Source organism: Dendrobates tinctorius, unplaced genomic scaffold (assembly GCF_039654945.1).
Source record: "Dendrobates tinctorius isolate UK_male_01 unplaced genomic scaffold, ASM3965494v1 ptg000019l, whole genome shotgun sequence".
Lineage (NCBI taxonomy): Eukaryota > Metazoa > Chordata > Amphibia > Anura > Dendrobatidae > Dendrobates > Dendrobates tinctorius.
Genome location: NW_027361687.1, coordinates 69301231 through 69445409, shown reverse-complemented (window position 1 = coordinate 69445409; position 144179 = coordinate 69301231). Strand labels below are relative to the sequence as shown.

General features: G+C 48.4%; 3 protein-coding genes across 8 annotated transcripts in view; 2 read left to right on the top strand and 1 right to left on the bottom strand.

Moving 5' to 3' along the window:
• Positions 1-7540: 7540 nt before the first annotated feature.
• Positions 7541-9703, top strand: CTXND2 (cortexin domain containing 2). Its single transcript, XM_073567207.1, has one exon. It carries the CDS (start codon positions 7557-7559, stop codon positions 7719-7721), a length of 165 nt encoding a protein of 54 aa, XP_073423308.1. The 5' UTR covers positions 7541-7556; the 3' UTR covers positions 7722-9703.
• A 33329-nt stretch (positions 9704-43032) lies between these two features.
• Positions 43033-121586, top strand: SETDB1 (SET domain bifurcated histone lysine methyltransferase 1). Of its 5 annotated transcripts, none has more exons than XM_073567200.1 (23): positions 43033-43204; positions 47322-47552; positions 59425-59638; positions 74446-74600; positions 74813-74850; positions 75014-75092; positions 75164-75349; positions 75650-75851; positions 91189-91262; positions 91335-91525; positions 91650-91779; positions 91858-91984; positions 93869-94369; positions 94452-95030; positions 95793-95909; positions 96187-96356; positions 115287-115822; positions 118231-118259; positions 118349-118475; positions 118565-118712; positions 119205-119419; positions 119847-119935; positions 121247-121586. In XM_073567200.1, exons 1-23 carry the CDS (start codon positions 43192-43194, stop codon positions 121362-121364), a joined length of 4269 nt encoding a protein of 1422 aa, XP_073423301.1. In that variant the 5' UTR covers positions 43033-43191; the 3' UTR covers positions 121365-121586. The 5 variants fall into 5 exon arrangements, with proteins under 5 accessions (XP_073423301.1, XP_073423307.1, XP_073423302.1 ...); XM_073567201.1 differs by having other exon boundaries at positions 43034-43189; XM_073567206.1 differs by lacking the exon at positions 47322-47552 and having other exon boundaries at positions 43033-43189.
• An 11493-nt stretch (positions 121587-133079) lies between these two features.
• Positions 133080-144179, bottom strand: part of CERS2 (ceramide synthase 2) — a 21851-nt gene continuing 10751 nt past the window's right edge. For both annotated transcript variants that reach the window (XM_073567198.1, XM_073567199.1), the window contains 10 exons: positions 137226-137399; positions 136582-136699; positions 136211-136329; positions 135921-135978; positions 135697-135747; positions 135521-135613; positions 135267-135395; positions 134845-134951; positions 134563-134716; positions 133080-133935 (listed from right to left, as the gene is read on the bottom strand). In XM_073567198.1, the coding sequence (XP_073423299.1) occupies positions 133804-133935; positions 134563-134716; positions 134845-134951; positions 135267-135395; positions 135521-135613; positions 135697-135747; positions 135921-135978; positions 136211-136329; positions 136582-136699; positions 137226-137398 (1134 nt within the window). In that variant the 5' untranslated portion in view covers position 137399 and the 3' untranslated portion in view covers positions 133080-133803. The remainder of the gene's footprint in view (positions 133936-134562; positions 134717-134844; positions 134952-135266; positions 135396-135520; positions 135614-135696; positions 135748-135920; positions 135979-136210; positions 136330-136581; positions 136700-137225; positions 137400-144179) is intronic.

Genomic DNA, 144179 nt, shown 5'->3' with positions numbered 1-144179 from the left:
TGCAGAGAGCTGTGCAGAGCCGAGCCGGGTGTTGTAGCAGCCAAAGAGCGGAGTGCTCCAGCCCGGGAACACCAGTGGCACGCAGACCAACGTCTGCCATTGCCCGCCGTCAACAGCGGGGACCAGGGAGAGCGGAACGTGCAGTGTGTGTTCAGTTATGACCAGAGAACCAGGTGCCGTACACTACGTGACTGTATCGCACACGCGCTGCCGAAGAAGGACCGCATACGAGATGGACACTTGCACCCTGACGTTGCCAGCTGTTAGTTGCCCTGACCCTTGTGACCTGACTTCACCAGCTAAGATAGTTAAGGAGCCACGTTGGGCTCGTACAGGACTGTGACCCTCACCGTTGTTTAGCCACTACAGTATATGGATTAGGGGCAGTGGAAGGTACTGGAGACCAACCACTGTCGCTGGAAGATGGTGTATTGTCGTTTGCCGGACCCCACTAGAAAAGACACCGCACCCGCCGTTGCAGGTGCTATTGAGTGTGCAGCAGAAGCTGCAGTGTTAGGACCGAATTGAAGTTATTTCAACCGTTGTACCTCACTTAGCCTTTTATACTGTTTAACCCTTCACCTCCCTGCGAGAAGTATTCCCCTGTATTGTACTTGTCTATATTTGCCCCGTTCACATGTAAGGCTATGTGCACACGTAGTTTTAGGTGCTGCGGATTTTTCCGCGCGGATTTGGAAAAATCCGCAGGTAAATCCACAGGTCAAAAGACCTGCGGTTTACCTGCGAACTAACCTGCGGTTTCACACCTCTACAATGGAGGTGTGAAACCGCTGCGGATTCCGCACAAAGAATTGACATGCTGCGGATTTGATCCCGCAGAAAAATCTGCAGCATGTGCACTGAGTTTTTCAGTTTACCATTGAAAACAATGGTACTGTACAACGCAGCTAAATCTGCTGCGGACCCGCAGCTCTTGAAACGCTGCGGATCCACAGCAGAATCCGCACCGTGTGCACATGGCCTAAAGCTCCATGGAATAAATGGGGCTATAAAAATTTATAATAATAATAAACCTGTTAACCCTTGCTCTGCCTCCCGTGTGTCACTGCATTCCACGTTCCTGTGATTTCTACAATCATACTATAAAACCGGTTATTTAAGGCCTGTTTCACACATCCGATTGTCACCATCAGTCAAAATCCGCCAATTTGCAAAAAAAATGGATCCGCCATTTATCTTGGTGGATCCGTTTTTTTCCCCATTGACTTTCATTATCGGCGGATTTTGACTGAGGATCGTCCGTTGCATCCGTATTTCTGCGGATCCGCCAAAATTTTGGCGTCCGCTGAGATCACCGAACGGACAATGCAACGTTTTTTTTGTTGTCCAGATCCGTATTTTCCTCTTTTGCTACATGTTTAACCCTAAATCCAATCTGGCTGCTGGATAAAAAAACTCCTCCACTCACCGCCTCATCGCCCGAGATCTCGCCTTCACTCACCGCGACATCGCCCGAGATCTCGCCTCCTCTGACCGCTACATCGCCGGTAGTCATTTTTTCTTTTCAGCCGCGGTTCCTTTAAAATTCCGAAATCGGCGGATCCTGGCGCACCAACGGTCCGGTGGCTCCCGTTAAGTGTTTCATCGCCCACGGATCCGTTATCCGCCATTTTAGCGGCTGCCAACGAACAGGAAAAACGTAAGTGTGAAACAGGCCTATGCAATGCACTATTACAAATGAAGCTGATATGTGAAGCTGTATGACGTTGTCACACTGTAGCTGGAGCAGCTTTTGCTGTCTCTTTAACATACTCATAACAAACCCAGTGTTCTGAATTTCCCTAGGACTTTCTGCAGATATCCATTTCCCTGCACAAGCTGTGCCAACGCTGTCGGGGCAGGGCGGTGCAAAAAATGATTTAAAAATTCCCTTTTTAGTAAATCCCACAGGCATAAAAAAGCAGAATAGCTAAAGCTGCAGATTTTTAGCTGAATTCTGCATTACTGTCCTGTATGTTTTCAGCAAGGCCACCTGTTAATAGGATTGGGTAGCCGTGAAGCGTGAAGGTCAATAGAAGGTCACTTGTCATGGCCTGTGCCAGTGAAGGGTATTCATTTGATTACGGTCTCGTTTATCTATGGGGAGATGTCCTCAGGAGCTCAGCTGGGAACTGCCTAAATAAGTCTCATGGAGGGAGATCAGACCTTACAGGCCAACTTACTATATATATATAGAAACCATGGGTTTGACGCCTGATTTCAATCGCACCTGTTTTTTACCTGTTTAAGGCCGGTTTCACATTAGCGCATTTTCAGCGCGCGCACGGCCGGGGGTAGCTCCGCCCCCGAGCCGGCTCTCTGTCCGGCGTGCCCGCCCCTTCCTTGTAGCGCCGCCTCCTAGCGGACAGCGGCGCCTGCGATCGGCGCACCCTATCTTTAGCATAGGGTGCGCCGATCGTGCGCAGGCCGTGCGCTAGTTGCGCTTTGACCTGCGCTGCGCACTTTTGACGGTGCGCCGTGCGCGCCAAAATCAAACTTTTCGGATTTTGGCGCGCACGGCACACCGTCAAAAGTGCGCAGCGCAGGTCAAAGCGCAACTAGCGCACGGCCTGCGCACGATCGGCGCACCCTATGCTAAAGATAGGGTGCGCCGATCGCAGGCGCCGCTGTCCGCTAGGAGGCGGCGCTACAAGGAAGGGGCGGGCACGCCGGGCAGAGAGCCGGCTCGGGGGCGGAGCTACCCCCGGCCGTGCGCGCGCTGAAAATGCGCTAATGTGAAACCGGCCTAAAAGGGGTAATCTCATTTTCATAAATTGATATTTTCGTATATTACATGTAAAAACAAGCACTTTTGCAATTTACTGTTTGTTAACATTTTCAGTCGTTCTTGAGATATTAACACTTTTCTTTTGTTTCCAGCTTGTTGCCTAGACCGACCACCATTATAGTTTAGAAGTGGTGGACCAACATGCACATTGCTTACAAGCTCTTTTTTTTATTGAGCTTATATCACTGTTCTGAAGCTGGAGTCACTGTCCTAATCCTGGCTATGTTTTTTTTTATTAATCCAGATGTTTGCAACCTATTTGTTATTTGCAACTTTTGAAAATGTCGACATTTTTATTGGCGCAAATGTACTCCTGTCTGGTCCATCCCCGTAGTGATTTATTTAGATCTGAAATTTTGGCATAAAATGTCGGAGTTATGTACTGCATTTTAATTTGTAGCAAAAAATAGAATAAACGGGCACCATCCTAAATTTAAGTTTTCAATAGTTTGAAGTGGGATCACCTGATGCATACAAATGAACATGAAGCCACACAAGAGAAAAGTGTATGCACCAAAATACAGGGACCACCACCAAGCCAAATATTCAGGTTTATCAAGGTGCACTGACCTTGAGAAAGACACATTATTGTGTCGATACGCGTGGGTCATGGGCCCCATGTAACCGAGATGTGTGCTTGTGCTCAGGGGCTAACCTTCATGCTGGGGGAAGGAGTGATTTAATCTGTACCTCTTTAGCCATCTTTGCTGGTAACAAGCTGTGTTTGCATGGCATAATTGTATTTCTGCCATATTAGAACTGAATGCTCATGATTTGTAGGTATCCAGCATATTTTTGTATTTATTTGATTATGTTATCTTTGGCTGTGTATTCAATACTGATAGCACTTCATGGTTGAGGCTCATCTGCAAACAGCGTACGTATAGACTACTGCTATAGCAGGAGCTAGGCAATATTAGCCAGCATTCATTTGTAGTGGTTTACAGCACAATGATTGTGGAGTTACTGTGGGGCTCTAAGTATTTGGCTCTTTATTGTTTAACATCATGACCCATTTTTTTGTCTATTGATTCATGTCTGTTTCTTTCCAGACTTTTTAACTGCTTTTAAACAAGTGATTGTTTGTGTTGCTCATTGTAATACAGAAATTTGTTAAACCTGAATATTTGGCTTGGTGGTGATCCCTGTATTTTGGTGCATACACTTTTCTCTTGTGTGGCTTCATTTTAATCTGTATGTAGCGCTATTTCTGGCACCCCTGCATGGTTTTCCCTTCTGCCTCCATGCAGGGACGCCGGCTTACTCACTGCCTGAGCCCTCGGCACGGTCCCCAGCATGCTTCCTGGTTGTGTAAGCACCGCAGCTCATAGCGGAGCGCCTAGTACACAAGCGCACGCACTCCCCTTCTTCCAAATGGGCGGCACGCACATTTTGCTAAATGCCCTCAGCCTGTTGCGGAGATGCATTTAGCATCATGTTTACTCCTGCAAGTTGGCTCCCAGCCAATAGCTTCAATGTTCTGCCATTGTAGTTTTAGGCCTGTTTCACACTTCCGTTTTTGTGTCCGCCAAACGGATCCGTTTCCGTTTTTTTGACGGAAACTGATGCAAACGGATCCGTTTTTTTAAAAACGGATCCGTTTTTTTGACGGATCCGCGGTAACCGTAATGGAAGTCTATGGGACAAAAAAAACGGATCCTGCAAAAAATGGCGGATCCGTTTTTTTACGGAAAACAACGGATTTTGACGGATTTGAAAAAACGGAAGTGTGAAACAGGCCTTAGGCTAAGTGCCCATGTTGCAGAAATGCTGCGGAAATGTCCGCAGCATTTCCGCAACTCCCCGCCGTGGGTAAAACACATGCGGAATTCACATGCGTTTTCCCCCAAAACACAAGCGTTTTTAACTTGCAGAATGCTAGTGCTTTCCAAGCGATTTGAAGCATCGCTTGGAAAAGTGATTGACAGGTTGGTCACACTTGTGAAGCATAGCGCTTGACAAGTGTGACCAACTTTTTACTATTGATGCTGCCTATGCAGCATCAATAGTAAAAGACAAAAGGTAAAAAAAATAAAATATGGATATACTCACCCTCTGTCGGCCCCTGGAGTCCTCCCGCCTCTCATCGGCGCTCCCAGCATCTTCCGTTCCCAGGGATGTTTTGTGCGAAGGACCTGTGATGTCACTCTCGAGAGACCGCGACGTCATCTCAGGCGATTCGCGCAATGCATCCCTGGGAACGGAATTTGCTGACAGCGTGGCTGAGAGGCGGGAGGATTCCAGGGGCCGACAGAGGGTGAGTATATCCATATTTTTAATTTTAATTCTATTTTTTAAAGCATTATGGTACCCACGGCATGGAGCAGTCTCCCCTCCTCCAGACCCTGGGTACCATCCGCCCATGAAGCGCTCACTTTACGCATGGTGGGAACATGCGTAAAGTGAGCGTTTCAATGCAATCCTATGGCGGTGGAATCGCCGCGATTCCACAGAAGTAATGGACATGCTGCAGATTTTACCGGTATGCGATTCCGCAGCGATAAAATCCACAGCATGGGCACAGCAACTGCGGAATCCCATAGGATTCCAAGGGGATGCGTTTTATTAGCATTTTTTAAGCGTTTCTGCTGCGGCAAAAACGCTTAGAAGACGCAACGTGGGCACACAGCCTTATGGTCCTCTGATCCTGGTGTGGCCAGAGTCCTGTTCCTGAAGTCCCCTGGTCCCTGTACGGCCAGTCCCTGAATGTTGTCACCTGGTCCTGGAGTAACCAGTTCTGATCCTGAAATTCCCTGGTCCCAGTGCGGCCAGTCTTGTTCCTGATGTCCCCTCGTCCCAGTGTGGCCGGTGCCTGAACATTGTCCCTCGTTCTGTATGCGGCCAGTCCCTGTTCCAGTATCCTAGACCAGTGTGTCTGAATATAGCCCTAGCCCATGTCAAAAGGCCAAAAAAAAAAACCACAAATATAATAGGCATTTTTTATTTTGCACAAACTTCATGAACCTACATGCACCATTTTGAAGAATTTTATGCTAAAATAGTGAATCAAATAATATGGACAAATGTCTTTATTAAGGGGGCGTTGCTCTCACAGTAATTATGCAAAGCAGCCTAAAGACATGCCCCCTAGGATCCTATTAGCCTTTTTTAATAGTATATTGTGGAGCAGTCATGTAAAAATATTCCAGACATTGTTAAATAAAACCACGGAGTAAATTGAAGCTTTTGACCACAAATGCAAAATGTGTAACAGAGAATACCAACCATCATTTCTTTATTTTTGCATTTTTATTTATTTTCCTCCCCATCTTTGAAAATGCATAACATTTTGTTACTATACCATTCAATTTACCTTATAGCGTAATGAAAATCAGTAAATAAAATGTCCAAATGAGGTGAAATGGTGAAAAAAAATGTCAATTCTGCCTTTTTTATTGCCTTTAGTGTGTGGTAAAAATGACCTGTCAACGCACGATACAGGAAAGATGTATATCTTTGTACCGTGTTAGCCAGTAGATAGAAAAATATATTCATAATTGAGAGTCCTCAGTGGTTGATACGTTTTAATGGCTAACTGAAAAGATGGTAACACATTGCAAGCTTTCCAGACTACTCAGGTCTCTTCATCAGGCATTAACTAATACAACATCTGAAGAATTACATATTTATGCACAACACAGCACAGAAAAAATGTAATAGATAAGACAAGTGACGTGAAGCAGAATTTTCATTATGGGAGAGGGATAAGCATAAATATTGGACCATATTGCATATGCATATTGCATTTTTTCTGTGCTGTGTTGTGCATAAATATGTGATTCTTCAGATGTTGTATTAGTCTAGCCTGATGAAGAGACCTGAGTAGTCTCGAAAGCTTGCAATGTATTACCATCTTTTCAGTTAGCCATTAAAAGGTATCAACCACTGAGGACTCTCAATTGTGAATATATTTTTCTGTCAACATGCGGTAATTCTTTAGGTCTGTATGGTGATGTATAGTTTTATTTTAATATTTTAGTTGTTATAAAAAAAACTTTGGAACTTGTTGGATGAATTAAATTATGTCTTTTATATTGATTTCAACTTATTTTTAGCAACTTTCACTATAATTTTTAATTCCCTTGGAAGCTTGAACCTGGGATTCTAACCACAGGATGAGGGATAATTTACTGATCGCTGGGAGGCCCTAGTGGTCGGATCCCCAAAAATCCCAAGATTGGGTCTCCAGAACCCCTAGATCAGAGCTCTTATGATTTCCAGCCTCTTCTCCATTCATTGTCTATAAGACAACCAGAGAACGTGGTGGAGAAAGCCAAGTACAGCACTCCGTTCTTTCTGCCAGTCCCAATGACCATGAATGGGGTTGAGGCTGAGTATCCATGCTTCCGCTCCATTAAACAAGGGTCTCTACAGAGTCCTGTTTTAGGGGTTCCAGCTCCAAGACTGCAAAATTAGCAAATCAGTTTTTACCCTGCTGGGACTCCCCGTAATCAGCTGTGATCGGTAGTAAAATTGGAAAGTGAGTGTTTAATTCCCTCAACAGCGCCACCACAGGAGAAATACAGTATTAAAAAGGTGCTCCTTCAAATGAATGGAACTTTAGCGCAATGGACAAACGTATTGGGTCCGCCATAGACAGCGAGACACTTTTTTTTTTTTTAATGATGGGGTCCTGAATGTCATAAAAAAGCTTTTGAATATGTTTTAAAGAAACATCAAACAAAATAAAATCATTTATCATGTTTTTTTCCTCCCATCTAGGTCTTTTCCCCTTTAAGCAGATGAGAAAAATACAAAGGCCCATAAGATGGATGATCCCACCTTACTACCCCTCGTGGATGTGGATAAAGGATTTGCCATTGCCTTGTTTTTGCTCCTCTGTGTCTTCTTGGCCATGATGATAGTTCGTTGTGCCAGGCTTATAATGGATCCCTACAAGGACATCCCAAACTCTATGTGGGAGGATCAATAGGACGTGATGGTGGAGTGCAAGAGTCATCTTGGTGGGACATGCTTCTTGTTGAACCTCGTCCTGCTGCTTCGTGGGCCTGGAAAGCTGAAGGCAACTAAAGTAATAACTGTCAGGAGGAACAATAATCTTCACGTAAATCACTGCCTTTACACAGGAGAACGGGAAAATTAATGTCCAGTTCAGCATTGACTTGACATGTCGTTACTCCTTTTAATTTCATTAGCTAAAATGGATGGTTTCCAGTGCTCATTTGTTTCCATTCATCTTCAATGGATTTGTAACCTCTGTCAGGCACAATGCCAGAGTAGCTGCTGACTTCATCCCAAAAGCCAATATAATTCACTTCTCAATAATAGACAATCTAAAGTATCATCAAGACTAAAGGTCTTTCAAAATCCTTTTTCTTGGCAGAGATGATGTTTGTGCACCTTGCTCCCTAAAATATTTTCAAAACGTATTGTGCCAAAAAAGTTAGGCTCAGTCTTCAGTCCTCCAAAATACAACTTACGTGAGTCCTGGAGTGATGAGGTTTTGGGTTTTTCTGGTCTCCTGCCATCATCATGACTTTTGAGGGACACTTTGATGTTCCTCTGGACCGCCCCATATACAAAGTTGTTGTATTACTTTCAGAGGAGAAATAGGAATAAGCCACTGCCAAATCTTCCATTGTTTCTTCGACAACTGCCTTTTTGGAAGAAATGAGACACCCCCATGCACACTAGGAACTTACATTTAATCTACTGTATGTAGGTACTTTAAACCATCACAATATGTCTTCTATTAAGGAAATTTGAGAGTTAGATCTGACATGTTTGATAGGTGCTTATAACAATCATCCAAAAAAATAAACTGGAGGCAAATTAAAGGGATAGATGGAGAACACTAGCTTAAAGGGAAGCCACATGGGTTCGGCAGCTACCAGCAATACATGAATAGCCAAAATGTAATATGTGGTTTATAACACTTTTTGGAGTGTCTCCACTTAGTAGTGAGGAGTTTGCACCTTAGATACCTCATTGGGGTGTGTAGAAGGTGGGTTGTTTAGATATGAATTTACATCATATACTTGCATGGGAATTTTAGAAAAATATTTTGAAGAAACAAAAATATCTATTTGTTACTTAATGACTCTAAATTCATCTTATTTTTTCTATAATAATGAATTGAAGAGTGTTCTAAATTGTCTTACTTGGCCAAGGAGTTTCCAGGTACAGTAGATTCATATTTATTTACTTATACAAAATTTACCTCATCTAAGTCTCTGGACTTGAATTCCACCTCCTAACCATCTCAATCCTGCCCACAAGGAGCAAGCCAGAAAGAAATTTATTTTCCAAGTGAGATTCTGACCATGAGGATGGAGGCACAAAGAAATTCAGCACCAAAGTTAGATTTCCTATCTTAAATTAACAATTAATGCCAATTTCTCTCCAAAAGTTGAGATGGAGTTTCACGTACCCGCTTCTCAGCACATGAGTTGGGTTTGCATATGCAAGGGTTAATCTCTTCTCACTCAGTCCAACAATCAACCTCTGTTCTATGCTGCAATGGGAGCATAAATCACACCCCGACACAGACCTCGCCACTCATACACACTGCCACTACTCACCGAACACACAGGCGATGAGGCCCAGAAGTACGACTACTACTGTCTGCCAGTCACCAGGATCACACACTTTAAGGCTATGTATTCTTTAGAGCATACAAGGTTCAAACTTATTAAACTAAACGAAAAATTCATTTCCCAAGTTATATTTCCCTTCTTATATTATTTACAGTCAATTACGCTATACAGGTGGAGAGAGACATAATGGCTGGAATTAAAACATCTCCAGACTTCACAACAATGACATATACTTCTTGTTTTTTTGGATCACATGTCTGGAGTATTTACTGTATATACTCGCGTATAAGCCGACCCGTGTATAAGCCGACCCCCCTAAAAAACTGAAAACGGTTCCATGACAATTGTGTACAAGATAATTGTGTACAAGATAATTGTGTACGGACAATTGTGTACAGGCCAATTGTGTACAAGGACAATTGTGTACAGGGCAATCGCCTTGTACACAATTGTCATTGTACACAATTGGCCTGTACACAATTGGCCTGTACACAATTGGCCTGTACACAATTGGCCTGTACACAATTGGCCTGTACACAATTGGCCTGTACACAATTGGCCTGTACACAATTGGCCTGTACACAATTGGCCTGTACACAATTGGCCTGTACACAATTGGCCTGTACACAATTGGCCTGTACACAATTGGCCTGTACACAATTGGCCTGTACACAATTGGCCTGTACACAATTGGCCTGTACACAATTGGCCTGTACACAATTGGCCTGTACACAATTGGCCTGTACACAATTGGCCTGTACACAATTGGCCTGTACACAATTGGCCTGTACACAATTGGCCTGTACACAATTGGCCTGTACACAATTGGCCTGTACACAATTGGCCTGTACACAATAGGCCTGTACACAATAGGCCTGTACACAATAGTCCGTACACAATAGTCCGTACACAATAGTCCGTACACAATAGTCCGTACACAATTATCTTGTACACAATTGTCCTGTCACCACTGAAAACGTATTGACTCGCGTATAAGCCTAGGGCGGAAAATGCAGCAGCTACTGGTAAATTTCAAAAATAAAAATACATACCAATAAAAGTAAAATGAATAGAGACATAAGTAGTTTAAATGTTTTTGAATATCCATATTGAATCAGGAGCCCCATATAATGCTCCATACAGTTCATGATGGCCCCATAAGATGCTCCATAGAAAATACTCCCCATATAATGCTGTACAAAGGTTAATAATGGCCCCATAAGATTCCCCATAGAATAATATGCCCCATATGCTGCCCCAGAAAGGTTAAGGCCCCATAAGATACTCCATAGATTATGCCCCTTTTGCTGCCCCATAGATTATGCCCCATATGCTGCCCCATAAGATGCGCCATATATTATGCCCCATAAGATGCTCCATATGCTGCTCCATAGATTATGCCCCCATATAATGTTCCATAGATTTTGCCTCATATGTGCTGCTGCCGCTGTAAATGAAAAAAAAAAAATGACATACTCACCTCTCGTCGCTGAGGGCTCGGTGCCGATGTCCTGAGCAGGCGGGGCCAGGTACTAGTGTCACTGCTGGCTCAGGACCCCGGCACTGGTGATATTTACCGATCCCCGCTCCATGGCTGCGCGTCGCTCTGTCTGCCGGGTCCCTCTGTCAGTGACGTTCAGGCAGAGGGCGCGGCGCGCACTAACCACGTCACCGCGCCCTCTGACCTGAACATTACAGACAGAGGAAGCGGAGGAGAGGACAGAGCAGTGCGCAGCGATGGAGCGGGGACAGGTGAATATAGCATATACTTACCCCCCTGGCGCGATCTCTGCATCCCCGCTTCTCCCGGTCTCAGGCTCCTTCCTTCAGCGGTCACGTGGTACTGCTCATTAAAGTCATAAATATGCACATATTCATAACTTTAATGAGCGGTACCACGTGACCGCTGAAGGAAGGAGCCCGAGACTGGGAGAAGCGGGGGGGTGGCTGTAGAGACCGCGCCGGGGGGGTAAGTATGACCTGACACCCCCTCTCCCGCCGACCCTCTGGTATATGAATCGCACTCGCGTATAAGCCGAGAGGGGAACTTTCAGCCCAAAAAAAATGGGCTAAAAATCTCGCCTTATACGCGAGTATATACGGTATTTATTTATATAGCGCCATTAATTCCACAGCGCTTTACAAACATTATTGGCACTGTCCCCGATGGGGCTCACAATCTAGAATCCCTATCAGTATGTCTTTGGAATGTGGGAGGTAACCGGAGTACCCGGAGGAAACCCGCGCAAACATGGGGAGAACATACATTAAGAAGATATATTAGATTTTGGTAGCTTCATCTAATTCTCTGGACTTAAACCCCAACTCCTAACCATCCCTGTATCACCTATGAGGAATCCATTACCCAAGATACATTTCCCTTTTAAATTATTATTTAATGTCAGTTTCTCGCTAGAGGTGGAGAGAGAAATTGTCTGGATTAAGTCCAATTTTTCCAGACCCTCAGACTCGATTTAGATTACCTCACATAGCTTTCTGGACTCAAAACCCCACTTCCTAACTGTCCAAGTCTCCCGCTCACGAGGAACAAGGCAGAAATGAATTACCCAAGTTAGATTTCCCTACTTAAATTATTAACTAAAGACTATTTCTCTTTAGATGGGTATAAAGAAATTGTCAGGATTGAATAGAATGTTCCCAGACGTCCCCGAAATTAGATTTTGATTACTTTACCCAACTCTTTAGAATCAAACCCCACCTCCTAACTCTACTGGTCCTTCCCACGATAAACAAGGCATTAAAAATTAATTACCCAAATTATATTTTCATACTTAATAACTAAAGCCATAAAATGCTTAACATTTCCCCTTGTATTGGATGGCTCAATAGACATATGGACTTAATCAACAGGGTTCGGTATGTCCAGCTTAAGATGACCATTTAGCAATAAGTATCAAAGACTGGAGGTCCTTTTCCATCATATGAACAGGTTATTTTGGAGCGTAATCTAATATAGCACAAGTTTTTCAATAGTGATATCAACAAATCGACATCCAGCGCAATATGAACCCATAAAGGCACATAGTGGACTTTCGATAGCATCCGAATTATTGTGGTCAGTTCTTACAAATAACAATTTCTTACAAATATACAGAAAACTAGCCACAACAGTGTCAAGACTCGAGCACAAAAGTCAAAGCAGCACCGAAAACAACTGTACATTCAACTACCATTCTGTAAGAGACATTTGGAGTGAACCCCAATTTTATTATATAGATAGCACAATGTTAGATTTTTTTTATACATCTGTACATAAAGAAGACAACAATTTTAAGGGCTTCATTAACACACATGATGGCAAAGGACTTTCTTCCTACTGTTAACCCCCTTAGATGCTGTGGTTGATGTTCATAGTAACAGCATCTAAGGGGTTTAACGTTTGCCCAAAAGCCGAAGTTACTGGTGTTTGTCTACGGTGTACAAATAAAAAAATCAATCCTTTGAACCTGATATGCTAAGTCTTACAAACTGTCCCTGATTTCTACTGTAATGGTTAGTTGTGTCGAGTAAGCCCATGGACTATCCAAGTGAGGTACCATAGACACACCTCCACATAAAGCTCTGCTCAAACCTGGGTATTCTTTATGCTTGGACCATGGATGCAGGATATATTGTTAGCACCTTACCATCATTAGCAACAATAACATAACTGGTGGACCAGAGCAATACATGGTGCAGTCCAGAGCTGCACTCACTATTCTGCTAGTGCAGTCACTGTGTACATACATTACATTACTGATCCTGTACTGAACCTGAGTTACATCCTGTATTATATTCCAGAGCTGCACTCACTATTCTGCTGGTGCGGTCACTGTGCAGCTACATTACATTACTGATCCTGAGTTACATCCTGTAATATACCCCAGAGCTGCACTCACTATTCGGCTGGTGCAGTCACTGTGCAGCTACATTACATTACTGATCCTGTACTGATCCTGAGTTACATCCTGTATTATACTCCAGAGCTGTACTCACTATTCTGCTGGTGCAGTCACTGTGTGCATACAGTTGTGGCCAAAAGTATTGACACCCCTGCAATTTTGTCAGATAATACTCAGTTACTTCCTGAAAATGATTGCAAACACAAATTCTTTGGTATTATTATCTTCATTTAATTTGTCTTAAATGAAAAAACACAAAAGAGAATGAAGCAAAAAGCAAAACAATGATTATTTCTCACAAAACTCCAAAAATAAGCCAGACAAAAGTATTGGCACCCTCAGCCTAATACTTGGTTGCACAACCTTTAGCCAAAATAACTGCGACCAACCACTTCTGGTAACCATCAATGAGTTTCTTACAATGCTCTGCTGAAATTTTAGACCATTCTTCTTTGGCAAACTTCTCCAGGTCCCTGATATTTGAAGGGTGCCTTCTCCAAACTGCCATTTTTAGATCTCTCCACAGGTGTTCTATGGGATTCAAGTCTGGACTCATTGCTGGCCACCTTAGAAGTCTCCAGTGCTTTCTCTCAAACCATTTTCTAGTGCTTTGGGTCATTGTCCTGCTGGAAGACCCATGACCTCTGAGGGAGACCCAACTTTCTCACACTGGGCCCTACATTATGCTGCAAAATTTGTTGGTAGTCTTCAGACTTCATAATGCCATGCACACGGTCAAGCAGTCCAGTGCCAGAGGCAGCAAAGCAACCCCAAAACATCAGGGAACCTCCGCCATCTTTGACTGTAGGGACCGTGTTCTTTTCTTTGAATGCCTCTTTTTTTCTCCTGTAAACTCTATGTTGATGCCTTTGCCCAAAAAGCTCTACTTTTGTCTCATCTGACCAGAGAACATTCTTCCAAAACGTTTTAGGCTTTTTCAGGTAAGTTTTGGCAAACTCCAGCCTGGCTTTTTTATGTCTCGGGGTAAGAAGTGGGGTCTTCCTGGGTCTCCTACCATACAGTCCCTTTTCATTCAGACGCCGACGGATAGTACAGGTTGACACTGTTGTACCCTCTGACTGCAGGGCAGCTTGAACTTGTTTGGATGTTAGTTGAGGTTCTTTATCCAACATCCGCACAATCTTTCGTTGAAATGTCTTGTCAATTTTTCTTTTCCGTCCACATCTAGGGAGGTTAGCCACAGTGCCATGGGCTTTAAACTTCTTGATGACATTGCGCACGGTAGACACAGGAACATTCAGGTCTTTGGAGATGGACTTGTAGCCTTGAGATTGCTCATGCTTCCTCACAATTTGGTTTCTCAAGTCCTCAGACAGTTCTTTGGTCTTCTTTCTTTTCTCCATGCTCAATGTGGTACACACAAGGACACAGGACAGAGGTTGAGTCAACTTTAATCCATGTCAACTGGCTGCAAGTGTGATTTAGTTATTGACAACACCTGTTAGGTGCCAAAGGTAAGTTACAGGTGCTGTTAATTACACAAATTAGAGAAGAATCACATGATTTTTCGAACAGTGCCAATACTTTTGTCCACCCTCATTTTTATATTTGGTGTGGAATTATATCCAATTTGGCTTTAGGACAATTCTTTTTGTGTTTTTTTCATTTAAGACAAATTAAATGAAGATAATACCAAAGAATTTGTGTTTGCAATCATTTTCAGGAAGAAACTGAGTATTATCTGACAGAATTGCAGGGGTGTCAATACTTTTGGCCACAACTGTACATTACTGATCCTGTACTGCTCCTGAATTACATCCTGTATTATGCTCTAGAGCTGCACTCACTATTCTGCTGGTGCAGTCACTGTGTACATACATTACATTACGGATCCTGAGTTACATCCTGTATTATACTCCAGAGCTGCACTCACTATTCTGCTGGTGCAGTCACTGTATACATACATTACATTACTGACCCTATACTGATCCTGAGTTATATCCTGTATTATACTCCAGAGCTGCACTCACTATTCTGCTGGTGCAGTCACTGTATAAATACATTACATTACTGATCCTGCACTGATCCTGAGTTACATCCTGTATTATACCCCAGAGCTGCACTCACTATTCTGCTGGTGCACTCACTGTGTACATACATTACATTACTGATCCTGAGTTACATCCTGTATTATACTCCAGAGCCGTATTCACTATTCTACTGATGTAGTCACTGTGTACATACATAGGATAAGTAATTAATATATGTAAATGCCGCTGTTCTCCTGAATCTGGCGCTTTTTATCTTTCATTCCTATGCCTCTCCATTCCTGAGTTATGGCCCTGTCTATCCTGTATAGAAATCTAGTCTTTTTCTTCCAACTGTGATCCTCAAGCGGGCGCTCACAGAAAATAATTGAGGACCACACCCACTTTTTTAAGAAGACTATATTTATACACAAGTTTAAGGAGACCATAACTCGGGAACGGAGAGGCGCGAGGACAAAAGAAAAACAACCCCGGATTCAGGAGAACAGCGGCATTTACACCATGTACATGTATATGGCAAATGACATCTCATTTTAGTAGACCGTTATATATTTATAATGCATAGATCATGACCCTATAACGTAAATGGAATAAAAAGCACAACTAGATTTCTATGGCATTAATATGTTACTTTCCTAATTTTTCTGTGAACTGGGTGTAAGCTAAACCAAATATGTAATATTTCTACTGAGTGATTCTGAATAAAGATATTCTCAGATTGTTCTGTGATATGAATTGATTATTTTTACTGTCTGTTACCCAAATCTAAGGGAAAAAAACAGCGATAACTTGATTTCTTGTGTAATTTTCTGTAATACAGCCTGATAGGCAACCCTATGTAGATGCCAGCCTCTGATGACACCCCGATTCTCATTATCAGTGGTCGGACCCCAGGGATCAGAAATATTTCCCCTATGCAAAGGTTATGAGTCCAGCAGCTTTTCCTTAGGCTGTGTGCACACGCTGCGGATTAGGTGCGTATTCATCCGCGCGGATTTTGTAAAATCTGCAGGTGAAACCGCAGGTGAAAATACCTGCGGTTTTACCTGCGGATTGCTCTGTGGTTTTGCATCTCCTCAATGGAGATGGCAAACCGCAGCAGAATCCGCAGAAAGAATTGACATGTCAATTCTTTCTGCGGATTGAAAGTCGCAGATAATCCGCGCGGAAAATTCCGCACCGTCTGCACTGCGGTTTTTGATTCCCATAGGGAATCATGGTACTGTACACCGCAGCAAAAACTGCTGCGGGTCCGCAGCGGCCAAAACCGCTGCGGAACCGCAGCAAAATCCGCAGCGTGTGCACACAGCCTTAAAGTAGTCATTATAGTTGTGGAGTCTCCCTCACAAGGCCTTCCGTATACCATGAACACCCCACAGTACCTGCTGTATACCAGGAACACCCCGCAAAACCTGCGGTATAGCATGAACACCCCACACTACCTACTGTATACTATGAACTCCCCACAAGACCTGCCATATACCAGGAACAAACCCACAAGACCTGTCGTTTACCAGGAACACCCCACAAAACTTGTGGTATACCAGGAATATGCCACATGACTGTCTGTATTCCAGGAATACCCGACAAGACCTGCCATATCCCAGGAACAACCCACAAGACCTGCCATATCCCAGGAACAACCCACAAGACCTGTCGTATCCCTGGAACAACCCACAAGACCTGTCGTATACCAGGAACACCCAACAAGACCTGCCATATACCTGGAACAATCTACAAGACGTGTTGTAGACCAGGAACACGCCACAAGACCTGTCATATACCAGGAACCCCTCACCAGTTCGACCGTATTCCAGAAATACCCAACAAGACGTGGTGTATACCAGGAACCCCTCACAAGACCAGCTGTATACCTGGAAGACCAGCCATATGCTGGGAACATCACACAAGACCTGCCGTATACTAGTGTAACGATACTGGTGGAACCACTCTGCCATCGTCGAGGAGAGCTTGGAGGGGTGTCACTAGGTGAGCACCTACCTCTTCACTAGAGACCTTGATGGCGGGGTTAGGCATGACTCCCAATGGATACCAGGTGCTACTCCAGGAGAGACCTCAGACTCACAGCAGCTGCCCACATGGGACAGGTCGCTGGAACGGCCTGGTAGGAGAGTACAGCTGATACAGGCAGGCATGGCAGGAACACAGGAACCACAGATGCACATGGGTACGGCTGGTATATAGATAAGGCTAGTTTCACATTTGCAGACGGAGGACTGCGACCGTCCTCCGTGAAGCCCCGCCCCCTGCCACACCTCCTCCGGTCAGCTCCGCCTATTTCTGCATGTGGCCTGCGCACCCAATCTTTAACATTGGGTACGCAGGCCGTGCTGCAGTATGAGGATGCCGCCGCATGTGTCGTTTTGACGATGCGGCGCCCGCATAAAATTCCAACATGATGCATTCTACGCGGGTCACCGCACCGCCAAAACGACGCATGCGGCGGCATCGGCATACTGCGGCACAGCCTGCATACCCAATGTTAAAGATTGGGTATGCAGGCCGTGCCATAGCATGCGGATACTGCCGCATGCGTCATTTTTTGCGGCGATCCGGTAAAACACATCATGTTGGAATTTTATGCGGGCGCCGCATCGTCAAAAGGACGCATGTGGCGGCATCCTTGTGAGGAGGTTGAACTGACGGACAGGTCTGCCTGTGGAGAGAGGCAGAGGGATAGCGCAGTGTAGGCTGAGATACAGAGAAAGGGCTGTCATGTTTGACCATTAGAGGGCAGTGGCGAGTGTAGGAGAGAGTGACTGTGTAACTACCATGGGTCAAGGTAACGGCCATTGGTCAAAGGTAACTGTCAGGTGATAGCGGGCAGAGCTGCCAGGACTGGGAGTATAAAGGCTGAGGGAAGGTTCTGGGAAGTCCAGTCAGCCAGGGAAGCTCACTAGAGAGGAGGATCTGCCGTAGAGAGAAAGACGGTAAAAGCTTTCAGAGAGTAACTGACAGTGGAGACGGTCACGGGGGGGGGGGGGTGACCCAAAAGGACAGTAGCCGCAGACGGAGACGGTCTGGGGGTACCAAGTGGACGGTGTACTTTGAAGGGTGAAACGCTGTGGTGAAGTGCCTAGGGCAGTCACGGTGGGAAGAGCCACAAAGGATGCCACGACGGTGAAACTAAGAAGTGAAGGTACCCGGGTCTGTGAGCAAGAGAACAGTGAAATTCCTGTGATGAAGTGATGAAGTGCGGTGGTCGTCAAAGAGGTGGCCAATAAAAACGGACCTGTTGAATATAACTCCTGTCTCTGTCTCGTGTCTGTCGGCGGCAAGAAGTGGGTCACCCCCCATTCCTGTGGGATCAGCACCTTCCCCCCCCGCCTATCCTACATTTGGCGTAGTCGGCGGGATCAATAGCCACCAATACAACACCTTCAGTGGCAAGCCTGCTCCCAAGTACCACAGGCCCCCCCAAGTTGTACGGGGTGAAGAATTTTATTTATTTTTTTCTCCTTTCTCTGTGGATTACAATTTGGGACTGTCCTCCGGATTGCTGGCTGCCAATAAGTAAAACCGGAGCAGAAAAGTGTAAAGTGTACTGTTAAAAATGGCTGTGGCATTTCAGCGTCAGGAAGAGACACAGGAGTTTGCAGTCGTAATGGACAATCTAGGACTGTGTCGCATCCGCCCCTGGGGGGAGCGGCTTACATCAGGAGACAGCCGCACTCCCATGCTGGACCTTGGAAAATGGGTGGAGGGGCCGACCAACACCCCACCCCCGAGCGGGAGTGGCCCTGTTGAAGAGACTGAGTGTAGCTGCTTGGCGCCATTGAGTCTCGGGAACTCGGGCGATATTCGATGCTGCAGTTGCCATGGCCTCGGACGCCTGGAGTGGAAATGGCGTCAGGAAGTTGAAACCCGCCGGGAGACCTGCCCCTGGGAGCCACTCTCGGTGCCCCGTACCCCGATGCAGCCGCCGGTAGAAGAAGCTGGAAAAGTATCTCCCGCTGAGCCATCGGGCCTGGAGGCCAACCCTGCCGGACGGCAGAGTAAAGATCCATGGCGACTGGAGGAGCTGCGGGAAAGCCTGCTGGGAGCTGCGATGCCGGAGGTGAGCTTTCCCCCGGCCCAGCTGGCGGCACTACAGACAGATCCCGCCCCCACGCCCAGTGCACCAGACAGGTCCCCGGGCCCTGACGCCAGCCATTGGCCCCCTCGGCCGACCTCCGACTCTCCAGCAACTACGGCACTAGATGACTTTACTCCCCCTGACCAACATCCCGAGCCGCCCCGCCTGGCGACGCCAGTGGGGAGCCAACCTGTGGCTGCCCCTGCCGTGATCTGTCTTCCGGCCGCGGCCTGTTCACCGGAGCCTGCTGTCCCTTCGGGCCCGCCACAGGTCACCGCGGCCTACTTACTGACACCCGCGGCCGCCGCTGTCCCAACTGTGGCCATGGCTACAGCCTACTCATCGGAGCTCATGGCCACCTTGATTCCGGTTGCGGCCGACAACACAGCCTACCCGATAACACCTGTGGCCGTTTCTGCCCCGTCCACTACTCCGGTTGCGGCCTGCTCCCCAATGTCTGCGGCCGCCTCTGCTTCACTCTCGGCTGCGGCCCGCCCACCGGACTCTGCGGCCTATACCGGACCCTCTGCTTGGGTTGCGGAAATTATTGAAAAGAAAAAAAGGCCAAGGAACGGGAGGTGTGGGCGTTACATGAAAAGGGGGAGGCCGCCATGTCTGTTACACGGTCATATGGGTGGCTGGTACATATAGACACTGGCAAGGGCTACGGTTTCATTAGAGATCTTACCACCGGTTATAAAATTTATTTAAATGTGGCCTCCATCAAGCACGGCCGGGTTCCGCAACCGGGAGATCTAGTCTCCTATTACAAGGAGCATTGACCCCGCTGCTACTACGCGGTGGCAGTCATCGCCTACCCTGAGGGGTACAAGCCTCCATAAAAAAAAACCGAAGACTCCTGGGTCTTGAGCATCAGGGACACTCGAGGCCCAGAGATATTGCTGGCATTCCAGAGACTCTACGGCTGTGGAGTCCCCTGTTTTGGCAAAACATCGGCCACCAGGAGGTGGCCCGGAGCACCTATATAATGGACTGCAGTGCACCGTTGCACAATGAGGGGACTGTTCCGCGTCCCCATGGGAAGCATATCATCCTCCTGGTGCATCAGGGATGCCAAATAAGAGAGTGTTTTTCTTAAAGGAAGGGGGAGCACCCCTGTCCTCAGTTGGTTATTTATTTTTTTTTTTTAAACAAAAACGTGTGTTCAACAGGTCCCGGGTACTTGGAGTATGCCGACCATGAGGCATTTAAGTTGGCAGGACGACGAGGCAGGAAGAGTGTAGACAGACAGTGGTCCTTGAGTCAGGCCCCAGTACCACATACCCCCAGAAGGTTAGGAGGACGTTGACGATGACCTGGTAGGTTAGGGACTCGGTCATGACGTTAAGAGGGTGACAGAAGGGGAGAGCAGTGGGAGGTACACATCCGTAGAGTAGTCCGGATGGACCTAACCCAACATGAAGGAATTGTCATGGTGACGTATGCGCTGGCGAGTAAGCCGTGAGCTACTCGGAGCATGATTGCTCCCGGTTTGGTTCAGCCCTGTGTATCTCAGGCCTGGCTCAACAACCGGTCCGACAAAAGAAGGTGGGAAAGTTTCATAACGGAAAAGAGGGAGACAAGATTGTTGAGGACAACAGTGGACAAAGGAAGGGGGAATGTGGGGAGGTTAAACTGATGGACAGGTCTGCCTGTGGAGAGAGGCAGAGGGATAGCGCAGTGTAGGCTGAGATACAGAGAAAGGGGTGTCATATGGTAGTTTGACCATTAGAGGGCAGTGGGGAGTGTAGGAGAGAGTGACTAACTGCCATGAGTCAAGGTAACTTCCATTGGTCAAAGGTAATTGTCAGGTGATAGTGGGCGGAGCTGCCAGGACTGGGAGTATAAAGGCTGAGGGAAGGTTCTGGAAAGTCCAGTCAGCCAGGGGAGCTCACTAGAGAGGAGGATCTGCCGTAGAGAGAAAGACGGTAAAAGCTTTCAGAGAGTAACTGACAGTGGAGACTGTCACGGGGTGTGACACAAAAGGACAGTAGCCGCAGACGGAGACGGTCTGGGGGTACCAAGTGGACGGTGTACTTTGAAGGGTGAAACGCTGTGGTGGAAGTGCCTAGGGCAGCCACGGTGGGAAGAGCCACAAAGGACGCCTCGACGGTGAAACTAAGAAGTGAAGGTACCCGGGTCTGTGAGCAAGAGAACAGTGAAATTCCTGTGACGAAGTGCGGTCCGCAGCCCTCCGTCCGCAAATGTAAAACCAGCCTAAGCACTGGCAGGTACAGACAGGTCCGGCTGATATACAGACTGGCATGGCAGGTGCAGGTGGTTCTGGCGGAAATACAGAAAGGCAGGTACAAGGAAGGACTGACAGGAACAATACAAAAACCAGCAGGTAGGGCTAGAGATGGCCAGACACTAGCAGAACTAGTGGGTACTAAGGGACGGACCTGAGAACTATCAAGCGTGGTTAGAACAGACTAACATTGCACAGGCACCTCCATGCAGGTGGAGGGACCTTAAATAATAAGTGACTCTCAGCCATTGGCTGGGGACACTTTAGGACAGCGCAAGTGGCCCCTTTAAGAAGGAGGGAGTGCGTGCACAGTTCCCAGGGATCTGCCTGCAGTGCACAGACTGAGCAGCAGCCGGAGAGGATGGAGGAGGAAGTCTGGGACTGGGCCGCGGCGATGAGTCAGCATCCCTACAGGATGGAGAGAAGCGTGCAGGGACACCGGCAGTACAGTATCCCCCTATTTCAAGACCGCAAGAAATCTCTCCAGTAGGAGAGGGGCATGGATGTTCTCCTTGGGCTCCCATAACCTCTCATCATGACTGAACCCCTTCCAATCCACATGAAAAAAAAAGTTTTTCCTCTTACCCTGTTGGTGGCCAGAATGTTCTCTACCTTGAAAACGTCTTCAGTGCTGACTGGAGCAGGATTGGTAACAGGACCTTTGAAGAAAGGACTGAGGACAACAGACTTAAGGAGAGACACATGGAATGAACTGTGAATCCGTAAAGAAGCTGGGAGTTTAAGCTTGTAAGCTACAGGATTAATCTGTTTTAGAACCTCTGACAGACCGATGAAGCAAGGACCCAATTTATTCGAGGGCAACATGAGATGGACATACTTTAACGAAAGGCAAACTTTGTCCCAAGGACAAAACAGGTCCGGATCCAGATCCAGTATCTCTTGTCTGTATGTCTCTTCATTCATTCAGAGGATTTCAATAAGGTGGTTTTGGTGTCCTCCTAGATCTTAGAAATCCCTTGACAAGGGATTCAGCACCAAGAATGTCAGAGGTAGTAGAAACAGGAAACGGATTAGGATGTTGACCGTAGACCACAAAAACAGATTTAGCAACACATGTTGTACAAGAATTCTGCCCAAGGTAGAAGTTCAGCCCAATCACTATGGTGGGTATTGACTAAGTGCCGCAGTAAGTTTGTCAGGATCTGATTCACCCACTCTACCTGGCCATTGGATTGAGGATGGTAGACCAAAGCGAAATCCAAAGTGACATTCAGTAGTTTGCACTTAGCCCTCCTGAAGCAGGATGTAAACTGGACCAGGGGAGGAGTCCTGAGGACAGAATTTTCATATTCTCAATGCATTCTGGGATAAGTGAAGTCTTCGCAAGTTCAAGAACATTGGATTTTGGCTGTTGCAGCTGAAAGGAGGACATCGGTAAACCAGGGGAGGAGTCCTGAGGAGCGAATTTGCATTTTCCCAGTGCATTCTGGGATAAGTGAAGAGTCTCCGTGAGCTCAAAGAACACTAGATTTTGGCCGTTGCAGGTGAAAGGAGGACATTGGCAAATTTTGGCAGTTTTTTCACTGCTTTGATATCTCTTTAACATTAAGAACATGGAAGAGGCCAGGAGCCATTTAGTGAGCTGCATTTCTTGCTACATGTTCACAGACATACCAGTGGAAAAAGTCAATCTTTAAATGCAAGCTTGTGTCCCTGTTGGAGGAAAAGTTGCAAAATCTAGAAGAGAGGTTAGCTACATTGAAGATCACTAAAGAAGATGAAGAATTCTTAGACAGAGCAGAATTATCTCTTCGTGTTACAGAAAGAAAATAAATTTGAAGTGCACATAAAGAAACAGAAATTGAAGCATGTGACACAGAAGCAGGAGGATCGGGAAGCATTCAGCACCCAAACAGCTCAGGAACCAGTACCAGGCTCTCACAAAGGAGAACGATGAAGAAATACATCAAGATAAGACTTTACCCACAAAGAACAACCTTGTACGCCCTCAGAGTCCTTCTGGATAGAGAAAGAAAAATGTGAAGAAGAAAGAGTTGTGGTCATGGGGGATTACCTGTTGAGAAAAACAGTGCAACGCCGGTGGGTTTTTACCTGGTTTCTCCGGCGTTATTCTGCATGTCTATGCTTTAACCCTTTGCTCCTCTCCCCCTAACTAGCAGGGATACTGTTGTCTGTTACCTGTATGGATGCTGCTCTGTTCCCTGCTCCGCTGTGTAGCTGTACATGTTTTGTGATGTCTTTGTTCTGCTGCAAGACCATCCGCTTCTGCGGTCTCTGGCTGCCGCTGTGGAAGCTGTCCACGGGTTGCAAGGTCCTCTGCAGCTGGTGCATGACTTTCCACGTGTGTCCAGGCTTGCAGCCGCTGCCAGGTGCCCTAAACCTCAGTTCCTGTACTGACTGTGCTGTAATGGTTTCTGTTTGTGCTTAGGGTGCACACGGCCACACCTTCCCTGCTTTTATTAGGGTTAATGTGTGCACATGAGTTGCTGCCCCGGCCTATTGCTGAGGGGCAGCTCCTATATAAAGTTACACTTTCCTGTTGGGCGTTGCTAGAACTTTGCATTAAGTTTCTGAGTCTTGCCTTGTGTGTTTAGCTCCTGTTCTGCCTGCGTTCAGTTCTAGGAAAGCTGATGCCTGTTTTTCTGCCTGTTCTGGGGGCTGAGTACCCAGATCCGTTTGTTTGTGTCCTGTTTTTCCACCTGCTGTGGGGGCAGAGTACCCAGGTCTGTTTCTATTTGTGTTTTGTTTTTCCGCCTTCCCTGGAGACTGCATCCTTGATCCTGTATCCGTTCCGGTACCCTGACCCTGTCTGAACTATGTCCTCTATGTTATGTTCCTGAAGTCCCTCTGTGTCTGGAACCCTGTACCCAGTTACTGTGAACTAACCTGGGTTTGTCTTATGAAGATGGAGTCTGGTGTTTTTGCTGAGCGTCTACAATGCTATGCTCCGCCTTCTATGCCGTGCCAACTCCATCTGATCCCGGTCCAACCTGGCGATGCTTGCACCATCCCACTTGAGTTCCTTCCTAGGTCTGATGCCCGGAGTCTGATGCCCATAGTTTGGAACCCGACGACCGCTGCCTGGTGCCTGGAGATGATGTCCAATGTCCAGAGTCTGGCAACCGCTGACTGGTATCCGAAGCCCAACCACCTCTGCCTGGTCCTGTGCCGTGCGTGTCTCAGTCGATGACCTGAGCTGCCACACCAGTGTTTCTGGTCCTGTGCCATACGTGTCTCAGCCAATGTCCTGAGTTACCACGCCGGTGTTCCTGGACCTGCACTTTCCGTGTCTCTGTCAATGATCTGAGCTGCCACGCTGTTATTCCTGGTCCTGTGCCATCCGTGTACCAGCCTGTGTCCAGATGTCCTGATGTCCAGCCAGTGTCCTGATGTCCAGTTGTCTTGCCCGTGTCCGATGTTCCGATGTCCTGATGACCTGATATCCAGCCTGTGTCCAGATGTTCTGATGTCCCGATGTCCTACCTGAGACCTGATGTTCTGCCTGTGTCCCGATGTTCCGCCGGTTTCCCGGGATCCACCCTGTGATGACATCTGTCCTGGGTCAGTGTCTGATGTTCTCCTGCTGAACCTGTGCTTCGCCTGAGGTCAGAGAGAGGTCGTCCTAGTATTCTTCATACCTGAAGTTGTGCGGTGTTATCTAGTTCTGCTTGTCGCCATCTTGTCCACATGCTCAGCTCCCGCAGACCCTGCTCGCTGCGCCTCCCTAGTCTGGGTAGGTCCAGGTTCCCTTCTGTGGTCCAGTGGGTCCACATTCCATCCCCACCTGGGACACTCGCCTCACGTCGTCGTGGTCGGGCGACGTGGAAGTGTTGGCTGGGCCGCGTCCTCGGCCACAGGCGTTACAAACAGAGGCCGCTATCTGCAGACTGGATATAACCTCAAGAGAAATGTGCAAAAATTAAAGATGTTTCTGACAGGATATCAGGACGCTTCAGACCTACAGACCACCCATTCCTGCTAATACATGTGGGGACAAATGACACCACAAGGACCTGGAAACCATCTGCAGTGACTTTGAAAACTTAGGTAAGAAAGTTAAATAACTGGGAGCGCAGGTGGTCTTCTCTTCCATCCTTCCAGTGGATGGCCATGGAACAAGGAGGTGGAATAAGATTCTGCAGGTGAACAACTGGCTACATCGATGGTGCCGTCAGCAAAGATTTGGATTTCTGGATCACGGAATTAATTACCTATACGATGGACTGCTTGCTAGAGAAGGGGTGCACCTTATGAAGACTGGAAAACATATTTGGAAGTCGCCTTGCTACACTCATCAGAAGAGCTTCAAACTAGAATAATGTGGGAAGGGCAGCAAAAGGTCAGAAAATGGTCATACACCTGAGAAATACTATTGAGAACTCTGCTATTAGAAGTGGAATGGAAGAACAAAGACAAAAAATATAAATAAAAAGATAGGAGAAAGAGAAACCAATCATAAAATAAATGTTTCTATGCAAATGCACAAAGCATAGGCAACAAACAAGGAGAACTGGAACTACTAACACAGGATGTTAGTAGTTCCAATTGGAATCACTGAAACTTGGTGGGACGATACACATGATTGGAATACAAGACTAGAAGGATACAACTTATTTGTAAGAAACAGGCTTGATAAACGAGGAGGAGGTGTCACATTTTATGTTAGAAAAGCATATAACTGCACAGAGATTAAAGCTTCAGAGACTGGGAGTTCTGTGGAAACTGTTTGGGTAAGAATACAAGGAGAGAACAACGTAAAGGACACCATTGTGGGCATTTACTACAGGCCACCTGTGCAAGCTGAAGATATGGATGAACTCTTTATGCATCAAATGACCAAGTTCTCAAAAAAATATGACAGTGGTCATGAGAGATTTCAACTATCCAGATATTTGTTGGGAATCTCTCCCAGGAAAAACTAATAGGTCAAGCAAATTCTTATCTTTTGCTGACAATCTTCCAAAAGAAAGGGGAGAAAACAAGGGGATCTTCCACCTTGGATGTAATCCTTATAAACAGGGAGGAAATGGTTGAGGAGGTAAGAGTGACTGGGACCCTAGTAGGTAGCAACCATGCTATTTTATAATTTTGGATAACTAGAGGAGGATGACCTGTGAAGACTCAAACTTCAGGGTTAGATTTCAGAAAGGTAGATTTTAAGGGACTCAGAAAGAGAATCGGAGGGATCCAATGGCTGGATATCCTTAAGGACAAAAATGTCCAGGAAGGATGGGAGATCTTGAAAAATGAGATTCTCAAAGCACAATTATTAACAATTCCAAAAAAGAGGGAAGAATATGAAGCACTTAAGGAAACCAGGATGGATGAACACAGAACTTAAACACATGCTTAAAAGGAAGAAAGAAATATCAAATGGAAAGAGGGAGGCATATCTAAAGAATATAATGCAGACCCTGCAGGGCACGAATCAGATTATCTAAAGCTGACAATGAATTAAGGCTTGCATGAGACATCAAAAGCAATAAAAAAGGATTCTATGGATATGTCAAAAGTAAAAGAAAAGTCAAAGATGCTATAGGATTTTTACAGGATGAAAATGATGAAGTGGTAAGAAAGGTTGTTGAGAAGGTCGAACTTTTAAATTCCAATTTTGCATCTGTTTTCTCTCAGAAAGGAAATGTAACATCAACTGATCTTCACTGTCCTATTAAAGGAATAGAAGAATCCAGGATAGATATATATATATATATACACATACACACACACACACACACACACACACACACACAGAAAGAATAGTGAGGAAACACTTAGCTAACATAAGTGAATTCAAGTCTCCAGGTCCACATGAATTACACCCCAGAGTACTGAAGGAGATAGCAGAAGAAATTTTGTAAACCACTCTCCATAATCTTTGAAAATTCTTGGAGAACAGTAGAAGTCCCAGAAGACTGGAGAAGAACAAATGTTGTTCCTATCTTCAAAAAGGGGAAGAAGGTGGACCCAGGAAACTATAGGCCGGTGAGTCTGACCTCTATACCAGGAAAGTGTAATGCTGATGAAGTGCAGTATAGTGCAACCTCTACCAACCTCAGTGGTGGGACATCAGTAAGGGGCGCGACCACGAAAAGCGCCTAGGGCAGCATGAAGGCCAAATACAGACCTGCGTACACCGGGTGGGTGTGAATCGGTGTGCTGGATGACTTCCACTTTTCCAAAGTCCATGGAACTCTTACTGAAGGCTTGATGGTGTTCTTTCATAACTTTCAAAACTCCACTCGTCTGGGATGTTCTGATCTCCCACATGAATCTCTTCCCACCATGGGTTTTCAGGAGTTTTCACAGGAGTAACCTTTGTTTGGGCACCTTATTGGCAGTTCAGTGCCTCTTGACTCAGGATATGTTGGAAGGACACTCTTCACAGCTTGGCAACAGCACGCGGTCCCTTCTCAACTTCACCTGTTGATCACAGAGATTCAGCAAACAAATAGGGACTCTCCCTCTAGTTACTGTAGCTAAACCACGTGCAACCAGAACTTCACCATTCAACAACTATGAGGCCCTGTCATGGGAGTTCTGCTTGGCTGAATTTTATTGTAGGTTCCCAGCTTGAGAAAATCTTGGCCATTGCTAGAAATAACATTTATTGAGGGTTCTGTGCAGTGTAGAAACTGGTCAGGATTCCAGGAGCACTCATAGTAGGAGGCTTGAATTTTGGTGACTTGTGAGCCTGTTTAAAGCTAAAAAAAAAAGCAACCCGCAGTGACAAATTAAAAAAAAAAAAAAAAAAAAAAGTCTGCAACATCAGGATGCACTAAATTAACCTCTGCTTCCTTGAAGTGTGATCTGTGATGTAATGTGGTGCACTCCAAATATTTCAGAAAACAGGGAGGCAAGAGGGGCTGTTGATAACTTTTACGAACACACAGGTACATCGAGATAAACGATGAATGAACAGAGATTCAATTCCTATGCAGCAATTGAGTATAGTATGAGTAATCCAGTATAGTAATGCAGAGATATAAATGGTGCAGTGATTCCTGAGCTTCCACTTCTACCCAGAGTCCTGATCACACAGTTATCTGAAGCGGAGGCTGCAGTTCTCATATACAGGAGCTGAGGCTGCTTGCTCACCTGCTCCTTCAGCTTCTATTATATTTTTTAATATACACGCAAAAACCTACCCTAAGCGCAACACTGCAACAAAAGAAAGGTCCATGGAATGTCCACAGAAACACTGTCCATCATGGATCATGACCTCTTGTCCATGGGAGCTTTTAAGCTCAAGAAGCATCCCCAAGGATGGAAAAAAAAAAAAAAAAAAAAAAAAAAAAAAAAGACCCTTCACCCCCCCTCCCCATCCAAACTTTACCCTCCTAACCAAACACTATACAAGAAACAACACAGCAAGATAACATACTTTCATTACAAAAACTTATGTTAGCAAAACACCGGATCCAAGTTTGGCACATGCCAGCCCTATATCCATTATACTTTTCCACAATACAAAAAGCTACTTGTGCAACACAATAGCCCAGCACCAGGTAGCTGGAGATTAAGAGGCCTCAACCCTGACTAGCTCTCATTCCCTTTAAAAGCTGACCCTATCTATCCCTACCTGCCCCTTACTATCCCTCCTCTACCTACCTTACCAAAATTACCTATCTAACCCTAGATTGCCCCTCCCTATCCCCATTTGCCCCTACCGTACACATATCTGGCCCTACCCACACTGCTTATCGTACTCTACCATTCACTCCTACCAAACTAGCTCTCCCTAGGGTATGTTAAAGGAGAAACCCCTCCAAAGTCGGGAGGTACTTCTCACATCCAGCCTTTCCAACTCCAAAGAACGTATTTTACCCAGGTCACCCAAGATGTTACTAACCACCTCCTCCCGGGGGACGGTTTTCTGATGCGTCGACACTAGACACCGTGCGTTCTGTGCATAGAACCTGACCACTAAACTAACTAGGAATAAAGTGCCCTGATCTCAGTCACCCAGGGACTCGAATGCCCCATAGGCCCACTCCGCATAAAAAGGTAGCCTAGGCCCGTGTCAGGAACACCGCACTGAACTTTCTCACTGAGCCAGCGCACGTGTCCTGAGTAAAGCGAACTGTGCTCAAAGATAGCTGTGGAGCGGGCAGCAGCCGAGTAGGTGCGTACTTCAGAACAGCAGGACCTGAAGCATGTGACTGCTGGGGGCGTGGCCTAAACTGCAGAGAGCTGGGAGCTGCAAGAGAACTCCTAGCAGGGTAACTGCGAGACAGTTACCAAGGGGCGTAGACAGGGAGGATAGTCAGGACGTAGCCAATGAGTCATACACAGAGATTGCTGCAAAGGTACAAGAGGGGCGAACAGAGAGTAGTCAGATAACAGGCAATGAGTCATACACAGAGAGGGTAGCGCAGTACAGAATCAACAGGTAAACTCACAACGGGGAACAGAAACGGGTAAGAACCATATAAACAAGCTATAACAACGAACAGGCACACGGAGATCACCACACTCGGCCAAAGGCAAAAGTATAACTGCCAGGGATTGGAGCTTCCCAGGGGTTTAAGAAGCTCTCCCAGAACCAAAGCGAGGCCACAATCATTAACCCCAGGTGTGCAGGTCAAAACCTGCACTGAGCTCCAGACATTAACCCCTGACGTGCAGCTCAAAAACCTGCACTGGGATCATGACAGCCAGTCTACAGAAGCACCCACCCTGTTGTAGACCCATGTACTGAAGGGACACTGAAGGAGAAAGTGCTCCTTGCTCTCCAGCATGTTGCCACACTCTTCGGGGGGGGGGGGGGGGGGGCAATATCCTGGTCATAAGGGTTCCTGTACTTCAGGTTGTCCCTCACATACAGTCTCCCATGGAAGCAACGCCAAGTCCCAAAACTTCGAGAAGATCCGAGAAGAATTTACCAACACAATCCCCACCTCCAAATGCCGAACTGGGCAATCTTTGAGCACCAGAGGCCTTTGGAAATGGGTCAACAGAACCCAACTGTCAAGGAATTTCCTCGACATGGTCCTGATTAGAGATGAGAAAATTTGTTCGGATTTGGTTCTGAATACAATTGGAATTGAATGTTTTTGCAATATTCGTCGAAGACAGCCGAATGTCAGAATCAATGGGAGTAGAAATTACCGAATATGTTCGGAACCGATAATAAGACAAACATTTGGAACGAATGCTGTTCCAATATGGCACAAATATGTCAAAATCAGATTCAGGGACAAAATCCAAACAAATTCGCTCATCTCTAATCCTGATCTCCCACATCCCCAGACCCCACCAGCGGATCACCTTCAGAACTGAGGTAGCATAAGCCAGAAGATGCCCATGTGGTGCGCGAATGTTCTTCATCTGCCCTCCTGTCTCCCATTCCTGGAAGAAAGGCTGAAACCATCCACTGCAGGAGAATACCCACGGAGGAGCCCTCCCTAAAAAGAGGTTGGCAATGTTTGCTTTAAGAAAGGTATTTACTAGAAACACTCCTGGTTGACCATACCCACACTCTTGATTAGGTTAAGCCTGTTCCCCCATAACAGTAGGAAGAACTGGCTGTAGACCTGTATCAAAAGAAGTTCTGGCAACATGCAGACACTGCCTAGGTACATTACCAATGGAAGCAGAAAACCCTTGGCCATGTTGACCCTTTCCCTCAGGGTCAAGGTCCAATCCTTCCATTGTTCCACCTTCTGGCCGGTGATCTGGTCGGTCCTCCTAGTTTTGCTGGAGTAGTCCCCCAGGTCGAAATTGATGCCTAGAATTTTAGCTGATATAAAGAAGGACCTGGCACTCAAAAAATCATTTTCTATTTGAAATTCAAGTAATTTCATCCCAGATAATACGTTAAACATTTCGATCCTAAAGATGGATCTTCATCAGTAACTAGAAAAATATACAATGACACAGTACGTGTGAAATCATAACAAAAATCAGGTTATGAAAAAAATAAATATTATACAAAAAAAAAAAAATGATTGCTGAAAGATAATATGTGAAATATCAGAGAAGAAAGGAATATCAGGCACAATCTATATGTGGTAATAGAAGAATGAGAGGATTAACATAACGTACTTCCAACTATCACCATATATTCTAGGAGTATTTTCTCTTATTCATCACAGGTCTTAACCCTTTAGATATCTTTTGTTGATTTTGTTCTGGTTCTATTTCTCTCTGGAGTACGTTATGTTAATCCTCTCATACTTCTATTACCACATATAGATTGTGCCTGATATTCCTTTCTTCTCTGATATATTTCACATATATTATCTTTCAGCAATGATTTTTTTGTATATACATCTGTTTGTACAATATTATTTTTTCATTTCCTGATTTTTGTTATGATTTCACACGTACTGTGTCATCGTATATTTTTCTAGTTACTGATGAAGATCCATGTTTAGGATCGAAACGTTTAATGTATTATCTGGAATGAAATAAAAAATAATTTTCTATTTGAAATTCAAGTTGAGTGCCAGGTTCTTCTTTATATTGTTATGGTTTGGGAACCTACCTGGGCACCAATAATATAGCTGTGCACATGTTTATTTTATATAGAATTTTAGCTGAAGCCTGGGGCCCTGGAAGGGTGTCCAGGAGATCAAAACTTCTCCCCTTCCCAGCCAGATACTCACACTTTTCCCAGTTGATCATGGACCTGGAAGCCTCTGAGTAGTAATAATAATAATCTTTATTTATATAGCGCCAACATATTCCGCAGCGCTTTACAGTTTAACAGTTTCAAAACACAAGTCATAAGTAACAACTTTAACAATACAATAATTAAAGCAAAATAGGACGACCCTGCTCGTGAGAGCTTACAATCTACAATGAGGTGGGGGAGATACAAAGTACAGGTGTGTATTTACAATAATGGTCCAGTCATCTTGAGGGAGTGGGGGATGGATGGAGATAGTGAGTGGGCTACTCATGCACACTTACACATAGAATGATTTTGATTAGTGAAGGTGATAGGCCACTCTGAACAAATGTGTTTTGAGGGAGCGCCTAAAACTATGCAAATTGTGGCTAGTCCTAATTTCTTGGGGTAGAGCATTGGAGTCAGGAGTGGGAGGTACGGATTAGTGTAGAGGTTAGTCGAAAGTCGTTTGCAGAGCGCAGCGGTCGGTTAGGCCGATAGACAAATGAGGGAGGAGATGTAGGGGGTGCCGCACTGTGGAGAGCTTTGTGGGTGAGAACAAGTACTTTGAATTGGATCCTATAATGAATGGGCAGCCAGTGTAACGACTGGCGAAGAGCGGACACGTCCGAGTACCGATTAGCCAGATAGATGACCCTGGCTGCTGCATTAAGTATGGACTGTAGAGGGGAAAGTAGAGTTACGGGGAGGCCAAATAATAGAGCATTGCAGTAATCCAGGCGGGAGTGGATCAATGCTACAGTGAGGGTTTTTGTTGTTTCCATGGTGAGAAAAGGGCGGATTCTAGAGATGTTCTTTAGGTGTAAGCGGCAAAAGCGGGCAAGAGATTGTATATGGGATGTGAAGGAGAGATTGGTGTAAAATATAACACCCAGACAGCGCGCCTGCTGCCGGGGTGTTATTATAGTGCCACCCACGGAGAGGGAAATGTCAAATTTAGGGAGGTTAGTAGACAGCGGGAGCAGAAGAAGTTCAGTTTTGGAGAGGTTGAGTTTCAGATAGAGAGCGGACATGATGTTGGAGACTGCGGACAGTCACTGGTGTTCTGTAGTACAGCGGGGGTAAGGTCGGGGAATGACGTGTATAGTTGTGTCATCAGCATAAAAATGGTACTGAAAGCCAAATCTGCTGATGGTCTATCCAATTGGGGCTGTGTAGTGAGAGAAGAGAAGGGGGCCAAGGCCTGAGCCCTGAGGTACCCCGACAGCGAGAGGAAGAAGAGATGACGTGGAGCCAGATAACAAAACACTGAAGGAGCGGTCAGAAAGATAGGAAGAGAGTAGTGCTCGACCTCAGGCATGACCCAATCTGCCTCGTCTTTAGAGGATACAAAAAGGGAGATGTCGGCAGCGTACGCTACCACCCTCATAGTGGCCCCTTGGCTCCACCCGGTCCATCCCGACTCCCATCAACGGTCCATAGTCCACTCTCCTTAAAAGGGGATTGATCGCAAATACATAACAGTGGGTTTAAAGGACAGCCCTGGCGGACCCCAGAACCAACCACAAAAGGTTGACCAACTGTCACGAACATGGTTTGTGCAAACACTGTGCCACGGACCCAGGAGAGCCTGGGGGGGGGGGGGGGGGGCGTAACTAAGCGAACACCACACTGTTCACTAGAGCCTCTGATGGGGAGGTTAGACTTGGTTTCTGATGAACGCCAGGTGTCACTCCAGGACAGACCAACGGTCGCGCAGCAGATGGACCCAGAAGGACTGACCGCATGGAGCAGCATGCCGAGCTTGTATCAGAGTGCAGCAGACTGGATTTGCATCTGAGTGCAGCAAGCAGGATTTGCACTGGTATGCGACCTTACACAACATAGACTGTAAACAGGAAGGTGGCTCAGGCACCTCTCCAGTGGGGAGGAAGCAAAATATACATAATGTCCCACAGACGTTGGCTGGGGGGGGGGGGGAATAGCAAGTGCACGCGCTGGCCCTTTAAGATGGCGGGTGCGCGTGTGCCCTAAGGACATGGCTATAGGACCGGCTGGAAACATACAGAGCATGGGGAAGGGAAGAACTGTCTGCAGCATGGGTGAGTGAAGAGACACGCCGGAGACCCTGCCTGTCAGAGCAGGACTCCAGTGTGGTGCTAACACCAACCCAACCTTTCACGAATGGAAAAGATCTTTAACCAATCAATAAACCTCCCAGGCAGTATGTACCTCAGAAGGACAGACAAAAGGTACTTATGATCCACCCAGTCAAAAAGCCTTTGCTTGATCTAGACAAATTCTCCTTCCAGTGACCTGCCCTGCTCCACTGCCTCCCTGATGCTGAGCACAGCACTAAATGTGCTGCCACCTGGAACAGAGCAGTACTGAGCTCCCGAAAGAAGCCAATGTTAGGACTGACGGAACGCACCAAATTATAAAGTAATAGTAGGTGCGTTCGCAGCCTGGGGTCCACCGTGCAGAGGTGGTACACTGCTGCTAGAAAATGGCGGAAGAATAGAGCGGCGTGAAAACAGTCACACGTGGGTTACGTCACCCAGTGTGAACAGGAGCAGACTGTTAATTCACATAGCCGCACAACCGCTGAACATGGATGCCGGAGCCTGTTTAGCTCACAGAGCCCGGCCAAAGAGCGCACAGCAAACGGCCACAGAACTCTACCCCAAGGACACGGTGTTAGAGTCCCTCTGGGCCCACTGTGCGCACGGCATCGCTGCCACGAACGCCGCTATAGACGCTGGCTATGGAGTGTGGAGAACTTGCACTGAGGCGTGCCGAGTCACTGATGACGACTAATGCCTGACTCAGACTCTGACCTACCTACGCCTAAGCCTGGGCGCTAGCAGGCTAGGCTGCACAACACATGCGTACCAAGGGTAGGGGTTTCATAATGAGTCAGTCACCAGAGACATTCATACGTGCATATATCACTCACTCCTTATAGTCTGAAAATACAGTCTATCCTAGCACATGGCCGAGCGGCCATGCGACCCTTTTATTAGCCGCGAGCGTCTGGTACCTTCCTGGCTTCTCGGATGGACCAATCCGAACAGGAGCAGGACCTGAGCATGTGACCTTCGATCTCCAATGGGAGATCGCTCCACGGGCATGCTCAGTGGCCCGACATGGGGACTTAGTCCCTGGAGAATCTCGCTGCTGAGCAGCATGTATTGCCATAGCTGAGCCAGAGGTGGCAGCAGCAAGCAAACCCACGGAGCTGGTCTGGGCAGAGCGCCGGGACTGACGAGTTTGCTGAGCAACCTCCTCTGCGGCTGGAGAAGAATGGGAGACAGCCGGAAGTAAGGCTCGGGATTCCCGCTGTGCAGCGACAGGAACCCGACGCCTAAAAGCCAAGGTGCCAACTTCACCAACCGATTAAACAGCACCTTTGCCAGAACTTTTCGGTCCGTGTCGAGAATCACTATGGGATGCCAATTCTCAATATGTGACAAGTCTTTACCCTTCGACGGGATAATCAGGGCAGACCTCCTCATTGATCTGGGAAGAGTTCCTGAGGAGAGACACTCATTAAACACCTCAGTCAAGAGGGGGACCAAAAAGTCCCTAAAGGTCTTGTAAAACTTGGATATTAAGCCATCCAGGCCCGTTGATTTTTTAGGCTGGAGCCCATCAATCATCGGTCTCACTTCCTCCTCCCTGATTGCCTCTGCCAAAACATGAAGAGAGAGGTCATCCTCTGACTCAGGAATCGTTTCAGCAAGGAAAGCCAATATCCCATCTCGATCCAGATCCCTCTTTCCCAAGAGGTGTGAGTAAAAGGACCTGACCACCTCCAGGATCCCTGATTTGGATCTGTTTAGGGAGCCCGTACTGTTGATCAGTCCTGTTACCACCTTACAATTCACTAACATTTTACAGTTTCTGTAGGGGTTGGGCGAGGGGTACCTCCCGAAATCCCTCTAAAACACCACAGATGTGTTTATTATGCTGACACCTCTTGAGTAAAAACTTCACCATGGAGATTTCCTCACAGTCTCCCCCAGTTGAGACGAGCTGCTTGAGTTTCCTCCTCAGAGCCCAATACAAGTGACGCCTGTTCAGACTTCGGAGGCTCGAAAGCTGACGGAAGAAACTCGCCACCCTCTCTTTGAAGATCTTCCACCACTCAGACTTCCTACTACAGAGATCCAAGAACAGTACCTGGATCTGAAGAAACTCCTCAAAAGATTGTCTCACCTCTGCTTCTTCCAGAAGGGATGAACTTAGCTTCCATAGGCTTTCCCCATATGGGGAGTCTCTGCAACATTCAAGGAAAATAAAATTAGACAGCGATCGGAGAATATCACCTCAACGGCGGACACGGCTGAAAAGATCTCATCCTCCTTTAAAAAAAACCCCTATCTATTCTAGACCTACTGCTACCCTATGAAAGGTGAAACCCCCATGACCTGTGGTGTGCCAGATGTGGCCATCTGTCAGGCAAGCTTCACTAGCTATGCCATTTAAGGCTACGCTATCATACACCAGCCAGTCTACGGGACCCCCCCCTATCACGGGATCTCGTCATGGTGTTAAAATCTGCACCCTAAGACCACCTTCTGGCTCATAAAAAAAAGTCTTGATCTTCAGGAAGAGACATTTAGGGTCCTATTTGGACTATGAGCCATAGATATTAATGAGCTGAAGCTCTTGTCCCTTCATGAAGACGTCCAAGACCAGGCACCTCCCCATTTCTATCTCAATCACTCATCGGCATTCCATCGATGTGGCCTTAAAAAGGACCGCCACCCCACTATATGGCTCGGCCACAAGAGACCCACTTTTCCACTCACTTTTTGCTTTATAAATGGCCCCTATGTCTATTAGTCTGGTCTCCTGCAAAAACAAAGTGTCAGCTTCAATTCGGGTGAGAAAATCAAAGGCGGTAAATCTAGCCGCATCTGACTTTATGCTGGCGACATTAATTGATGCCAGAGTCAATGGGGTGGGTTCCACCATCATGTGTGATTAAGTTAGATGGCCTATTTCTTTCCCTCCCCTTACCCATCCGTTCAACTTTCCTTTTGAGGGACACAGAGGTATCCATTATACAGTTTTTCTCCTTGCGTTTGGGCTCCAGGGCAGTCCCCCTCAAGAGGAAACAACGTCCTCCGGAGAATGGACTCTCTGGCCTTGTCTTTCCTCACCGGCCCTTCAGCCCCTCTCCCACCGCCACCAGAGCAGAGGTTGCGCCGCCAGGAGTTTCCCCGTCATGGTTCCCCCCCGCCTGGCCTGCAGTGGCATTAGAAAAGGAGCGAGGGCAGCGGTTTTACGGGTGACTCAGATAACCACAAAGTTGACACCTAATGTCACCACAGGATGCGGCAAGATGACCTACTCCACCACACAAGGCACATTTCTGCACCTTGCAGCCTGCGCTGAAGTGGCAGCGATCACCACACCTGTGGCAGACCTTTGGCTGCCCCTGGTGACCAGGATCCTGTCTCTTCCCAGGAACACTGAGGAAGGGATGTCGATGACAGTATCTTGTGAAACATTCAATATTAACATTAAGGTCCAGCCCCTCGACCAGATGCCAAATCCGTCCTAGTTCTTTTTTGAGACCTCCATGACTTCCCCATAACGGGAAAGCCACATATGGATATCCACCCAACAAAGTGACTCATTACTGGTCAAAATGGTTACTTTCTTGATCCCATTCTAGCGAGACATCATCCGTACAGCAAAATCTTGACAGCCAGGCTCTCCCTTCACCAGCTTGTAATTCGACCAGAAGAGCTCCAGACCCTCCAGTCGAACAAAGCTGATGTCGAAAACAGGGGTACCAAAAGGATGGATCAGGGCAAAGATGTTCGTCACCCTGAAGCCCATCTTCAGGAGGAGCCCTACCACCCACATTGCTCCTTGCTGCCCCTGGCCCGGCTGTCGGGAGGGACCATATGGTTTCCCCCTCTCTTCTCTCTTGGAAGGCGGCCAAGCCATGTTTCTCCAGCCAGAAAGACTGATCCACCTCTCTTCCCTCTACAGTGACCAACCGCTCTCCCTTTTCAAGGGCCTCCAGGAAACGGCGGTGCAAAACGCTGTCCCCAGAGCCTGGAGGCGATGAGAACCCCCCCCCCCCCCCCGAGAGCCCCTCTGAGCCCATGCCGAGGCCCCTGCAAAACTACAGGGACCTGTAGATGGGGGAACAGATGGTCAGCCCTTCCCTCCCCCACAGCAACACTCACATGACTCACCCCACCACTCGTACCCTCACCCGCATCGATAGCCCCATCACTTCCACCACCATTCACACCAGACACCTCATTATACACAACCCCAACACACGTACCACTAATATTTTTATTAACACGCACCCAACCATTTACCTCAACTTGGGGCTCCTTTTTCATATTCTTGTATACATTTTTTGAGTTCCCAGCATTCTTGTCCATGACCGCTGCTGTCCCTTTAAGAGCCACACCACAGGTCTTAATCAATCTGCGCACAGGGGCCACTAATACCGCAGCACAGGCACCTAGAGATGTGGCCCCCATACCAGCAACCACTACCACCGACTTTTATTTTAGTTCTGGCCACTCCCCCTCAGCATCCAATGGCGGCGGGGCTCCCAACACAGACCCATCACTGGATGTGCGCACAGGGGGCCCCGACCTGGCTGTGGACACTATCAGGGGAGCAGACACCGCAGTTCCACCCCTTTGCCTTTAACTGGTGCCTGGGTCTCCAAAAGTGATCCAGCTTTTGCGGATCCGTGGGTGAGGTACCCAGACACCCCAGCACACACTGCCAGAGATGCGGCCCCAGCTGTCAGCATCCAGCAGTGCAGGAGGCAACGGCCGCCTCGCACGTGGTCCTCTGCACGCTAGTGTGCACCAGGTGCCGGGCCAGCTCCCCCTGCCGAAGTGGACTTCGTCCGAGCACCTCCACCGTTATCATTGCCCGCAGCAATGACACCACCAGCAGACACTGCGCTCTGCTCCCGACAGACAATACTATCCCCGTCCCCTTGCTGCCGAACCACAAAAGAGCCTGAGCCGGGGTTGTCAGCAGGTACCACACAACGGGACCTAGGGGCCCCAGGAAGGGGATGTAGACAAATTGCTAATTCTCTTGGATCTCTCCGCAGCATTCGACACTGTGGATCATCAACTCCTCGTCACTATGCTCCGTTCCATTGGCCTCAAGGACACCGTTCTCTCCTGGTTCTCCTCCTATATCTCTTTCCGCTCCTTTACTGTATCTTTTGCCGGTTCCTCCTCCTCTCACCTTCCCCTTACTGTTGGGGTTCCTCAAGGATCGGTTCTAGGTCCCCTCCTCTTCTCCTTGTACACTGCCCCTATTGGTCAAACAATCAGTAGATTTGGTTTCCAGTACCATCTCTATGCTGATGACACCCAATTATACGCTTCTTCTCCTGACATCACGCTAGCCTTTCTAGAAAACACCGGCGATTGTCTAAGCGCTGTGTCTAACATCATGTCCTCACTATATCTGAAACTGAACCTGTCAAAGACTGAACTCCTTGTGTTTCCTCCCTCTACTAATGTACCTATACCCAACATTGCCATTTCTGTGTGTGGTTCCACTATTACTCCCCAGCAACATGCCCGCTGTCTTGGGGTCATACTTGACTGAGCTTTCCTTTGCCCCCCACATTCGATCACTGGCTTGCTCTTGTCATCTGCACCTCAAAAACATTTCTAGAATTCGACCTTTTCTTACTTTTGACTCTGCAAAAACTCTTACTGTTTCTCTTATTCATTCTCGTCTCGACTATTGTAACTCTCTTCTAATCGGTCTCCCTCTTACCAAACTCTCCCCTCTCAAATCTGTCTTGAATGCTGCAGCTAGGATCATATTCCTCACCAATCGTTACACCGATGCCTCTACCTTGTGCCAGTCATTACACTGGCTACCCATCCACTCCAGAATTCAGTATAAACTTATTACCCTCACCCACAAAGCCCTCCATGGCTCAGCACCACCCTACATCTCTTCCCTTGTTTCAGTATACCACCCTACCCGCGCCCTCCGTTTTGCTGATGACCTGAGGTTAGCTTCCTCAATAATCAGAACCTCCCACTCCCGTCTCCAAGACTATACACGTGCTGCGCCAATTCTTTGGAATGCACTTACCAGGTCAATACGATTAGTCCCCAATCCCCACAATTTTAAGCGTGCCCTGAAAACGCATTTATTCAGACTGGCCTATCATCTCAACACATTAACCTAATCTATCCCTGTGTGGCACAGCCAAAAGTTTTACCATAACCAGGTTCCCTGCATCATGTTCCCACATGCTTTATGCATCCATTAGCCTCCTGTGTCTGTACTGTTACACACTGAACATTATGGCTGGTCCATACAATCAGGGCAACTGTTACCACCCACCTTTCGTGTCTACCTCTTTCCTCATAGATTGTAAGCTTGCGAGCAGGGCCCTCATTCCTCTTGGTATTTGTTATAATCTATGTGATTATTGTTATGCTGTAATGTCTATTGTCTGTACAAATCCCCTCTGAAATGTAAAGTGCTGCGGAATATGTCGGCGCTATAGAAACAAAAATGTATTATTAAATTTCTCTATCACTGCTGCTTTTGCTTTCTTCACCCTCCTGCGCCGTTTATTCCCCTTCCTGGTTACCTCATCTGCGCAGACCTTGTCCCCGAAAGTTGACCAAAAACTATCAGGGACTCGATCTGCTGCAAGATGAGGCAGCCCCCCTCACTACTACTCCCGCTACCACCATCCACCCCTTCGCTCCTACTATCCTCTAACAGGCTTGAGTCAGGTGGGAGAGCCACTTGCTCAGGGGCTACCCCAATGTGCAGCGCCTGAGGACCGCTTACCAGGTCTCCAGGTGGGTATGGCACGATGATCTCACCTTCTTCCTCCTCATCCTCCACCTGGATGGGACTCCGTGACCCCTCAGGAGCCGCACCGGTCAGGGCTCTAAACTGGTTATCATTCATTAGCTTTTCTCTGAAGGGGCCACTGCCAGCAACGATGGCCGACCTTCTTTCCTCCGGCTCCTTGATGGATCCCTTTAGCCTCATCACCTTGGCGGAGAGCAACGACCTTAGAACTGGAGGTCCAGTTTGCCTTCGCTCTCGTTACTTCAACTACTCCAGGAACAGCTGCAGATTTTTCTCAGCCTCATCATATTTGTAGAGGTGCGTGTGTATGTGGGAGCCATAGATAGTAATAGGCTCCCATGATCCCTTACTGCCCCAGCCATGGGGCAACACTGCTGCAGTTCTGCTGGGCCCTAGCATTAGCTTTACAGGTTCCGTTACACCCCCCCCCCAACGCCTTCGTCTGCGACTGGGTAGCTTGTGGCATCCTACTCCCTGCTGGCCTGGACTGGGAGGTGGGAGCCGGGGCCCAGCCCCAGAATCCAGTAGCAAGCAGATCTCTCCTTAGCTAAGAAGAGGCAGGCAAAAAGTCCCAGAGGGAAAAACTTTCCCTTCTCAGCACCAAGCACACAGCCAAGTTCCAAAGCTCCTCCTCTTCCTCCACCAACAGGAACTGCCGTATACCGGGAACACCCCACAAGACCCGCCATATACAGGGAACATCCCACAGGAGCTACCGTATACCGGGAACACCACCCAAGACCTGCCGTATACAGGGAACACCCCACAAGACCCGCCGTATACAGGGAACACCCCACAAGACCTGCCGCATACAGGGAACATCCCACAAGACCCGCCGCATAGAGGGAACACCCCTCAAGACCTGCCGTATACAGGGAACATCCCACAGGGGCTGTATACTGGGAACATCCCACAGGGGCTGCCATATACAGGGAACACCCCTCAAGACCTGCCGTATACAGGGAACACCCCACAAGACCTGCCGTATACAGAGAACACCCCACAAGAACCGCCGTATACAGAGAACACCACACAAGACCTGCCGTATACAGAGAACACCACACAAGACCTGCCGTATACAGAGAACACCACACAAGACCCGCCGTATACAGGGAACACCCCACAAGACCTGCCGTATACAGGGAACACCCCACAAGACCTGCCGTATACAGAGAACACCACACAAGACCCGCCGTATACAGGGAACACCCCACAAGACCTGCCGCATACAGGGAACACCCCACAAGACCCGCCGTATACAGGGAACACCCCACAAGACCTGCCGTATACAGGGAACACCCCACAAGACCTGCCGTATACAGGGAACACCGCACAAGACCTGCCGTATACAGAGAACACCCCACAAGACCCGCTGTATACAGGGAACACCCCACAAGACCCGCCGTATACAGAGAACACCACACAAGACCTGCCGTATACAGGGAACACCCCACAAGACCTGCCGTATACAGGGAACACCCCACAAGACCCGCCGTATACAGGGAACACCCCACAAGACCCGCCGTATACAGAGAACACCACACAAGACCCGCCGTATACAGAGAACACCACACAAGACCCGCCGTATACAGGGAACACCCCACAAGACCTGCGGTATACAGAGAACACCCCACAAGTACATGGACTGCGAATCTTGTATATATGAAACCTGTGGTAATTAGTAGCTAATCCAGAACCAGCTAAGAAACGACTGAGCACGTACCCGATTTTTCCAATAAACTTTATTTATACCCGGTTAATAAGTATGGAGGCTGTTCAAGGGCCTCCCTCTCACTTGTCAATCACATAGTAGCCCCTCCCCTTCTATCCCTCTCATCACTGATAGCCACCCCTCCTCGGCAGTTCTTAACGTTCATTGGTCACTTTTCTTGCTAATCATATAACCTCCTTATTTACATAAACACGCCCGTTGAAGTATAATCACGCCCTCATATGAAAAGCGCGCATTTTTCTCCTTTCTGGCTCCGCCCATTTTCTCAGACTCCGCCTTTTCGCCTTGTCCTCGCTGCTGCGGTGACGTCACTTCCAGCCAGTGCACTGGTTCGGTTCCGGAGGGAAGACTTCCGGCCCGTCACCCCGGCAACCGAAGATAGGAGGAGGAGTACCGGGAAACGGGGAGGAAGAAAGGATCCCGGAACGGTGCAGCTGCCGGTATGGTGACCCCAGGTCTGGCCCAATGCGCTCACAATGCGGAGACACGTGTATGCAGAGCGCTCTAATCCGTGTAGTGAGAGTGGTTCCAGTTTATCAGTTAGCCTGGATTATTGGACAGGTCCAAAATTAATTGCATTGCAGTAAATTAGCATGAACTGTGGGGAATTGTGAAGGATGATGGGAGTAGTGGTCCTGGGGCATAAAGGCTCTGATGTTTGGTGCCGGCCGGTGTCCCCCAGTTACGGTCATGTTATCTCTTCGGTGCCGGGGTGCAGCTATTGGCTGAGGCGGTCACGTGACACGTTCGGGGGTCTTTTGGGACAATTTTTATTACTTTTTGGTGACTTTGGTTTTTATCCCCTCATTTTACAGTAAACGTTCTTCCCTCCTCCGCACGCATCATGTGCGCGGCTCCGGTGCAGAATTATAATGCAACTTTGCAATTTTACCTTTTTAATTAAAAAAAAGTGTTCTTGAATGAAAGGAATACGTTTTTTTTTTTGCTTTTATAGTTTAGTATATACAGGGCTGTTCTGAAAAACTAAAATGCCTAAAAATACAAGAGGCAATGGTTTTATCAGTTAGCAAAATGGACAAATAAATGAGGAATGCAAAACCCATCATCAGTATCTGATGACTGTCCGTCGTCAGTGCCTGGTGATCGCTCGTTGCCTCCATCGTCAGTGCCTGGTGACCGCCCATTGCCTCCGTTGTCTACCTGGTGACCCTCTGTCATCCGCACCTGGTGACCGCCCGTCGCCTCCGTCGTCAGTGCCTGGTGACCGCCCATCGCCTCCGTCGTCTACCTGGTGACCCTCTGTCATCCGCACCTGGTGACCGCCCGTCGCCTCCGTCGTCAGTGCCTGGTGACCGCCCGTCGCCTCCGTCGTCAGTGCCTGGTGACCCTCCGTCATCCGCACCTGGTGACCGCCCGTCGCCTCCGTCATCAGCACCTGGTGACCGCCCGTCGCCTCCGTCATCAGCACCTGGTGACCGCCCGTCGCCTCCGTCATCAGCACCTGGTGACCGCCCGTCGCCTCCGTCATCAGCACCTGGTGACCGCCCGTCGCCTCCGTCATCAGCACCTGGTGACCGCCCGTCGCCTCCGTCATCAACACCTGGTGACCGCCCGTCGCCTCCGTCGTCAGCACCTGGTGACCGCCCGTCGCCTCTGTCGTCAGCACCTGGTGACCGCCCGTCGCCTCCGTCATCAACACCTAGTGACCGCCCGTCGCCTCTGTCGTCAGTGTCTGGTGACCGCCCGTCGCCTCTGTCGTCAGTGTCTGGTGACCGCCCGTCACCTCTGTCGTCAGTGTCTGGTGACCGCCCGTCATCAGCACCTGGTGACCGCCCGTCGCCTCCGTCGTCAGCACCTGGTGACCGCCCGTCGCCTCCGTCGTCAGTACCTGGTGACCGCCTGTCGCCTCCATCATTTTGGGGTCATTCCATGTCAAGTGAACCAATGATATTTACCTCTATATTTTTAATTCTTTTGATATTTTGTTATTTGGTAATAGGGTGTCAGAGAATGCAAAATGAAGAAAAAAAAAAAGAAATTTTTTTTCAATTGATTTTCAAAGTTCGGAAAAAGTGTGAATTTCGGTGTTGCTTGCCTTTACGTTTCTCCTCATAACTCAGGCTAGAAAAAAGATAAACAAAATAACCACCACTCTACTCAGAACTGTACAGGCTTTCACCAGATATGTAACAAGAGTATCTTTGTTAATGTTTTCCCATGCGAATGCAAAATTTTAAAATGCGTTTCCGAAAAAACCCAAAAAACGTTTAATTTAAAAATTTCCAAAAATGCACATGTGCCTGCTATCCTCCTAGCCACATCTGTACCAAAATTCAAGTTGGGATAGCAATGAGATCATATTTACAAATATAACTATTACAGTGTCAATTCGAAAATCTTGAATTCCTATCTATTCAGCCTGTGTTCTAAAAGCGTGGGGTCTCTGTTTACCAAATAATCCATGATTTTTAGATGGTACTGTATTATTATGTTACATCTTAGAAGCAGGAGAGGACACAGGAGAAAACTATGTTAGGGCTGAACCTGAGAATGATCAGGGGTAGACAATGCAGAGCAGATGATAGGCCAGCAGCTCTGTCAGTCATGTTCAGTATCAGGAAGTAAGGCCGGGATCACACTACCGTGTGTGATGCGAGAAACTCGCCCGAGTCTCACGTAGAAATACATGCAGCCGCAGCTCCGGTGGCAGTGTCGGGTGTTGATGTGAGAGACATCACATTAGCGTATGTGTGCACAGCGTATAGCTGCATACCGAGCCGCATGCGTCTTGCGTACATACCTTTAACATTGTGTGTGTAGGGACATGCATTTGCATTCGTTCGCATACGTTGTTGTGCGGTGAACGCAACATGTTTTTGCTTTTTTTTGAGGCGTCAATTTCGCGCAGGCATACGCATGCGGATCAGTGCGTCAAAACAATGCATTACTGTCTATGGGAACGCATCGGTACGCATGGACATGCGTATGCTTGTGTTTGATACGCATGCGTTCTTCACACTAATCATGTCCAGGAAATGATTTCATCACCTGCAAAATCCCTGCTGTATAAAAGGAAGGGTGTCTGGAGACTGGAATTCTCCTGGAACAGCATTTGCTGCATTACAAAATTCGTTGAAAATTCAAACACATGCGCTGAAAAACACCCCGCAAAAACACATACGAACGCATGCACATGCAGCGTTGTTTTTGCGTCATGCTTAAGCTGATGCGGATAAAAAATGCAGTGTAACCATGCATTCGAATGTGTTTTGGCATGCGTTTGCGCATGCAGATGATACGCTGCACACAGAGACGCTAATGTGAACGTAGCCTCAGACAGAGATTAAGAGCTTTCATGTCCTGACATTGCTGGACATGTTCACTCTTGAACAAACACTAGTCTCTACACAGGCATCAAGTGAGTCCGGTGTGCTCCAATATAGGTGAGCGTGTATATTCAGGCTAGGTTCACACTTGTGTTTGGGTGCTTTAGGTAGGGCTGCGGACTTCTTCCCTTCAGGTCCGCATAGATGCTCATGCGTCCTGCATACCCATTTTTAACATTGGGTACGCAGGGACATGTGTTGTTTGCCTCTGCGAGCGTCATTTTGACGTGCCCGCTGACTGCACGGGAATGCAATATTGCATGCGTCCTGCGTAGCCAATGTTAAAAATAGGTACGCAGGACTTATGCGCATCTATGCAGATCTGAAGGGAAGAAGTAAGAAGCCCTAGGATGAGCACCCAAACGCCAGTGTGAACTTAGCCTAATAGTTTAATGCTTTTCTTATTAAGGGCTAATACACACAGCGCTATTCTGAGTGATCATTGTGCAGAAAAACGCCCCCATTGATTTCAATGGGGTTAAACACATGCAATGTTTTTTTTTTTTTTTTAACCACTCAGGCTATGTGCCCACATAGCGTTTTTCATGCAGAATATTCCTGAGCGGAAACGCACACTCTCTTCCCGGGAAAACGCATGCGTTTTATGAAGCGCTTTTGTAAGCATTTTTTTATGCTTTTGTTAAGCGTTTTTGCATGCGTTTTCCTATGCGTTTTTGCAGTACAATTGAATGTATGTAGAAACGCATGCGTTTCCACAAAATTAATGAACATGCTGCGTTTTTTTTCTGCTAAGCGTTTCCACAGCGGAAAAAAAACGCACCATTAGCACAACATGTGCGGGTTCCATTATGATTACATTGGATGCTTTTCTTAAGCGTTTCCGCAGCAGAAACGCAAGTCTAAAAGCGCTGCGGAAACGCTTAAAAAGCGCAACGTGGGCACACAGCCTCAGAGTGAGTAAATCACGGCTTGCACTACGTTTTGATCACTGCAATAAACACAGCATTTATCACTATTTATATAAAAAAAAAGCTGCCTTCGTTTTCAATAGCGATTAAAAAAAAAAAAAACTAATGCAGATATAGTGAAAACTCGGTAGAAAAATGCTGCCAAAACCGCAGTGTTTATCTGCAGACAGAAAAAGCTGTGTGTGCACTAGCCCTAATACTCACTTTATAGTAACCCAGTTATATCTCAAGTGTACTGTATATCTTTATTTTTATTATCCATCTTCCTTAATATTAACTGTATTTTTCTCACACAGCAATGGCTGCTACTTCTCAAGGATCTGCATTTTATAATATATGCTGTTGCAATCCTTTTGAAAAAACTGGACACAAAACAAGAAAAAATCTTAGGCCGGTACAAGATTGGATGTTTCATATAAATCCATCAATCAATGCAGGCATGAAAATTTGTGACAGTTGTAGAAAGCAACTTACAAAAGAGAAAAATACTCTGCAGGCAGAAAATTTTGAAGAACCTGGCACTTACGGTATTTGTTTTTTGTGTTTCTTTATTGTTGCATATAAATGTTGAATTCAATAAGTTGTAATTTGAAAAGGGAAAAAAAGAAGAAACTCAAACAAATCAGATGATTCAAGGCTTAAAAAATAATAAAAATTGGATAGGTCCTAAGTTGAATCCCTGTACAAATATAAACAAGTAACGTACATGCATTTTTTTCACAATATTAAAACGTACGTTTTTTCACAATTGCTCATCAAAATTCATCAAAATTTTGAATTTGATTTCTCCAAAACAAAATAGAAAGAGACATATTCTTGTGACATAGCAAATGAAAGCCTGTACCTTTCTGAGAAAAAATATGCCTCTCCTACCTCTTTATTTTAATTCTAGCCCGAGATATAATAAAAAATGTAAAGCCATACCAGGCCAAAATTTGCGCTTCTAATGAAGAAAAAAAATTCAAAACTTCTAACTTGTAATTAACTACAGTTGTTACAGTTGTACTTCATAAAAAAAAAATCTAAAGACGTCAGGTAAAAATAAATTCATATTTGGATCACTTGATATGGAATGACCTTGTCTGGTGACCACCCGTCGCCTCCATCATCAGTATTTGGTGACTGCCCGTCGCCTCCATCATCATGGTATGTGCTCACGTTGCAGATTTGCCACTGTGGATCCGCTGCAGATTTCCTAGTGATTTACAGTACAATATAAATCTATGGGAAATGAAAACCGCTGCGCACGGAAACGCAGCAGTTTATTTTCTGCAGCATGTCAATTCTTTGGGCGGATTCCGCATCGTTTTAACACCCATTACGTTGTAGGAATCCGCAGGTGTAAAAACGCTTGCCAAATCCGCCGGTAAAACACTCGGATTTTGACCTGCGTATTCTGCCAAAAACAGCTGATTCCGCGCCTAGAATTCCGCACACGAATCCGCAACCTTTGCACATACCATTCGTATTTGGTGGCCGCCCATCGCCTCCGTCATCAGTATCTGGGGACGGACCGTCGCCTCCGTCATCAGTATCTGGGGACGGACCGTCGCCTCCGTCACTTCTCATATTGCACAGAGATTTTGAAGCATCTCGGCAGGAGGTTGTACAAAACATGTTGGCGCACTGACCCCACATCTCCTATATATGAGGCTTGTGCGGATCCTTCGGTCTCTTCATGTGACCCCACAAAGTGAGATTAGGGATCTGTGGTGTCTGATGATCACATCCAGGACTCGTCGTTATTAATGACATTGGCTGGATGTTCGGGGTGGTTATTCGGCTTAAGAATACATTTGGAGACAATCCTACGCCTCACTGACAATATTACATGCTGAAGTGTCTGCCTGGATTTCTCAACATTGAGAACAAGTAGGTTCAGTGTTCGGCCGAGGAAACTTACTGCAGCAAATAAACACGGGAAGATTATTATTTTGGAAGTTATAAGGGTTAAAAGTTCACCAGCAATTTCTCAGTTTTCCAACAAAATTTACAAACCAAATTTTTTATAGGGACCACCTCACATTTGAAGTAACTTTGAGGGGTCTATGTGACAGAAAGTAGCTGAATGTGACACCATTCTAAAAACTGCACCCCTCAACCTGATCACAACCTCATTCAAGAAGTTTATCAACCCTTCACAGGAATTAAAGCAACGTGAAAAGAAAAAAATGATTTTTTTTGCCACAAATTTGGCAGTTTCACAAGGGTAACCGCCACAGGAGAAAATAGGCCATACAATTTTTTGTGCAATTTTTCCTGAGTATGTTGATACCTCATGTGGGGAAAACTACTATTTGGACGAACGGCAGGGCTCGGAAGGGAAGAAGCACCAACTGAATTCTGTAGTGCAAAATTGGCTGGAATTGATAGCGGAAACACGTCACATTTGAAGAGCCCCTAACACGCCAAAACTACAGAAAACCCACAAGTGACCCCTGGAGGAATTCAACTGGGGGTGCAGTGAGCATTTTTAGTCAGGTGATTCACAGAATTGTATAACATTGGTCTGAGTCCATGGAAAAGGAACATGTTTCCACTACAATGTTTCTTTGGCCTTAATTTTTGAATTTTCATAAAGAGTAATAGAAGAAAATGAACTGTAAAACTCATACAATTTCTCTTTAGTGCGCCAATACCCTACATGTAATTGGGAAATACTTTTCAGGTACAGTACAAAGCTCAGAAGGGAAGGAGCGCCATATTATAGTTCAGATTTTACTGTTATGATTTGTGGGTGCCATGGCCCACTGGGAGAGCCCCCGAGGTGCTAGAACAGCAGAGCCCCCATAAGTGACCCCATTTTACAAACTACACCTGTCAATGAATTCGTCTAGGGGTGCAGTGATCATATTGACACCACAGGTGTGTCAGAATTTTATACCATTGGGTGGTGAACAAAATTTTTTTTTTTTTTACCACAAAAATGTTTTTAGCCCCAGATTTTACATTTTCATTCTGGGAAATGAGGAAAAATGGCACCAAAACTTTTCACACAATTTTTACTGAATGTAAAAATACCCCATATGTTGCTGTACTTTGCCATACGGAGAGACTCAGAAGGGACACAGCACTATTTGCCTCCTGGAGCGCAGTTTTTCCTAGAATAGTTTGCGCACTCTGTATACAGAGCCCCGAAGTGCTAGAAAAGCAGAATCCCCCTTCAAATGACCCCATTTTGGAATACTTCTTAGTGAATTTATCTACAGATGTAGTGACGATTTTGACTCCATGGGCATTTTCCAGAAGCAGGCAGCAGTGGATGTTGCGGAGTTAAAATTGCAAACTGCTGCTGTAGTGACCAGTACATTATGCCCAGCTCATGCTTCTGGAAATAAGCACCTGTTAGTTAGGTGGGCACTCATCACTACAGAAATGCCAAACGTGTACGCTAAATGTGGTTTTGGCACACTGGGGCTCAGAAGCAATGGTGGCATTTGGATTTGGGGAGCAGAGAATTTGCTGAATTTCTTTTGAGGAGCGAGAAGCCATTTATCTTTTCCAGAGCCTTTGTACTACCAGTAACGTGGAAGTCCCCTATATTTCTGTTAACAGATGACAGACCTGAGTGAGGACTTGGCTTTTTTTCTGGATTGAGTTGAAGTTTTTATTGGGAACATTTTACATAACGTTTGAGATCACATTTATCCTGCGATTTAAGCTGAGCACTTTGGGGTTTCCATCTAAACCTCTGAGTGACGTGATTCAGATGAAATCCTTGAGGGATTCATTTACTATAAGGAGGCAGCAGAGTTACTCTGGACTCCGTCTGGCCTCTGTTCAGCGTTGTCCTTCTTTTTAGAGGTGCACAAAACTGTGGCCAAAAGCACTTTTATGCAATCCTAAAAAGACAAACATCGCCGGATCACAGGTCAGAAATCACGTATTTCAGAGATTTACATGTAAACCCCAGTGTAAACGCTCAGCGCAGATCGCAGGATAAATGTGTGCCGAGCCTTACTGCGATCTTTGGGAGACAGAATGAAAAAATCAACAGCAGTTGAAGAATTGGTTTTATTTTTCTCCTTCGCCTCACAGGGAGACACAGGACCATGGGTGTTATGCTGCTGCCACTAGGAGGACACTAAGCAAATACACAACAAAAGTTAACTCCTCTGCAGTATACACCCTCTGCTGGCTCTACAGTTGTGGCCAAAAGTATTGACACCCCTGCAATTCTGTCAGATAATACTCAGTTTCTTCCTGAAAATGATTACAAACACAAATTCTTTGGTATTATTATCTTCATTTAATTTGTCTTAAATGAAAAAACACAAAAAGAATTGTCCTAAAGCCAAATTGGATATAATTCCACACCAAACATAAAAAAGAGGGTGGACAAAAGTATTGGCACTGTTCGAAAAATCATGTGATGCTTCTCTAATTTGTGTAATTAACTGCACCTGTAACTTACCTGTGGCACCTAACAGGTGTTGGCAATAACTAAATCACACTTGCAGCCAGTTGACATGGATTAAAGTTGACTCAACCTCTGTCCTGTGTCCTTGTGTGTACCACATTGAGCATGGAGAAAAGAAAGAAGACCAAAGAACTGTCTGAGGACTTGAGAAACCAAATTGTGAGGAAGCATGAGCAATCTCAAAGCTACAAGTCCATCTCCAAAGACCTCAATGTTCCTGTGTCTACCGTGCGCAGTGTCATCAAGAAGTTTAAAGCCCATGGCACTGTGGCTAACCTCCCTAGATGTGGACGGAAAAGAAAAATTGACAAGAGATTTCAACGCAAGATTGTGCGGATGTTGGATAAAGAACCTCAACTAACATCCAAACAAGTTCAAGCTGCCCTGCAGTCCGAGGGTACAACAGTGTCAACCCGTACTATCCGTCGGCGTCTGAATGAAAAGGGATTGTATGGTAGGAGACCCAGGAAGACCCCCACTTCTTACCCCGAGACATAAAAAAGCCAGGCTGGAGTTTGCCAAAACTTACCTGAAAAAGCCTAAAACGTTTTGGAAGAATGTTCTCTGGTCAGATGAGACAAAAGTAGAGCTTTTTGGGCAAAGGCATCAACAAAGAGTTTACAGGAGAAAAAAAAGAGGCATTCAAAGAAAAGAACACGGTCCCTACAGTCAAAGATGGCGGAGGTTCCCTGATGTTTTGGGGTTGCTTTGCTGCCTCTGGCACTGGACTGCTTGACCGTGTGCATGGCATTATGAAGTCTGAAGACTACCAACAAATTTTGCAGCATAATGTAGGGCCCAGTGTGAGAAAGCTGGGTCTCCCTCAGAGGTCATTTGTCTTCCAGCAGGACAATGACCCAAAACACACTTCAAAAAGCACTAGAAAATGGTTTGAGAGAAAGCACTGGAGACTTCTAAGGTGGCCAGCAATGAGTCCAGACCTGAATCCCATAGAACACCTGTGGAGAGATCTAAAAATGGCAGTTTGGAGAAGGCACCCTTCTAATATCAGGGACCTGGAGCAGTTTGCCAAAGAAGAATGGTCTAAAATTCCAGCAGAGCATTGTAAGAAACTCATTGATGGTTACCGGAAGCGGTTGGTCGCAGTTATTTTGGCTAAAGGTCGTGCAACCAAGTATTAGGCTGAGGGTGCCAATACTTTTGTCTGGCCCATTTTTGGAGTTTTGTGTGAAATGATCAATGTTTTGCTTTTTGCTTCATTTTCTTTTGTGTTTTTTCATTTAAGACAAATGAAGATAATACCAAAGAATTTGTGTTTGCAATCATTTTCAGGAAGAAACTGAGTATTAGCTGATAGAATTGCAGGGGTGTCAATACTTTTGGCCACAACTGTATCCTGAACCAGTTCTTGCTTAGTGTCTGTAGTAGGCACTAAGGTCCGATTTTGTTATTTTATTTTTTTCCACTTTTTTTTATACGGACTCCAAGGGCGACTTGGCCTTTTAAGGTCTCGATCTCCCAAAATCATCAACAGGCGGGAACGCGGAGTGTCGCCTCCCCGTACCCCCTCCTGCAACTTCTGCATCTGCCTGGGCTCTCATAGGGGCGATGGATCCTTTAATGGGTCCGCTCTCCCCACACAAACAATGGACGGGAACATGAGGTGTCACCCTCGCGTACCCTCTTCCAGAGCCAGGCCTTCACCCGAAAAGCGGAATACAAAGGGATGGTGGATCCCTTATGCCCGGCTTCTCATTGAAGTTGCTGCAGCGGATGCTCCCTTGCAACATCTATGTGGCCCCACTGCACCACCACTGTCAGAAAGCGGCTGGTGCCAGGAGGCAAACGGGCCCCTCTCCATCTCCCTATCAAAAGGATGTTGGATTGACGAAGAATGGAGTGGCACAGACCCTTCCCTTGTGGCCCAGCACTGCAGACTCTTCTACATTGTGAGTACCTGTAGGCTGGGGATTGCATGCATTCTGTTGGCGGAAAGGGGGGGGGGAGGGCGGCTAAACCCCCCCCCCCCCCTCCACTAGCTCGTCTCGCCCCCATGCAGGGGTTCACACCCTTCCTTCAGACCTAACTCCTGGAGAAACAGATCTGTTCTCTTCTCAATGACTTCTTGCCGTGTCCGGAGGACACAGGTAGGGTAGGCGGCCGTCTGATTTTGTTTCGCCAAGTCTGGTTAGTGGTCGTTCACGACCAATGGGTTAGAGATCTCGTGTCTTCCGGATACAAAATCGAATTCACGTCACACCAACCAACGCGTTTCTTCCAGTCTCGTCCTCCAAAGTCCAAGGCGCGCGCAGTCCCCTTTTACCAGGCCTTAAACGCCCTCCGCAACTGCGCAGTCATCATTCTGGTTTCTCCCATGGAAAGGTTCAATGGCTTTTACTTGAAGCTGTTTGTGGTCCCAAAGAAGGACGGAACCATGCGTCCTATCCTAGACCTAAAGCTGTTGAACAAATTTTGTTGCAGTTCGCCACTTCAGGATGGAATCCCTCTGTTCCGTCATCGCTTCTCTGGATAAAGGGGAATACCTTGCGTCCATCGACATCAAAGACGCATATCTCCACATTCCAATCGTTAAAAGTCATCAAAGATTCCTACGCTTTGCGGTTGGAGATAAACATTTTCAATTCACTGCTCTGCCCTTTGGGCTTGCCACCGCTCCCAGAGTATTCACAAAAATCATGGCAGCCGTCATGTCTATTCTGCACTCCCCGGGGTGTGGTGATTCTACCCTACCTGGACGAGCTTCTCATCAAAGGTCCGTCCTATTGGGCTTGTGCAGAGAGCGTCAGTGTCGCCATCGACACTGTCTTTTCTAGGTTGGCTAGTGAACCTGGAGAAATCTTCCCCAGTTCCATCCCAGCGACTTCCCGTTTTGGGAATGATTTTGGACACTTCCCGAGAGTTAGTAATTCTCCCTCCCAGAAAAGATTTCCTTTCTAACCCGAGGAGCCCAATTGCTATCTCTGGCCTGCTCTTGCTCCCTGCCGTTCGCCATGCAGGTCCTTGGGAAAATGGTGTCATCCATCGAGGCAGTGCCGTTTGCCCAATTTCACCTCCGTCCCCTACAGCAGGCCTTGATCACAGCCTGGGACAAGAATCCAGCCTCCTTAGGTCGCCGCTTTCGCCTGGCACCCAGAATCAGGCGGACTCTCAGGTGGTGGACTGCAACATCGTCATTGGATCAGGGAAGGTCCTTTCTCCCTGTACACTGGCTGGTGGTGACCACCGACGCCAGCCTCCTAGGATGGGGTGCGATCTTTCATCACCACGTGGCTCAGGGACGTTGGTCTACTCAGGAAGCCAACCTTCCGATCAATATCCTCGCACTCTGAGCAATAAGGCTAGCTCTTCATCAATTCCATCACCTTTTGGCCGGACGTCCCGTCCGGATCCAATGAGACCGCGACGGCTGTGGCATGCATCAGTCGCCAGGGAGGCATGCGAAGCAGAAGAGCGATGAAGTGACGCACATTCTGCAATCGGCCGAGACAAATCAATCGCTCATCTCCGCAGTTCATATTCCGGGAGTAGAGAATTGGGCGGTGGACTTTCTCAGCCACCAGGGCATAGCCTCAGGAGAGTGGTCCCTTCACCCGGAAGTCTTTCATCAGATTTGCCAGCGTTGGGGCACTCCAGATGTGGACCTTATGGCCTCCAGGCTGAATGCCAAGGTTCCGGCATTTGTATCCCGAGATCCGTTAGCCATTGTCTCGGATGCTCTAGTACTTCCATGGAGCCAATTTTGCCTCCCTTACATCTTTCCACCACTTCCACTGATCCCAAGGGTCATCCGGAAAATCAAAGCGGAAGGCATTCCGGTGATCCTCGTTGCTCCAGACTGGCCACGCTGAGCTTGGTATGCAGAGCTAGTACATCTAGTCACCAACGTTCCCTGGAATTTACCGGATCGTCCGGATCTACTCTCCCAAAATAATTTTGCCACCAGAACTCGAGAGTGCTGAGTTTAACGGCCTGGCCATTGAATCCTTGATCCTAGCCCAGACCGGGTTCTCACGTCAAGTGGCATCTACCATGATCAACGCTAGGAAGCCTGTTTCCATGCGTATTTACCATCGCATTTGGAAAACGTTTTTCTCATGGTGTAAAGATAAGGGTCGTTCCCTGCTGGTGTTTTCCATCCCCTCCATTCTGGAGTTTCTCCAAGCGGGATTGGATTCAGGCCTAGCGCTGGCCTCTCTCAAGGGCCAAATCTCAGCTCTATCTGTCCTTTTCCAGCGATTGATAGCTTCCAAGCCACAGGTTAAGACCTTCGTGCAGGGAGTGTCGCATCTTGTCCCTCCATACAAGATACCTTTGGAATCTTGGGACCTTAACTTGGTCCTCAGTGCCTTACAAGAGACCCCCTTCGAGCCAATACAGGATGTTTCTCTCTTCTTTCATGGAAGGTTGCCTTTCTTGTGGCAATAACATCCATCAGACGGGTCTCAGAACTGGCGGCTTTGTCGTGCAAACCTCCATTTCTGATTTTCCACCATGACAAGGTGGTGCTCATGACGTCCCCATCCTTCTTGCCAAAAGTCATCTCGTAATTTCATCTGAATGAAGATATAGTTCTTCCCTCGTTCTGTCCGGCTCCAGTCCATCGTACTGAAAAAGCTCTTTGCACTTTGGACCTGGTGAGGGCTCTCAGGAGGTACATTTCCAGAACAGCGTCTTTCCGCAAATCGGATGCCCTTTTTGTGCTTCCGTAGGGACACAAATGGTCTACCTGCTTCTAAGATCACAATAGCCAGATGGATTCGTTCAACGATCCAAGAAGCTTATCATGTCAAATGTCAGCCTATCCCCGCGGGGGTTAAGGCACACTCCACTCGGTCTGTGGGGGTTTCCTGAGCTATTCGGCACCAAGCTTCCGCACAGCAAGTGTGCAAGGCTGCGACTTGGTCCAGTCTTCACACGTTTGCTAAGCATTACAACATTCACTCTCAAGCCTATTCAGATGCGGCCCTCGGCAGACAGATTCTGCAATCGGCAGTTTCGCATCTGTAGGCTTCATTTAATCACTTATTCTTTTAAGCACTGGATTTGTGAGGTTTCACCTGTTGTGATGTTTCCTCCACCCAGAGACTGCTTTGGGACGTCCCATGGTCCTGTGTCTCCCAATGAGGCGAAGGAGTAACAGGGATTTTTGTGTGTACTCACCGTAAAATCCTTTTCTCCGAGCCAATCATTGGGGGACACAGCACCCACCCTGTTAGCCCGTTGGCTTATAGTCATTGTTGGTTTTGACATATTGCAATTCTGTATGAGCTCTTACTGCTTTGGCACCGAACTGGTTCATGAGAGAGCCAGCAGAGGGTGTATACTGCGGAGGAGGTGTTAACTTTTGTGTATTTGCTTAGTGTCCTCCTAGTGGCAGCAGCATAGCACCCATGGTCCTGTGTCCCCCAATGATTGGCTCGGAGAAAAGGACTTTATGGTGTGTACACACAAAAATCCCTGTTTTACACCGTTCCTCATCTAGTATGTGATTAGGTGACTTTACTCTTTGGGTCAGTGTGATTACAGCGATACCAGATTTCTATCGGGTTTTTATGATTGGCTGCTATCACACACTAAAATACGCTTTTTATTGCATCCCCATATTTTGAGATCTATAATTTTTCCGTATTTCAACCGACAGTCATTTTTTGCGGGAGTAGATGACTTTTTTTGGTACCATTTTTGAACACATGACATTTTTTGATCGCTTTCTATTCCGAATTTTGGGAGGGAGAATAAACAAAAAACAGCATTTCATGTTTTGCGCTTTTACACAATAAAATCAATTTTATGTGAAAAAAATATTTTGACATTGCTTTATTCTGAGAACTATAGCTAAAAGTGTACTTTTATTATTTTTTGTGTGTGTGTTTATTGGTATAATTTTTCATTTATTTAGTGATTTTCTTTTTGAAACATAATTTTTTTTTCTCTCTACTTTTTTACTTAGTCCCCCTTTGTGACTTGAATTTTTGTTTCCCTGATTGCTGGTCTCATGCTTTGTAATACATATGTACTGTAATGCATGAGACCTACAGCTTTACACTGGCAGATTGCCTGTTACACCCTGGTGCTAGCTGGGTTCAACAGGCCGTCGTAGTTGATAGACCCTAAGGTCGTCATGGGGTGTCGGAGGGGTGTGAGAGCGAACCCCCCTCTATGTTTTATGGGGTTAATCTCATTAAGACCTGAGCCAATCGGGTCCTGATGATGTTGCCTTTCCCAGCTATCGCTCTGCACTGGAATCCCGGCACTTGCAGGACTTCGGTGGGATCCCGAGAGCTGCAAGACTGACCGTAGAGAAACGTCCACACTGGGCTGCATTGTATTGGGGATAAATGCCTCGATCTGATCGCCATAGGGCCCGGTTCTCCGACCACCAACACATTATCACTCATTCTGCATATGCCTGTCAGTAAACAACCCCTTTTAAGCGCTTTTCAATTTTGCATTTTATTATTTTTCTTGTAAAAATGTGGGATGCGAAAACATTCTTAGTGCATGTCTGTCATCTCAGTGGAAATAGGGGGCACTACTACGTCCAGTCTGAAAATTGTGATTTCACAGCAGGATGGAGATCATAGTGGAAAGGATAGAGAGTAGAGATGAGCCAAATGATTCATGAGCTCTGCTCCAACAGTTTATAGTCTCACTGCTGTAACAGTAATGAATCCTTTCTATCAGAGAGGAGAGAATCAATTTCCAGGACCCTTGAGAATCATTCCCTATCTGCTGAAATCCCCCAGCTTCACTTCCTATTTGATTTTGGTAGGTAGGGGTGTAGGGTTCCTGTCACTGGATTCTCTCATTTGTAAAAGAAAGGGTTCTTTACTGTTAGAGCGGTTGGACGTGATAGAACATAACCAGACATGAAATGTCACGCATCTTTTGTGACGTGGATCTAAGATGAAGCTGACCCTCTCGATCAATTCTTATGTTGGTGAGATGGAAAGTTGCATGCGGGAAATGCTGTAAAATCAAATTGATTATTTTCCTGGAAGTGAGCGGCAGCAGAGGCGACCTGTGCTGCTTGTCTCCTATAGCGCTCCTCTGGCCTGCTACTGCATCAGGATACTTTGCAGCAGATGTCGCTTTCCAGCTTTTCTCCTTTGTGGCTTCCCTTCCCCCACCTCCTGCCTTGTGCATTTTTGTGATTCTTTGTACTTGACAGCAGGATTTTTAGCTGTCTGGAAAAGGACAGACAGGCCAGGGTGGGGGATGGGGTGCTAGGAGGAGGAGGAGCAGCGGAGAGAATCCGGACAAGAGGGGCGTCAGATTACTGCAGCTGCTGGAGGGTGGCACCTCGCTGGCTGCTCTCCCTGCACATGCTCAAACTGCCGGTGCATAGGATTTCCCAGATATCCCATCGTTCATCCCAAATGGGCTGTAAGTTCTCCCTAAAGTACCAGTAATAATCATATTGTTTTTTTTCTACCACATGGTAAAAGCGCACTGTGAATAGAGCCCGATTTGTATCTACTCTGTATGGAGTATTAATAATGCATCCAGCAGGTGGCAGGAGCGCTCAGCCACCATTAAACGATCGTCCCCTGATTAGACAGGAGCAAGTTATTTTTTTTTCTTGTGTTGTAAGGGGGACTTAATAGTACTGCAGTAGCCATTAGCCGCCACAAGGGGGCTGACTTTTAGCTGAATTTAATCCTGTTAGGACATAGATGCAATTTTTATTTTATTAATTTTATTTAGCTTCTTCAGATGCATTGATACCAAATTTTTTTTTTTTTTTTTTAAAGCTATCCTGTATTTTTAAAAACTATTTTTTGTGAGGGTACCCATAGGAGACTTGAACCTGTGATCATCCGATTGCTCATACCATATACTTGAATACAGATGTAGTATATTGTACAATTCACAGACTCTTAAGGCCAGCCACAGGTAGGTCGTCATGACATGCTCCAGGTTGCAGAGATTGGTGCACGACACAGTTGGCACCAGTGTTTTTCATGTGAAAGTGATTTATTTTTTTCCCTCTGCAGCTATGGATGACCCGGAGATGGCCGAACTGGAGAACATGGTAGTGGAAGAACTGGGCATATCGATGAAGGAGCTGCGGGAATTCATAGACCGAGAGGTGGAGAAGAACGAGCTGGTGAAGCAGAAGAAGGCCCAGCTGCTGGAACTGGAGGAGCTGGTGAAGCAGAAGGAGCAGGAGGTGGCCGGTGTGGACAGCTTGTACGACAACGCCTCAAGGTGAGGGATCATCGTCGTCTTACTGGTGTCTGTGCAGGAATACGGTATTGATGATCTGTCCTCAGAATAAGGAATTGATGACAGATCAGTGAGGGGTCCGATACCTGGGTCCGTGTCATGATACATAGTGTATGTAGCTAGAGCACCACAGCGCTGTACACTGTGTAGTGGCCACTCTTAGTAATGCATCTCCGCTTTCTTTAACCCCTTAACCCCCAAGGGTGGTTTGCACGGTTTTTACAATTTTTACAATTCTGACCACTGTCCCTTTAAGAGGTAATAACTCTGGAACGCTTCCATGGTGATTCTGACATTTTCTCGAGACATATTGTACTTCATGTTAGTGGTAAAATTTAATTCATATAACTTGCGTTTATTTGTGAAAAAAACTGAAATTTGGCGAAAATTTTGAAAATTTTACAATTTTCCAAATTTGAATTTTTATTCCCTTAAATCACAGAGCTATGGCACACAAAAAACTTGATAACTAACATTTCCCACATGTTTACTTTACATCAGCACAATTTGGGAACCAAAATTTTTTTTTTTTTGTTAGGAAGGGTTAAAAGTAGGAAGGGTTAAAAGTTGACCAGCGATATCTCATTTTTACAACACCATTTTCTTTTTAGGGACCACATCACATTTGAAGTCACATTGAGGAGTCCATATGATTAGAAAATACCAAAAAGTGACACCATTCTAAGAACTGCACCCCTCAAGGTGCTCAAAACCACATTCAAGAAGTTTATTAACCCTTCAGGTGCTTCACAGGAATGTTTAAAAAAAAAAAATGAACATTTAACTTTTTTAGACTAAAAAATTACAGGTCCAATTTTTTTTATTTTCCCAAGGGTAACAGAAGAAATTGGACAGCAAAAGTTATTGTGCAATTTGTCCTGAGTAGGCTGATACCTAATATGTGTGGGGGAACCACTGTTTCGGCGCATGGCAGAGCTCAGAAGGGAAGGAGCGCCGTTTGACTTTTTCAACGCAAAATTGGCTGGAATTCAGATCGGACGCCATGTCATGTTTGGAGAGCACCTGATGTACCTAAACAGTGGACACCCCCAAAAAGTGACCCCATTTTGGAAACTAGACACCCCAAAGAACTTATCTAGATGTGTGGTGAGCACTTTGAACCCCCAAGTGCTTCACAGAAGTTTATAACATAGAACCATAAAAATAAAAAATCATATTTATTTCCACAAAAATATTTTTGCCCCAATTTTTTATTTTACCAAGGGTAACAGGAGAAATTGGACCCCAAAATTTGTTGTGCAATTTGTCCTGAGTAGGCTGATACCCCTTTTGTGGGGGTAAAACACTGTTTGGGCTCATGGCAGATCTTGGAAGGGAAGGAGCACCATTTGACTTTTTCAGCCCAGAATTGGCTGGAATTGAGATGAGACGCCATGTTGCGTTTGTAGAGAACCTGATGTGCCCAAACAATGGAAACCCCCAATTCTAACTTCAACCCGAACCCCAACACACCCCTAACCCTAATCTCAGCCCTAACCCTAGCCCTAACCTTAACGATGTGTGCACACATTGCGGATTCTGCTGCGGATCCGCAGTGGATTTGGCCCTGCGGATTCGCAGCAGTTTCTGCTGCGTTGTACAGTATCTCTTATATTCAATGGCAAATGAAAAATGCAATGCACATGCTGCGGATTTTTCCACGTGGATTTGCTGCGGTTTTAAATCCGCAGCATGTCACTTCTTTGTGCAGAATCCGCAACGGTTTGACACCTGCTCCTTTACCAGGTGTCAAAACGCAGGGGAAAACTGCAGGCTAATCCACACTAAATCCGCAGGTAAAAAGTAGGTCATTTGACTTGCGGATTTACCTGCGGATTTAGCCAAATCTGCGTGGAAAAATCTGCAGCAGAATCCGCATCGTGTGCACGCAGCCTTATCCTAGCCCTAACCCTAGTCCTAGCTCTAACCCTAGCCCTAACCTTAAGCCTAATGGGAAAATGGAAATAAATACATTTTTTTAAATGTTATTATTTTTCCCTAACTAAGGGGGTGATAACTGGGGGTTTGATTTACTATTTATAGCGGGTTTTTATGTTTGGCAGCTGTCACACGCCAAAAGATGCTTTTTATTGTTAAAAAAAAAAGTTTTTGCATCACCACATTTTGAGAGCTATAATTTTTTTTATATTTTTACCCACCGAGTCATGTGAGGTCTTATTTTTTTGAGTTGACGTTTTTATTGGTACCATTTTCGGGCACGTGACCTTTTTTTGATCGCATTTTATTCCGATTCTTGGGACGTAGAATGAAGAAAAGCCAGCATTTCATGAATTTCTTTTGGGGGGGTGCGTTTACACCGTTCCGTGTGTGGTAAAATTGATAAAGCAGTTTTATTCTTTGTAAGTACGATTACAGCGATACCTCATTTATGTCTTTTTTTATGTTTTGGCGCTTTTATGCAATGAAAACAATTTGATATAAAAAATTATTTTTGCATCGCTTTATTCTGCGAGCTATAATTTATTAACTTTTTTATTTTTCCGCTGATGACGCTGTGTGGCGGCTCATTTTTTGCGGAACAAAATGACATTTTCAGCGGTACCATTGATATTTATATCCGTCTTTTTCATCGTGTGTTATTGCACTTTTTGTTTGGCGGTATGATTATGATGATAAAGCATTGTTTGTTTTACTCTGTCGCCTTATTGGGGGACACAGAACCGTGGGTGTTATGCTGCTGTCCACTAGGAGGCGACACTATGCATACTCTGAAAAAGATTAACTTTGGCTCCTCCTCTGCAGTATACACCCCTGGACGGCGTCAGCCTTCTCCAGTTTTTGCTTAGTGTCGCAGGAGGCACACCTAAGAATTTTTTTTTACTCCGTCTTTTTCCTGGATTTTTTTCCAAAGGACTACAGATGAAGAAAAGCGGGTCTCCAGCGAGACTCCCGGTATGGCTCCCTCCTCGGTCCCCCATTAGGGGTACCCGGTTGAGGTCGAGGTGGCTATTCCCCATGTCGCTCCCTCCCCAGTCCCTCGGGTCCTGGTTCGAGGTCGAGACCTCCCTCCTTCCCCAACCCCTTTGGGGTCTGGGTTGAGGAGAGGATGAAGACCCCCTGACGGTGACAGACGCACCCTCCCTAATCCCCCGCAGGGGGCATTAGGTTGAGACGCCTCAGGTAGGGTCGGAGTACAGGCAGCATTCCGCAGCTTCCAGGGACCCCAGACCAGCTGAGGGATCCTGTTGGGGGAGGGTGCGGACTGGATGGCACAGCAGAGACAGGGCTTTTCTGCGTCCCTGTCTCTGCAGCAGCAGCGGCTCCATAGCGCTCCGGGGGCCCCCCATACAGGAACCGCTACCCCTGCTACCCCCACCGCTATCCAGTCGACCATTCTGGGGGGGTTTGGTACAACCTGGGCATCAGGCCTCTAATTTAGACCGCGGCTTCGGCCTAGCTGAAGCCGCCGCCTTTTCCCCGCCCCCCGGCCCGCCCCCCGGATGACTAAAATGACACACTGAAGTGTCATAGAAGGGGCGGATTGAGGCAGAAAGGGCGCGTTTTTACACAGCCCAGCGCACCCTTTTCAGCTCTCCGCCCCCTCCTCCCTCTCCTCAGAGTCCCGGTGGCCATTTTTTTTGGATGAGATCCAGGAGAGGAGCATCACAGCAGTCTCCGGGGGGCACAGAACTGGGATCTGTCGGCGCTGGACCTAGGGGCACACCGGTGGGGTAAGCTCACAGCTGGGTTCTCATACTCAGCTGTGAATCTATACTTCCTATAAGGCTATCTGTGGGTTCCCTCTGCGTAGCCACCCCTGTACGATCCCTTATAGCCAGCCTCTGTGCACTATGCCGGGCTCGAGGAAGAGAACCAGGCAGGAATGTTTCTATGCATTCTGCACAGCCTGCAAATCCACGCTCCCTAGTGGCAGCACGTATCCGCACTGCCGGGACTGCATCCAGAACTCTGGGTCAGAACCCCAGGGAGTCCCTACTGACGCTTCAGTGTCATAGGCCACGCTGGAATGGGCAACTCAGATGTCACAGTCTATGACACAGTCCATAGACAACCTAACTGCCACATTGCTGCAAGCTCTGCAGAGTCGGGCTCCGGCTATGGACGTTACACAGCAAACGGACAGCTTGTCTCAGGAACATGCTGCTTCCGACTCTCACAGACGTAAGCGGACCCACAGGTCTCGATCACCTGAGTCGTCCTATAGCACAAGGTCGTCCCCCTCCAGGGAGAGACAGCGTCATTCCAGGTCTCCTAGGCAGTCTCCTGTCACAGACAGACAGTGCAATTTACCACAGAGATCCCCCATCACAGAAGACCCCCGCCCCAGGTTGCCCTCCAGGGATCACCTTAGCGAAGGCACAGGATTCGGAGGGCATCTGTGACTCCGACTCAGATAACGAGACGGAGAGGTCCGTGGTACCTTCTCCCCCTAGCAATACAGCGCTAGTTGAGGACATAATCTCTGCCATCCATCGGGTGCTAAAAATTCCAGAGTCGGCCCCGGAAGTCCCGGAACATAGGATTTGCTTCGAAAGTGTTCAGAAACCACCTAAGGTCTTCCCTAATCACCATGAGTTTGAGAAAATACTTACCAAACAGTTTGCGCAGCCTGAGAAAAAATTTGCTAATCGCAAATATTTGGAAGCGAAGTACCCCTTCCCACAGACAGACACCAAACAATGGACAGATCCACCTGAAGTGGACCCCCCGGTTTCGAGGCTAGCAGCGCAGACCTTACTCTCTCTGCCAGATAGCTCAACTCTCAGGGACGCAGCAGACCGGCAAGTAGAACGCATGGCTCGTTCTGTTTTTGAAGCGGCAGGCGCCTCTCTGGGCCCTGCGTTTGCTTCAGTGTGGGCGGCCAAGGCCATCCTGGCTTGGGCCAAAAAACTACAGGAGGGTCTTCAAGCTTCAAATCCTGGGCTCTCGAACCAAGCGGCCCAGATAGCAGTGGTAGCAGACTACATGATTCATGCAGCCCTGGATTCCGCAAGAGGTGTAGCGGGAATAGCATCAAACGCCATCACTATCTGACGCATCCTCTGGCTGCGAGAATGGAAAGCGGATGCGGCCTCAAAGAAGTCCTTCACGCGACTTCCGTATCTTACTGGAAGACTTTTCGGCGAAAAGTTGGACACAATGATAGCCAATGCCACTGGGGGTAAGAGTACCTCTCTCCCTCAACTAAAACTGAAACGCACGTTTAAACGAAGAAACCAGACACGATTCCGATCCTTTCGGAATTCCTCGGGCTGGTCCGTTTCGCGCCCAGCGCAAAACCGTAACCGCTCTCCACGCAGGGACAACCCACGGACGCAGCAGCGACCGGACAGGTCTTGGCAGTTGAAAGCAGGCCAAGCGAAACCCAAGGGAGGAAAACCTCAGAACTTCGCTTCATCATGACTCACGAACTCCGGAAGACACCCCACCAGTAGGCGGCCGACTTTTACTCTTTCAGCAAGTCTGGCTGCCTATTACAGAAGACAAGTGGGTCAGGGAAATAGTGTCTTCCGGATACAAGATAGAGTTCACTTCCGCTCCACCGAACCGGTTCTTCCTCTCTATTCCTCCAACACTACCAGACAAGGCTCCTGCTTTCCACCAAGCGGTCTCCTCTCTCCTTCAAGCAGGAGTTGTGGTGCCGGTTCCCGCGAACGAGAGATTCCGAGGGTTCTACTCCAATCTGTTCGTAGTCCCCAAGAAAGGAGGCAGCGTCCGACCCATACTGGACCTAACACAGCTCAACAATTACGTACGGGTCCGTCATTTCCGCATGGAGTCCCTCCGGTCCATCATTTCATCCATGGAGCAGGGAGAATACCTTGCCTCCATAGACATACAGGATGCGTATCTGCACATACCAATTGCCCCCGCCCACCAAAGGTTTCTCAGGTTCGCGATCAACCAAAACCACTACCAGTTTGTCGCCCTTCCGTTCGGACTTGCCACGGCTCCAAGAACGTTCACCAAAGTCATGGCGGCCACCATGGACGCTCTGCACTCGAGGCATTCTAGTCATCCCGTACCTGGACGACCTCCTCATCAAGTCTCCCACTTTCAAAGACTGCGAGGTCAGTGTCTCAATCACAATAGACACACTGAGTCGCCTGGGATGGCTAGTCAACCTACAGAAATCGTCGACTATCCCAAGTCAGACTCTAACATTCCTGGGAATGTTATTCGACACCTCCAGGGGCCTGGTGCTCCTTCCCAAGGACAAGACACTGGCCATCCGTCTGGGAGTTCGTACACTCCTTCGCAGTCCTCCTCAATCTCTCCGGTTTGCCATGAGAGTCCTCGGCCGGATGGCAGCAGCAATAGAGGCAGTGCCATTTGCCCAGTTTCACCTCAGGGTCCTTCAACTAGCCATACTCAGATCTTGGAACAGGAATCCCTTCTCCCTCGACAGGGAGTTCAGGTTGACGTCGTCAACCAGGAGGTCCCTGCATTGGTGGCTCAAACCAACCTCGCTTTCACGAGGGAAGCCCTTTCTCTGAGGATAATGGAAGATCCTGACGACCGATGCAAGCCTGACAGGCTGGGGGGCGGTGCACCTACATCACAGGGCACAAGGCAAGTGGTCACCGAGGGAAGTGACATTGCCCATCAATATTCTGGAAATCAGGGCCATCCTCTTGGCACTGAGAGCCTTTCATCACTTGCTTGCAGCCTCGCACATACGGATACAGTCGGACAATGCCACGGCTGTGGCATACGTGAACCACCAAGGCGGGACCCGCAGCGCCCAGGCGATGAGAGAAGTGGCGCATATCCTCCGCTGGGCAGAAGACACGAGGTCGGTACTTTCTGCGGTCCACATTCCGGGTGTAGAAAACTGGGAAGCCGACTTCCTCAGCAGGCAAGGAATGGACTCGGGGGAGTGGTCTCTCCATCCCGAGATTTTTTACCAGATCTGTCAACGTTGGGGAACCCCGGAGGTGGACCTAATGGCATCCCATCTCAATACCAAGGTCCCCAATTTCATGGCCAGGACACACGACCCGCGGTCACTCGGAGCGGATGCCGTGTTCCAGGACTGGTCCCAGTTCCGACTCCTGTACATTTTTTCCACCCCTCCCCCTAATCTCCAGGGTCGTGAGGAAGATCAAGCAAGAGGGAGTTCCAACCATCCTCATCGCGCCAGACTGGCCCAGACGTACATGGTACGCCGACATCGTTCAACTTACTGCAGACGTCCCCTGGCGTCTACCCGACCGTCACGACCTTCTGTCCCAAGGTCCGTTCTTCCACCAGAATTCAGGGGCTCTCAATTTGACGGCATGGCCCTTGTTTTACGGTTGAGTTCTCATATTGTTCTTTGAGCTCGTACATAGTAGCCTTCTTACAGGCATGGTTATGTTATTTGGTTACGTTCCTCCTAATGCTTTGGCACAAAACTGGAGAAGGCTGACGCCGTCCAGGGGTGTATACTGCAGAGGAGGAGCCAAAGTTAATCTTTTTCAGATTATGCATAGTGTCGCCTCCTAGTGGACAGCAGCATAACACCCACGGTTCTGTGTCCCCCAATTAAAGGCTAAGAGAAAGAGATTTTACGGTGAGTACACAAAAATCTCCTTTTTTTTTGCTTTTTTTTTAAGGGGTTAACTAAAGGGGTTTACTAGTGGGACAGTGTTATAGGGCGGGTCGTTACGAATGCGGCGATACTAAATATGTGCATTTTTATTTTATTTTTTATTTAAAAGAAAAAAAAATTTATTGGGGAATTTTTTTTTTTTTTTTTTAATTTGGGGATTTTCTTTCTTGCTTCATTGGGGGACACAGGTTACCATGGGGTGTATGCTGCTATCGCTAGGAGGCTGACTATGCAAATAAGAAAGTTAGCTCCTCCCCAGCAGTATACACCTACCAACAGGCCCAAATTACCTCAGTTTTTGCTTAGTGTCTGAAGGAGGCGGACCTGGATCTAACACCAGATCTGTAGTATTTTTTCTCTACAGGTTTTGTGTGTGTTTATTAGTCTTTTCATCTTTATTTTTCAGATACAGCTCGTCAGGTAACAGGGTGCAGATTTCTCACCCTGTTTTCCCACTTTTTAGCGACCGAGAGAGCAGTGTGGTGTCACCCATATCGCCCACTCTCGGGGCCGCTGGCAGGACTTTGTCCCCCGTCGGGGTGTTTCAAGGCGACTCTCGGTGGCCAGTCCTTGCCTATTCCCCTCCTCACCCCTCTCCTCGGAGAGGGCTGAGAGGAAGACGGTGGTCACCGGTGGTGGCCTTCCCCCTTATTCTTAAGTGGTGACACTGTCTTCTGCGCCGTCGGGACACGGTGCGGGAAGGAGGATTTTATTCCCAGGACCCTCTCCTTCCCGAGGGCTCCTGATGACATCCTCAGCTATGAAGAGGAGCCGGATTCAAGAAACAGGTAGTAGGTGTGTGTGTGTCTTTCCCCCCCCCCGCACCGCTAAGCCCCTGCAGCACCCACCAGTATGCCACTGCAGCCCCTGCTTCTCTACTCAGATTCAAATTCTGCTGCATTTTTTCACATAGCGCGCGCTGTCCGACATTTTTTCTTACAGCCTTCTTCCTCTGGGCTGTTCTCCGGTTAGGCCACGCCCCCTCCGGCATTCCCCTATCAACGGCCTCTTCTCCCCTGCTCGGGCACGCCTCCTTGCCGGTGTCAGCCAATCGGCGCCTTCCTTTCATTCTCCAGCGCCGGGCACGCCCCCCCTGCCAGTTCCTTGGTCCCGACTCTGGCAATTACGTTCATCGCAGACTAGTCACGCCCCCACAGGCGCGCCAGCCTATCAGGACGCCGCTTTCAGTTTCTTCGGCCGGACTGGCCAATTACAGGGGGTGCCTAGGTGGATAACCCCGTCCTGCGTTTCTCGTGGCTCAGAGTGCACAGCCTCCATCTTGTGCTCCTGCAGCGTCTTTTCTCTGGCTGGGACCTCAGATACCAGCCTCCTCATCTGTGTTCCGGCGGGGGACTCGGCTACCTGCGCTACTGCTGCTGCATCGCTGGGTGTCTGGTAGGCTCTGCTTTCCTTACCCTGACCGTCTGATAGTTTCCCTCAGCAGTATCACCTCCATAGCGTTCTGCTGCAGTATTCACATATACTCTACCTATGCCCCATTCTGCAGGGGCCTCTGGCTATATCCCTACAGTAGTTCACTACGCTTGTGCCCGCTGTAAGAAAAATTGGGCTTCAGGCCAGCCGTCCCCTTTCTGCTCGTCCTGCAGTCCTTCCACCATGTCGGCACCTCAGGACTCCTCTAACGCCCGTGATGAGAGCACTCGCCCACTTCCTGAGTGGGCCGTTGCCATGTCCCAGTCGGTTTCAGGTCTGACCGTTGCCATGTCTCAGTCGGTTTCAGACCTCACCAAAATTTCACAGTCCCTGGTACAGGTCCTGGAACGTATGCCGCATCTCTCTGCTGCCAACAGTGCTCCGAACACCTCTCACGGTGATTCGCACGCACCTGACCATTACCTTCCTATGGACAGATCAGGAGAAAGGACTAGGAAGCGGACTCTGTCTAGCTCCTCAGATTTGGCAGCACAAAGGATGCCCCTCTCTGCCCGTTCCCGTTCCCCCTCCTCAGAGGTGGATGTCGGGTCAGATGTAGCCTCTCTGTCAGAGTCTGACTCTGATGCAGATCACACCTCTAGAACGCAGGACATGGTAGATAGCCTTATTTCAGCTATTGTGCAAACGCTCAAAATAAAGGAGGAAAGTGCTACTGCTCAGGACCAATCCGTTTCATTCAAACGGGTAAAATGTCCTTCCAAGCTTTTTCCCAATCACAACGAGTTTGACATCACTACCTCTAGACACTGGGAAAACCCCAGAAAACGCTTCCCGGGAAAAAAACATCTAGACATCCTTTACCCCTTTAGTCCTGACCTTGTCAGCAAATGGTCAGAATCTCCTGAGGTGGACCCGCCGGTTTCACGTTTAGCAACTCAAACAGTCCTGTTCATTCCCGATGCGGCATCCTTCAAGGACGCTACGGACAGACAGATTGAGGCTTTAGCCAAATCAGCCTTTGAGGCAACAGGCACTTCCTTTTGCCTTAACTTTGCCTCCTCATGGGTGGCGAAAGCAGATACCTGGGCCAAAATACTCCGTCCAGGCATTGTGGCAGCAGCTCCCACAGAGGAGCTAGCAGATTTAGCAGACCAAATTGCCCATGCTGGTAAATACTTGTTGAATTGCTCAGCAAGAGCAAACAGCAACATAATTGCTATTCGCCGCATCCTCTGGTTGAAAGTGTGGAACGCAGATCCGGCTTCCAAAATATCCCTCACTGGCCTACCTCTCCAGGGCGCCAGACTCTTTGGGGCCAAGCTAGACCAGATCATTTCGGATGCCATCGGAGGCAAAAGTATTTCTCTGCCCCAATCCAGGCCAAGACGCACCTTCAACAGAAAGGGCCCTCAGCCTTTTCGGCCCTTTCGGCCTTTCTCTTCCTCAGGCGGACCCTCTCAACAGGACCGTCCCTCCGCTCAGGCAGAAAGAAGGAAACCTTCCTTCAAACCTGCTCCTCGCTGGAGGTCTAGGAGCCGCCCCTCTAAGCCCTCCGGTTCTCGCGGCCACAGATTTTCCTCTAAATGACGGGTCACCCCCACCTGGGAATCTTTCCAGGGTGGGAAGCAGGCTTTTTCTTTTCAAGGAAACTTAGTTGGCGGCGGTCGACGATGCCTGGGTCAGGGAGGTTGTCACATCAGGCTACAAAATAGAATTTTCTTCACTCCAAAGGGCTTCCTTTCTCACCCGCCAATACAGCCCTCTCATGCCCCAGGGCTTTCCCAGGCTGTCTCTTCTCTCCTAAACTCAGGAGTGATCGTACTCGTTCCTTGGCACGAACGGTTTTCCGGGTTTTACTCAAACCTGTTCGTAGTCCCAAAAAAGGATGGCTCCCTTCGACCGATTTTGGACCTCAAGCAGTTGAACCGTCACCTTCGGGTTCGCCACTTTCGAATGAAGTCCTTGCGCTCGGTGATCGCCTCCATGGAACCGGGGGAATACCTTTGCTCTGTGGACATTCAGGACGCTTACTTGCACGTTCCTGTTTGCGCGCAGCATCAGAAGTTCCTCAGATTTGCCATACAGGAGTGTCATTACCAGTTCACAGCTCTCCCATTCGGTCTGACGTCCGCCCCCAGAGTCTTCACGAAGATCATGGCGGCGGTCATGGCCATCCTTCGTTCAAAGGGGATTCTAAGGGCCCCGTCACACATAGCGACTCACCAGCGATCCTGACAACGATATCAACGTATCAGGATCGCTAGTGAGTCACTACATGATCGCTGGTGAGCTGTCAGACAGCTTCACCAGCGATCAGGACCAGCGACGGCGAGCGCGCGTCGTCGCTGTGTACTTTAGTTACCAGCGCGCTGATGCAGGGAGCTAGTAACTAAGGTACACATCGGGTTTCTAAGGGACATGCGTCACTTAGAAACCCGATGTGTACCTTTGTTACCAGCTCCCTGCATCAGTACGCTGGTAACTAAGGTACACAGAGGGTTTCTAAGCACAGCGCCGTGCTTAGAAACCCTGCGTTTACCTTAGTTACCAGCTGATCGCTGGTCTCCCGCCTATCACACGCAGCGATGCGTGCTGGCCAGCGGGAGACCAGCGACCAAAAAAATGTCCAGGGCTTTCCAACAGCGATCAGCGATACCGGCAGGGGGACCGTTCGCTGTCACACACAGCGATCTCGCTGGTGAGATCGCTGTTACGTCACAAAACTTGTGACTCAGCAGCGATCTCGCTAGCGAGATCGCTATGTGTGATGGGGTCCTTATAATCCCTTATCTCGACGATCTCCTGATCAAGGGTCCATCTCGCCGAGACTGCGATCACTGCCTCCAGATCACTCTGGACACGCTGCATCACCTCGGCTGGATAGTCAACAAAGAGAAGTCGACCCTGATCCCTTCTCAGCGTCTCGTATTCCTGGGCATGGAATTCGACACCAGCCAAGCTCGAGTCTTCCGTCCAAAGAAGAAAATTTCTTCCCTCCGACAGGAGATCAAAGCCCTAAAGCGCCCGGTCCCTCTTCCCCTTCGGCTCTCCATGAGAATTCGAAGCAGTGCCCAGTTTCACTCCCGCCCTCTCCAGCTGGCCCTCCTGTCTGCTTGGGACAAGACAACATTCTCCCTGGACCGTCCAGTGCTTCTGCCTCTCAAGGTGAGGCAATCCCTAACCTGGTGGATGCTTCCCACCTCGATCCTACGCGGGAGATCCTTCCCATTCGATGGCAGGTCATCACCACCGATGCCAGTCTCCCGGGTAGGTGAGCGGTTTTTCCCCACCTCATGGCGCAGGGCCGCTTGGATGCTCAGGAAGCTCTCCTACCAATCGATCTCTTGGAGATCAGGGTAATCTTTCTTGCCCTCATCCGCTGGCAGTCCATCCTTGCGGGGAAGCGGTCCGCATCCAGTTGGACATAAACCACCAAGGCGGAACTCGCAGCAGGCAGATCATGCTGGAGGTGGCAAGGATTCTGAGTTGGGCAGAAAGCCATGTTCCCGCCATATCAGCCGTACACATTCCAGAAGTGGACAACTGGGAAGCCAATTTCCTGAGCTGTTAGGGGCTCGTGTCAGGCGAGTGGTCTCTCAACCCCGACGTCTTCCACCAAACTTGTCTGAGGTGGGGCGTTCCGGATGTCGACCTCATGGCATCTTGAACAAACCACAACGTTCCCCAGTACGTAGCCAGGTCTCGGGATCCGATGGCCATCAGTTGCGACGTTCTTGTGTTCCCCTGGTCCCAGTTTCGCATGCCTTATCTGTTCCCACCTCTTCCCCTGATCCCAAGAATCGTGAAAAAGATAAAGGCAGAAGGGGTTCCCGTTCTGTTAGTAGCTCCAGAATGGCCACGAAGGGCCTGGTATGCGGAGCTAGTAAACATGCTCTCGGACGCCCCCTGAAGGCTTCCAGACCGTCCGGATCTTCTTTCGCAGGGGCCCCTCTTCCACCCGAATTCTCGGTCTCTGAATTTAATGGCATGGCCGTTGAGGCCGCGGTCCTGAGAGACGCAGGTTTTTCCCACAAAGTCATCTAGACCATGATTAAGGCAAGGAAGCCGGCGTCATCTCGCATCTATCACAGATGTTGGAAAGCTTTTTTTCGGTGGTGTGAGGACAACGGTATGTTTCCTATGACTTTTTCTCTTCCCTCCGTCCTGGTTTTTCTGCAGACGGGTCTCTACTCCGGCATTTCCCTCAGTACCTTAAAGGGTCAGGTGTCCGCTCTAGCTATCCTCTTCCAAAGAAATCTGGCTTCTCTTCCCCATGTGAAGACTTTTCTTCAGGGCGTTGCTCACATAGCACCTCCTTACCAGTCTCCTGTCGACCCATGGGATTTGAATCTTGTTTTGAGCGCCCTCCAGCGTGCGCCTTTCGAGCCGATTCAGGATATTTATTTTTCCCTCCTCTCGTGGAAGGTCGCCTTCCTGGTCGCCATCACCTTTATTAGGAGGGTCTCGGAGTTGGAAGCATTGTCCTGCCTTTCCCCTTTCCTGGTTTTGCACCAGGATAAGGTAGTGCTTAGACCGATTCCTGCCTTTCTGCCTAAGGTAGTCTCTGCCTTTCACATCAATGAGGACATCGTCCTTCCCTCTCTGAGTCACTCTCTAACTCATCCCTTGGAGAGATCCCTGCACAAGTTGGACTTGGTCAGGGCAATTCGAATCTACCTTGCTAGGACTGCTCCCTTCCGTCAGTCCGATTCCCTGTTTGTCGGATGGTCGTTGGAAAGAGTTCCCAGACTCCAAATCCACCATTGCTCGTTGGATTCGTTCAGCGGTTCAGGAGGCATACCGCATCCAGGAGGCATACCGCGTCCAGGATAAACAGCCTCCTCCGGGGGGTGAGGGCTCACTCTACCCAGGCTGTTGGAGCTTCCTTGGCCGTTCGTCACCAGGCTTCAGCTTTGCAAGTTTGCAAGGCCGCTACCTGGTCGTCACTCCATACCTTCGTGAGGTTCTACAAGGTAGATACTCATGCCTCTGCTGATGCAGGCTTGGACACGAAGATACTGCAGGCGGCGGTCTCACACCGGCCGACCTAAGTTCCCTTCTCTCAGCATTTCTTTCCCACCCATGGGACTGCTTTTGGACGTCGCATGGTAACCTGTGTCCCCCAATGAAGCGAAAAAGAAAGGGGGAATTTTGGTACTTACCATAAAATCTCTTTCTTGGAGCCTTCATTGGGGGACACAGCACCCTCCCTTAATGTTGTACTGTGTTGGCCAAGGTGCCTTTGTTTGGTTGGCACATAGGTTGAGTTCTTACGGTTGAGTTTCTTATAGTAGCTCCTTACTGCTTTGGCACCAACTGAGGTAATTTGGGCCTGTCGGTAGGTGTATACTGCTGGGGAGGAGCTAACGTTTTCTTATTTGCATAGTGTCAGCCTCCTAGCGACAGCAGCATACACCCCATGGTAACCTGTGTCCCCAATGAAGGCTCCAAGAAAGAGATTTTACGGTAAGTATCAAAAATCCCCCTTTTTAAAACTTTTTTTTTTTTTTTTACTTTATTATATTGTCTCCCCCCGGGGGTGCCGCTGATCGCTGTGACGTACTATCCCGTCCTTGGGAATTAAGTCGCAGGGCACATGGACGGGATAGTACATCTGATGGCAGAAAGGGATTAAAGTGAATGGGACCTAAGCTGCAGGGTAGGATAGGCCATCAGATTCTATCCGGCCTCTTTACTGTGGCTTGATCGTGTCTCCGGGATGTCTCTATAAGATGCACTAGTCTTGCAGATGTGTACTATTGGTGGATGATACAGCAGTGATATATAGATGGAGTGTCTGATGGTCCCTTATTTTCAGGGCTCTGGATAACTGCGAGTCGTTAGTGAAGACCCTGTATAAAGAGATGGGCATCGCCTACAGAGAGAGCAGCTCGGACGATGAGTCTTCGAAGCCAGTGGAAGTCATCGAGATTCCCGATGAGGATGATGACGACGTCCTGAGCATCGGATCTGGTCAGTGACAAATGTCTTACAAATGGAGAGGAGTCTTTAACCCCATTCACGACCATGTAACGTAACTTTACCTACATCAAGTGGTTGCAGGAGCTGAGCCTGCAGCATACCAGCAGTGACCGGAACAAACTCTGATTGCTGACGTTTCACCATCCAAGTTCCAAAATAGACTAAAATATAACTTTAAAAAATATTTTATTCTTCTCTTACAGGGGAAGAAATTAGTAAGACGCCAAAGGAGAAACATCTAGTAAGTACAAAGTAAGATATACAGGTGAAAAGTCTGTAAGACCATCCTCGGAGCGGTGGTCTCATCAGTGCAGCCCCTTCATAAGAGCACCTCTTGCTTTGTATGCTATGGTGAATGTTTGTTTCCATTTTGTATTTAGTTTATTTTTTTATTATTATTTTAGTTAAAAGATGCAATGTCTGCCATGAAGAAATGCAAACAAGATGTCCAAAACTTAGTAGAAGCCATTCAGAAGAAGTCTGGTAAGTACCCTACATTATATTGTGATACATTTTTTCTGCATTAGGACTGACATGCAAGTGTATTGTTGCAGATGCACCTCAGACGCGACTTTCCTCTCACCCGTCATCACCTACCAGCTCCATGGGAGCCTCCAACCAGGCCGCCACAGCCCACGATGTAAACAAAGATGGAGACCTTATGGTCAGCATGCGTATACTGGGAAAGAAGCGAACCAAAACATGGCACAAAGGAACGCTCATCTCCATCCAGATGGTCGGTGAGTTACAGAGATGGAGACAGATTTGTTCTTTTTAGTTATCCCCTTTAAGGTACCTGGATGAATGCGTTTGTCCCTCTTGGCGGCAATATATATAATTTTTTTCACTTTTTTATGGCTAAACGTGGTTTGTGTTAATGGGTTTCATTAACATATTTGCAGCATTTGCCTTGTATTGCTGATTGCAGAATGAGTTAGCTCAGAATCCATCAGTGAGCTTGTTTGGCTCTTCTTATGGATAGTCATCTTTCTGTTTTTTCTTGCGTGCTGAGATGCAGTAATGTGTTTCTTCCCCTCCAGGGCCAGGAAAAAAATATAAAGTTAAGTTTGACAACAAGGGGAAGAGCCTGCTGTCCGGGAACCACATAGCGTACGACTACCACCCTTCAACCGAAAAATTGTTTGTAGGAAGCAGAGTGGTGGCCAAGTACAAGGACGGGAATCAAGTGTGGCTGTATGCCGGCATCGTAGCTGAACCCCCCAGCAACAAGAATAAGATGAGGTAAATAAAATATCCATTTTTCTCTGTCACCTCATTGGGGGACACAGGACCATGGGTGTTATGCTGCTACCAAGAGGAGGCTGACACTAAGTAAACCCAAAAAGATTCGTTCCTCCTCTGCAGTATTCACCAAGGCACTGGCTCCAGCAGAACCAGTTGAAGCTTAGGCTAGTTTCACATTAGCGTTTTTTTGCGCAGCGCATCGGGCGCATAAAAAACGCAAAGAAAAACTCAAAACAAACGCGCGTTTTTTTAACGTCATGCGCACGCTGATGCGTCAAAAAAACGCAGCGTTACTTGCGTTTTACATGCGTTTTTGCATGCGTTTGCGTTTTTTTATGCACATGCGTTTTTAGGTGTGACATTTTTTCCATTGTCTAGAGAACATTCTAGACTTGTTTCACTCAAAAACGCATGCGCAAAAAAACGCAACCGTGCGAAAGACCATGCGCACACATGCGTTCCCATAGACTTCAATGTGTTGTTTTTGCGCATTCCGTGCGCAAGCGTTTTTTTGCCGAGACAGGGCGCACCAAAAAATGCAACATGTTGCATCTGGCGCGCAAGACAAAAAAACGCATGCGCACAAAAACGCACGTGTGCGCAAGACCATGCGCACGTCATGTTAAACATAGGTGCGCAGTGCGCATGCGCACGGGTGCGCACGATGCGCTGCGCACAAAAGTGCAAATGTGAAACCAGCCTTAGTGTCAGTAGGAGGCACATGTGTTCTGATCTTCAGACCGCATCTATAGTTTTTTATTTTTTCTTTTTCTTTTTCTTTTTCTTCTTAATTTTTTCAAAGGATTACAGGGGGCAACGGATCCCTTAAGGGCGCCGCTCTCCCCAAACCCACAACAGGTGGGAACGTGTGGTATCTCCTCCACGTACCCTCTCTTGCATAGTTTACTGGTATGCCTGAGATCTTTTCTAGAGGCGACGGGTCCATTCAGGGCACCGCTTTCCCCACACCGACAACAGATGGGAACATGGAGTGTCGCCTCTACGTACCCCCCTCTGCATCCAGGAGTATCCCGCCCTTTTATGTGCCGGACCAACAGCCCCGTTCCATCCTGGGGGAGTTAACCCCTTGGATGTCCAGAGGCACTTACGGCGTTCATGTGGCCCCCACGACATCGCCCCGATAAACAGTGGTGATGAAAGGAAGGCGGACGGTCCCTTTCCTCTCTGACAACAAAGTGGTGGATGGAGGGTCCCTTCACCGTCCAAGCTAGAGCAAGCTGACTTGGAAAGAGAGGCAGCCCAGGTTCTGCGCTTCATCTTTCTCCTGCGGCGTCTCCATGCTGGGACGCACACCGCTGGTAAGATGGACTGGGTGTGCGTCTGGGCCACGAACGGGTCAGTAACCCCGGCAGAGGGCTCCCGCAAGCGCGCTTTGAGTGCTATTCCCCATGGCATCCCCTTTCCCTCCGAGTTCGTTTCGGCTGGCAGTGGAAATTTAGCCCCCGGCTTGGGCCTATTCTCGGACGCAATTCAGAAGCTCCACTCACTTTGACGTTGCAGCAGTAGCTCCGCCCACGACTTGGTACTTATCTCTGCACGTCACATGCCCCCTCTGCAATTCCCGGCGGGCATATTTATCCTTCCAGCCAGCTCTCTACACGTTTGGCAGCCTGTCCACACTTCAGAGGGGCACAGCGCATTGGGAGGACCGTTCTCACTGGGCCACAGGACCTGGGTAATATCTCTGAGCTGCTGCAGATACACTCATTGGCCCATCTCTGCAGTAGTCACTGGGGCTTACAAGCCACGGCTCTCCCTATTGGAGCATATTGGCAGAATCGGGGACATACTGGGGTGCATCATGTCACACTCGAAGACATCCAAGAGGGCTAACGAGACATAGTGTTTATCTCCTTCGCCTCATTGGGGGACACAGATACTGTGGGTGCTCCTCCTCCGTCGTATACACCCTCGCCCCTATTGCGGGCGGAAATCAGTTTTATGCTTAGTGTCTTTGGAGGCACACGTGTCTGGTTTTCTCCAGATTTCTTTTTCTTTTCTTTTTTCCATGAAGATAAGATAGGGGCGACGGACCCTATTGAAAGGGGCCGATCTCCCCAAACCATCAACGGGCGAGCACGCGTTGAGTATCGCCTCCGCGTATCCTTTCCGGCACCGTGTGACATATTTGGGCCTTTTTCCCCAGAATTCTATTTTTGTTATTTTATGAAAGTAAGACAGGGGCAACGCATCCTATTGAAAGGATCCGATTTCCCCAAACCATCAACGGGCGAGCATGTGCGAGTGTCCCTCCACGTATCCTTTCCCGCGAAGTGGGACATGATGCCGGACTTAGCCCTGTCCGCCCCTAGGTATTGAAACCATGGGCTTGTACAGAGGCACAAGACTAGTCTGTGTGGCCCCCACTGCTCCACCAACGCTAGACGGCGGTGCTGCAAGGCGGCGGACGGTCCCTCTCCTCACCCCCTGAAGGGGTTAGACGGAGCTAGGGTGCCTGCACCGTCCAGAAATTAACCCCATCCCCTCTACCTGGTGTGCTAGATCCAGAGTCAGGTAAGGAGGGCTGGGGAGGGCCCTGCGGCAGCGCTCCGGGGAATCCACTGAAGCTCCAGGCATCTTAGGAAGTGTAAGGCATTCCTCCTTCCCTCTCCTGCCTCTTCCCGCCAGGCGTGGACGCCGGGGTCCGGCGGCAGGGATCGGCAGCGCGACCCCCTGGCGTGGCGTCTTTTCGTGGCGGGCATGCAAAATTTAGCCCGCGGCTTCGGCGTGACTAGGCCGCGGGCGGAAGTCCCGCCCCCGGCGTGACGTCATTTCCGGCGCCGCCCCCCCGGGCTAGGGCGGACGCCGAACAAATTGAGTCCCCGGCTTCATGGCAGTGTAGGCCGCGTCCAGGAGAGGAACATCCCGGCCTACCCAGAGGAAAGGAGCGCAGCGCATAGGCAGCGGACGTGGGACACAGGACGGGGTAAGTGTGACCCCGACCCTAGAGACGCGCTATGGGCGTTTAGAGGTCTCGTCCCCTCAACCCTCAATTAAATTAGGGCACACGTTCCTTCAAGCCGCATGCATTTCTTCTGGAGTTAGGTTTACACGAGCACAGAGCCAAAAATTATGTGAAGCCTGTGACTCCGAACGCGCCCAGGAGCCCTCCCCTGCGACCGCGACCGAGGTCCCGGACCCCCCGGAGTGGGCTATCTCTATCACAGTCCATGACATCGCTTACGAGGGCAGTCTAGTCCCTTCGGGCCCCAGATAGGGGCAGGGACAGTGGCTCGCCGGCCTTAGAGGGAACCTCCATCTCACAAGAGCCTTCGGCCTGCAGGGGCCGCTCTCATTCCAGGCAGACCCGGGGGAAAAGAGTCCACACGGTGTCGCCCAGTCCATCCGATGCTTCGGCATCCGTAAGTTCTGCTTCTTGCTCCCCGTCACCAGTGGTTGATAGCGAGCAGACCTCAAATTGCGACTCAGGCGAGCCCCTTGATCTGGACACTCCAGGATCACGTGAAACAGTGGACAGCTTAATAGAAGCCGTCGATCAGACCCTGGGGATTGAAGATGGTCCCGCAGCGGCTACGGGGCATAAAGTGGCATTTAAGCGAGTGAAGCGCCCGCACAGAATTTTTTTCCTCTCACCTGGAGTTTGAGGACATAGTGCAGCGGCACAGAGAACGTCCAGACAGGCGTTTCTCGGGTCAAAAGGCACTCGAAACAGGGTATCCGTTTGTTCCGGATCTCCGTAAAAAATGGATGGAATCCCCGGTTGATCCTCCGGTTTCGCGCCTAGCCACTAAAACCCTGCTATCCGTCCTTAGTGTTTCCTCCATTAAGGATCCCACGAATCGCCTTATAGTGAGCCTAGCTCGCTCAGTATATGAGGCGTCGGGGTCAGCGCTCACTTCCTCATTCGCAGTAACTTGGGTAGCCAAGGCCATGATATCATGGTCAGAAACATTAAACAAGGTCACACAGGAGCAGGATCTACCTGCAGAGATTTCAGAGGTCGCAGGTCAGATGGCGATGGCCGGAGACTATGTAATAAATGCGTCTTTGGATGCGGACAATTGCTCGGCACTTACTGCCGCTAATGCAATTTCTATCAGAAGAGCCCTATGGTTAAGGACATGGCGAGCTGATTCTACCTCTAAGAAGTCCTTGACTTCCCTGCCTTATCAGTGCGGCCATCTATTTGGGGAGAAGTTGAATCAACTTATCTCCGACTCCACAGGAGGAAAGAGCGGGTTTCTCCCTCAACAAAGGGTCAAAACGCTTTTTCGTCACCCGCTTTCAGGCACGTTTTCAGGCCTTTCGCAACCCTGGGTGGACTACAGCGGCCAATTCCGCCGCCTCAGGCCGCCCCAGCCAGGATAGGGGCGGCAGGTCTCATATAGAGCCAACCCATTGGGGAGGATGCATACTCAGCGACTCAGATCGAGGGGATCCAGATCCCAAAGATCGTCGGCCAAATGACTCAAGGCCTTTACTAGACGACACAGGCAAGATGGCCGGCCACCTACTCAGGTTTCACCACATCTGGGTCAATGTCGCTCACGACGCATGGGTAAAGAAATTGGTGGCCTCAGGTTACAAAATAGATTTTGTCAGATACCCTACAAGATGGTTTTTTTCTTTCCTGGCTTCCCAGGGTGGATACCCAGGCAAGGGCTCTATTGGGAGCCATCAAATCGCTCCTGCACAACGGAGTCATTGTTCCAGTGCCGGAACACGGAAGAGCTCAAGGGTTCTAACCCAACCTTTTTGCGGTCCCCAAAAAGGACTGGTCTATCAGGTCTGTTTTGGACCTGAAGCTTCTGAACAAATTCAGCAGGATCAGACATTTCCGGATGGAGTCTCTCTGTTCAGTCATATCGGCCATGGAGCAGTGAGAATACTTGGCCTCAATAGACATCCAGGACGCATTTCTGCATATTCCCATTTTTTCCTCCTCATCAGAGGTTTCTACGCTTCGCCATCAGCGTTCAACATTTTCAGTTCGTAGCGCTACCCTTCGGGCTAGCCACGGCTCCCAGAGTGTTCACAAAGGTTATGGCAATTGTCATGGCCACACTGCATTCTCGAGGCATAGTCGTCTTGCCTTATCTGGACGACCTCTTGGTCAAGGGCCCGTCAATACGGGCATGCTAGGAAGGTGTCAACATCACGCTAGATACTCTTGCCCGCCTAGATGGTTGGTCAATACGAAGAAGTCATCCCTTGTGCTAGCTCAGAGGATCTCCTTCCTAGGAATGATCTTCGACACTTGCCGAGGGTTGGTAATTATTCCTCAGGAAAAGGCGCTAGTCTCCGGCAGTGAGTCCGGACACTACGCCAACCAGTCCCTCATACCATCCAATCCGGGATGAGGATCCCAGGGAAAATGGTGGCAGCAATGGAAGCGATACCTTTTCGCCCAGTTCCATCTTCACCCCCTGCAGCACGCCTCGTGTCAGCCTGGGACAAGAATCCTTTCACGCTCGATTGGCGGTGCCAACTGTCCTCTCAAGTCAGGCAGTCGCTCGGATGTGGATAACCAGTTCCTCTCTGGCCTAGGGGAAACTTTTCCCCCCAGGTCATGGGCTGATAATGACAGTCGACGCCAGTCTCCTCGGTTGGGGACCGGTGTTTCACCACCACACAACCCAGGAACGGTGGTCGCCACAGGAGGCACGCCTTCCGATCAACTTTTTGGAGAGACGAGCAATTCGGCTGGCTCTGGAGAAGTTTCATCACTGTCTAGCAGGCCGCCCCGTCCGGATTCAATCGGACAACGCCACGGCGGTGGCTTACATACTTCGTCGGGGGGGGGGGGGCACCCGCAGCAGAGCAACCATGCGCGAGGTGGGGCACGTTCTTCAGTGGGCTGAAGCAAACCAATCGGTGATTTCGGCTGTCCACATCCCGGGTGTGGAAAATTGGGCGGCAGACTTCCTCAGCCGGCAGGGTCTTGCATCCGGAGAGTGGTCTCTACATCCCGAAGTTCTTCAGCAGATTTGTCAACTGTGGGGAGCTCCGGATGTGGACCTGATGGCTTCCAGAGTGAATGCCAAGGTGCCCACATATGTCGCTCGGGCCAGGGACCCGCAGGCATTCGCGGTGAACGCGATGGTTCTGCCATGGAACCAGTTTTGCCTCCCATATCTATTTCCCCCACTGCCACTACTCCCGAGAGTCAGCAAAGGGATCAAGACGGAAGGGGGGCAGGCGATTCTGCTGGCCCCGTCGAGCGTGGTACGCAGATCTAATGCGGCTGTTGGCCGACGTGCCTGGGCGCCTGCTAGAGCGCCCAGATCTACCGTCTCAAGGGCCGATTTGCCACCCGAACTCAGGGACTCTGTGTTTGACGGCATGGCCGTTGAATCTTGGATTCTAACCCAGGCAGGGTTCGGGAGCGAGGTGGTCGCTACAATGATTAGCGCCTGAAGGCCTGCTTCAGCATGGAAGGTGTTCTGTGCTTGATGTCGAGGCCGCGGTGTTTCTCCGCTGAGATTCTCGATCCCCAACATCTTGGCTTTTCTCCAGTCGGGCTTTGCCCCAAGCTCCCGCAGGAGACAAATGTCGGCCTTATCTGTCCTGTTCCAGTGCAGAATTACTACCAATTTGCAGGTGAAGACTTTTCATCCAGGGAGTCTCCCACCGGATACCTCCCTATAAGGCGCCTATGGACGCCTGGGTCCTTAACATGGTCCTAGGTGTTCTGCAGGAAGCTCCATTTTGAACCGCTTCAGGATATCTCTTTGAGGTACCTTTCCTGGAAAGTTGTTCCCCTAGTGGCCATCACTTCCATCAGGCGGGTTTCAGAGCTGGCGGCTCTATCCTGCCGCGCTCCGTTCCTCACTTTCCATAAGGATGAGGTGGTCCTCAGACCAGCCCCTCCTGTTCTGCCGAAAGTTGTCCTCATTTCACATTAAAGAAGATGTTGTTTTGCCTTCATTTTGTCCAGCACCGGTGCACCGTGTGGAAAAAGGCTCTTCACACGTTAGACCTGGTAAGAGCCCTCCGGAGGTACGTGTCGCGGACAGCACCCTTTCGTCAGACGGACACGCTGTTCGTGCTCCCTGAAGAGTGCAGGAAGGGACTCGCTGCCTCAAAGTCGACCATAGCCAGATGGATTCGTTTGACTGTTCAGGAGTCCTACCGCATTAGAGGCACGCAGATTCCAGCAGGGATCAGAGCGCACTCTACCCGTGCAGTGGGCGCCTCTTGGGCGCTTCGTCACCAGGCTTCGACGGAACAGGTTTGCAAGGCAGCAACCTGGTCCAGCCTGCACACATTTGCCAAACATTATAATATCCATGCTCAGGCCTCGGCGGATGCGAGCCTGGGTAGAAGGATTCTCCATGCAGCGGTGGCGCACCTTTTAAACAAGAGGTGCATGTAGCTTGGATCGGTGAGTCAATCTCCCACCCAGGGACTGCTTTAGGACGTCCCACATTATCTGTGTCCCCCAATGAGGTGAAGGAGAAACATGGATTTTTGTGAGTACTCACCGTAAAATCCTTTTCTCCGAGATGCTCATTGGGGGACACAGCACCCACCCTATTAGCCAGTTGGATCTTGTTTTGTTTAAATTTATATGCGTTTACTAATTTGATATAAGGGTGGTGTTTTGGATATATTGTACCTGTATTAAGGCTGATTTTGTTGTCCTCCTACTACTTTGGCACCAAACTGATTTCCGCCCGCAATAGGGGCGAGGGTGTATACGACGGAGGAGGAGCTAACCTTTTTTTTCACTTAGTGTCAGCCTCCTAGCGACAGAAGCATACACCCACAGTATCTGTGTCCCCCAATGAGCCTCTCAGAGAAAAGGATTTTACGGTGAGTACTCACAAAAATCCATGTTTCGCTTCATGTACCACCTGCCAAACCTAAGAGTACGCCACTCTGCAAGGCCTGTGATCCCGAATGTGTTCAGGAGCCCTTCGCCACTAACGAACCCAGTGTACTTAGTCCACCTGTGTGGGCTTCATCACTGTCACAGTCCATGATGTCACTAGCTAAAGCAATAGAGTCCTTCCAAGATCCCTCCACTGGTTGGGGCATTTGTCTGCTTGTCTTGGAAGGTTCCTCTACCTCACGGGAACTGTCGGCCAGCAGGGGCCATTCTCAGTCAAAACCTTCACAGGCATCTAGGAAACTGGGTCATAGCACGTCTCCCAGGCCTTTTCATGCCGTTTCCTGCTCCCCCTCACCCGGAATTTGCAGTGACCTGGACTCTGAGTCTGATTCCGACATGCCCCTTGATCTAGTCTCACCGGATTATCAGGCGACGATGAACAGTCTCATTGAGGCTGTCAACCAGACTTTAAAGGTTGATGTGGACTCTAATTCTGTCCCAGATCACGTGGTGTACTTCAAGAGGACCAAATGTCCTTAGAGTTATTTCCAACCATCCCTAGTTCCAGGACATAGTTCGACACATAGAGAGCGACTGGACAAGCGCTTCGCAGGTCAGAAGCCTATTGAGGCGAGATACCCATTTTCCTCAGATCTGCGGAAGAAATGGACCGAATCTCTTCCATTTGATCCACCTGTCTCCCGCCTGGCCACCAAAACCCCCCTGTCCTTACCAGACATGTCCTCGATTAAAGTCCCCATGGACCGTCAGATAGAGAACCTTGCCCGTTTGGTTTTCGAAACCTTGGGCTCGGCACTCTCTCCCTCTTTTGCCACGGCGTGGTTAGCTAAAGCTATGGGCAGATAGACCTTTCCCCGGAGGCAGCAGACCTGGCCAATCAGATCTCTGGCCGGGGAATATTTGTTGCACGCTTCCCTGGACTCTGCTAACTGTGCTGCACTTGCAGCCTCAAACGCCATCACCATCAGATGGGCACTGTGGCTCAGGGAATGATGAGCGGACTCTGTGTCCAAAGAGTCCCTAACATCTCTGCCCTACCAGAGAGGTCGTTTATTTGGGGAGAAGCTGGATCAGCTTATCTCGGATGACACAGGAAGAAAAAGTAAGTTTCTCCCCCAGCAGAAAACTAGACAACCTTTTACGTTATCAGCAACAGACGTGTTTCCGGCCCTTTCGCAGCAATCCTGGCTGGTCAAATGCGACCACCTCTTTCGGATCAGGGTGTTCCCCCTCAGGGGGGGGGACGGGATCAGGGGTTCCCAGGTTTTGTATAAGACCAACCAGTCATGGAAGAGCCAACCCAAGCAATCTAGGTCAAAGGGATCCAAGTCCCATAGATTCTCAGCATTATTCTGTAAACACCAACAGAGTAGGAGGTTGCCAACTCCTGTTTCGTCATATCTGGCTCTGTCTCATCCACGATGAATGGGTCAGAGACTTGGTGTCTTCCGGATGCAAGATAGTTTTCTTCCTGCCCTCCGGCACGCTTCTTCCTCTCTCGCCCCCCCCCCCGAAACAGAGGCGCAGGCCCGGTCTTTCTACCGAGCCAATGATTCGCTATGCCAAGACGGGGTCATTATTCCGGTTCCAGAAAACGAGAGTTTCGAAGGGTTCTACTCGAATTTATCTGTGGTTCCGAAGAAGGACTGAACACTGCAACAGTGCCGCTCCTTCTGGACCTGAAGCTCCTAAAAAAGGGCTCGCACATCAGGATGGAGTCCCTCCGCTCTGTCATCACTTCGATGAAGAAGGGGGAGTTCCTAGCATCCATCGACATCCCCACCCCCACCCTCAGCAAAGGTTCCTGCGCTTCGCCATCCGCGAAGAGCATTTCCAGTTTGCAGCTTTCCTTTCGGCCTCGCCACTGCACCCAGAGTGTTCACAAAGGTCATGGCAGCCATCATGTCCATTCTGCACTCTCGGGGTGTGGTCATTTTGCTATACTTGGACAACCTCCTAATCAAGGGCCCGTCTTTCTAAGCCTGTTCAGAGTGCATCCATATCACTTTGGATACACTTTGTTTTGCTTTTCCTGTCTGATAAATGTAAACAGATCTTCCCCTGTCTCAGCTCAGCAGATATCCTTTTTAGGAATAACCCTGGACACCTCCTGAGGGTTGGTGATTATCCCTAAAGCCCTTCAACAGGGAGTCAGGGCACTTTGTCGCCCATTTCCTCACTCTATCCGATTCGGCATGGGGGTCCTGGGCAAGATGGTGGCAGTGATGGAAGCTGTCCCCTTTGCTCAGCTACACCTCCATCCTCTGCAGCTTGCGCTTCTTTTGGCCTGGGACTGGAACCCTTTCTCTCTTGACCGTCTATGCCGACTTGTCTCCGTGTGTCAAGCGGGTTCTCAGGTGGTGGACGTTGTGTTTTTCCCTCACCCAGGGGAAATCTTTTCTCCTGGTTCAATGGCTGGTGGTCACCACCGCCGCCAGTCTTATCGGCTGGGGGGCTGTATTTTGTCATAACACTGCCCAGGGGTGCTGGTCGCCTTGAGTCGCTGTTTCAGATCAACGTCCTGGAAATCTGGGAGATTCGGATGACCCTGCGGCGGTTCCATTGCCTCATGGTGGGTCGCCGCATCTGAATACAATCGGACAACGCCACGGCTTATATATTAACCATCAAGGGGGGCACCCGCAGCAGGGTGGTAATGTGTGAGGTGGAGCACATTCTCTGCTGGGCCGAGATGACCCACTCAGTCATCTCAGCGGTTCACTTCCCGGGTGTGGAAAACCGCGGCGGCAGACTTTCTCAGCCGTCAAGGTCTCGCCGTGGGAGAGTGATCACTTCATCCGAAGGTCTTCCAACAGATTTGTTATCGTTGGGGGACTCCGGACGTGAATCAGATGGCATCGAGACTAAATGTCAAGGTGCCAGAGTTTATAGCTTGGTCCCGGGATCCAGAGGCTATTTGGGCGGATGCACTGGTCCTTCCGTGGCATCAATTTCATCTTCCGTACGCCTTTTCCCCCCACTTCAGTTACTTCCGAGGGTCATCAGGAAGATCAAGACGGAAGGGATTCCAGTGTACTAGTTGCTCCGGACTGGCTGCGCCGGTGTGGTACGCGGAGTTGGTGCAGCTCGTCGTCGACATTCCCTGGCGACAACCGGATCTACCAGATTTCCTCTCTCAGGGCCCGATTTGCCACCAGAACTCGGGCCCTGTATTTAATGGCCTGGCCGTTGAATCCTGAGTCCTAACCCTACTGGGTTCTCCCAAGAAGTGGTTTACCCTATAATTAGCGCTCGGAAACCTGCATCGAGTTGCATTTACTACCGCACCTGGAAAGCGTTTTTCGCATGGTGCAGGGAAACGTGGTCGTTCTCTTGCCTTCTCCAGTCCGACTATTTTGCAGTTCCTTCAGACTGATCTGGACTCAGGCCTAGCTCTTAGTTCCCTCAAAGGCCATCCTCATCCTTCTTGCCCAAGGTGGTCTCTTTCTTACACCTTAATGAGGACATTGTCCTGCCCTCGTTTGGCCCCACACCAATACACCGTTTTGAGAGGGCTCTTCACACTCAGGATCTGGTGAGGGCTCTCAGAAGGAATGTCTCAAGGACGGCATCCTTCCGTAAGAAGAACGCCTTATTCATTCTTCCTGAGGGTCACAGGAAGGGACTCGCCGCTTCAAAGTCCACTATAGCCAGGTGAATACGCTCGGCTATTCAAGAGTCTTACCGTGTCAGAGGCAAGCCTATGCCAGCGATGATTAAGGCACACTCCACTCGTTTTGGTACTCCTGGGCCATTCAGCACCAGGCGTCTGTGGAACAGGTTTACAAGGCTGCGATTTGGTCCTGTCTGCACACCTTCTCGAAGCACTGCGACATTCCCCCCAATGAGGCGACAGAGAAATAGACTTTTGTGTACTCACCGTAAAATCCTTTTCTCCATGCACTCTGTTTCCTTTCAATGGGTAAAACGTCCTCCCCGGAACTTCCCCGATCATAAAGAGAAGCGTTTCCCTGGAAGGAAACAGTTAAACATCTTGTATCCCTTTAGCCCAGACCTTAGATAGATTCATAGAATCGTAGAGTTGGAAGGGACCTCCTGTGCCATCTGGACCAACCCCCTGCTCAAAGCAGGATTCACTAAATCATCCCAGACAGATGTCTGTCCAGCCTCTGTCTGAAGACTTCTATTGAAGGAAAACTCACCACCTCTCATGGCAGCCTGTTCCACTCATTGATCACTCTGTCAAAAAGTTTTTTCTAATATCTGTGTCTCCTCCCATTCAGTTTGATCCCATTGCTTCTAGTCTTTCCTTGTGCAAATGAGAATAAAGATGATCCTTTTACAATGTGACAGCCCTTGAGATATTTGTAGACCGCTATTACTTGTAAATGGGCAGAGTATCCCAAGGTGGCCCCTCCCCAGTCTCTCGCTTGGCCTCAAAAACAGTTCTGTCTCTTCCAGATAGTGCGTCTCTCAAGGATGCCACGGACAGGCAGATTGAGTCTTTGGCTAAATCGGCCTTTGAAGCGACCGGTGCCTCCCTCTGTCCCAGCTTCGCTTCCACCTGGCTGGTGAAGTGTGTCTCTGCCTGGGCCAAAATTCTCCTCCAGGGCATCGTTGCAGCAGCTCCTTCGGAAGAAGTCACAAATTTGGCGGACCAGATTGTGCATGCCGGCAAATATCTTCTGGCCGCCTCTTTGGATGCAGCCGAATGTTCCGCCCGGGCAAGCAGCAACATCATTGCCATATGCCGCATCCTTTGGTTGAAGACGGGGAATGCCGATCCAACCCCTAAAAAATCTCTTACCAACCTAGTTTTTCAGGGGTCCAGGCTCTTTGGGTCCAAGTTAGACCAGTTTAGGACGCCATCGGGGGGGAAGAGTACTTCTCCTCAGTCTAAGCCTAAACATCCCTTCAATAGGAGAGGGCCCATGCCCTTTCACTCCTTTCGACCTTTCTCCTCTTCAGGGACTTCCTCCCAACAGGACCGCTCGTCCACCCCAAGGGAGAGGAGGAAGCTATCCTTCAAACCGACACGTCACTGGAGGCCAAAAGGACATTCCTCCAAGCCCTCCGGGTCCCGCTCTCACAGGTTTTCCTCCAAATGACGGGTCACCACCACCTGGAAATTTTTCCATGGTGGGAGGCCGCCTTCTATTCAGGAACGCGTGGTTGTCAGTGGTCAGCGATGCCTGGGTCAGGGAGATAGTCACGTCCGGTTCCAAGATAGACTTTTCTTCCACCCCAGAAAGACGTTTCTTCCTTTCTCTCTCACCTGACAAAGCCTTCCTGTCAAGCTTCAGGGGTTCTTCAGGCGGTCTATTCCCTTCTACACTCAGAAGTAATCGTGCCCGTTCCTCAAAACGAGCGGTTTTCGGGGTATTACTCTAATCTGTTTGTAGTCCCGAAAAAAGACACATCCATCAGTCTGATCTTGGACCTTCAGGATGGAGTCCTTACGTTCAGTGATCGCATCCATGGAACCAGGAGAGTTTCTGTGTTCTGTAGACATACAGGATGCTTATCTCCATATTCCCGTTTGTGTGCGGCACCAGAGATTCCTTCGGTTCGCGATCCAGGAGGATCATTATGAGTTTGCGGCCTTTCCTTTCGGACTGGTGTCTGCCCCTAGGGTGTTCACCAAGGTCATGGCAGTAGTCATGGCCATCCTTCGCTCCAAAGGGATTCTCATAATCCCGTACCTGGACGTTCTCCTGATCAAAGGGCCAACCCGCCGGTATTTCTGGGTTATGGAGTTCGACACGACCCAGGCCCGTGTCTCCCTTCCGGAGGAAAAGTTTGTGTCTCTCCGCCAAGGAATTCGCTCTCTATAGCAACCATCCCCCTCCCCTTACGGTCTTGCATGAGGGTCCTGGGGAAGATGATTGCTGCCATGGAAGCCGTGCCTTATGCCCAGTTCCACACCCGCCTTCTTCAGCTTGCCCTCTTGTCTGCTTGGGACAAGAAAACCGTCTCCCTGGACCGATCGGTTCTTCTGCCTCTCAAGATGAGGTAATCTCTGACTTGGTGGTCGCTATCCGCCTAGGTCCTGCGTGGGAGGTCTTTTGTCCCTCTCCGGTGGTAGATCATCACCACCGACGCCAGTCTCCTCGGCTGGGGAGCGGTCTTCCTTCATCACACAGCGCAAGGTCGCTGGAACGCTCAGGAAGCCCTTCTCCCCATCAATGTCTTGAAGATCAGGGCAATCTTTCTTGCCCTTCTCCGCTGGCAGTCTCTCCTTGCAGGCCAGCCGGTTCGCATTCAGTCGGACAATGCCATGGCCGTGGCTTACATAAACCACCAAGGTGGGACTCGCGGGTCATGTCAGAGGTGACAAAGATTCTGCGATGGGCGGAACGTTACGTTCCTGCCATATCATCCGGTCACATTCTGTGGGTGGAAAATTGGGCAGGGCCTCACATCAGGTGAGTGGTCTCTCAACCCCGCCGTCTTAACCAAATATGTCAAGAGATGAGGTATTCCAGATGTTGACCTCATGGCGTCTCGGATGAACCACAAGGTTCCTCTATTCGTAGCCAGGTCCCGGGATCTGATGGCCATCGGTTGCCACGCCCTAGTGATCCCATGGTCCCAGTTTCAGCTGCCTTATCTTTTTCCACTTCTCTTGATTCCGATAGTCGTAAAAAAGATAAAGGCAGAAGGAATTCCCCGTTCTTCTGATTGCTCCAGACTGGATGAGACGGGCCTGGTATGCGGAGCTGGTGAACATGCTTATGGACGTTCCCTGGAGGCTTCCAGACCGCCCAGATCTTCTCTTGCAAGGCTCTCTCTTCCACCTGAGTTCTCAGTCTCTGAGTTTTTAGCGGCATGGCCGTTGAGGCCGCAGTCCTGAAGGAAGCCGGTTTCTCTAACAAGGTCATCCAGACCATGATTAAGGCGATGAAACCAGCATCCTCACGCCTCTGCCCCAGATGTTGGAAGGCCTTCTTCCGGTGGTGTGAGAACGGTTTGTTTCCAATGTCCTTTTCTTTTCCGTCTAACCTTGGCTTTCTTCAAGCGGCCTTGAGTCGCATCTCTTGTTCAGTACCCTTAACGGTCAGGTATCCGCTCTGTCAATCCTCTTCCAGAGAGATTTGGCTTCCCTTTTCACAAGTGAAGACTTTTATTCAGGGGGTCGCCCACCTGGTCGGTAGATCCATGGGATCTCAATCTTTTTCTTGACGTTCTTCAGCACGTGCCCTTTGAGCCCATCCAGGATATCTTATATGTTAAAATTTTGAGCCTTTCTTGAGATATTAACGCTTTATTTTGTTTATAGGCTTGATGCCCAAGTGACCGACCACCACTGCTGTCTAGCGGTTAACAAAAGTGTTAATATCTTTGGATCGGCTGCAAATTTTAATTAGTAAATTGCGAAATTGCTCGTTTTCACAAGCTCTATCTGACAATATTGATTTATGAACAAGGGTTTAAACCTTTAAATATTTGGTATATGGGGAAATGTAACCTTGTATAGTTTGATTTGCATCTTTGTCAGGTTTATATGATGCTAAAAAATCAACTATTGTTTCTCAGGTTTCTGATCTTCTTTGATGATGGCTACGCCTCTTATGTCACGCAGTCGGAGCTGTACCCTGTCTGCAGACCATGTGAGTGTTGACTTTAGCCAAATCCACATGTAACAGATTTGCTGCAGATTTTACCTGTGGCTTTTTTTGTAGTGGCTAAATCTTGGGAGGACATAGAAGATGTGTCGTGCCGAGACTTCATTGAGGAATACGTCACCGCTTACCCAAACCGTCCAATGGTTTTACTCAAGAGCGGGCAGATGATCAAGACGGAATGGGAGGGCACTTGGTGGAAATCCAAGGTGGAGGAAGTGGATGGCAGCCTGGTGAAGATCCTGTTTCTGGTAAGGAGATTTCCTTTTCATCCACTGTATCTGGAGCACATAGATAGCCTTTAACTCCATCTCGACATGTGATGGCATATACGGCGCTTGTTGAGAACTTCCACCGTTACCCTTTCTATTTCAGGATGATAAGCGATGCGAATGGATCTACCGAGGATCCACACGTCTGGAGCCCATGTTCAGCATGAAGACGTCCACCGCTACCACTCAGGAGAAAAAACAGGCGGGACAGCAGAGAACACGCCCCAACGTGGGTGAGTATTTGATCTTTTTTGTGTGCGGTATTGATTTCCTCATATAACTAATTGTTGTTCTCTCCCCCTATGTGTTAGGTGCTGTGCGGAGCAAAGGGCCCGTAGTGCAGTACACCCACGACCTCACCGGCAGCGAGTCTCCATTTAAGCCCACGGAGCCTTCCTCTCCACAGTCAATACCGTCGCCACAGCTCATTGACACAGAGTAAGTCTTGACGTCCACATATTATCAATCTCCTATCACTAACCACTTCTCTCTGCCTCTCACAGCTCTCAACCTCTGAGACACACAAAGACGATAACACCATTGACCTGGTCTTTGTCCGGCTGTGTTCAATCTCCTACCTAAATAACTTGCCGCTTCCCCTCTCTGACCACAACATTCTCACCTTCACTCTCACAAATCCTCGCCCACCCCAGCACATTCCCACCTACCACACATTCAGAAATCTACAAGCCATTAACCTTCATACACTTTCAGACTCCCTACACTCATCACTGTCCACAATTTCCTCGTTTTCCTGTCCTGATCTTTGCTGTCCACCACTACAATGACCCTCTCAGAAGCACCCTTGACCACCCTCAGAACCTCCAAACAAAGAGTAAAACAGCCCTAGCTCTCATCGCAAACTCGACTGCTCCAGCAATGCTCTAGGAGTGCTAAACGCTTAAGGAGGAAAACTCACACCAGAAGACTTCATGCACTTCAAATTTATGTTAAGAACCTATAACTCTGTCCTTCACCTCTCCAAACAGACCTACTACACCACCCTGATCCTCACTTTCCAACAACCCCAAGAAACTTTTTGACACCTTTCACTCCCTTCTCAGGCCAAAAGCACAAGCCCCTATCACAGATATTTGTGCTTATGACCTGGCCTCTCACTTTATAGTGAAAATAGATAATATCTGTCAGGAAAATCGCTCACAACCACCAAGTGCTGTTGTCCCTCCCTTCATTTCCCCTGGCTCACTCTCCACATTTGATCCCATCACAGAAGAAGTCTCCAGACTCCTCTCTTCTTCTCGTCTTACTACATGCACTACCGATCCCATTCCCTCACATCTCCTCCAGTCTCTCTCTCCAGTCGTCACAACTCACCTAACTACAATATTTAATCTCTCTCTCTCCTCGGACATTTTCGCATCCTCTTTCAAACACTCTATCATTACTCCATTATTAAAGAAACCAGCTTTCAACCCATCCTGCACAAACAACTACAGACCAGTCTCCAATCTCCCCTTCATCTCTAAACTCTTGGAGCGCCTGGTCTACTCCCGTCTTACCCGTTACCTCTCCACTCACTCCCTCCTAGACCCTTCATAGTCCGGCTTCCGCCTCCTACATTCGACAGAAACTGCACTCCTCTATGTGACCAAATGACCTTCTGACAGCAAAATGTAACAGTGACCACTCTCTGCTCATTCTTCTCGACCTTTCTGCGGCTTTTGAAGTTGTTGACCACTGTCTCCTACTCTCTAGGCTCCAGTCACTAGGCATTAAGGACACTGCCCTCTCCTGGTTCTCTTCCTATCTTTATGACCGCTCTTTCAGTGGTTTGTTCGCTGGCTCCACCTCATCTCTTCCTCTCGTTGTCATGGTACATCAGGGCTCAGTCCTTGGCGCGTTTCTGTTCTCTCTCTACACAGCCCCGGACAGGCTATCAGCAGATTTGGCTTTCAGTACCATCTTTATGCTGATGACACACAACTATACACGTCTTCCCCTGACCTTACCCCCGCTGTACTACAGAACGCCAGTGACTGTTTGTCCGCAGTCTCCACATCATGTCCGCTCTCTATCTGAAACTCAACCTCTCCAAAACTGAACAACTACTGCTCCCGCCATCTACTAACCTCCCTAAATCTGACGTTTTTTTCTCTCTATAGAGAGGTCTAGTTGACAGGCTGACATGTGAGTGCCAGGAGACCAGGTGCTTGGAGGCATACAGCAGGCAATACTCCTTACCTATGTGTCGGATGAGTGGCTCAGACATCTTGCCTACCGTTTTCGGCCAGTTTCTGGTTCAAATGTACACTTAGATAAGTGTCAGCCGTATTTGTGACTCCTCTTTGTTTTTGTTTGCAGCTCGGATAGCCAACAGGCGCAGTCTAAGAAGCAAGTGGCCAAGAAAAGCACATCGTTCCGTCCTGGATCAGTGGGTTCAGGACAGTCCTCCCCCATACCCATCGAGGCAGTCACTGAATTGCGCCCCGTTCTTCCAAACCAACTCAACCAGACTTTCCAGCCCATCCAGCAGATTCAGCCGATACAGCAGATTCAGCAGATACAGCAGATTCAGCCGATCCAACCCATCCCTCAGATTCAGCAGATCCAACCTATTCAGCAGATCCAACCTATTCAGCAGATCCAACCTATTCAGCAGATCCAACCTATTCAGCAGATCCAACCTATTCAGCAGATCCAACCCATTCAGCAGATCCAACCCATTCAGCAGATCCAACCCATTCAGCAATTCCAGCAGATTCAGCAGATCCCCATTCAAACTCTCCAAGCCACTATTCAGGCCATTCAGAAACTTCAACCCAATCACACCATCCAAGCCATACAGATGGCACAGCCCAACAGGTGAGCTGCCCTTCACTAACAGACCTCAAATATTGCTTTCAGGTCTTCAATATTGATCTTTTTCCCTCACGTCTCTGTACAGGTTTATTACCACCAATCCCACATTCCAGATTATTCAGACAAGCCCAATGCCGACGGAGATAACTTATAGGGCCCCGAGAGAAAAACTTTTCTACCTACCTCACGCGTGCAACCAGAACTGCTTGTCGCGAGTCCGAGCCATTTCCCACCGGGGCAAGAACCCCATGCTTGTCCCTCTCCTTTATGATTTCCGGCGGATGACTGCAAGGAAGCGCGTGAACCGCAAGATGGGGTTCCACGTCATCTACAAAACGCCTTGTGGGCTGAGCCTGCGAACCATGCCGGAAATAGAACGATACATCTTCGAGTCCAAGTGTGACAAACTGTATTTAGAAATGTTCTGCCTGGACCCTTACGTGTTGGTGGACCGCAAGTTCCAGCCCCAGAAACCCTTTTATTACATCCCAGACATCACGTACGGCAAGGAGGACGTGCCCCTGTCCTGCGTTAATGAGATAGACAGGACACCCCCTCCGCAGGTAGAATACAGCAAGGAGCGCATCCCCGGCCGAGGAGTGTTCATTAACACCGGTGTGGACTTCCTGGTGGGATGTGACTGCACGGACGGATGTCGAGACAGGTAGGAAGAAGCGCTGAAGGTCCACACGTGATGTCGTGGGGCCAGTAGAGATGCCTGGGATACAGTTATCTTCACAGGGCTTTGGTTTGATGATCATGGACTACTGACGTGAACACCGAATCAGGGTCTTGCCAAACATTATTTAGAGCTTGACTGCAGCATTTACATGGTTAAACAGAAGTGATCGGAGCTAGCTCCAGTCACATCTGTTAGGGTATGTTCCCACGGTCAGTAACCGGCAGCGCTTTGGACACAGCAGATGTTCACTCCGTCCAAAGCGCGGCCGGCTTTTGAACGCAGGCGATTCCTCATGTGTTCATTGAGCCGTGCGGAATCACCGTGTCCCATTACATTGTAAGGGTGACTTTATCTTGTGGAGACTGAGCGACTCCGCAAGATAAATAGACATGCTGTGGTCTGTAAAGACATTTCACGTGTGTCTACGCAGGGAAGCCAGAGGTGTCCCTGAACGCATAATGGAGATGGGATTTCATGAAATCCCATCCACTATGCTGTACCATCTGGACGCTGCGGATGTATGCAGCGTCCATCCAGCAGCGTTTCCTGACCGTGGGAACATACGCTTAGAGGCAGGTGCTGGCTGTATAACTTTGGATCGCGCTCCGCTCATGAGACCGACTCCCATACACATGCAGCGTCCCTAGGACTCGAAATATAACATCCTTGGGAGGGAAGAAGATTAGGAGGTTTTTTAATGCGACCAGTTTTCATGGATAATCTCTTGACACATTTTTGTTTCAGATTCAAATGTGCTTGTCATCAGCTAACGATTGACGCCACCCGCTGCACCCCCGGGGCACAGGTGAACACGTCCGCAGGTTACACACACAAGCGGCTGGATGAATGTCTGCCTACCGGGTAAGGTCACCATTAGTTCCTTATGGGACTCATTTCGATCATGAGGGAGTGTGAAAATCTCTCCCTTAAAGTAGCGCTCCAGTCTTCCTGAGTGCGTTGCTCCAGAGCTTATGGGATACTGCCTGTAGTTGGTGTGCCCCTATAGATTGACAGTTCGGACTGGCTGCGTGTTGGCACTGCTGGTACACAATGTGTGCACCTTCCTGCTGCTATCAGAGACAGCTTTGTCCCAGGGGTGATGAGAGCCCATGGGTTGAGAATTTTCGTTTCCTTGCAGGGTGTACGAATGCAACAAGAGATGTAAGTGCAACCACAACATGTGCACGAACCGCCTGGTGCAGCATGGCCTCCAAGTGCGCCTCCAGCTCTTCAAAACCCAGAACAAGGGCTGGGGGATTCGCTGTCTGGACGACATAGCCAAGGGCTCCTTCGTCTGTATATACGCAGGTACGACTCCCTGCCCCAGGACACACAGGGTTCAGGTGTGGTCTGACACTTGTATGCTACACCAGCTGCTTCTGAGCTTAGAGACGTTTGTGGAGATTTGCCAACAACTTAAAGGGATTAAGCTCCTCAACATATTAGGCAAACATAAAACGACCAAAATTCCATCAATGTGTCACTTACTGGGCTTCTTGCTGTAGTTTTGATAATATCCCTTCTTCAGCTCATCTAATCTTCTCAACCCCGCCCACACGTGGGCGGGTTATACAGTGCTTATAAACCTGGAAGATTGCTTGGCTGAAATAGAAAAATAGCCAGCGTGTTTAATAAAATTCAGAAGTCTATATTGAAGAATTAAAAAGTTGCACCAGTGTACATGGGCAGAAAAAATGTGCAAATCTAGCATACACGTTTCGTAATTTAATTATTATTTGCATACTATTTTAACACTGAATAGCTTTTTATAATAATAATCTTTATATAGCGCTAACATATTCCGCAGCACTTTACAGTTTGCACATATTTTCATCACTGTCCCTGATGGGGCTCACAAATCTAAATTCCCTATCAGTATGTCTTTGGAGTGTGGGAGGAAACCCACGCAAACACGGGGATACAAACTCCTTGCAGATGTTGTCCTTGGTGGGATTCGAACCCAGGACTCCAGCGCTGCAAGGCTGCAGCGTTAACCACTGAGCCACCGCGCTTTATGTAGCGCTTTATGTCAGACATGTGGTATAGAACCAATTACATGTCATCAAGTTCTTACTTATACAAGTGAAACTTTGAAGATACATATAATACATGGTACAAATTAATTATAACCAAGTTAATCCATTGAAAATTAAAATAACGTTTAGATGATCCATATATTTTTCACATAATAGTTTATCCTTTTTTCCATTCTCAATTCAATATCTTGGAGTTTAATTCATGCTGTAGAGCTCAATGGAAATCAGTTAACCAAACATCATATCAGGTGGAAGGGAAGAAAAAGAAAGAAAAAAATGTAAAAATTCCTTTCTTTATCGCCTTATTGGGGGACACAGAATACCATGGGTGTATGCTGCTGCTGCTAGGAGGCTGACACTATGCAAAAACAGAAAATTAGCTCCTCCCCGGCAGTATACACCCACCGACAGGCACCAAGCACCTCAGTTTGTGCTTAGTGTCTGTAGGAGGCGGACCGGGATCTCCCCAGATCTGCAGTTATTAATCCAATTTTTCCTTTCAGGGTTTAGTTTGAACTTTTTAATCTTTTCTTCTTTTATCTTTTAGGTTTTTCCGTTGGGAAACAGGGTATACTTATCACCCTGATTTCCTATATCATGCGGCTGAGCGAGCAGTGTGGTGTCATCCACATCGCAACTCTCAGTACCGCAGGCAGGACTTTTCCCTATCACCTTCCGGTGATAAGGGTTGTGGACAGGTGGCTGGTCCTTGCCGAATCCCCCTCCTCACCCCTCTCTCGGGACAGGGCTGAGAGGAAGACGGCGATCGCAGGTGGTTCAAGCCGTCTTCTGCAGGATGCGGGTACAGAGGACTCCTTCCCCTCCCAGCGGCCTGCCGTTTCCCCGTGGGCCCCTGTGGTCATCCTCTTCAGGGACGTCAGGTAAGTGCCTGTACGTTCCCTCCGGCCCCCGCATAAGCTCCAGTGCATGGGAGAAGTTGGACCTTGGGATTACAGGTCCACTGTTTTTGAATCTCCCGCCCTTTCTGCCTGCCGCGCGCTCACACAATGGAATGCGGACACTATCCCTTCCCCTCTTCTAGTCAGGGAGACGCTGCGGATCCCTTCACTCACCGCAGCAGCGTCGCAAGCAGGGGACCGCTTCATATTACTTCCTGAGCGCGGTATGTCGGGGTGGGCAAGGGGTTGCAGCGCCGGCGCGGGCGCCGTCACTTTCACTTTCACTTTCCCCTCAGCCAGGGGAATTTCTCTGCTCCCTCCTCCGTTCCTCAGCGCGCTTTTTCAGCGTGCCTTTTCTAGCCCATCACAGGGCTTCTTTCTCTTTGGAATGCCAGCCTCCCCTCTCTGTCATGCCCCCTCCGTCGCTGGTAGCCAATCACGGCGCAGCCGCTAAGCTCCGCCCCCCATCTTCCAGCACAAGGATTTCCTGGTTTTTCACTCCTTCCTGCGCTGCTTGGGGGACACTTCGGCGTTTCTTCTGCTGCTCACAGAATCTCGGTAGGCTCGGCTCTGGGACAGGGATTAGCTCTCCTCGGCAGTTATTCCCTAATTTCTGCGGCCATTCAGTGCAGTTCACTTATGCCCAACCCTTCAGGGGTTCTCTGCTTCAGGCCCACCGCTACCTATTACGCCTGTGCGCGCTGTAAAAAGAAGTGGGCATCGGGTCAGTCGTCCCCATTCTGCCCCCCCTGCAGTCCTTCCAATATGTCAGCATCTCAGGAACGCACAGAATCCCGGGCGGAGGGCGCTCTTCCCTCCTCTCTCCCCCCGGAGTGGGCCGTTACAATGTCAGTCTGTTTCTGACTTGACAAAAGTATCACAGTCGCTGGTCCAGGTCTTAGAACGATTACCTCAGCTATCCTCAGCCACCTCTGCCCCGACCACCTCTCGGGGTGAGTCGTCCGCACCTGACCGCGACCTTCAGAGAGACAGACAGGGAAGGACTTCTCGGAAGCGGGCTCTGTCCACTTCGTCTTCGAGCTCGCAGGGCCCTTCCGCTCCCAGGCCTCCTTCTCCTTCCTCGGAGGACAGCCTTCAGTCAGGCGATGATTCTCATTCGGAAGCTAGCTCAGAGGGGAACAGCGTTTCTAAAACGCGGGACATGGTCGATAGTCTTCTTGCAGCTATCTTCCAAACACTAAAGCTTAAACAGGATGAGGCTCCAGCTCAGGAAAGCTCGGTTCTCCTTAGACGAGCCAGACCTCCGTCTCGAACATTTCCCAATCACAACGATTTCGATACTACCTTATCCAAACACTGGGAGCGCCCTGAGCAACGTTTCTCAGGCCGCAAGTACTTGGACGTTCTGTACCCCTTTGACGCAGAACTGCTCTCTAAGTGGTCCAAGGCTCCAGAGGTAGATCCTCCAGTATCCCGGATAGCCTCTAAAATGGTACTCTCGCTGCCCAACGGGGCATCGCTCAAAGATCCTACTGACAGGCAGATTGAATCTCTGGCTAAGTCTATCTTTGAGGCATCTGGCGCCTCTCTCTGCTCTATTTTCGCATCCGCCTGGGTGGCGAAGGTCATTTCCGCTTGGGCAAAAATTCTTTGCAGAGGCATCTTAGCGTCAGCTCCTCAAGACGAGTTAGCAGATCTTGCAGATCAGATTAACCAGGCGGGAAAATACCTTTTGGCCGCCTCCTTGGACGCGGCCGGCTGCGTAGCAAGGGCTAACAGCAACATAGTAGCTGTACGCCGAGTCCTTTGGCTAAAGTCATGGAATGCGGACACTACTTCGAAAAAGTCGCTTACCAATCTGCCGTTCCATGGCTCTAGGCTCTTTGGAGCAAAGCTGGATCAGATAATTTCCAATGCCACTGGAGGTAAAAGTACTTCGCTTCCCCAGTCTCGACCAAAACGTCCCTTCAACAGAAGGGGGTTTCGACCATTCAGGCCCTTTCGTCCCTTCCCTGCCACAGAGAGAGCCACTCAACAGGATCGGCCGCCTGCCACCAGGGAGCGGGATCAGAGGAAACCTTCCTACAAACCCGCTCCTCGCTGGAGATCTAGAGGACAATATTCCAGATCTGCAGGAGCCAATTCCGGCAGATTTTCGTCTAAGTGACGGGTCACCCCCACCTGGAATTTCTTCCAGGGTGGGCGGCAGACTTTCCTTTTTCGCGGATTCTTGGCTGTCCGTTGTAGACGACGCTTGGGTCAGAGAACTCGTCGCATCCGGTTACAAAATCGAATTTGCTTCACTCCCGAACAGATGGTTTTTCCGGTCTCGGCCTCTGCGACCGCGGGCCCAGGTTCCGGGTTTTCTGCAGGCCATTTCCTCCCTCCTTTCCGCCGGAGTCATTGTTCCCGTTCCCTCAGACGAACGGTTTTCCGGGTTCTACTCCAATCTCTTTGTAGTCCCGAAGAAAGACGGCTCTCTTCGTCCTATTCTGGACCTCAAATTGCTCAATCGCCACGTGAAGATTCTTCATTTCAGGATGGAGTCTCTTCGGTCAGTGATTGCTTCCATGGAGCCCGGGGAATTTCTCTGCTCGGTGGACATTCGGGATGCCTATCTGCACATTCCAATATGTGTGCAACATCAGAAGTATCTTCGATTTGCGTTTCAGGGAGACCATTTTCAGTTCACAGCTCTTCCTTTCGGCCTGGCTTCAGCGCCCCGGGTTTTCACGAAGGTGATGGCGACCGTAATGGCCATCCTTCGCTCCAGAGGGATCCTCATCATCCCTTATCTGGACGATCTTTTGATCAAGGGTTCGTCTCGCCAGGACTGTCTCCGGAGCCTTCAGATAACCCTGGACACTCTCAGCCGCCTAGGTTGGCTGGTCAACAAGGAGAAGTCCATTCTGATCCCCTCCCAGCGTCTGACCTTTCTGGGTATCGAATTCGACACGGAGCTAGCCCGTGTTTTTCTTCCAAAGGAAAAATTTACAACTCTGTCCAAGGGCATCAGAACTCTCAAGAGGCCTGCTCCCATTCCCATTCGGTTCTGCATGAAGGTCCTGGGGAAGATGGTGGCCTCCATGGAAGCAGTGCCCTTTGCGCAGTTTCACCTTCGCCCCCTCCAGCTGTCTCTGCTTTCAGCCTGGGACAAGACCACGATGTCCTTGGACCGTCCTATTCTGCTTCCTCTCAGAGTGAGGCAGTCTCTCGCTTGGTGGCTACGGCCAGCGTCAGTTCTCCAAGGGAGGTCCTTTCTTCCGCCTCAGTGGCAAATCATCACCACCGATGCGAGCCTCTTAGGATGGGGAGCCGTGTTCCATCAGAAAGCGGCCCAAGGCCGCTGGAAGCCACAGGAGTCTCTCCTTCCAATCAATCTTTTGGAGATCAGGGCAATTTTCCTGGCCCTTCTTTATTGGCAGCCCCTCCTCTCCGGCAAGCCGGTCCGTATTCAGTCGGACAATGCCACGGCCGTGGCGTACATAAACCATCAGGGGGGCACGTGCAGCAAACAAGTAATGTCAGAAGTGGCCAAGATATTACGCTGGGCAGAACGTTACGTTCCGACAATCTCCGCCGTCCATATTCCAGGGGTGGAAAATTGGGCAGCCGACTTTCTGAGTCGCCAGGGCCTAGCGTCCGGCGAATGGTCCCTGCACTCCGCGGTTTTCTCTCAGATATGCGACCGTTGGGGCACCCCGGATGTCGATCTCATGGCTTCTCGGATGAACCACAAGGTGCCGCAGTTCGTAGCCAGGTCCAAGGACCCTCTAGCCGTCGCATGCGACGCACTGGTGACTCCGTGGTCCCAGTTTCAACTTCCGTATCTGTTCCCGCCTCTGGCATTGATCCCTCGGGTGGTCAAAAAGATAAAATCGGAAGGCGTACCAGTGATTCTAGTCACTCCAGATTGGCCAAGACGGCCTTGGTACGCGGAACTGGTCAACATGCTCGCGGACGTTCCCTGGAGGCTTCCGGACCGTCCAGACCTTCTCTCGCAAGGCCCCCTTTACCACGAGAATTCTCAGTCTCTGAGTTTGACGGCATGGCCGTTCAGACCGCAATTCTGAAGGAATCAGGTCTGTCCAGTCAGGTTATTCAAACTATGATCAGAGCCAGGAAACCAGCTTCTTCCCGCATTTACTATAGGTACTGGAAGGCTTTTTTCCGTTGGTGTGATGATAAAGGAGTCTTCCCAATGTCCTTTTCTATCCCATCTATCCTTGGGTTTCTTCAGTCTGGGTTGGACGCGGGTCTGTCCCTCAGAACGCTCAAGGGCCAAGTTTCCTCTCTCTATCCTCTTCCAAAGAGAGCTAGCTTCTCTACCACAGGTCAAAACTTTTCTGCAAGGGGTTTCCCACGTGGCTCCTCCTCATCATTCGCCAATAGATCCGTGGGATCTCAACCTCGTTCTTGGCGCTCTCCAGAAGGCGCCGTTCGAGCCTCTCCAGGACATCCCTTTGTCCCTTCTCTCTTGGAAGGTCACCTTTTTGATCGCCATTTCATCCATCAGAAGGGTTTCTGAATTGGCGGCCTTGTCATGTCGTTCCCCTTACCTCATTCTCCATCAGGACAAAGCCGTCCTCAGGCCCGTTCCTTCTTTTCTTCCAAAGGTGGTTTCCGCTTTCCATATCAATGAGGATATCGTCTTTCCTTCTTTTTGTCCGGCTCTTTTTGTCATCCTCTTGAGAAGTCTCTCCACAAACTGGACGTAGTTAGAGCCCTGCGTGTCTATCTTGCCAGGACCTCTTCCTTTCGTCTGTCCGATTCCTTGCTGATCATCTCTGAAGGTCGTCAGAAGGGCCTTCGGCTTCCAAATCCACGATCGCTCGCTGGATTCGTTCTACCATTCTGGAAGCGTATCGTCTTCAGGAAAAGCGGCCCCCTCCGGGAGTAAGAGCTCACTCCACCCGGGCTGTGGCGGCTTCGTGGGCTGCTCGTCACCAGGCCTCGGCCATGCAAATTTGCAAGGCTTCAACCTGGTCATCTTTGCACACCTTCACGAGGTTCTACAGGGTTCATACCCAGGCTTCGTCTGATGCTGTGGTTTGTAGGAAGGTTCTGCAGGTGGCGGTGGCGCACCGGCTGACCTGAGCCTTTTGGTTACTTTCGTTCCTTTTTGCTGTTCCCACCCTTGGGACTGCTTTGGGACGTCCCATGGTATTCTGTGTCCCCCAATAAGGCGATAAAGAAAGACGGATTTTTGGTTCTTACCGTAAAATCTCTTTCTTGGAGCCTTCATTGGGAGACACAGCACCCTCCCTGTTTAAGTTGTACCGTGTTGGGTCTTAGAGTCCCTTGTTGGGTTGGTACATATGTTTCAAGTTTTTCTCGTTGCATCTCCTACTGCTTTTTCACCAACTGAGGTGCTTGGTGCCTGTCGGTGGGTGTATACTGCCGGGGAGGAGCTAATTTTCTGTTTTTGCATAGTGTCAGCCTCCTAGCAGCAGCAGCATACACCCATGGTATTCTGTGTCTCCCAATGAAGGCTCCAAGAAAGAGATTTTACGGTAAGAACCAAAAATCCGTCTTTTTCCTTTTTTTCCCTTTTTTTTTCTTTCCTCCTTCCCCTCCCCTCTAATCTAAAAAAAAATTACATATAATTAATCACAATTTTAGTCTGCAATGTTAATAATGATATATTAAATCATGTTTGATATTCAATCCATGCGGGATTCTATTATTTAATTCAAATATCCACCAAGCTTCTAGATGTAAAAGTATCCTATGTCAATCTCCTCCTCCCTCTCAAAGGTTTCTTGATTTTTTTTTTCTATACCTGTAGGAATGCAGGATTGTAGTATCGCCATTGTGTTTGTGACTGAACTGTCTGGAGGCAGCTGAGCATTTATTAGTTACTGTATTTTTTGGACTATTTGACGCACCACACCATAAGACGCACCCCAAATTTTGGGATGGAAAATAGCAGAAAAAAGATTTTTATAAAATGGGGGTCCATCTTATTGTCAAAATTTAAGGTATCTTACCTGAGGGCCAGCGGTGGTACAACGGGGTCACAGGAGGCATGGTCCCTTCCTCAGGATGCCGGCGGTGGCAGAAGTAGTGCGATGCTGCAGGTCTGGTGTTGGTGGTTGGTGAGGCAGAGCATCGGAGCAGGGTCCTTTCGTCAAGTTGCCAGCAGCAAAAATGTGTCCATGGCGTGGCCTGGTGTATTACCGGTTTCCCTGCGGCCATCTTCCTGAAGCTGTGGGCCGCTGGAGGCTTCTGGAAAATGGCCACTGGAGGCTGCGCGTGCCCAGATTGAGATCTCGGCGGCCATTTTCCTGAAGCCGAGTGCCGCCGAGATCTCAATCTACACACGAGGCCCACTGCTTGCGCTTGAAGGAGATGGCCGTAGGGAAACCGGTGATGCACTCTGCTCTGCGTGGACAACTGGGCCTTGGCGTGGACACATTTTTGCCACCGGTTTCCTGAGGAAGGGAACCTGCTCAGGTGCACTCCGCACTGCCGCAGAATCACACCTCTGCCGCTGCTACACCACTGCAGCAACCCCCCGGTAAGCCTGCGTTCACACTATAAGATGCACACCCCATTTTCCTCCCAAATTTTTTGTGAAAAAGTGTGTCTTATAGTCCAAAAAATACGGTAATTTGCTCATTGCATCTGATAAATGTCTCCTGATTCGGGTTTTCAGTGTGTTGGTCGTACATCTTACATATTGGAACTGACACATGTTACAAGTAATGAAATAGATAACATATGTTTGAATACAATTAATAAAAGTTTTGATTGGATAAGTTTTACCTGTTACTGTTGCAGTAAATGTTGCGGCGTTCTCAATGTGTTTGCAGCAATTACAGATATTATGACCACATTTATAAAACCATATTGAATAGAGCCATGTAGACTGTAATTTAGCATTATTAATGTATAAGCTCAGGGATAAAATATTTCTCAAAGTGGGCGCCCTCCTACCGGAAAATCTGATTGGATAGAATACCTTTGAGTTTCTCTTCTTGGTATAAAATGAGTAAATGCTTATTAATAATTTTCTTAATTTGCTGGAATTAGAGACTGTATGTTGTAGTAAAATGAATATTACAATCACTTGATTTATTGTCCTTATTCCTACCTCCACTTTTTTATTTTTATTTTTCAAAATGTCACATCTGGGAATATTTTCTACAATGTCAGATGCCTGTGCAAGCATCCATTTAGGATATTGTCTGTCCTCCAATCTTGCCTTCATTTAGTAACATAGTTAGTAAGGTTGAAGGGAGACTTTAAGTCCATCTAGTTCAACCCATATCCTATTCTAACTTGCCCTAACATGTTGATCCAAAGGAAGGCAAAAAAAACCCATGTGGCAAACAGTAAGCTTCACATTGGGGAAAAAAATTCCTTCCCGACTCCACATACGGCAATCAGACTAGCTCCCTGGATCAACGCAATATTAAGGAAACTAGTAGCCTGTAGGGCTCTCCCATAGCCTGCCCTTCCACACTCTGTGCATTATGCCAGGCTCAAGGTACAAGAGAACCAGGCAGGACTGCTTTTATGCATTCTGCGCAGCCTGCAAAACCACTCTCCCCAGTGGCAGCACGTACCCCCACTGTCGGGACTGTATCCAGAATACTGGGTCAGAACCCCAAGAGGCTCCTACCAATGCTTCAGCGGATGCTACCACGCTGGAATGGGCTACCCAGATATCGCAGTCTATGACGCAGTCCATAGATAACCTAACCTCCACATTAAACCAGGCTCTGCAGGGTCATGTCTCGTCTATGAGTGTTACCCAGCAAAGGGACAGCTCCGCTCAGGGACAGGCCGTTTCTGGCTCTCCCAGACATAAGCGGACCCAAACGTCGCGTTCCTCTGCGTCATCCCATAGCACACGGTCATCCCCCTCTAGGGAGAGACACTGTAGTTCCAGGTCACCTAGACTGTCCCCTACCAGAGACAGACAACGCAGATCTCCACAGCGACCCCCCGACTACAGGAGACCTCCTCCCCAGGTCACCCACCAGGGAACGCCTCAGCGATACGCACGATTCGGAAGGCATCTGTCACTCCGACTCAGACAACGAAACGGAGAGGTCTCTGGTCCCTTGTCCCCCTAGCAATACAGCGCTGGTTGAGGACATAATCTCTTCCATCCATCGGGTGCTGGACATTTCCGATCCAACCCCGGAAGCCCCAGAACACAAGATTTGCTTTGAAGGTGCTCTGAAACCACCTAGGGTCTTCTCTAACCACCCGGAATTTCAGGCGATCCTTACTAAGCAGTTTTCGCAGCCTGAGAAAAAATTCACCAATCGCAAATTTTTGGAGGCTAGGTACCCCTTCCCACAAAAGGACCCCAAGCAGTGGACAGATCCACCTGAAGTGGACCCCCCAGTCTCTAGGCTAGCAGCACAGACCCTCCTCTCACTGCCAGATAGCTCAACTCTCAGGGACGCAGCAGACCGGCAGGTAGAACGCATGGCTCGTTCAGTTTTCGAAGCGGCAGGGGCCTCCCTGGCCCCCGCGTTCGCTTCAGTTTGGGCGGCCAAGGCCATTCTGGCTTGGGCCAAAAAATTGCAAGCTGGCCTCCAAGCTTCAAATCCTGAGCTGTCGGACCAGGCGGTTCAAATAGTAGTGGTAGCAGATTACATGCTTAATGCAGGCCTGGACTCCGCAAGAGGTGTAGCGGGGATAGCAGCGAACGCCATCACAATTCGGCGTATCCTCTGGCTGCGGGAATGGAAAGTGGATGCGGCCTCAAAGAAGTCCCTCACAGATCTCCCGTACCTCAGTGGCACAATGATATCCAATGCCACTGGGGGGTAAGAGTACCTCTCTCCCTCAACTAAAACCTAAACGCACGTTTAAACGGCGTAAGCAAACTCGATTCCGATCCTTTCGGAATTCTTCGGGCTGGTCCATCTCGCGCCCAGCACAAAATCGTAACCGCTCTCCACGCAGGGACAACCCACGGGCGGCGCAGAGACCGGACAGGACCTGGCAGTCTAAAGCAGACCAGGCGAAGCCCAAAGGAGTTCGCATACTCCTCCGCAATCCCCCCCGATCTCTCTGGTTTGCCATGAGAGTCCTCGGCAGGATGGCAGCAGCAATGGAGGCGGTGCCATTTGCCCAGTTTCATCTCAGGCCTCTTCAACTAGCCATCCTCAAGTCCTGGGACAGGAATCCTTTCTCCCTCGACAGGGAGTTCCGGCTGACATCGTCAACCAGGAGGTCCCTACACTGGTGGCTCAAGCCAACTTCGCTTGCAAGGGGAAAATCCTTTCTCTCAGGTCAATGGAAGGTCCTGACCACCGATGCAAGCCTGACAGGTTGGGGTGCGGTGCACCTACATCACAGGGCACAAGGCAAGTGGTCACCAGTGGAAGCGACTGTGGCCATCAACATCCTGGAAATTCGGGCCATCTTCCTGGCATTGAGAGCCTTTCATCACTTGCTGGCAGCCTCTCATGTCAGGATACAGTCGGACAATGCCACAGCGGTGGCATATGTGAATCACCAAGGCGGGACCCGCAGTACCCAGGTGATGAGAGAAGTGGCACATATACACCACTGGGCGGAAGACACGAGGTCGGTACTCTCTGCGGTCCACATTCCAGGTGTAGACAACTGGGAAGTCGACTTCCTCAGCTGACAAGGAATGGACTCGGGGGAGTGGTCTCTCCATCCCGAAATTTTTCACCATATCTGCCATCGCTGGGGGGACCCCGGACGTGAACCTAATGGCATCCCATCTCAATGCCAAGGTCTCCAACTTCATGGCCAGGACACGCAATCCGTGGTCGCTCGGAGCAGACGCCCTGGTTCAGGACTGGACCCAGCTCCAGCTTCTGCATATTTTTCCACCCCTCCCTCTGATCTCCAGAGTCGTGAGGAAGATCAAACAAGAGGGAGTTCCAACCATCCTGATCGCGCTAGACTGGCCCAGATGTACATGGTACGCCGACATTGTACAACTTACAGCAGACGCCCCCTGGCGTCTCCCCGGCCGTCCCGATCTTCTGTCACAAGGCCCGTTCTACCACCAGAACTCAGGGGCTCTCAATTTGCAGGCGTGGCCCTTGAGACCTGGGTTCTAACCCAGGCAGGGCTCTCATCGGACGTCATGAAGACCATGATCAGGGCACGGAAGCCAGCCTCCACCAAGATTTATTACCATACCTGGAGAGATTTCTTTACCTGGTGCGAATCTCACGGCCAGATTCCACTCCCTTATTCCCTCCCAAAGGTACTTGGTTTTCTTCAATTGGGCCTGGACGCCAGGCTATCCCTAGGCTCGCTTAAGAGCCAGGTGTCAATGCTCTCAGTGCTTTTCCAGAGGCGCGTTGCTAACAAGCTGCAAGTAAGGACTTTTCTCCAAGGAGTTTCCCGATTAGTTCCCCCCTACAAACGTCCACTGGAAACATGGGACCTCAACCTGGTCCTGACAGCATTGCAGGCACCACCTTTCGAACCCCTTAAGGAAGTCCCACTCCGCATTCTATCACAGAAGGTGGTTTTTCTGGTGGCAATCACCTCGCTACGCAGGGTGTCTGAATTGTCAGCACTCTCCTGCAGACAGCCCTTCCTAGCCTTTCACCAGGACAAGGTGGTTCTCCGTACAGTCCTATCCTTCCTTCTGAAGGTTGTGTCCAACTTCCACCTCAATGAGGAAATTTCACTGCCATCCCTTTGCCCGGTTCCGGTTCATAGAGTGGAGAAGGCTCTGCATACGCTTGACCTTGTCATGGCATTGCGTATATACGTGTCTAGGACTGCGCCCTTCCGGGAGTCTGATTCCCTTTTCCTTCCGGAAGGCGTTCGCAAGGGTCTGTTGGCTTCCAAAACTACCCTTGCCAGGTGGATGAAGTCCACCATACAAGAAGCTTACCGCCTTAACAATTCTCTTCCGGCAGGTATCACGGTACACTCTACGCGGGCGGTAGGGGCCTCCTGGGCCATTCGGCACCAGGCTTCGGCACAACAGGTGTGTAAGGCGGCCACTTGGACTAGCCTACACACGTTTACGAAACACTACAGAGTTCATACCCAGTCCTCAGCGGACGCGAGCCTGGGTAGACGGGTTCTGCAGGCGGCGGTGCCCCAAGTTTAGGGACCTGTCAGCACAATATTCGTCCATTGCTTCCCAGCCAGGGACTGCTTCGGGACGTCCCATGGTTCTGTGTCCCCGAATGAGGCGACAGAGTAAAGGAGATTTTTGTGTACTCACCGTAAAATCTCTTTCTCTTAGCCTCTAATTGGGGGGACACAGCTCCCACCCTGTTGCCCTTACGGGCCGTTGTTATGGTTGAGTTCTCATATTGTTCTTGGAGCTCGTACATAGTGGCCTTCTTACAGGCATGGTTATGTTGTTTCTGTTATGTTCCTCCTAATGCTTTTGCACAAAACTGGAGAAGGCTGACGCCGTCCAGGGGTGTATACTGCAGAGGAGGAGCCATAATCTTTTTCAGATTATGCATAGTGTCACCTCCTAGTGGACAGCAGCATAACACCCATGGTTCTGTGTCCCCCAATTAGAGGCTAAGAGAAAGAGAGATTTTTACGGTGAGTACACAAAAATCTCCTTATTAAATGAAAAGTAGTTATGAAGCCATTATTCCACTGCCATCACTATAAATTCTTGTGTGGCAGCTGGACATTTGCTACAACTTCAAATGTCTTTGTAGAGCCATACATGCTTTATAATGCCGGATACTTGGATACAGACTAACAACATCACAACTAAGCCATATATATCTTCTAGGCCACTCTACTATTCAATGGCAGATTTATGGAGGAATAAAGATGTTATAATCCGGCGGGAGGATAAAGGGGGTTGCTATAGTTTTAATAAATGCGGAGTCGTATGAAATATTAAACTTGTTGAAAGATCCAAAAATTTACCTGGAATTAAGCTGTCATCCAAAGGGAAAAAGTAAAATTAAATTGACCGCCTTTGAGTAATAAATCTAATCTATGGGAGTAGTTAATTAAAAAAAGTAGAAAAACTTAAGGTATAATGTCAACTAAAGCCTACTTTTCATTCACTACTAAAATTTCATAACGAAATCTTACCTCCCCCACTAAGACCAATTGTAGCTGGGATTGGTAGTCTGAAAGAACCCCTTAGTTCTTGGATGGACAGGCATCTTCAACCCTTGGTGAGAAGTCTACTTATTGAAGATATACTAAGCATGTCATTACTACTTTGGATGGCAGTGTGGCCTAGAGGATGTATATGTCTTAGTTGTGATGTTGTTAATCTGTATCCAAGTATCCAGCATGATAAAGCATGTATGGCTCTACTGAGACATTTGAAGTTGTAGCAAATGTCCAGCTGCCACACAAGAATTTATAGTGATGGCAGTGGAATAATGGCTTCATAACTACTTCTCATTTAATAATATATTTTTCCTTCAGAAACAAGGTGCCCCCTATGGGCGCAGGCTGCTCACCTTCCTTAGCGTATATCTGTCATATTGGGAATACTTGTATATGTTTTCAGATGCTAATCCCTTCTCCTCCCATAACAGGTGGATGGGGCGTTTCATTGATGACCTCCTCCTAATATAGGAGGGGGATTCCATCTTAGCAGTAGAATTTCTCAGTTATCTGAATAACAATGACATGAATCTAAGATTTACTTTAGATGTACAATTGAATGTGGTCAATTTTTGGGACACTTTAAATAATAACCAAGACATAATTATTAGTTTCTCCTTATAGAAAAAAAATGTGTCTCCAAATTCTACATTGTTAGCCACTTCTTGTCACTCCAAACAGGTGATCAATAAATATACCTGTGGGAGAAATGATCCGTATGAAGAGAAATACATCTATGAAGCAGGATTGCAACAGAACTAAAGCAAATGAAGGAGAGATTGGAGGACAGACAATATCCTAAATGGATGCTCGCACGGGCATCTGACATTGTAGAAAATATTCCCAGATGTGACATTTTGAAAAATAAAAATATTAAAAAAGTGGAGGTAGGAATAAGGGAGTGTAATATTTATTTTACTACAACATACAATCCCCAATTCCAGCAAATTAAGAAAAGAAGGATTTTTGGTACTCACTGTAAAATCTCTTTCTTGGAGCCTTCATTGGGGGACACAATGACTCCCCTTTGGAGGTCGCGGTCAGGTGCTGGCAGCTCACCGTGAGAGGCGGTCAGAGCATTGGTGGCTGTAGATGGCTGTGGAAGTCGTTCTAAGACCTGGACCAGGGACTGGGATACCACTTTAGTCAGGTCTGCGACCGACTGAGACATTGCAATGGCCAACTCTAGTTGAGGGGGAGTGCTCTCATCCCGGGAATCGGTGTGCTCCTGTGGGGCAGACATGGTGGAGGTACTGCAGGACGGGCAGAGAGGTGACGACTGACCTGACGTCCACTTTTTCTTACAGCGTGCACAGGGGTAATGAGTTACGGTGGGCCTAGCGAGGGGAGCCCTTGTGGAGTTGGGCATATGTAGAGAGTAACACTCTCTAGTGAGGTAAAGATACTGCAAGGGAGCGAGTAACGCTCTCTGGTGAGGTAAAGATACTGAAGGGGAACGCTATAAGGTGGCCCAGGGAGAGGACAGAGCCTACCCTTTATCAGCGATCCGCAGCAAGCAGGAGCGTGACTGTGTCCCCTGCATAGTAAGTCCATGTGCTGCCAGGGCAGTGCACGAGGTGCTGGGAAGCGATATGATGCTGGAGCAGTGAAGGACCTTAGCGGTGGGCGTGGCTAGAACCCGATTGGCATGATAGGCTGTTGTCAGAAAAAAAGGCAGTGTTACATAACAGAGCGCCCCCAATTGGCTGGGCTGAGGAGATGGGCGTGCCTCATGCGGACATCCAGGCCTGACTATGAAGGAAAAATAAGTGCCAAAAAAGCGTGCTGAACAGGGAAAACCCCTGTGTGAAAGTGAAGCCACCTATGCCGGCGCTTGACAGGAAAAGCGCTATGCACTAGGGAGAAGCCGATACCCCAGAGAGGAGGCGGGTCGGTGATAGCGGTGGGGACACCACAGGGCCCGGGCGCTGAGTGAACTATGAAGCTGCTATTAATAAAGTGCGCGGTCATGAGGGGTTGTGGTACCGTAGACTTCTATGTGGAGCGTCCGTCTTCCTTTCCAGCTTGGTATATAATGAGGCATACCGCAGGGACCCCTGGATAGAGAGGGTCGCTGGAAGACAATATCCTCCTTCCCGCACTGTCCCTACAGTGCAGAAGACAAAGTCAACCCCTTCAGCGAAGGGGGGAAGTCACCGCCGATGACCACAGTCTTCCTTTAAGCCCTCTCCGGAGAAAGGGGTGAGGAGGGGAATCAGCAAGGTCTAGCCACCGGTCATCGCTCAGGAGCACCCGTGAGGGTGGTAGGGGATAGAGTCCTGCCTGCAGCCTGAGAGATGCGATGTGGGCGACGCCTCAGCTAGCTCAGCCGCATAATATGGGAAGGCAGGGTGAGAATTTACACCCTGTTTCCCCAAAGCTGTATCTGAAAAAGAAATGGAAAAAGATCAATAAAAAAACAACAAAACCTGAAAAGAAAAAGGTTAGTTGCGGATCCAGGTCCGCCTCCTAAAGACACTAAGCACAAACTGAGGTACTTGGTGCCAGTCGGTGGGTGTATACTGCCGAGGGAGGAGCTACTTTTCTTATTTTGCATAGTGTCAGCCTCCTAGCAGCAGCAGCATACACCCATGGTTACCTGTGTCCCCCAATGAAGCGATAAAGAAATTATTAATAAGCATTTACCTATTTTATACCAAGAAGAGAAACTCAAAGGTATTCTATCCAATCCAATCAGATTTTCCGGTAGGAGGGCGCCCACTTTGGGAAATATTGTATCCCTGAGCTTATACATTAATAATGCTGAATTACAGTCTACATGGCTCTATTGAATATGGTTTTATAAATGTGGTCATAATATCTGTAATTGCTGCAAACACATTGAGAACGCCGCAACATTTACTGCAACAGTAACAGGTAAAACTTATCCAATCAAAACTTTTATTAATTGTTATCGCACATGTTATCTATTTGATTACTTGTAAAATGTGTCCGTTCCAATATGTTGGATGTACAACGAACACATTGAGAATGCAGTGAGCAAATTATCTAATAAATGCTCAGCTGCCTCCAGACAGTTCAGTCACAAACACAATGGCGATACTACAATCCTGCATTCTTACAGCTATAGAAAAAATCAAGAAACCTTTGAGAGGGAGGAGATTGACATAGGATACTTTTACATCTAGAAGCTTCGTGGATATTTGAATTAAATACTAAAATCCCGCATGGATTAAATATCAAACATGGTTTAATATATCATTATTAATATTGCAAACTAAAATTGTGATGATTATTTGTATAAATTATTTCTATGTAATATGTTTTACATTAGAGGGGAGGGGGAAGAGTAAAGGAAAAAGGAATGTTTTTTAATTTTTTTTTTTTCTTTTTCTTCCCTTCCACCTGATATGATGTTTGGTTAACTGATTTCCATTGAGCTCTACAGCATGAATTAAACTCCAAGATATTGAATTGAGAATGGAAAAAAGGATAAACTGTTAAGCCAAAAGTAGAAAAATATATGGATCATCTAAACGTTATTATAATTTTCAATGGATTAACTTTGTTATAATTAATTTGTACCATGTATTATATGTATCTTCAAAGTTTCACTTGTATAAGTAAGAACTTGATGACATGTCGTTGGTGGTTCTATACCACCACATGTCTGCACAGGATATGACTTAAAAAGCTATTTAGTGTTAAAATAGTATGCAAAGAATAAGGATTAAATTATAAAACGCGAATGCTAGGTTTGCACATTTTTTCGGCCCATGTACTCTGGTGCGACTTTTTAATTCTTCAATAAAGAATTCTGAATCTTAGAAAAATAGCCAGCATGTTGTATATTTCTACAAATGGTTTCCTTGCGTGGCATCCACTGAGAAGGTGAGCTGATATTTTTTTTAACTACTTAGCTGAAGTTCATTAGTGAGAAGACGAGCAGAGATGCAGCAGAAAGATAGAAAATATTCAGGATTGAGAGTCCTCAGTGGTTGATACCTTTTAATGGCTAACTGAAAAGATGGTAACACATTGCAAGCTTTCCAGACTGCTCAGGTCTCTTCATCAGGCTGGACGAATACAAAATCTGAAGTCACATATTTATGCACAACACAGCACAGAAATAATGCAATAGATAAGACAAGTGACGTGAAGCAGAACTATCAATATGGGAGAGGGAGAAACATAAATATAAACATTGGACCAGTTCATAGATAAGGAGTCCGGATGTTTTATGGTCCTCTGATTGGGGTCTAGTTCTGTCATTGTCTCATCACAAGACAGAACTAGACCCCAATCAGAGGACCATAAAACATCCGGACTCCTTATCTATGAACTGGTCCAATGTTTATATTTATGTTTCTCCCTCTCCCATATTGATTTTTCTGCTTCACGTCACTTGTCTTATCTATTGCATTTTTTCTAGGCTGTATTGTGCATAAATATGTGACTTCAGATTTTGTATTCGTCTAGCCTGATGAAGAGACCTGAGTAGTCTCGAAAGCTTGCAATGTGTTACCATCTTTTCAGTTAGCCATTAAAAGGTATCAACCACTGAGGACTCTCAATTCTGAATATTTTTCTATCTACTGGCTAACACGGTACAAAGATATACATCTTTCCTGTAGCAGAAAGATAGCGATTTATCAAAACTACAGCAGGAAGCCCAACTAGTGACTCAGAATCAGCCATTTTGCTTAGGCCTGTTTCACACATCATTTTTTTTGTCAGTTAAAAGCCGCCAAAATGGCTGAAAGCGGATCCGTTGTTAACTGATGTGAACGGATGCCACCGGACCGTTTTTTTTTGTTTTTTTTTTACGGATCCGCCGAATGAAGAATTTTAAAGGAACCGCTGCCCGGGAAGGAGAGAGAGAGCGAGCGAGACTGCCCGGGAAGGAGAGAGAGAGAATTTTTTGCGCCACAAATGATTTCAGGGTTAAATTTGTGCCTGACTTCATTCCTCCGGGCATGTGCACTATACAAATGCACGGATAGACATCCGTCAAGATCCGCCGGTAATGCAAATCAATGGGGAAAAAACGGATCTGCCAAAAAAATGGCGGATCCGTTTTTTTGCAAAAACGGTGGATTTTGACTGATGGTCAAAAACGGAAGTGTGAAACAGGCCTTAGTGTGCCAAGTCTTCAAGCAGTGTCAAAAGAGGCCATAAGGTGATATTTATTGTAAAATAAGAAAAATCTATAGTGGTCAGAGAAATCTCAAGGGTGTTCAGTGGCTGTATGATTAGTGACACCAGAAGGAGCCATTTTCTATGTGAAGTGATTTTCGCGATCTGTCTTCCTGCAGGTAAAATCCTGACAGATGACTTTGCAGACAAGGAAGGTCTAGAGATGGGTGACGAGTACTTTGCCAACTTGGACCACATCGAGAGCGTGGAGAACTACAAAGAAGGGTACGAGAGCGAAGTGAAGTCGTCCTCCGACAGCAGTGGTGTAGACATCAAGGAGGATGGAGAAGACAACAGTGACCAGGACGACCACGAGGAATCAAATGACAGCTCGGATGACAACTTTGGCAAGAACGAGGACCTCACCAACAGTTCTGTGTGGCGGAGCTACGCCACGCGCCGGCAAACCAGAGGTCAGAAGGAAAACGGGACGTCTGAGTCGGCCTCGAAAGACTCTGCTTTAGTCCGACAAGCCAGCCAAGAGGAAAACACGGACTGCAAGCTGCCGGAGGAGACCTCCAAAAATAAGGTGGCTTCTTGGCTGAGCTCTAACACAATGACGGACACGTGCATGGACTCCGATAGCCGGTCGTCTCTCAAACTGGGAGACGCGTCCGATGCGGAGAAACTGCCAAAGAAAGATGAGCGCGGAAAGGTGAGGAGCATGTGTTGTTTGGAGTGGTTTCACAAAAATAACACCCATACCCACCCGGGCAAGTTTCATTTGTTCCTTTATGCTGAGACTAGAATAGGACTCTAGACAAGTCGATGCTGCCCCCCCTCCCACCTGGTCAGATTTTGAGCCCACGTTTTGCAAAGCAGTAATTTATTAAAACTGCTCAGTGCCAGCGACATGTGGAAATGATCACTTTTCCTCCTGATGGAATGAGAATCTGATAGCTATGCAGTAAACAATGGTAACAGTGCCACAAGCCAGTTAAAGGGGCATCTACTACTTACCAGCCATATTCTTGCCACCATAATTCCATTAGTGTTTGCCTCTTTAATTATAGGGAGCAGGGTAATGGGATTCCTAGTCTAGTACGTTTGCTAATGTGTAGATGGAAGTTGCTCTACTTTTCTCCTAGAAGACGGGTCTGCAGGATGTGAAATATGACTAATTTTAAAACCACACCCTAATAGCGCTTAAATGTAAAGATCTGCCCCTGCCCAATATCTGAGTGAGAGTAGAGGGTCCACCCCTGCTATTCTGGGGCATCTGGCACATCTTGTTAAAACTCCCCCAAGGAGTCTTTATTCCAATAACATCCATGGACGTTTTCAGATTTGCTGTCAAATCTGTTTGCCTCATCAAGTTGGACAGATCGATTGTCTAACTCTGAACCCCTAAATTGCAGACCAAAATGCTGTGGATTTGTGTGTCTGGTGGGGTTGCCCCACTGTCTGTTGACTTCCGGTGAACAGAGTACATGCCTGTCATTGGTGGATATCCAGGATTTGCAGACTTCCACATCCTGACAGTGCTTGGCTGTCTAGGATTGCCATCATCAAATTTGTCCGAACCACAGACCCCTGGATCCAGTCTGTCATTATAGCCCTCCTTTACCCTCTGGAGGATCGTAAACTATCCCTTTCTGGCCAATGTGGCGATCAAGTTTGTTTGTAGACTGACTAGTTAGGTTTTTTCAAAAGGACCCCGCAAACCTTTTCAGTTTGGTCTTCTACAAATAACTGGACACCTGAGTCCTCTTCGGTTTAGTCTTTTGCTATTAACTGTGGAAACTCTGATCCTCTTAGGCTTGGACATCAATTGGTTGGGTTTTCTGGGAATAACTCTGAACACCTGGGTCCTTTTGGTTGGGTTATAAGTTGGTTACGTCTTCTGCGAATAACTCTGGACACCTGCGTCCTTTTTGTTGAGTCATGGAATAACTCTGGACACCTGTGTCCTCATTGGTTGGGTTTTCTGAGAATAACTCTGGTCCTCTCCTGTTGAGTCTTGAATTGGTTGGGTCTTCTGGATTAACTCTGTGGACAACTGGCAAAACATCATTGTTGTAACTGTCTAAATTTTGCCAAGACTTCTTCAGCCAAGACTGGGTCAACTAAATAGACTGGACCATTCATCCAGCTGTCTTCAAGTTTTCAGATGACATGGACTTCTTGGTTTTCAGCTGGATCACCGGCTACCCGGCTGTTCACTGAGCCCAAGACCCTTATACAAGAGGCATGGATGTGCTCATCTTTCTAGGGAACTAGTTTGCCCCCTTAACCTTCTTTTCTCCAAGAACGCTGACAGGGCATGCATGCAATCGTCCTACATGTCTGTTTTGGCTTCAAGGACTTGGTACATCAATGCTTCTGGGCAACTTCCTCCAACTAGGGACTGATCTAGCTCAGACCCCTCTTTCACCCGAATCTAGCCTAGCAGTCCTTGTACGGCTGTTAGACACAATGAAGTTTGCGAATTTTCTGAGCTGCTGATAGTGCAGGGGTCCCCACCCTGTAGCTTGGGAGCCATATGTATGGCTCGCGGCTGTCTGCCAGATTGGTGCATTAGCACCAGGTGCAGCAAACTGCTATTAAAAGCACATCTCTAGATGGTGACTTTTGTGTGTAGCCCTGCACAAAAGAGCAGATCTAAATGGGGGTAAGGAAGGAAACCCTGGAGCTCGGCGTACTGCCTTGGGTGATTTATGTGGAGAAGCTTTAGCTATCATTATGATGGCAATAGGGGACTCTGCGTGCCACTACTGTGAGTTGGGCTGGGGCTGGGTATGGCTCGTGACACACTCAAGGTCAAAAAGGTTGGGGAACTCTTTGGAGGGGGTACCATCTCAAGGGTCAGGTGTTCAGCCCCCTCTCATGGTCCCATCCTTGTCTTAGATAGTAAGCTGTCTAATCTTAGAGACTGTTAGCGGGATATATAAGGTGTCCTGCAGGCTTGTGACTCCAACTGTACATGCCAGGCTTACAGAATATCGTTCTCGACAGCACATGCACGATGACTGACTTTTAAGCAAAAATCATTTGAGGGAACATCACTAATGAAAAATGCCAGGTACACTACTAATGTTCCCTTTATTCTCTGTTGTCACACAGGATGTGGATGAAGTCGGCAAGGCTGCTGGGTAGGTGCAGAAGGAAGCGTCCGACATAGTGAAGACATTCTTTATACCTGGCATCATAGTCTTCTCACAGTTTCCTTTTCCTCTTTTAGGCATGGAGAAAGTAACCGGGTATACGGCTACAACCCGAGCCCAGTGCACCCTCAGGGCGTCAGGAGGCCAGTCAGCAAGACCTCCATGCACCAGAACCGGCGCCAATCCAACACACAGACTAACGATGTAAGCAGATGCCAGGGTCATGATGAGGAGGGTCTTCCTTCTCCAGATGCTGAGACTTCATTATTTTTTTTATCTCCTTTTTCTTTTAGGAGGTCCTGACCTTATCCAGCAGCTCGGAGAGCGGCGGAAGTAAGAAACCAGCCGCCCAGACGAACGCTAACGACAGCGACGACATCCAGACCATCTCCTCTGGCTCCGATGTGGATGAGGATAAGAAGAATGTCTCCTTCAGCAAAGGTAGACCCCTGTCGACTGTGGACCTCTAATTCTTCCTGTCCATGACTATTATACATCATTGTGCCAGTGCTAACTGTGTTAGGCTAGGTTCACATAGCATTATGGCAGTCTGTTTAACGGATTGCGTTACAAAGCGGCTTTACCGCAATGTAACGCATCCGTTAACACACCCATAGACTGCCATAACGTAGCGCATCGCTAACGCATGTCGTAATCTGCATGCGTTGGCGATGTGCCGTCATGCTGTGACGGACATTCGGACGCGGTCTGCAGGGTTCGAGGGTCCGTCACGGCTAGCGCAGTTGGAGCAGCTACGCTAACGCGATCAGAAAACAGAGTGGCGTTAGCGCAGTCCGTTTAACGCATGCGTTGAACGAACTGCCATAATGCTATGTGAACCTGGCCTTTCAACACCGGTTCCTCCAGAGCTGAGCTCTAATCGCTGCTGCTTGAGTGGGAACTTTTAGTTCATGTTCTATCCAATGTCTCCAGGCGGACCGGTGGTAAAGCGACAAGTTGCAGTAAAATCCACCCGAGGATTTGCCCTGAAATCTACTTACGGTATCACAGTCAAGGCCAACATGGCGTCAGCTGACCGGGGCGAGGGAGGAGGCGGACGCAGGGCAACCCGCCAGTTCTATGATGGGGAGGAGTCTTGTTACATCATTGATGCCAAATTAGAAGGAAACTTGGGTCGATACTTAAATGTAAGTTGTCTTACGTGTTGCCGACTTTTATTATTTAAAGGGCTAGTCCCAAGCTAAGAAGTAATCACCTATCCCGTTCTTTTCGGGTTCGACCACTGAAACCTTCAGCAATCCCGAGAACAAGCCCCATGTGCATGTAGCGGCAGATATGGCTGAACGCCTCCTGCGATGATCACTCGCTGCTGTATTTACTCTCTTCAACGCTAGGGATCAGGGGGGGGTTCAGTTTTCAAACAGTGTTTGGGATAATTTCCTCGCTTGAGAATACCCATTTAGCTTATTTGGGCTGCATTTACTGCCTTACTGGATAAGACCGTGGAGGCTGAAGGATGGCGCCGTGTGGAAAGCTCTGCTGTCTGCCCTACGCGTGTGAGAATACTCCTATCCTCCAGCAGCCCCTCACACGACCCTTTCTGTCCTATTCCAGCACAGCTGCAGTCCTAACCTGTTTGTCCAGAATGTGTTTGTGGACACTCACGACCTGCGCTTCCCCTGGGTGGCCTTCTTCGCCAGCAAGTAAGTAATCCGCTTAACATTCCTGCGCGTCCACATTTATTATGTGTCGTGTTGTGTGTGCGGAGACTGGGACCATCCTGTGCCCTATACATGGTGCTGTGTCTTCCTGTAGATTCACACCCGGTCATTGGCTATCGAAGGGGAGGCATATTATATTTCACATGCCCAATCCTTTCCCCAGTGCAGATTAGTAGCCACAGGACACATTTGCCAATGGTTATTCTTGGCCCATAAGCTGCGTCTTGTGAGATCGGCTTCAGATTAGGGAGCTTGCTTCCATATTGATTTGCTTCTTTTGGCTCTAGAAAAACAGATCACATGATGTTTATCTCGGCTTTGCTTAAGGGATTGTTGTCTTTTTAAAGGGGTAATATTGCAAAAGTGCGTGTTTAAAACCAGGGACTTTGCAATTTACCTCCCCTTTAATGCGATTGCTTACTTCTTAGTGCTGACGTTACCGGCCACCTCTGCAGTCTTTTCAGCAGTAGCCAGGCACTGGCTGGATCTGGCCTGCTCTTTTCCATACCCGCAGCCAATGTTGCACCATTAGAGCGTGCCGTTTGACTGGTGGCCTAGTGTTGGTGTCACTTCTGACTTATCTTCAAGAGCCCCTGCTTGATTAATAGATTAGATAATTCCCTTTATGTTAACAATGCACCCTGGCACTGATAGGGTGAAAAATGTTCCTTTATCGGGTGCTATGATGGGGTGTCTTGTCCTGTCCATTACGGTTGTGTATGTGAACCACTTCTATAAGCATATGTGCAGACTATCAGGAATTGGCAGCGCTTTGGAAGCAGCGCCGGGCCGCTGCCGTCTATTGAACACAGGTGACTCCTATGTGGTGACTGAACTGTGAGGATTCATCTCGTCCAATACATTGTATAGGTGACATTTGTGTTGCGGAGACTCTCGTCTCTGCAAGATAAATAGATATGCTGCAATTTAGAGAGACCTTTAGAGAGCATGTCCGTCTCCGCAAGGAAGCCGCAGGTGTCTGTGGACACACAGTCAACATGGGATTTCTTGAAATCCCATCCACTATGCTTTAACATCTGGATGCTGCAGGTTTGACACTGCACAAGTACGCTGCATCCGTCCTGCAGCTTTTTCTTTTTTGGTCCCCCTTGGGGTAAGTGCACACAGTCAGAAGAGGGGGAAAAATGCACCGTCACTTTATATTGTCCAGGTAGTACCCAAACATACACCCTACCTCTGACCACACTGCTAGAAAGCAGCCATTGTGCGGTGTGCATGGACCCATGGCTTCTGCTTTCTTATAGCTAACCTGTCTTATTTGTGCTCTGCTAGGAGGATACGAGCGGGTACCGAGCTCACCTGGGACTACAACTATGAGGTGGGCAGCGTAGAAGGCAAGAAGCTGCTGTGCTGCTGCGGATCCACCGAGTGCAGGGGCCGTCTGCTTTAACACCCTCATGCCAAACTTCTAATACTGGTGCTGAAGACAGATCCCCCTCTCCTGACTCCACATCACACAAGTGTTTCCCAGACTCCTCTGCGTCCCTGCAATACTGCCTCCCCAGCCCTGGGAATGAGGATGAGGAGAGGTGACCTCTCAGTCTTTATTTCTCCTTAGGTTTGGTTTATATATATTTTTTTCATGTGCAGATAATAAAAGTTAGTGTTATTATGACGGTATCATTTAATAGCCGGAAAGGGTTCCCTGGTTAGGATCCTCACTTTTTTTTTTCTTAATCTCCTTACCAAGTGTTGCAGAATAGTGGCGGCTTGGGGTCCTGAGACCACCACCGAGCTGCGTGTGACCCATATCGATTCAGCCTGTTCATGTTAAAGCAGGAGTTGTTTAAGTGGATGGGGAGCAGGAACAGGTTGAAAAGGGGTACATAAAAGCTGAAAGACTTAGTATGGGTGAGGATGTTAGAAAAGGAATGAATGGAGCAGTGGCAGCAATTAGATATTTGAGGTCTTCACGGTACAATCTCTTGTAACCTTCCTTGCAAGACACTGCAGCTTAAACCCATGGTTCTCCTTGGTCCACTATTATGCAACAGCAAAGAGAGGATTTTGGGTACTCACAGTAAAATAACCACTCTTTTTTTTTTTTTTTTTGTAGGCAGAAAATGGTCTGCCACCTCATGTCAGCAATTCATGGACTTCTGTGTCCCCCAATGAAGAAAACAAGCTGTCTGTCTGTATTGCAGTACACTGCAACATACAGATATGATGGCCCTATGTCATAAATAAAATGATGAGAGGATTTTGGGTAGTTTCCGTAAAATCTTTGTAACGCTCATTGCACGACCCAGCAGCATAAATCCATGATTTTCCCTTTTGCATCATGAATCAACAGAGAAAGGAGTATTTCTCCTTCGCCTCATTGGGGGACACAGGACCATGGGTGTTATGCTGCTGCCACTAGGAGGACACTAAGCAAATACTCAGGGTTCCCCAACTCCAGTCCTCAAGGCCCACCAGCAGGTCATGTTTTCAGGATTTCCTTTGTATTGCACAGGTGATGGAATTACCACCTGAGCAATACTAAGGAAATCCTGAAAACATGATCTGTTGGTGGGCCTTGAGGACTGGAGTTGGGGAACCCTGAAATACACAACAAAACTCCTCCACAGTATACACCTTCTGCTGGCTCTCTCCTGAACTAGTTCTTGCTTAGTGTCTTTAGGAGGCAGTAGGGTCTGATTTCAGACCCCGACTTTATTTTATTTTTTACTTTTTTCTCTTTTCCATGGATTGAACGGGCGACAGGGCCTTTCAAGGTCCCGATCTCCCAAAAATATCAACAGGCGCGACCGCGGAGTGTCGCCTCCCCGTACGCCCTCCTGCAACCTCTGTGTCTGCCTGAGCTCTCATTCAGGGCGACGAATTCTTTTAATGGGTCCGCTCTCCCCCCACAGACAACGGAGGGGAACATGAGGTGTCGCCCTCACGTACCCCCTTCCGGAGCCAGGCCTACAGCCCGACACACTGACGTTACTCCAGCAGAGGCTCTCCTGCGGCATTTGTGTGGCCCCACTTCCCCACCACTGTCAGAAAGCAGCTGGTGCCAGGAACCTAAGGAGCCCTCTCCACCTCCTTATCAAAGAGATGGTGGATTGAGGATGGATGGCGCGCAGCGCTCCCGACTCTGCTACATACTGGGAGTAGTGATGTGAGTACAGCCAGTGGTTGACCCTCCCCTGGGGTCCTGTGTTCATGTCTGTGCCCCTGAGGGGATAGGTGCCCGGTCCACTTCACCGCCGCCAAGTCCGCGGTAGTCACCGCTGGCCATGGCAGTCACCTCCGCCGCAGATGCGGTCGTCCCCACTGCCGGCACCGCTAGCCGCGACCATCGCCGCGGCCTCTAATTTAGGCCCCGGCTTCTTCCTGTGGTAGGCCCAGTCCCACCCAACCAGCCGGCTCAGCCCCCTCTCACTAGCGCTCGCCGGCCGGCTTTCCCGGGGTGCTGCATTATACAGCCACGCCCCCCCCTGACCTTTGCTCCGCCTACTCTCTCTGACGCTTCTCGTTACTCACGAGAAGCGCCAAACTTATTCTCGGGGTCTTCTTCCTGGAAAGAAGAGGGGTGACGCAATTTGCAGAGACGCTGGGCACCGCAACAGGATGACTTCTCTGAGGGCATGGACCTAGGATCTGGGTGTAAGCTAGCACACGCTGCTTAACCCCCTCGGCTGCAGGCTCACACTGCTTAACCCATACGCTGCAGACACATCCCTGTAGCCTCTCAACAGCCATCTGCAGCTTCCCTCTGAAATTTACAAAATGTCTCAATCGATGGCTAATAAGAGGGCGGAGAAGACGCACACGTGGTCTATGCCTCGTACCTCATGCAATGTTTCCCTACGTCGGAAACATCCTAAACCTCTCTGAACAGACTGTGAAGCCTCAGGCTCTCAGGAGCCCCCCCACTACTGTTGAACACAGCGGTGCCAGCCCCACTGAGTGGGCCTCTTCCTTGGCGTAGTCCATGGCTTCTCTCGCAAAGGCCCTAGCATCCTTTTGTGATTCCTCCTCAAGCCAGGGCATCTCCTTACCCCCTGCAGAGGGTCCCTCAGCCACACAAGAGCTTCCCTCAGACAGGGGCCGGACAGCGACAGAGGGTACACATTCTTCTAGGAAACATACCTGTGACGCCCCCACGGATCTCCGATGCATCTGCTAGCTCTGTCTCGCTCCCCTTCACCAGGGGTTTGCAGTGAGTATGAGTCAGACGTGGCCGCAGACCCGGACTCCTGAGTTCTAAGAGTCTCTAGATTCTCTCCTCGAGGCTGTTAATCACGCTCTGAAAATAGACGAAGAACCCGGTACTAATCCAGATCACCCAGTTTCTTTTAAATGGACAAAATGTCCTCACAGGGTTTTTGCTAACCACCCCAAGTTTACGGACGTTGTTAAGAGGCATAGAAGTCGCCCATATGAGCGTTTCACGGGCCAAAAGCCGCTAAAAGCACGGTACCCTTTTGCACCTACCCTAAGACAGGAGTGGACTGAGTCCCCTGCAGTAGATCCACCCATATCGACTCGCTTCAAAAACTCTGCTGTCTCTGGCTGATGGATCTTCCATTAAAAATCCTACTGATCGTCAGATTGACAACCTGGCCAGGTCCGTCTTTGAGGCTGCCGGAGCAACTCTATTTCCTTCATTTGCCACCACTTGGGTACCTAGAGCTATGGTAAGCCTCGGCAGAGGCCATAGTGAAAACCAGTAGATACAATAGCCTGCCATCTGAGGTGACCAGTCTCGCCTACCAGATCGCCCGTGCAGGGGATTACTTAGTTCATACCTCCCTAGATGCAGCTAATTGTGCTGCACTGGCAGCCACTAGAGAATTGTGGCTCCGAGAATGGCGGGCAGACTCGGCTTCAAAGAAATCCTTGACTTCCCTGCCCTACCAGTACGGGCATTTGTTCGGAGATAATCTGATCGAGTTTATCTCAGACACTACTGGGGGAAAAAAGCAAATTCCTCCCTCAGCGTAGGCCTAGTGGCCGCTTTCGGAACCAGCCCAGGCTCGCTTCCGACCTTTTCGCAGTGCCACAGGCTGGTCATCCACAGCCGCTTCCGCTAGCTCGTCTCGTCCCCCATGCAGGGACAGGTGTTTGCATCCTTCCTTCTAACTCCTGGAGAAACATCTCCCCGATCCAGACCCAAAAGTGCCCATTCCCGCAAGTTCTCTTCTCAATGACTTCTTGCCGTCTCCGGAGGACACAGGCAGGGTTGGCGGCCGTCTGCTTTTGTTTTGCCAAGTCTGGTTAATGGTCGTTCACGACCAATGGGTCAGGGATCTCGTGTCTTCCGGATACAAAATCGAATTCATGTCCCCTCCTCCAACGCTGTTCTTACCGTCTCGTCTTCCAAAGTCCAAGGCGCACGCAGCTCCCTTTTACCAGGTCATATATGCCCTCCGCAACAGCGCTGTCATCGTTCCGGTTCCTCCCATGGAAAAGTTCAAGGGCTTTTACTTGAACCTGTTCGTGGTCCCAAAGGACGGAACCATGCGCCCCATTCTAGACCCAAAATTGTTGAACAAATACGTCACAGTGCGCCACTTCAGAATGGAATCCCTCCGTTCCATCATCGCTTCTCTGGAGAAAGGGTAATACCTTGCGTCCATCGACATCAAAGACGCATATCTCCACATTCCAGTCTTCGCAAGTCAAAGATTTCTGCGTTTTTCGGTCGGAGACTAACCTTTTCAATTCACTGCTCTGCCCTTTGGGCTCGCCACCTCTCCCAGAGTGTTCACAAAAGTCATGGTAGCCGTCATGTCCATTCTACACTCTCGGGGCATGGTGATTCTACCCTACCTGGACGATCTTCTCATCAAAGGTCCATCCTATCGGGCTTGTGCAGAGTGTGTCATTGTCGCCATCGACACTCTCGCGTAGGTTGGCTAGTGAACCTGGAAAAATCCTCCCCATTTCCATCACAGCAAATTCCCTTTTTGGGGATGATCTTGGACACTTCCCGAGGGTTGGTAATTCTCCCTCCGGAAAAGATTTCCTCTCTAACCCGGGGAGCGCAATTGCTATCCCCATGCAGGTCCTGGGGAAAATGGTGACATCCATCGAGGCAGTGCCGTTTGCCCAATTTCACCTCCATTCCCTGCCACAGGCATTGATCTCAGCCTGGGAAAAGAATCCAGCCTCTTTGGGTTGCCGCTTTCACCCGGCACCCAGGATCAGGCGGTCTCAAGTGGTGGACTGCAACGTCATTGGATCAGGGAAGGTCCTTTCTTCAGTACACTGGCTAGTAGTGAACACTGACGCCAGCTTGCTTGGATGGGGTGCGATCTTTCATCACCACACGGCTCAGGGACGTTGGTCTGCTCAGGAAGCCAGCCTTCCAATCAATATCCTCGAGATCTGAGCGATAAGGCTAGCTCTTCATTTCCATCACCTTTTGGCCGGACGTCCCATCCGGACCCAGTCAGACAACGCCACAGCCGTGGCGTACATCAATCGCCAGGGAGGCACACGAAGCAGAAGAGCGATGCTCGAAGTGACGCACATTCTGCAATGGGCCGAGGCAAATCACTCGCTCATCTCTGCAGTTCATATTCCGGGAAGATCAAAGCGGAAGACATTCCGGTGATTCTTGTCGTTCCAGACTGGCGCCACGCTGAGCTTGGTATGTGGAGCTAGTACATCTAGTTGCCGACGTCCCCTGGCGATTACCGAATTCTCCGGACCTTTTCTCCCAGGGTCTCATTTACCACCAGAATTAGAGAGAGCTGAGTTTCACGTCCTAGCCATTGAATCCTGGATCCTAGCCCAGGCTGATTTTTCGCGTCGAGTCGCATCTACCATGATCAATGCTAGAAAGCCTGTTTCCATGCGCATCTACCATCGTGTCTGGAAAACCTTTTTCTCCTGGTGTAAAGACAAAGGTTGTTATCCGTTGGTGTTTTCCACCCCCTCCATTTTGAAGTTTCTTGAAGCTGGATTGGATTCAAGACTAGCGCCGGCCTCTTTCAAAGACCAAATCTTAGCTCTATCCATCCTTTTCCAGCGTCGGATAGCTTCCAAGCCACAGGTTAAGACCTTCATGCAGGGAGTGTCGCATCTCGTCCCTCCCTACAAGATGCCTTGGGACCTTAACTTGGTCCTAAGTGCCTTATAAGACACCCCCCTTCGAACCATAACAGGATGCATCTCTCTCTCTTTCGTGGAAAGTTACCTTTCTTGTGGCAATAACATCCAGACTGGTCTCTGAGCTGGCAGCCTTGTCGTGCAAACCTCCATTTCTGATCTTCCACCAGGACAAAGTGGTGCTCAGGACGTCCCAGTCCTTGCCTAAAATCGTCTCGGCTTTTCATCAGAACGAAGACTTAGTTCTGCCCTCATTCTGTCCAGCTCCGGTCCATCGTACTGAAAAAGCTCTTCGCACTTTAAGAGCCCTCACCAGGTCCAAAGTACATTTCCAGAACAGCGTCTTTCCGCAAATCGCATGTCTTTTTTGTGCTTCCGGAGGGATACAGAAAAGGTCTGCCTGCTTCTATGTCCATGATAGCCAGATGGATCCGTTCAGCGATCCAAGAAGCTTACCGTGTCAAAGGTCAGCCTATCGCCGCGGGGGTTAAGGCACACTCCACTCGGTCAGTGGGGGCTTCCTGGGCCATTCGGCACCAGGCATCTGCACTGTAAGTGTGTAAGTCTGCGACTTGGTCCAGTCTTCACACGTTCGCTAAGCATTACAACATTCACTCTCAAGCCTCCTGATGCGGCCCTTGGCAAACAGATTCTGCAGTCAGCGGTTTCGCATCTGTAGGCTTCATTTAATCTTTTAAGCATTGGGTGTGTGAGGTTTCACCTGTTGTGATGTTTTCCCCACCCAGGGACCGCTTTAGGACATCCCATCGTCCTGTGTCCCCCAATGAGGCGAAGGAGAAATAGGGATTTTTGTGTGTACTCACTGTAAAATCCTTTTCTCCGAGCCATTGTTAGATTGTAGTCATTTTTGGTTTTGACACATTGCAATTCTGTCTGTGAACTCCAACTGCTTTGGCACCGAACTGGTTCAGGAGAGAGCCAGCAGAGGGTGTATACTGCGGAGGAGGAGGTAACTTTTGTTGTGTATTTGCTTAGTGTCCTCCTAGTGGATTTTTGTGTACTCTCCTTAAAATCCTTTTCTCCCAGCCAATCATTAGGGGACACAGACAGTGGGTGTTATGCTGCTTGCCACTAGGAGGACACTAAGTAAACACAGAAAAGAGTTAACTCCTCCCCTGCAGTATACACCCTCTCGCTGGCTGGGAATTCCCCAGTTCGGTGAAAAAGCAGTAGGAGCATTAAACGAGTGACAATCATAACTCTGTCAAAACCTAAAAATGCTACAGTGAGCCAATAGGCCAAACAGGGTGGGTGCTGTGTCCCCTAATGATTGGCTCGGAGAAAAGGATTTTACGGTGAGTACACAAAAATCCCTATTTCTCCTACGCCTCATTGGGGGACACAGACAGTGGGACGTCCTAAAGCAGTCCCTGGGTGGGGAACATACAATTGCTAATACCTCATGTACCATTGACTCAACACTGTGGTACTGCCGATTGCAGGATGCCTTTGCCAAGAGCTGCATCCGCAGAAGCCTGAGAATGAAATTAGGCAATGTTTGTAAAGGTATGCAGGCTGGACCATGTCGCAGCCTTGCAGACAGGCCTGAGAATGAATTTGGTAATGTTTTGTAAAGGTATGTAGGCTGGACTAAGTCGCAGCATTGAAGACCTGTTCTGCCGACGCCTGGTGCCGAATGGCCCAAGAGGCGCCCACTAAGCAGATAGAATGCGCCTTAATCCTTGCTGGGACAGGTGTGTCCCGGACACGGTAGGATTCCAGAATAGCCAAGCAAATCCACCTGGCTAGCGTGGTTTTTGTAGCGGCTAGACCCTTCCTATGCCCCTCTGGAAGTATGAACAGGGCATCTGACTTGCGGAAGGGAGTCGTCCGCGAGATGTACCGTCTCAGAGCCCTAACCACATCCAGTTTGTGGAGGGCCTTCTCAATGCGATGGACCGGTGCCGCACAAAAGGAGGAAAAAGGATACGACTTTGGGCAGGAAGGACGGGGGCATCCTGAGAACTGCCTTGTGCTGATGAAAATTCAGGAACTGATGACGGCAGGACAGGGCCGCCAATTCCGAAAACTCATCTGATTGACGTAATTGCCACTAGCAAGACCACTTTCCAAGAGAGAATAGGTAGTGGTACGTCCTGCAACGGTTCGAAAGGATCCTCCTGTAAGGCCTCAAGAACCAAGTTAAGATCCCATGATTCGAATGGCCTTTTATAGGGAGGCACTACATGAGAAACTCCTTGAATGAATGTCTTGACCTGAAGTTTGGTGGCAATTTTGCATTGGAATAGCACTGACAAGGCTGAAATTTGGCCCTTGAGCGAGCTAAGCGCGAGGCCTGACTTTAATCCTGACTAAAGGAATTCCAATATGGCAGGAATGGAAAACACTAGAGGGGATCGATCATGATCCTTGCATCACGAAAAGAAGGTTTTCCAGGTGCTGTGATAAATGCACATGGACACGGACTTCCTAGCACTAATCATGGTGGAAATCACGTCGTGAGAAAACCCAGCCTGTGCTAGAATCCAGGATTCAATGGCCACGCCGTCAAAGACAGGGCCCCGGAGTTCCGTTGGTAATTTGGACCCTGAGAGAGTAGATCCATGCGATCTGGAAGTCGCCAAGGGACGTCGGTGACTAGTTGTACTAGTTCTGCATACCATGTCCGGCCAATCTGGCGTGACTACGATCACTGGTACTTCCTCTGCTCTGATCTTGATGACCCCGATGGCGCATGGATCGCACAACGAATCGAGGAATCTTGTTGTTTAGCCTTGAGGCCATGTGATCCACATCCGGACTGCCCCAACGACAGCAAATCTGCTGAAAGACTTCCAGATGAAGAGACCACTCTCCTGAGGCAAGGGCTTGGTGATAGAGAATTGGGCGGCAGATTTTCTCAATGTCTGGGATGAGGATCGCTGAGATGGGCGAACGGTTGGTCTCAGCCCAATGGAGGATGTGACTCACTTCGTGCATGGACATCCTGCTCCAAGTACCCCCCTGACTGTTGATATACGCTACAGTTGTGGCGTTGTCGGATTGGATCCTGATGGGGAGACCTACGAGGAGATGGTGGAAACTCAGTAGGGCTAATTTGATCGCTCGTATCTCCAAGGCGTTGATGGGGAGACGTGACTCCCGAATTGACCAACGACCCTGTACCGTGTGGTGACGAAACACCACACCCCAGAAGACTTGCGTTGGTGGTCACCAACAACCATCGTACTGGGAGAAAAGACCTCACTTGACTCAGGGAAGATTTCAGTGTCCACCACTTGAGGACTTGTCTGATCCGCAGGGACAGAAGGCACCGACAGTCCAGGGAAGACGATTTCTTATTGCAAGGCTTGTTGCAAAGGGCGGAGATGGAATTGTGCGAATGGCACCGCTTCCATTGCTGCCACCACCTTTCTGAGAACTCTCATGCTGAAACGAATAGAATGAGAGACCGGACGGGAAAGAGTCTGCGCTGCCTGTTGCAAAGCTCAGGCCTTCTCTGGAGGGAGATTGACCAGCCCGTGGGAAGTGTCCAAGACCATTCCCAAAAGGGAAATCTGCTGGACCGGTGTTGGGGAAGACTTTTCGAAGTTTTTCTTCCGACCCACCCGAGAAAGTGTATTTACTGTGATATCCACGGATTTCTCTCAGGCTGGAAGGGATGGACCCATGATTAGCAGGTCGTCCAGATACGGCAGTACCACCACTCCCCGAGCGTGGAGAATGGCCATGACAGCCGCCATGGCCTTGGTATAGACCTTGGGGGCGGTGGCGAGAACGAAGGGCAAGGCAACGAACTAAGAAGTGTTCTTCTCGAATTGCAAAACGCAGGAACTGCTGGATGATAGGGGCTCTCCCCTTTTGCATGGAAGCGACACCGACTGGAGGAATTCCATTCGGAATTGCTGTACTTTGACAAACTGATTTAACAGCCTCTGGTCCAGTATGGACCGCATTGTTCCTTCCTTCTTTGGAACTACAAAGAAAGGTTTGAATAAAAACCGCTGAGCCATTCTGAATGACAGCAGATGGCCGCCTACTTTGTCGGTGTTCACCGGATACCACAAGATCCCTTGAACGAGCACGGTCCCTGCAGGCGGACGGTTCCTGGCCGTCGCCAAAGCCCTCCTCAGGCGATAGACGCGTTCTGACTTAAAGAGGATTCATGGAGGAGTACCAGCGGTAAAGAACGCAGTGCACTTCTTATTAGCCCCAGATATAGTGCCCGTGAAAGGGATACAAGCAGAGCCTGGGCTGCAGCTGCAGGGAATGTGCAGCTAAGTGGTTAAGCTTTGCTCTGAGGCAGATGCAGCTTACCTGCGGTCCTGATGCTGTGTTCCTGGGAGGAATGTTGGTGGCCCTGTAGTGTCACCAGGTGTTGTTCATCCGTGCGCACACCCCCCCGCAGCTGTCCCAGAGCCTGAGGGGCAGAGAAGGGGTTAAGGACATGGCCCCCGAGACTAGCAGGGCACGTCTCGTACAGAGTGAGAGGCGCCAAAGACGTGGGTGACGTTGCTATGTAAATTGTGGCCAAAAAGCCGGGGACTAAATTTTTGGGCCTACCCGTGGCAAGCACCGGGTGAAGGGGAGCCACGACGGGGAGCTGGTCAAGTCTTCTCCATGCGCTCGCCATCGTATCCGTGTGGGGTAACGGGACCGTAAAGGAACCATTGCCAGAAGAATCAGCCCCAGTCGTCGCAGGAAAGTGTACAGGGAGGTATACTCTGCGTGCTTGCCTGTTGTTGGTTTGGGGTAGAACGGGCTGTAGAAAGGAACCGTCCGACTGCCCCCTTCACTCCGTTTATTTTTTAATTAACATTTACAGAAAATTCAAAAATAAAAACGGTGGGGTCTGAAGCCAGACCCAAGTGCCTCCTGCAGACACTAAGCAAGAACTGCAGAATTCCCAGCCAGCGAGAGGGTGTATACTGTAGGGGAGGAGTTAACTTTTTTTCTGTGTTTACTTAGTGGCCAGCAGCATAACACCCACTGTCTGTGTCCCCCAATGAGGCGTAGGAGAAATCCCTGTTTTGGGTACGGGCTATAAAAATGTATTTTGTTGCTTTCATTGCTGGACACAAAAGCATACACCCCTAGGTGTCCATGTCTCCAATGAAGCAACAGAAAAGAGGACTTTGGGTATTCACCCTAAAATCTTCTACAGGCTTCATTGTGTGCCCATAGCATACACTCTTAGATGTCCTGTATCCCTAATGAAGTGAAAATTCCTGTCAAAGGCTTATACCCAAGCTATAGGATAGTGGATAATACGATGTTGGGTGTGACCCACAGATCATAAGGCAGCATGACCCGTGTTGGATGGAAGAGAACATGTACCCATCTTTGGCAGCGGTCCCAGGAGCCATGATTTACCAGCACCGCAGCTGTAGAGCTTTATGGCTATAGCTCAGTCCTGGATCCCCCTTTCAGCTGGGGACACATTTCCTTTGTAAGGCCAGGGCCACGCTTGCAACTGCAATGCGAGAAACTCACACCTCAATACTTGGCACTGCCGCTGGCACTCAGGACTGGAGTGTGCATCTGCTTGTATTTCTATGCAGCTGAACACTCCGGTCCCAAGTGCCGGCGATTGATGCGCAAATTTCTCGCATTGCAGTTTCAAGTGGGACCCTGGCCTTACAAAGGGAATGTGTCAATCTGGTTTAATGTTGAATGTATATAGAATGTACTTCTACCTTCAGAAGTCTTGCACGTTTTTACAATGACCAACAGAGGTTATTCAACATTACGTCCGAAAATTCACACCGGAACAGTGATAATTCTGTGCCAGTCTGTTAATTACAGATGCATCTAATGAGCGTGTGCAAGTGTCATTGTGAAGGCAGGAGGAGATGCTGTGACATCACTTTAAACCTGACTGATGAGACTGCTGAAAAGATAGAGAAATAGGACCAGTGCGATAAGAGCAAGATTACTTGTTTAGTTTAAGATCATGAGATAGAACATTCAAAAATAAAAACAAAACCTGATTGAAGGGGAATGTTACTAGAAAATGACCTATTGCTTAGGTCATGTAGTCACAGCCAGCCATTTTTCCCAGATATCATAGGTCTCATTTATCACATTGCATTTTATTAGTCCACTAGAAAGCTGGCTGCCGTCAGAAGGCTGGCCAGGGAGTACGTAAAAGGTAATGACATCATAATACACCCTCAAGGTTTAAAATTGACTGTAGAGAGAAAAATCCAAGGTCTCTGTAGAAAATAAGGCAACATGCGGCTCCAACAAGAAGAGAGAATCAGAACTAGTGTAATAAATACATCTGCTACCGCGATACGACGAATTCCAGACAGCAGGCGGCAATCATCCAACATGGAGAAGGTGCAGTATTCACATTGATTGTCAACATGGCGAATCATGGCGCCTAGGTAAGAAACTGTCCTCATCAGTCAGGCAAAACAGTGGTTCAACCCAGGGATCTAGGCATCAAAACTCGGGACGACTGGTAAGGCAAAAGAAAAAAAAAAATGCCATCACTGCGATCATCCAGGTCATCAACTCTCGTTCTGCAGGCCAAAAAAGAAAGTCATCTCTGGAACATGCATCGGGAAGGAAACCAGTCCCTCCTATCCAGGCAGCAGCAGGCACCAAAGGGAAATCAGGCTTCATACACAGTAATGGGGAGAACAGATTTAGAGATTAATGTAGAAAAAAAATTATAAAAATGTCCAGTGGAGATGCTCCACTATCACCTCCCGTGGTTAGTGAGGAAAGTCTGAGATGTTGGCAAGGTAGGTATCAGTAGTGTGAGAGGGAAGAGAGCTGGCATTGGACCCTTATTCCACCTTGTGGTGGTTGTTGTTTTGCAATGAATGACCATTGGATACCACCCCGTTCTTGGTGGGCTCTTCATCGTCTTCATCCGGAATGTCAGTTTCATCTTTGTCACTTCTCTCATCTTGCTCCAGCTATTAGAAAACAAGCAAAAGTTTATCTTACAAACAAGAAAACAGCCCTGTGTAGGGTCAGCTACCAGGCCACATGGGCCCTCATCCTTACTCGGCTACTAAACTGCATGGAATTATAAACCAGACCAGCAGGTAGAGGTCCTGCTCAAATACATTTAAGCCTGCTCCCTTTTAAAGTGTTAGCCATTTTTGAAGATTGGAATATTTTTTAATGAAGCTTCTATAAATTAAGCAATTTACTGCTTATTAAAATTTGGGAGTCTTGATATATGAATGCATGTGTTTATAACTAGTTGCCTAGGAAACAGACCACCGCTACTGTGGGTGACAGTGCACTCCAGCAATCCTGACCAGTTTTAAAAATAGTGCTTACAAATTTAATCAAATGGTTTGCAAGCACTGATGGGTCTCAAACAGGCAATCTTAAAAATGGAAGATAATTGCTTGTCTTAGAATGATTTATGAAGTTGAGAATAATCATTTAACATTAAGGTATATTCAGATGTATTATCTCAGTAAGTACACCAGCCACTAAAGGCAAAAATCTAACTGTATGAAGTATTTGGTGTAAAACATGACAGATTCACTGTCAATTTTTCCACAAAAACAAACAAAACTGTGCCTTACCTTGCCAGTAAGAAATTTGTGGGCCATGCCAAGTATAAGGTAAGCCCAGAATATGTGCAGACATTGTAGTACCCACAGCATGACATTGAAAAAGTAGTAACCAAAGAAGGCTGGATAAATCTCTACAGGGTAAACCCAGGTGCAATGTAGGATCCTACAAAAACACGGGAGAAAAAAAGTTTTGCTAACGAGCTTGTGCCAGTAAAGTTGGTGGTTTGTGATTGCAGTAGAGAAGAAATGTTGGGATATTGACAATTTTGATGGCCTCAGCCACTAACTTACCAGAAAGGAAAGATGATGATCCTTGTGACGATGAAGACAAAAGCAAAGACCACAAACAGGTTGTTACAGGTCTCCTTCCAGCCAGCATAGTTAAACATCTTAGCAGACTGTTTAATGAGAGAAAACAAAAACTCCAACCTCAGTCAAGTTTCAAAATCTTAACACATCCCCTGCATGGGTGGTCCTTCAAAAACCATGACTGTGAATATCTTTACTGCTTTATGGGTAGAGTGCAATTCAATGAGTAGAAGACTATCCACTGTGCCGGACCATCTACCTGAAGAGAATACTTAGGGTGGAGCGTTGTGAAGAGGCTGATTGGCTGAGAGAAGCTCCACCCAAGTGTCCTTTCCAGTTGAAGGCCAATTGTTTATGGTACTAACTGAGCTTTCAGAAGTGCTACATATATTAAAGTAGCTTACCTCCAGGAAAAAATCGGAGGCGTCATGAATGACCAATACCAAAGTACCCACGCGGATGTAGTTGGCACACCACGAGAAGCTGATTAGTACGATAGTGGCCAAATGGTGGATGATCTGCTCTTGAAAGTCCTGGAGGAGACAAAAAAAATTCTATATGAAGAAGGATTGTGTGACAGTCTGCAGAATGCATCATATGCTCCATTCACAATTCTGAATTTAGACCAATGATGATAGTAGCTGAGATCAATACCAACCTTCCGCTTGATGTCAAACGCCACTCTGAAAAGTAGAGACCAGTAAAAGCCCAGTGAAATCATGTAATACCAGTACTGCGATGGGATCATAGTCTGAAGGAGGAGAGAGATAGTGAGCAGAACATGCGAGAGCTGATGACTCCATTACATGTCTCACCCGTCAATATGGGGATTACCTGCTTAGGGAAATCTTTCCAGACCTCTCGTAGATCCCGAAACCAGGGTTTCTGCACAAAAGTAAAATGAAAAGAGAATTTTAAATAATACATATTACACACATAATTATTAAACACATGCACAAAGGTCACCTATTAAAATCAGCAAGGAGAGAAGCAATGAGCACAGTTTTTGGATGATGTGCCTGAACACATTAAGGCTGCACAGTACACGGAGTACTCACGTCTACGAGGACGGCAAGGCCAGCAATGAAAGCAAGAAGATAATAGGTGAATCTCCAACTGTGAAAATAAAAAAGGCACACCTCTGATTGGCCGAGAATAAGAATAGAAAAATACCCCTATAAAACATAAAATCTTTAAAAGAGCCACCCCCTTTTTACCCATGATATGAGGGACTGCCTTGATTTGGAATATCAACACACTACTTTGACATTTCCTGCTCTGTCTTCCATTATGTGCTGCAGTTTCTGCATCTGATGTGATAGGTGTTGCTATAGACCTGATCATGTACCTGGCTTCCCGAAACTTCTTCTGTAGGCTCGGCCGGTCCTGGTTTCTCCTCCGGCGGAACCATCTCTCTACCTGGCGTACAGTGATTTTACTTGCCCTTGACAAGTTTTCCAGATCCCCCTGTCGGCAATAGAGTTTCATCATGAGAATGATGATTTCATAACACACAATGACATGCTGGAACTGTACGAGTGCAAAGCGCCTGCCCGCAGGGGGAGGCCCAGCCAAAGCCCGAACCATTTATCCAAAGGGACTTCACACTCGACCTTTAAACTCATTGCCTACAGTGAAGTCACAGACATTCTGGGCCCAAATCACACCCCAATGGTGACATCATCATCCCCCAGTCCTACTCCCAAAGTGACATCACACCTGTTTGGGATGTTTAGAGCAGCTTTTATAGAATGACTCCAAGACCGGATTATGGGTCGCCCGCAGCTTCACCTTGTCCTTCACGCCCAGTACCTTAGCGAATGGGGAGGCCACGTAACTGCAAGACATATCACAGGAAACTCACAGACACAGACCATGGTTACACTGGGCTGCAGCGTACATACATGTGAAGGAGCAGAGCTGCAGTGCAAAGACGTTTTACACATACGGGGACACCCAGTTAATTTAGTCACACATTCCCAGGAGAAAAATAGAGCAACAGCACAACACAGCATTTTAAGGAAAAGATGAGCCACAATTGTAGTATGAAGGATAGATTTATATTAAAAGACACGTAACGAGAGCGTACAGGGAGAAGAGTGTTCCAGAAATAATTATTGATGTTCATACCATTATATGTTTGGACGAGCCAAAATTAAATTTAAAAGTCGGATGTTATACATGAAATTAGAGGCCAAAAAAAAAAAAACACCCTAAAGAACTAGGGTGGATTGTACAAAAATAAAATGACATCTGCAATACTACACTGGACAACTAGATGTCCCCAAGAGCCAATGATCTGATCGACATGACTGAGATTTAATCTTCCCAAGTTTCATCAAGGGAAACACAGATATACTTACATTTCAAAGATGTACCGTACTATAAGGAAGAGGAAAGCGAGAGGTATGGAGATGTACAAGTCGGAAGCTTTGGCGTATACCCGGCCATCCTGGTCTTCAAGGTCCGTCCACGTCAGGTTCTCCGGAAGCCAGAGTCTGTGCCACCAGAAGTAGTCGTAAGCAGTTTGCAGCATCCTGTAGGGAAGAGACTTGGTTAGAAATGTTCACTTCGGGCACACGTAGCAGAGGTATTACAAGACCAGAATCTGACATCTTCAGCTCAAAATACACAGTGTAGCAAAGCCCCAGTTGTATGAAGCTTTAGAAAGGAAAACTAGAGGTCTCCATGCACTGACAGCCCTTGCAGAGGACATCACCCAACCACTGCAGCTAATCAGCTGCCACCGATTAGCTGCAGAGGTCATTTACTGATTGAGCCAGAAGAGAGGAGATAGTAAAGGAACACCAACTACTGCACAGAGATGGCAAGGTCTAGTAGTGAATAATGCACAATCCCTTTAAGATTTGATTAAAACCAAGTAGGAGAGGCAGCACAGCTTTTTTCTGTATAATGGCTGACGCCCTTGGAGTGTGTCGGCTGGAAGCTACTCCGGAGATGTCTGCACACGCATCACTGATCTGACGGGTCGGCTGAGTCTCGTGTCCAGATTTTGCAGGTTCCATTTGCCAAGGGGGGAAATTATTTGCCTGCGATCTGTTTCCATTTGTAAATCTATGCAAAGCTTCATCTAAACATGAGGATCAGCAGCTTCATCAGAGATCAACTCAGGCCATTTTGCATTCTAAAATGCCAAGGTGGCATCCCCAACTTCATAAATGGGTATTTTTGTAAAGTACATGTAAATCTAAGCAATTTTGCAACTTGGTGCTTAATAAAATTTTCAGCCGTTCTTGAGATATTAACACTTGTTTACAGCTCATTGCCTTGAAGACCTACCACCGCTGCTAGACAGCTTAAAATGTGCAGTGCTTACTAACTATTTTCGATTGAGCTTGTAATCACTAATGTGAAGCTGGCTAGGAGCTCTGGCACCTACTCATTTCGTCCAGCTTCAGCACAATGCTTATGAGCTTGACAGAAGCAGTGGTCGATCTCCTAGGCAATAAGATGTAAACAAAAGAAAAGTTGAAAATTTTAATAAGCAGAAAATTGCATGCAGCGTTTTTAGCCGCTAAGCGATTCCTGAGCAGTTAAAAACGCATGCATTGGCACAGAAAGCCAAAAACGCATGCTAATTAATTTGATGCATCTTTTAAGCGTTTCTGCAGCGTCTGAGCCGGCTCAAACGCTGCGGAAACGCTTAAAAAAACGCATCGTGTGCACACAGCCTTAATATCTGACAATGTCCACCTATGAAAATGGGGAAAAACCCCTTAGAGACATATTGCACTTAAACACATTTACAGACCCTGGAACCTGAACCTGCAATGAAAACCAGGGCCTAGTCTGGTCCCTACTGTGACAGCAAAGGTCACAGCATACCCCTCTCAATTCACTTTTATGGGGGCACGCTTGCATCTCTGCCAATGAGGAGGCAAAAAAAAAAAAAAAAAAGGAGTTTGGGGTTTGTTGCTCAAATGGCTGCTTTTTCAACAGCGCCGCTATTTGTCCATAGGATGTGTCAAGTACTGCAGCCCAGCCACAAGTTTTTGAATGCAATACCATACGTAGCCTGTGCACAAGAGTGGCACTGTAATTAGTATATCAGTTACATCTCTATCAGCCAGAAACGTGTTTTGACATGTCCTTGTGCAGGTTTAGTGTGCGTCATCTGTCTGGTCAGTCTTGGGCCGCTACTTCCATGCAGTCTTGGAGGGGGAAAAAAAAAAAAAAAGCATATTTTCACTCCCCTTGCCTCCAACTATATATTTTTTGTTAAGTATGACTTGTACTATATTAAAATTGTTGTCCCTTTAATGCAAATTATATACGTCACCTGACCACAGGCTGGTGGTCACTCAGACCTAACAAAGCACTAACAAAGCCAATAAAATTGATGGGAATCATTTAATACCAAACAGGAAAAGAAGAAGCCGTGCCACTAGCGAGCCCATAATGGCTTAACCCTTGTAACACGAGACTATAGGGGCAAAATCTGAGTAGATGGAGCTCCCCTTTAAGAGAATATGTTGTGGAGTGGAGATGGCCTTGAGCTGCTTAACACAACAGCTCCGCCGATTCATGTGACTCCGCTGTGTAACCTTATAGCTGATCATTAGCAAACACGGAGTCTTTTTGCCGTGTCAGAGCATTGTCTTTGTCTACGGTAAAACTGTCACCTGGTGACAATGGATCCGTGTGCGCCCCCCCCCCCCCCAAAGATGACAACATTGCGCAAGATACAGGAAACTGAATGCTCAAGGTGGGCGAACCACCCGCTTCATTAGAGACCACTCCTTTCAGAACGCGGCCCAACTGATTGCAGAGTGTTGGTGGCATTTCGGGCAAGCAGTTATATTTGCTTTATGGCAGTTTATTTCGGTCGCTACCCCAGGCAGTGACGTTTACGCCTCTTTAGTTGTAGGAAGCAGGCCTGTGCTGCAAGCTGGGAAGAGGGGCTTCAGCCAATACAGATGAAAGGGTTAATTAGTAAATCCTTTAATGGCAGTAGTTTATAAACCCCTTCAAGAAGGGGGGGGGGGGTGTTGCACTTATCTGCGTCATCAAGGCAGTCGGGTCTACATAAAAGCACAAATGTAAAGCACATTAAAAGGGGGCCGGTGGAGATCATGGTTACATAGGATGGAGGAAGCCAGGATAGATCCACAAGGACCAGCAAAGGGCAGAACACACCGGCAGGTATAGGACCAGTCAAGCACCCTAGAGGCCACCTTTCGGTCTGCAGGGGATGTGGCCAAAAATAGTATCTACAAATGTAAAACAGGTTTTGAATTTTTTTTTTTTATTTTTTTTTTTTAAATCAAACCGTGTACGTGCCAAGCAGAAGCCAAGTGTCAGGCACCACCTGCATTAGGCACCAATTAGATCACTACTGTAACTGCCAAGCAGAAGCCAAGTGTCAGACTGCACCCACAGGACCTGCCTTAAGCTGCAGTTTTGCCCAGAGTGACTCTAGGCTTCTTCTTCAATATTTTAGAATCTATGAATTCATAATTTTGTCAAAACTAGAAAAGTCAGAGTCCCATGGCAAGTTTTTGATTAGAACTATCATGCCCTTGTTAGAGACTGTTACACCAACCCCCCCACCCCGGCACTTGTAGTGCTGCCCGATTTCATATCACCACACTAAGGGTACGTGCACACGTAGTTTTAAGGTGCTGCAGATTTCTCCCCGCGGATTTTGTCAAATCCGCAGGTAAATTTCAGGTCAAAAGACCTGCGGATTACCTGCAGATTAGCCTGCGGTTTATCACCTCTACAATGGAGGAGATGGTAAACCGCAGCGGAATCCGCAGAAAAGAAGTGACATGTCATTTCTTTCTGCGGATTTGAAACCGCAGCAAATCCGCGCGGAAAATTCCACAGCATCTGCACTGCGGTTTCCATTTTACATAGAGTAAATGGTACTGTACAACGCAGCAGATTCTGCTGCAGACCCGCAGGGCCAGAAACGCTGCGAATCCGCAGCGTGTGCACACACCCTAACTACTGTGATGCCTAATCTGACACCACCCCTCCCTGTGGTCATTAACACCAGGACTTCCTACAGTGCTGCCTGATCTGACACACACCCCCACGTTCATGTCCACCAGGCCTTCCTACAGTCCTGAAACACAGAAAACCATAGTAAGGCTGTGTGCCCGCGATGCGATTTAAGCGTTTTTGGCGCGAAAACGTTTAAAAATCGTGTACAGAACGCCCCCCATGCATTCCTATGGCATTCCGCACATGCTGTGCTAATGCTGCGCTTTTTTCTGCGGCGGAATCGCATCGCGGAAAAAAAACGCAGCATGCTCATTTTTGTGGAATCGCAAAGATTTGCCGCGATTCCGCACCCATAGGAATGCATGGGAATCGCTTACTTCCCGCATGTGGCTATGCCCACCATGCGGGAAGTTAAGCGTCTCATGTGCAGTTGGTACCCACGGTGTGGAGGAGAGGAGACTGTCCTCCAGGCCCTGGGTACCATACCCTTGTAAAAAAAAGAATAAAAAATAAAAAAATCGGGGTATATTTACCTTCCGACGTCCCGCGCTGCATTCCCGGCCTAAGCGTTCCCAGTAATGCCTTGCGGCAAGGTCCTGTGATGACGTAGTCTCGCGAGATCGCTATAGTAACGCGAGACCAACATCATCACAGGTCTCGCAAGGCATCGCTGGGAACGATGTGGCCCGGGATGGCAGCGCGGGACGTCGGAAGGTAAATATACCCCGATTTTTTATTTTTTTTAATCATTTTTAACATTTTATCTTTTACTATTGATGCCGCATAGGCGGCCTCAATAGTAAAAAGCTGCTCACACTTGTCAAACACTATGTTTGACGAGTGTGACCAACCTGTCAATCACTTTCCAAGCGATGCTTCAAATCGCTTGGAAAGTGCTTGAGAAAATCGCGGCAAAATCCATGCGATTTCTGGGAAGGAGTCCGATTTTCAGTGTGCGTTTTAACACGCAGCGTGGGCACATAGCCTAAAACAAACATATAAAAATACTCTGTTGTAAATAGTAACAGTAAACAGCAAGTGCTAGTAAAAAGATAATACCAAAACAGGGTATTTGGTTGATAAGCTTTTTGTAAAAAATGTATACTATGCCGCTCTACCAAACATCAAGGTAACCCATATCAGAGCAGTCCCTAACTGATGTATTTAAAAACCTTACAGTCCTGCCTGATCTGACACTACCTGCTCCCCCCCCATTACTCATTACTACCAGACCCATCTACAGTCCCTACCTGATCTGAACCCCCCCCATGTTCATTACCACCAAGCCTTCCTACAGTCCCTGCCTGATCTGACACCTCCCCCGCCACATTCATTACCACCAGGCCTTCCTACAGTCCTGCCTGATCTGACACTACCTGCTCCCCCCCATTACTCATTACTACCAGACCCATCTACAGTCCCTGCCTGATCTGACCCCCCCATGTTCATTACCACCAAGCCTTCCTACAGTCCCTGCCTGATCTGACACCTCCCCCACCACATTCATTACCACCAAGCCTTCCTACAGTCCTGCCTGATCTGACACTACCTGCTCCCCCCCATTACTCATTACTACCAGACCCATCTACAGTCCCTGCCTGATCTGAACCCCCCCCCCCCCCCATGTTCATTACCACCAAGCCTTCCTACAGTCCCTGCCTGATCTGACACCTCCCCCGCCACATTCATTACCACCAGGCCTTCCTACAGTCCTGCCTGATCTGACACTACCTGCTCCCCCCCATTACTCATTACTACCAGACCCATCTACAGTCCCTGCCTGATCTGACCCCCCCATGTTCATTACCACCAAGCCTTCCTACAGTCCCTGCCTGATCTGACACCTCCCCCACCACATTCATTACCACCAAGCCTTCCTACAGTCCCTGCCTGATCTGACACCTCCCCCACCACATTCATTACCACCAAGCCTTCCTACAGTCCTGCCTGATCTGACACTACTGCTCCCCCCATTACTCATTACTACCAGACCCATCTACAGTCCCTGCCTGATCTGACCCCCCCCCCCATGTTCATTACCACCAAGCCTTCCTACAGTCCCTGCCTGATCTGACACCTCCCCCGCCACATTCATTACCACCAGGACTTCCTACAGTCCTACCTGATCTGACATTACCTGCTCCCCCCATGCTCATTACTACCAGACCCATCTACAGTCCCTGCTTGATCTGACACCCCCCCCCCCATGTTCATTACCACCAAGCCTTCCTACAGACCTGCCTGATCTGACCCCCCCCACATTCGTTACCACCAGGCCTTCCTACAGTCCCTGCCTGATCTGACACCCCCCCACATTCGTTACCACCAGGCCTTCCTACAGTCCTGCCTGATCTGACACTACCTGCTCCCCCCCATTACTCATTACTACCAGACCCATCTACAGTCCCTGCCTGATCTGAACCCCCCCCCCCATGTTCATTACCACCAAGCCTTCCTACAGTCCCTGCCTGATCTGACATCTCCCCCGCCACATTCATTACCACCAGGCCTTCCTACAGTCCTGCCTGATCTGACACTACCTGCTCCCCCCCATTACTCATTACTACCAGACCCATCTACAGTCCCTGCCTGATCTGACCCCCCCATGTTCATTACCACCAAGCCTTCCTACAGTCCCTGCCTGATCCGACACCTCCCCCACCACATTCATTACCACCAAGCCTTCCTACAGTCCCTGCCTGATCTGACACCTCCCCCACCACATTCATTACCACCAAGCCTTCCTACAGTCCTGCCTGATCTGACACTACTGCTCCCCCCCATTACTCATTACTACCAGACCCATCTACAGTCCCTGCCTGATCTGACCCCCCCCCCCATGTTCATTACCACCAAGCCTTCCTACAGTCCCTGCCTGATCTGACACCTCCCCCGCCACATTCATTACCACCAGGACTTCCTACAGTCCTACCTGATCTGACATTACCTGCTCCCCCCATGCTCATTACTACCAGACCCATCTACAGTCCCTGCTTGATCTGACACCCCCCCCATGTTCATTACCACCAAGCCTTCCTACAGACCTGCCTGATCTGACCCCCCCCACATTCGTTACCACCAGGCCTTCCTACAGTCCCTGCCTGATCTGACACCCCCCCCACATTCGTTACCACCAGGCCTTCCTACAGTCCTGCCTGATCTGACACTACCTGCTCCCCCCCATTACTCATTACTACCAGACCCAGCTACAGTCCCTGCCTGATCTGACACCCCCCCCACATTCGTTACCACCAAGCCTTCCTACAGTCCTGCCTGATCTGACACTACCTGCTCCCCCCATTACTCATTACTACCAGACCCAGCTACAGTCCCTGCTTGATCTGACA

What these genes read in the sequence shown, in the direction of transcription:
- CTXND2 (XM_073567207.1), top strand. Translation starts at nt 7,557, where the DNA reads ATGGATGATCCCACCTTACTACCCCTCGTGGATGTGGATAAAGGATTT.
- SETDB1 (XM_073567200.1), top strand. An exon ending in TTGTACGACAACGCCTCAAG is followed by an intron (nt 59,639 to 74,445) that starts GTGAGGGATCAT and finishes CCTTATTTTCAG; the next exon opens with GGCTCTGGATAACTGCGAGT. An exon ending in AGAAAGATGAGCGCGGAAAG is followed by an intron (nt 115,823 to 118,230) that starts GTGAGGAGCATG and finishes GTTGTCACACAG; the next exon opens with GATGTGGATGAAGTCGGCAA.